General features: G+C 36.3%; 6 protein-coding genes and 1 long non-coding RNA gene across 9 annotated transcripts; 3 read left to right on the top strand and 4 right to left on the bottom strand.

The window, feature by feature from the left end:
* Positions 1-4699: 4699 nt before the first annotated feature.
* LOC104903763 (F-box protein At3g07870-like) lies at positions 4700-5836 on the bottom strand. The gene has a single exon (XM_010691874.1). The coding sequence runs from the start codon at positions 5834-5836 to the stop codon at positions 4700-4702; it is 1137 nt and encodes a 378-aa protein (XP_010690176.1).
* An 18597-nt stretch (positions 5837-24433) lies between these two features.
* Positions 24434-25828, bottom strand: LOC130590138 (uncharacterized). The gene is made up of 6 exons (XM_057392128.1): positions 25768-25828; positions 25355-25674; positions 25085-25264; positions 24888-24998; positions 24735-24801; positions 24434-24647 (listed from the first exon to the last, which is right to left on the bottom strand). Exons 2-6 carry the CDS (start codon positions 25564-25566, stop codon positions 24534-24536), a joined length of 684 nt encoding a protein of 227 aa, XP_057248111.1. The 5' UTR covers positions 25567-25674; positions 25768-25828; the 3' UTR covers positions 24434-24533.
* A 7557-nt stretch (positions 25829-33385) lies between these two features.
* Positions 33386-35935, top strand: LOC104903691 (ESCRT-related protein CHMP1B). Its single transcript, XM_010691781.3, has 2 exons — positions 33386-33903; positions 35476-35935. Exons 1-2 carry the CDS (start codon positions 33576-33578, stop codon positions 35760-35762), a joined length of 615 nt encoding a protein of 204 aa, XP_010690083.1. The 5' UTR covers positions 33386-33575; the 3' UTR covers positions 35763-35935.
* Positions 35936-35999: 64 nt separating this feature from the next.
* LOC104903692 (jacalin-related lectin 19) lies at positions 36000-37890 on the bottom strand. The gene is made up of 3 exons (XM_010691782.4): positions 37834-37890; positions 37320-37541; positions 36000-36523 (listed from the first exon to the last, which is right to left on the bottom strand). The coding sequence occupies exons 1-3, from the start codon at positions 37837-37839 to the stop codon at positions 36182-36184; spliced, it is 570 nt and encodes a 189-aa protein (XP_010690084.1). The 5' UTR covers positions 37840-37890; the 3' UTR covers positions 36000-36181.
* Positions 37891-41177: 3287 nt separating this feature from the next.
* LOC104903693 (vacuolar protein sorting-associated protein 53 A) lies at positions 41178-62478 on the bottom strand. The gene is made up of 25 exons (XM_010691784.4): positions 62281-62478; positions 61930-61996; positions 61641-61735; positions 59477-59533; positions 59168-59318; positions 58310-58380; positions 56033-56157; positions 54506-54666; positions 54017-54158; positions 52908-52971; positions 51296-51481; positions 51149-51190; positions 50297-50401; positions 50150-50209; positions 48376-48453; positions 46484-46591; positions 46309-46374; positions 45349-45426; positions 45137-45270; positions 44958-45051; positions 44088-44165; positions 43574-43636; positions 42931-42999; positions 42765-42860; positions 41178-41832 (listed from the first exon to the last, which is right to left on the bottom strand). The coding sequence occupies exons 2-25, from the start codon at positions 61994-61996 to the stop codon at positions 41539-41541; spliced, it is 2484 nt and encodes an 827-aa protein (XP_010690086.1). The 5' UTR covers positions 62281-62478; the 3' UTR covers positions 41178-41538.
* A 10281-nt stretch (positions 62479-72759) lies between these two features.
* Positions 72760-75601, top strand: LOC125493392 (uncharacterized). Its single transcript, XR_007269939.1, has 2 exons — positions 72760-73162; positions 75316-75601. It is a non-coding gene; the product is annotated as an uncharacterized LOC125493392 (long non-coding RNA).
* An 858-nt stretch (positions 75602-76459) lies between these two features.
* Positions 76460-82228, top strand: LOC104903694 (F-box/LRR-repeat protein At4g14103). Of its 3 annotated transcripts, XM_048636534.2 has the most exons (5): positions 76460-76625; positions 77170-78482; positions 79045-79221; positions 80762-80996; positions 81831-82228. In XM_048636534.2, the coding sequence occupies exons 2-4, from the start codon at positions 77208-77210 to the stop codon at positions 80990-80992; spliced, it is 1683 nt and encodes a 560-aa protein (XP_048492491.1). In that variant the 5' UTR covers positions 76460-76625; positions 77170-77207; the 3' UTR covers positions 80993-80996; positions 81831-82228. The 3 variants fall into 3 exon arrangements, with proteins under 3 accessions (XP_048492491.1, XP_010690088.2, XP_048492492.1); XM_010691786.4 differs by lacking the exon at positions 81831-82228 and having other exon boundaries at positions 80762-81227; XM_048636535.2 differs by lacking the exons at positions 80762-80996; positions 81831-82228 and adding an exon at positions 80589-80751.
* The last annotated feature ends 29317 nt before the right edge of the window (positions 82229-111545 follow it).

The following is a 111545-nucleotide window of genomic DNA, read 5'->3' on the forward strand; positions in this document are numbered from 1 at the left end:
GATACATTTTACTTTAACATAATTGATAAATTTTTCTTTTATAGTTTACACTTTTAATGATCTTTTATTATCGTTTGCATGTTTTTTAAAAGGTTCGATTCTTTGGCCATTACAATCTTTTGCATTTTTCCTAGGACATCAACAATTGCATTTGATATCACCTATCTGTGTTATATAAGGGAAGGGGGGAGTAATGGTGTCCTCTTTTGAAACGCCTATTTTGGCCCTCTTTCCTTTCTAAATTACAAACGGAATTACAAAATCAAAATTGGCACTAAAAGAAAACTACCGAAAATAAATTTACAACACTCACTCACAAATCATTTAAAAGAAGAAACTTTACAAATCACCCATACAATTGAGAAAATCGCGTTACAAAAATCACGCAAATCACTCAAATAATCAGGAAACTTTATTAAAACTTAAAATTAACATACAAACTACAACTAGCTAATAACCTAGAACGTCAATACATACAAAAATTTACTTACAAATCACTATTCTAAAAAACCATTCACAATTAATGGTGGGCCAGGATAAAAAAAAATAGAGGTGTATTTGTAGTGAAATCAGAATTTAGAAGTTAGACAAGGAAAAAAATTATTTACTTTTTTATAGTGTTTCCTATATATAATGAAACTTTTACATATATTTGGACCTATTTTTTCTATATAATATCGATTAATTATCAAGGTAAAAAGGTTTATGTAAAATATCATTCAAGAATTAAAGTACAACATATCTTTATTATATAAGGGAAGAGGGAAGCTATGGTGCCCCGAATGAAGAGACTGTTCCCCCTTCCCATTCTAAATTACAAATTCACTTACAAATCAAAGGAGGCTTCAAACAAAAATATCAAAAATATAATTATAATAATCACTCACAAGTCAACTAAAATCATAAAATTGGATAATTTACGTTATGCAAATCACTAAAATGAGGAAACTTTACAAAAACTAAAAAATTCACTTACAAACTACAACCTATGAAAAAATTGACTTGAAACCAAAGTGTCTACTTTCTTTACAATTTATGAAGTACTGTACTTAATTTAAAAATCAACTAAAAAATTATAATATTAAAAATCATAAATAAATTCAATAAAATTTCTATTTTGTTCATAGAATTTAACTTTGAAAAGAAAAAATGAACAAAACAAAAAAAATGGTGAGAGACTTAAGTGACATAAACTAAACCAATCAAATTTTGCAACTAAAAACAATTATACTTAGTATGTTCAAATTGTGACTCTTATGCCGAAGAAAATCAAGTTTTTGTTTCGAAAGAAATTCAAGCACGAATCGCGTGCAAAAAATTCTAGTTCAAATTATGTGAAGGTTCGAGTAGCATATCTTTACCTTTTCTTTTATTATTTACTATTTTTTCATGTAATTATGTTTTCATAAGCTTAGTATATCCTTATGATGATAATATTATATTGTTTTAGTATGTGTATGTGTAGTAACAAAAATAGCCTAAAACAATAGGTATAACTTTTTTTTATTAAAATATTTGATATTCCACATAATATATTAGTTTATTTTAGTTGGATTATAATAATTGATAATTGTAATTCTTTGTTATTATTTTAAATGTAATAATTAAATTCCTTGTATTTATTCTTTATTATGCGGAATAACAAATATTTAAATATTAAAGGCTACCTATGTGTTTAGGAATATATGTACAATAATTGTCAATGACAAATAGTTAAATTAGTATATTAAAAATTTATAGTCAGAATTCAATATTCAAAAAGCAATAACTTATTAAAAATAAACTCATAACATATTATTCAAAATTATCTATAGATAGGTAGAAAACCCAAAGTACGAATTATTCAAAACATAGAGATAAATATTTCAACATCAAATTATTTCATTGTTTGAGAAATGACTACATACAATAGAATCCTCTAGCTAGTTTTATCTATTCTTTTCGACTTTCACAAAAACTTGCTATTTACTTGTTGATAATTGAGAGTCAATGTTAGGACTATCAACATCATTTCCACCAACATCATTCATTTCATGAGCACCCTTTTGAGGTGTAATTGAAGTTGCTTCATCTTAACTCACATTAATATCCTATAATAAAATAACAAATAGAGTTAAGGAATAATAATAATTTATAAGCCCAAATTATAGAACTAAAAAATATACTTCCTTCGTTTTATTTTAGATGTTACAATTTTCAAATCACGGACTCCTAGGTAATTTTTGGAGAGGAGAGAGATAGAGAGAATGAAAAACAAAAGGGACCCATATGAACATGTGATAGGAGAGATAGAGAGAAGTTATTACCCAAAATAAAAGTGTAACATCTAATTTAAAACTTGCTAAAATAGAAAGTGTAACATCTAAAAAAAGTGGAGGAAGTATATCAAATTCATAACAATTAATATTACCTTTCCCAAATAGACTTCCTTTACACTCTCTAAATCATTTTACAGTTTTCTTACAATGTCGTCCTGCATTATATCTTCGATATTAGTCTAAAAGAAAATGAAAAGAGGATGATAATAAATAAATAAAATTAAAAATTAAAAAATAAAAAATTATAGTTCTATTTATAGAATACCACATACCTCTAATCTCATCTACATCCCCATCCACTTGTCTATAGTGCTTTGATCGTCCGTAGTGGTAAGAACTATAGAGTTCTTAGTTCCAACAACATTATTAGGATGAGAGATTTTCACTTTGAATAGTAATCTTTTTCTAAGCATTGTTGCAAATTTTTTGGGGAACCCATCCTTATCACCTTTCTATTAAAGATTACAATATAAGAAAAAAACATTGTATGTTAATTTAAAAAATTCAAAAAGAATAATTTTTTTTGTATAATTTGATAACTTTATATTAATATACTTTAATTTGAGCTTCTAATAAATCAGAAGATCATGATGGATAGAGCGGAGAAAGTTCCACATCACCAATTTCATGCTATTATCTGCGACATTGTTAAGCTGCTGAAAACTAACTGGGTGGTAGTTTTCCTTCACGCGAAGAGGGACGCAAACATGGTTGCTCACAAGCTAGCAGCAAGGTTTGGAATGGATATGGAGATGGACAAGGTTACTCATACATTGCCACCACAATGTGTTATGCAGGATTATATGCAAGAATTAATCAACCCAATAGCGTAATTAGGTTTAAGCCTGACTTTATAAATTATCACAAGCTGGATAATTTTGCGATCTTAATTTCCAGTTATGGCTGTATTATAACTCTATGGTGTAAGTGACTGCTTTATTAATATAATCCCTAGTTTGTGTTAAAAAAAAAAGTCAGAAGAGGATTTTCTAACTAACTTTACCATTTTATTTTCAAAAAGAACAAATGTAGCATCATTCGTAGAGTCAGATACGATAATCTTAACTCTAAACCTGTAGAAAATACAAATACATCATGCTTATTTATTTATAACTATATAAATAAAATTTTAACTATATTATATTCAAAAATATATATAGTTACTGTGGAATGGTTATTTTCAAAACATTATCACACTTTTTGCATCGTATGGTATCACCAGTAGTGATAGACTGATAGTTCATTTTCCATCCAATGAGTAGAGAACTTGATCATGGTAATATATTATAGTTTCAAATTCTTATTTATGATATAATCAATAGAGAATCTAACCAACATTTGTATTTACGTATTTTGAGTTTATACCATGACCAACATTTTTTCATAAACTAAAACGTAATTTAGCCTATGTATTACCGGAAGTGTAGATTTTCCCAAACTAATGCTGCCTATTGGGTTATATATGTTCAAATGGTGGTGGACTATCTACTGATATTATATAAAGCACCAACTACCCTTATCTAATAAAATCCATATTACGCATAATGTTAAAAGAAAACTTTATGCAAACTCTGTTCAATTATGTAAACAACATACCATATATGCATTTTTGGATATTGTTATGCTTTTCGTACATAATAGATTTCCTCCTCTCTCTAGCCAATTTTGAATTGATGGGTTGTGAACGATTGTCAAGAGTAGACCCAATTGGCAATTGTCTTCCTTGTACTACATGTTTTCGTTGCTGCTTTTATTCTTACTACAATGTTTTTCAATAAAATTAATTTAGTTGATATTATGAAAAAAAATACATGTAAAGGACGTTGATATTACTACTATAAATTGCAAATATTCAAGAATAAGAACTAATATCACGTACCATTTGAAATGTCAGTAAATGGTGGTCGTTTCTGATAATGTTAGATGAATGGCAAATATTCAAGAATAAGAACTAATATCACGTACCATTTGAAATGTAAGAAAATGGTGGTCGTTTCTTCATAACATCTTCAGATTTCGTTTCTGATAATGTTACATGAATTGCACATATTCAAGAATAAGAACTAATACCACGTACCATTTGAAATGTCAGTAAATAGTGGTCGTTGCTTCATAATACCTTCAGATTTTGTTTCGGATAATGTTAGATGTTGTTGTTGATGCATGTTTTCTAATTTAGAATTATCATATTATATTAAAACATGAGTTCAACCTGAACACACTAACCAAATCCCCACTCCCTTTGTATGTACCGCCTATGCATCTCAATTCCAACAACCAAAAAAAAACTAATGGGTAGAAAAAGTTTTTTCCTAGAGCAAAAGAGCAAACTAGAACCAATGCATTGTTGAATTCATTTCCATTATTGCAGGAGCATCCATCTATCTTGAAAACTTGGAAAATTTGACATGGCATGGTGCCATCACATTGAAGCCATTACAAACATCATAATCCATCAACTTCTTCCAGCTTCTGATATCAGCAAAGTCACTACATGGTTCAAGAAGATACAATTCATTATAGTGAGAAAACAATATCTCACGACTGCTACTCATTCGGAGCATAGGAACAACAGATAAGTAATACAGGGTTTCGACGACGCAGAGTTTCACCCAAGAATCCTTAACACCGTATTCTTTCATGATCCAAACTACGCACCGATCCAATAACTTGTGTAAGGAAGTAAGAACAAGGCAAGAATTGTCGAAAACATGCAGGCATTTGTAGCCCCCTCTCTTCATCTTATCCAGTGTCGGAACTTGGCAAAATTGCTCCTTACTAAAATGGAAAGACCATATCGAGTTGTCCATGTTCGAGTACCTGTGCAGCGAGCCGTGCAGGAAGGCCCCGCTCTCGAGGAAGGCCCCTATCCCGAGCGTGTTGAAATTCAGCGAGGCGTCACCTTCGACTGCCCTCCATTCGTTCGAACCAAGTGTCTGTATATCGGCCACAAAAAACTTGTCATCCTCCTTGTCGTTCTGGAGGATTCTGAGGACCTTAAACTGCCTCGAAACTGTGCAGCAACCCAATCCATAATTGACCAGTGACCAATAATTACCAGGTCTCGAATTTTGCTCGACAGTGACTTGTTCGCCCGTCAGAAGGTTGCATATAACGACAGGATCATCCCACTGCCTCCACGACGTCAAGAGGACCAACCCGTTGCATTCGTTAACCACGGTGTAGTAGATGTCACTTAACCGAGGGCTGAGCCTAGGCCTGAACCTGACCACAGCATCGACACTTGTAATGACATCATTCTTCGAGTACCTGTCTATGTCGAGCACCATAAATTCCATCCTCTCCTCGAACACGCCGTAGAGCATTATGGGCGTATACGAGCAATTAGAAGAACGTACATCGGCGAATTCAGGACTGATGATGATTCCATACCATTCCTTGCAAACAAGCTTACAATTCAAGCATGTCTTTGTTGGGAGTCTTGACAAAATGCTTGAGATAATATCGAACGAAACTTCATCGAAATAGTATCGTCGATTCCTTCTTACGTTCTCCATGCTTGCAGTTGCCTTCTCTTATTTTCAATACAAAGAGCAGTGATGAGCTTATATTACGTTTAGGTTTAACTCCTTGGGCCAGGGCAGGAGGGGCGCTTGCCCAGGCCCATAATTCGAAAAAAAATCAGCCTGTTTTATATTACTATTATTATTAAGAGGAACATGGTTTAGTCAAAGCACAAATAAACCCACTTTTTTTAGGCTATAAACCAATCAAATCGCATCAAGACGGTTTATGATGTAATTTTCTTGGTCCAACCCAATCATTATTTTTATTACTAAATATTTTTATATTATTAAATCTAATTATTAAAATAGTAATATTAATTTACTTCTTAGATATTATTGTTATTATATATCATCATCAAGTATTAATATATTAATACAAATAATATAAAATAATTATTATTAATTATCATTATTATCATTAATTATTATTATTATTAATTTAATATTATTAATATAATTTATTTATAACTATCATTTAAATATATCCAAAATACTATTATTATTCATTATTATTACTTACTATTATAATTATTATTTAATATTTATATTATTATTTTTTAAAATATTATTTATATATTTATAACATTCAGTTTAATTCAATTTGATTTAATTCAATTCAATTCAACTCAATTCAATTCAGTTCAGTTCAGTTTAGTTCAGTTCAGTTCAGTTCAGTTCAGCTCCAATAAGTTCAGTTCAGTTCAGTTCAGCTCCAATAAGTTCAGTTCAGTTCAGCTGTTTTATGCCGAAGAGAATATGTCCTTACTCTTATTATTATTATTTATTTTTATATCATTACTATTAAGTATTATTATTATTATTATTATTGTTGTTGTTGTTGTTGTTGTTGTTGTTGTTTCTATATATTATTTTTTTATTATAGCTTTACTCATTATTATTACTATTATTATTTGGAGGAACATGGTTTAGGTCAAAGAACAAATAAACCTACATTTTTAGCCCATAAACCAATCAAATCGCGTCAAAACGGTTTATAATGTAATTTTCGCAGTCCAATCCAATCATTATTTTTATTATTAAATCTAATTATTAAAATAGTAATATTAATTTACTTCTTAGATATTATTGTTATTATATATCATCATCAAGTATTAATATATTAATACAAATAAAATAAAATAATTATTAGTAATTATCATTATTATCATTAATAATAATAATGATTATTATTATTAATTTATGATTATTATTATTATTATTATTTATAACTATCATTTAAAAATATCCAAAATATTATTATTATTCATTATTATTACTTATCATTATAATTATTATTTAATATTCATATTATTATTGTTTAAATATTATTTATATATTTATTACATTCAATTCATTTCAGTTCAGTTCAGTTCGGTTCAGTTCCAATCAGTTTAGTTTAGTTCAGTTCAGTTCAATTCAGTTCAGCTCCAATCAGTTCAGTTCAGTTCAGTTGTTTTATGTTGAGGAAAACAGGTTCTAAAGCTATAATAAACAAAATAATATATAAAAACAACAACAACAACAACAACAATAATAATAATGATAATAATAATAATAATAATTATTATAATAATAATAATAACAACAATAAGAGTAATTAGTAAAATAAATTGTACCAACATAATAATATTATTTAACAAAATATTTATAAAAGAATGGAGCTGAAATGAACTGAACTGAACTGATTGGAGCTGAACTGAACTGAACTGAACTGATTGGAGCTGAACTGAACTGAACTGATTGGAGCCGAACTAAACTGAACTGAACTGAAAATAAGCTAGAGAGAACAAACCCTGACTCTCTTTTTAAATTTTTACTTTAATCCATGAATAAGAATTTAGATATAATTCTAAAATCTTATTTTCATTTTAATTATGAAGTACAAATTATATACAAATGTAAAAGATTGAATTTTGTTGTGAGTTTCTAGCAGCCATTTCTTTTGTATGGGAAATATAAAATATTAGTGTATTTTTTTTGTTTGTTAATAAATCTTTATAGATTATAATTAAAACTTATTTGAAGCCAACAATGTCCCAATAAATATTTTATGCAAATGATAGAAAGATATGTTGGAATGGCACAAGTAAGATTGGTGGTAATGTTGTCATCATTCATTTCGCATCAAAAAATGCTGCAACGCAAAATAGAATAAATATTTGTATGCTTAATTTTCTTTAGAATAGTTTATAGATTGTGAGAGTTATTTCTTTTCTTGTTTAACTCATATAAATTTTGTAAAAGCTACTTGCTACCCATGTCACTTAAAGTTGTGTATTAGGGGCCCATTTTCTTATTTTTGCCCCGGGCCTCAAAATTCTCAGAAACGGCCCTGACCCTAAGAAATAGCTAGGAAAGACTATAGGAACATTAGGAAGCTTGTATGCAATTGACAACTTATTAGTTTCTTTTCTCTTGGTGGAACGCATAATTAGGTTGGCCATCACCTCAATGCTACTAGCTTGAGATATTTAAACAAATTAAGCACTTAATCCCAAGGAAAGAAGAGAATAATCAACTATATACGTCAAAACACGCAAAGAACTAGAACTAAACTTTAAATTTAAAGTTTACACAAATAATGACTATGATGCATGCAATTATCATTGATCAACTAATATGTTTCGGTTTTGACAATATTCTCATCCACAATCACATCATTCTAGCATATGCATGAAGTTTGTGAGGCTAACAGAGCTGTGGATTGGCTTGCTAATTATAGGGTCAATTTGGTAGATAAGTTTGTGTTGCTTGAGGCGATCCCGAAGGATCTTCGAACCGTTTTATTGGAGGACCTAGGAGGGGTAGCTTGGCCTCGCATGGTGCCTTGCCAGCGCAAAGAAGAGTTGGGGTCGTAGCTGTTTGGTTCAAGTGGAATAATGGAGGAGTCTAGTTATTGAGTCTATGTTTTGTTGTTTTTTTTTTGCTTTGCTTTGTTTTGTTTTCGGTCCTTTTTCTGTTATTTGGTTTCTCTTGTATTTCCTTTGGGTTTGTCCCTCTTTTCGCACCAAAAAAAAGCATATGCATGAAGTAGTGACCGGAGAAAATTTGATTCTCAATCTATATTTTTGTGGACCACTTGTAGAATATTATTTTCAACGACTGACGTTTTTACTACTTCGTATGAATAGAAACTTTTAAGCTTATAATCCGATACTAATGCTACTAGCCATCATATTAGCAATTAGATTTATGGTACGGTATATTTAATCTTGCAGAATAGTACACTACTACAAAAGCCATACATTGGAGACGCTTTGTCCTCGACGCGTGGATATAGGCGTTGGGGGGGGGGGGGTTTGCAAATTCCCATCTATCCTCGATGCCTAAAGGCGTCGACAATAGCTTCGTTGCTTTTAGGCGTCGTTCAGGACACGTGCAGTGCACGTGTTATATTAATTAGCGCATCACCTTAGGAATCCTATACTAGAAGCAAAACAAAAACAACATAAGTGCTATATACAGCAAAGAAAAAGGCTAAATACAGCCTCTAAAATTATGCCTAACTTAACCATGGTTAATTTTAATTTTTTTTGATAAAAAAAAATCTCGTACGCAGGGGTGCAATAATGCAGCAAAATACGTTACCATAAGCAATTGTCCACACAAGCCAACGTGTCACATTTATTAATAAAATTGGATGCGTTAGGGTTGGAAAAAATTCTGAAATGGGTCTATCCGCATCCTCCTAACATAACAGCCGACGCCTAAAGTTTTCGTGTCGGGTTATTTATATGTTTGACGCGGTTGGGGTATTGCGGGAATGGGATTATTTATCACAGATGACTCCCTTATAGGGGGGTCATTTGTCATAGATGACCCCCGTATAAGGGGGTCATTTGTCATAGATGACCCCTCCCAAAAGGGGGTCATTTGTCATCATTTGTCGTAGATGACCCCCCAAAATGGGGTCATTTGTTGTAGATGACCCCCCTTTAGATAATCTGATGCGGTTTTAAGGGAAAATCGCATCAGGTTTTCAATATATATATAAATATAAATATAAAAAACCTGCCTTAATTAGAAAACATCTCACGGACGCGTCGTATAAAGGACTCAAAATGGTATTATTATATATAATATAATATTCATAATGTACTACAAATGAAGTTATAAATAAGTACTAAAATCCTAATAAAAAAGCATATGAAGTCAATAATAAACATATGAAGTAAGTGTAACATAATCCTAACAAAAAAGCTCAAAGTCGCGACATCATCTTCACATGCAAATGTCAGTCAGGTAGCGTGCCAGCAAATCCCGAACCTCGTTTATCTCGGAGGTGGTGAAAGAATCCTCCCTTCGCTTGCCCTTGATGAACACCTTATAAAAACATTCATAATGAAATACACATAAGAAGTCAATAATGAGACTAAGTGCAGGAGGTTAAAGAATTTACAGTTGAGCTAAGAAGTCAAATATCGGCCCGAAATGACCTTCATTTATCGAAATTGGGTTTCAAAGCATGAGAAATGGGTTTTCTTGACTCTAATGGTTATATATGTAGCTATTAGTACTATATATGTCTTAACATGTGGCTAAATGTGAGAATTTAAGGAAAATTAACATGAAAGTCTAAAATCGGCCCTAAATGACTTTCATTTACCCAAATTGGGTTTCAAAGCATGATAAATGGTTTTTCTTGACTCTAATGGTTATATATGTAGCTATTAGTACTATATATGTCCTAACATATGGCTAAATGTGAGAATTTAAGGAAAATGAACATGAAAGTCTAAAATCGACCCTAAATGACCTTCATTTACCCAAATTGGGTTTCAAAGCATGAGAAATGGTTTTTCTTGACTCTAATGGTTATATATATAGCTAGTAGTACTATATATGTCTTAACATGTGGCTAAATGTGAGAATTTAAGGAAAATGAACATGAAAGTCTAAAATCGGCCCTAAATGACCTTCATTTACCCAAATTGGGTTTCAAAGCATGAGAAATGGTTTTTCTTGACTCTGATGGTTATATATGTAGCTCTTAGTACTATATATGTCTTAACATGTGGCTAAATGTGATAATTAAAGGAAAATTAACATGAAAGTCGTTATGACCGATTTCGGCCTTTTATGTTCCAATTATTCTTTAATTTCCCACTTTTAGTTTCATGTAATGGCATGTTTAGTTCTTATTAGGATAACAAAATATGTAAGAAACCCATTTAGGTACATGAAACTCGTTATGGCCTATTTCTGCTTTTTGAGTGGTGGTAGGGGACTGTGCAAGGGGGTGGGGGACTGTGCCGTGAAGGGGAGGGGGGCACTGCAGGGGGCAGGGGGTGCTACAGTGCAGGGGTGCATGGGGTGCTACAGTGCAGGGGTGCAGGGGGAGGTTAGTGCGGGGGGGAAGGAGGTGTGCAGGGGGTGCTTCAGTGCAGGGGGTGCTGCAGTGCAGAGGTGCAGGGGGAGGGTAGGGGGTGTGTGCATTGGGGGGGTGGGGGGGTGGGGGAGGCTTCTTTGTCTTCTTTCACCAAACAAGCCAGAGAATGATTGACTTTGTTCTTTTATTTATTAGCTATAGAGTTTGTCACGATATCTTAGTAAACATTATAAAAGGGGTATTTAAGATTCTTTTTAATAATCGATTTTTTGTTCCCATTAAAAGCCATTTTCCTCCATAAACATAAGTGTTATTTTTATAGAAAGATGAACATACTAATAGATCCCAACATAAAGACTGAACTTTAATGTCATTGCTCCAATAAGTACATGTTTGATTATTAAAGTTCCAATAAAAAAAGGGATTCCCACAATAGTATATTATAATATAGTAATGGTGTTCATATAATTATAAATTAATTATAACCATTAATAAGTAGTCGTTTGTTGTATTGAAAACTAGGTAGGCAATAGAAATTACCATGATGTTCATATAATAAATTAGGTTAATAGGAAGTGGGAAAATGGGGAAAAAAAAATAATGGGAAATTGAAATTTCGACAAAACGTGGAAATTTATTCAAGCACTCCCCCTTGGTCATTTAAAACTCCCACATCAATTCATGGGAAGTAAAAATTCCTTAAAGTCATTTTTACCTCGATTTTTTTGAATATTGTTAGTACCATACCTTCGTGGTCAAAAAAAATTTGAGTGTTCCACTTTAGAATGTCAAATCTTTAAATTTCTAGGTGAATATGGCGTGTCAAATGAACCATATTCATGCTCCATTTTAAATAAATTTAAGATGGTCGAATACATGGGAAGGTGTTTAGCGTTATGATAAGGGTATCTATAGGGAAAAATAAAAGTCGGTTTTTCCCTCACTTTTTTGAAAAAAAAAATGTAATATAACTTCATTAAATCATGAATAATTTCCATATTTAATAGTTATTGAATCAACCCCTAAAATCAAGTTTTTGCAATTTATGAATGATTGAGATTTGGGTGATCAACTTGCACATGATTTAAGATTGTAATTGATTCATAAGCATGATTTGAAGAGCCTTAAAAAAATTTGGCCACATGAGTTATGATTTGAATGACACGTGGCATTTTATCTTACTTGGACAATGTTTTAAGTGTTAAAACTGACATGTATGATTCGATTAGTTGATATTCTCAAAATTGAATGCCAAATGGCGAGAGCAATTTTATAGCTGACACATAGGATGAAATTATCTAGCTTTATTTAGTATATATATAGATATAAAAAAACTAATATGAACCCGGTGCACACTAATTAGTGTGCACCCGATCCATATCACGTGAGTTTATGATAGTGTATATTGATATGATATAGTGTGTTAAAATGATATAGTGTATGTTAAAATGATATAGTGTATATTAAAATGATATAGTGTATGTTAAAATGATATAGTGTATGTTAAAATGATATAGTGTATATTAAAATGATATAGTGTATATGTTAAAATGATATAGTGTATGTTAAAATGATATAGTGTATATTAAAATGATATACTGTATGTTACAGTGATATAGTGTATGTTAAAGTGATATAGTGTATGTTAAAGTGATATAGTGTATGTTATAATGATATAGTGTATGTTAAAATGATATAGTGTAAAAACCCTTAAACCCTCCCAAGGCGCACGATAAGGTGTTAAGCTATTGTACGCCGGTGCCGGTTATGGGCCGGAAAAAGAAAACTGCTGGGCCGGCGAGTAGCTCGTCGACACCGGGAGAGGATAGAAATGTTGAGACCCAAGAAAAAACGAGACTTGTGACTGAGAAGGAGCAGGAAAGCAATGGAACAGTAACAATAGAAGAAATGGCGGTGGAAACTGAAGTTGTGGCACTAGAAGATGAGGGTCCAACACTTCAGGAGGTAGCAAAGCAAAAATGGAAGGGATTTTCAGCGTCTAATCGTATCTCTGAAAAAGGTATGGGTTTGAAATTTGTTGCTCCTTCCATTATCAATGGTAGTAGGGTTGCTAAGTTAGATAAAGGAGAAATAGAAAAAATGGGGGAATGTTGGCAAAATGCAGTTGTTGTATATGTGGTTGGTCAGAACCCTACCCTATCAGCTATTAACCAATATGTGGCTGCTAACTGGAGTTTACTGGAGGAACCAAAGATATATAAGCGTGAAGAAGGGTTTTTCCTTGTTAAACTTAATAACAGGGAGGAGAGGGATAATATTTTGTACTCTGGACCTCACTTACTTTATGGTAAGCCTATGATTATTAAACACTGGAGTGCAAATTTCAACTTTCATGAAGAAATACTGAAAGTGATTCCTATATGGGTGAAGTTCCCAAATCTACCCCTTAACTGCTGGGGGGAGGATTCTCTTAGTAGGATAGGAAGTGTTTTGGGAGTGCCTTTGTATGCAGATGAGTGTACAAGCAAGTGTTTAAGAGTTTCATTTGCTAGAGTGTTAATTGAAATAGATGTGACACAAGACTTGGTGAAGGAGATAGAAGTTGAGGATCCTTATGGGGTTGTTTTCAAGCAAAAGGTGAGCTTTGATTGGCTTCCTCCTTTCTGTAAGAAATGTCAGAAGGTGGGGCACAATTGTGGTAATCAAGGTCAAGTGAAGGGGCCTGAAAAGGTGGTGCAGAGATGGGTGGTAAAGCAAAAGACTGATCAGGTACAAGCTCCTATGAATAAGGAGATAACTAGTCTTTCCTCTCATGAAGAAGGTGCTTCTAGGAAGCAAGATGAAGTTGAGAGTAGAGTGGAAGAAACAATGGTAGGGGATACTGTTCCTCCTATTGCTACCCCAAGTACTGCTCAAGAAAAAGATCCAGAAGAGGGAGCATGGAAGATAGTAATAAGGAAGCATAAAGATAAGGGCAAGAGTGTGATGCAGAGTGGAGTTCAACTGCAATTTGGCTCAGGGATTCCTGGGGGTGCTAGGGGGCCTAATCCCTATTTACCTGATGATAGTCTCTACATGGAATGTCAGGGGAATGAATGATCCCCTGAAGGTGAAGGAAATTAAACATTTCCTCAGGTCTCATAAGGTGAACATTTGTGCTTTACTGGAAACCAGAGTCAGAGTACACAACAGCAGCAAAATTCAGAAAAAATTTGGGAAGGAGTGGCAATGGATTAGTAATTATGAGTATTCAAATAAAGGGAAAAATTTGGTTAGGTTGAATTGTAGGTGAAGCTAAAGTTGATATTATTTCTGTTTCAGAACAGATGATTATTGCTGAGGTGCATGATGGAGCTGGGAGTTTTAAATTTCATATGATAGCAGTATATGGTCTGCACTCAGTTGCTGATAGGAAGTCTATGTGGTCTGAAATGACAAATTTTATTTCTGATCAGAGTCAACCTAGTATCATGATTGGGGACTTTAATGTTGTGTGTAATAGTGTGGATAGAATGAATGGAGTTGATGTGTCTGAAGCTGAAACTGTTGATTTTAATAATTTCATGATTGATAATCAACTGTTGGAAGCTCCCACTGGTGGTCACTTTTATTCTTGGAATAATAAGGGGATTGGTGTAGAGAGAGTGTCTAGTAGAATTGACAGAGCTATAGTGAATATGGAATGGATCAATCAGTTCACTGAGGTGGTGATTCATTATCTTGAGCCTAGTATTTCTGATCATACACCACTGTTATTTGATACTGGAGAGGGTCAAGTTCACAAAGGGAAAACTTTTCATTTTATGAACTTCCTAGCTGATCAAGAAGGATTCCTAGCAGTGGTCTAAGAGGCCTGACATTCTACTTATAGTCATCATAAAATGAAAAGTGTGTGGGTCAAGCTAAAAGCTGTGAAGACTGCTTTGAAAAGCTTTCATAGGAAAAGCTTCTCTAAGGCTCATGTTAAAGTTGAAGATCTAAGGAAGAAGCTGGCTGAATTGCAAACTTTGCCTGACCTTGAGTATGTAGCTGAAAGGCAACAGGAGGAAAAACTGGTTATTGAGCAACTCAGGAAATGGTCAAGTATTAAGAAGCATATTGAAGCAAAAATCTAGAATTCAGTGGATTTCATTGGGAGATTCTAACTCCAAAGTCTTCTTCAGTGCAGTTAAAGTGAGGAATGCAAGAAACAAAATAGCAGTGTTGTATAATGAGTAGGGTGAGAGGTTAACTAAGGAAGATGAAATTCAGGGGGAAATCACAAGCTTCTATAACAGCCTCCTTGGGTCAAGAGCTGAACAACTGGAGGGTATTGACCTAAGGATTGTTAGAGAAGGGCTAGGTTGACTCCAGATGAAAGTAATTCTCTTATTCAGCAGGTAACTACTGAAGAAATAGATGCTGCTCTTAATGACATAGATGATGCAAAGGCCCCAGGTTTGGATGGGTTTAATGGAGTTTTCTTTAAGAAAACCTGGCATATAATCAAGAAGGATACATATGATGCAGTGTTTGAATTTTTTGAGCAAGCTTTCATTCATCAACCAGTTAACTGTACAACTATCACTTTAATACCCAAGAAAGATAATGCTTTGTATGCCAAAGATTATAGGCTTATTGCCTGCTGTACATTTATCTACAAACTGATTTCAAAAATCTTGACTCATAGGCTGCAGAAAGTTATTACCACAGTTGTTAGCTGTTCTCAAACAGGTTTCATCCCAGGAAGACAAATTGTGGATAATATTTTATTGGCTACAGAGTTGATAAGAGGGTATAATAGGAGTCACATGTCTCCTAGATGTGTAGTCAAGGTGGATATAAAGAAAGCCTATGGTTCAGTTGAGTGGGTGTTTCTTGAAAGTATGCTGCAGGAGTTAGGGTTTCCAGTAAGATTCTCTCAATGGATAATGGCTTGTGTGCAATCAGTATCTTACTCTATCCTATTGAATGGGATCCCTACAAAACCTTTTAATGCAAGGAAAGGTTTAAGACAAGGGGACCTCCTATCCCCTTTTCTTTTTGCATTAAGTATGGAATACTTAAGTAGATGTTTGAGTGATATGAGTAAAAACCCTGATTTTAACTTTCATCCAAAGTGTGAAAGGATTGGTCTCACACATCTAATGTTTGCAGATGATTTGCTTATGTTTGCAAGAGCTGATAGCAGTTCAGTTGAGAAAATTATTGAGGCTTTTTAAAAGTTTTCAAGAGCTTCTGGGTTAGAAGCTAGCAATGAGAAGAGTTATATATATTTCTCTGGGGTTCATCTGGAGGAGGCTCATCAGATTGCTGAAAAAATTAACATGCTATTGGGAATCTTCCATTCAGATACTTAGGGGTTCCATTGGCAGCAAAAAAACTTTCATTCACTCAGTGTAAACCACTGATTGAAAGGATCACAGTCAGAGCTCAAAGTTGGATGATGCATCTGTTGTCATATGCAGGCAGACTTCAGTTAGTGAAGACCATTCTTGATAGTATGCAAAATTATTGGGGGCAAATCTTTCCCCTCCCAAAAAAGTTGATTAAAGCTGTGGATAGTATTTGTAGGAAGTTTTTGTGGACTGGGGGCATAGAATCAAACAAAGCTCCAGTGGCTTGGTCTTGTATTCAGCAGCCTAAGGTCACAGGGGGTCTAAATGTTATCAACATGAACCTATGAGATAAAGCTGCTCTGTTAAAGCAACTATGGGCACTATCATTTAAGCAGGACAAGCTATGGGTGCGCTGGGTACATGCTTACTATATCAAGAGGGGATCCATTGAGATTGTTACTGTCAAGAGTAACACTTCTTGGTTATTGAGGAAAATTTTAGACACTAGGGAGCTGCTGAGGGATATTGGTGGCTGGGAAGTGGTGAGTAGTTTACAGAAATTCAGTATAAAAAGAACTTATAAACTGATGCAGGAGAACTTTGAGAAAGTGAGCTGGAGAAGGCTTACTTGTAACAATCAAGCCACGCCTAACAGCACATTTATTTTATGGCTGGCCCTTTTGAACAGATTAGCAACTGCAGACAGAGTGAGCAAATGGAACAGAGAGTGCAGTACACTTTGCAAGATGTGTGGAGTCCAAAATGAAAGTGTGCAACATCTATTTTTTAATTGTGATTACAGCAAGTCAGTTTGGATTGTTGTTCTACAAGTGATTGGGATGTCTCCTGAGAGCACTGCTGGGGGTGAATTAAGAAAGGTTGTGCAGAAAGCTAGGAGCAAGAGAAGTAAAGACATATTGTATGTGATGCTTTATACTGAGTGTCTGTATGCTATTTGGATCCAGAGGAACTGTAAACACTTTGAGGGTACTAATCTAAGTCCTGTTGCTGTAGTTAAGGAAGTCTTGTTTAAAGTAGCTTGCAATTGTAATGAAAATGATAGGCATAGGCTACTGTTGACTTAGATTGTTTGTCTGGTGTCTGGAGGCAGCCTGTTGCTCCTTTCACTTTGGTTGTAATCCATATTTTTTTGGTTATCAATAACAACTTTGAATTGCTAAAAAAAATGATATAGTGTATGTTAAAGTGATATAGTGTATGTTAAAGTGATATAATGTGTGTTAAAATGATATAGTGTATGTTACAATGATATAGTGTATGTTAAAGTGATATAGTGTATGTTAAAGTGATTTAGTGTGTGTTAAAATGATATAGTGTATGTTACAATGATATAGTGTATGTTAAAGTGATATAGTGTATGTTAAAGTGATATAGTGTATGTTAAAGTGATATATAGGGTTACGTGCCTGGGCCTGGTCCACACTATTTTTAGTGTGAACTGGGTCCATGCAAGTCGGATTGATATAGATATAGATTATTAGCTATAGAGTTTGTCACTGTTATTTTAGTAAACATTATAAAAGGGTTATTAATGATTTTTTTTTAAGAATCGTTTTTCGTTCCTATAAAAAGTCATTTTCCTCCATAAAAATAAGTGTTATTTTTATTCTTATAGAAAGATGAACCTAAGGCTGTAGAACATTCATACATGCATGTGTAGCAAGGGAAAAAAGAGTCATTGGGGTTAGGGTTTCTCCTCCATTGGTAAGCTCGAGATTACGTATTGTGTAAGCTACTATTTTCTTGCTTATTATGGGTCGAAAGAAGAAACAACAAATTCCTAATTATCCGATAACTCGTCAAGCACAATTTTGGCATCAAAGGAAGGAGCTTTGGTGAGAAATACTGGGATTTTTTGTGCCGATTGTACTGTTACTCCAGTATCTATTGTTGGAAATGACTCTCCGGTAGTGCAAAGTGCTATAGATGCTATGAAATTAGCTTTTGAGCAGAACAGGATAGCACAAATACAAGCAATAATTTGGAAAGGGTGAATATTGCGAGTTCAAATGGTAATGATAAAACGTCTCCCATAGAGATGCACACTCCTGGTGAAACTGAAGTGGAACCTGAGCCTGTTGAAGAATTGCATGAGGAGGTTATGCAACCTCAAGAAGAGGTTGCCCCTCCAAAAACATGGTCTGACTTTGGCTGCTGAGAAGAGATTGACTGCCAAGGGAATGTCTCTCAAGTTTGTTATGCCTCTTGTCAAGGATGGTAAGTCCATTGCTCAAATTGATAAGCATGAAGTTGCATAGTTATCTGATGTTTGGGCTAATGTTGTAGTACTTTATGTTGTGGACCAAACACCATCTATTGGAATCATCATATAGTATATTTCTCTTGAATGGAACAATGTGAGTAAAACTAAAGTATTTTTGCATGAAGATGGGTGTATTCTTGTTAAATTTGAAAACATGAAGGATAGAAATGAAATATTTTATGTTGGCCCTTTTACTTTGAATAATAGGCCACTGATTGTAAAACCTTAGACTCCTAGTCTTAACTTTCATGATGAAATTATGAGAGTTATCCCTTCGTGGGTTAGATTCCCTAATCTACCACTTAATTGCAGGGGGCCTGAATCACTAAGCAAAATTAGCAGCATGATAAAAGTTTCATTGTTTGCTGATGAGTGTATCACTAGACAAATGAGGGTCTCGTTTGCTAGGGTGCTTATTGAGGTTTATGTGACTAAGGAAGTTCTAAAAGTGGTATGTATTGAAGATACTAATGGTAACATTATAGAGCAAAAGGTCCAATATGATTGGATTCCACCATTTTATCATAAGTGTCAATCTACTGGACATGATTATGCGAAGAAGAAACTTGCTATTGTAGCTAGACCTTACTCTAAGGTTACACAAAAAATGGGTACCTAAAGAGCCTATTCATGTTGCAAAGCCAGTACAAGACAAATCTGGAGGTGTAGTACAGAACACTGAAGCAGATCAGAGGTTCCTTCTACTTAGATTGTACAAGACACAGGGGGAAACAACAATCACATGTTAGAGTTGGTGACATTTTATGGACAGTTGTTCCTTCTAAAGGGAACAAGGATAAGCAAGTAGAATACGAAGGCCCAGGTACAGTTATTTACACAGTGAATGAGGGCAGGGGGGGACTAGTTCCTTCCATATATAACCCACATGATTTGGAGTACTTGAAATGTGAGGGGGTTGAATAATCCATCTTCTATAGTAAAAGTGAGGAAGTACTTAGGTCATAATAAGGTCAATTTTGTTGGCTTATTAGAAACTAAGGTAAAAATTAGCAATAAAGAAAGAGTTAGAAGGAAGTTCGGTGGTAATTGGAGGTGGGAAGATAATTATAATGCTTCTCATAGAGGTAGAATTTGGGTGGCTTGGAATCCTACTGCTGTTAATTTTTAGCTCACATACACTCAAGAGCAATGGATCATGGTATGCTTACTGATAAACATACATGGGATATAATGCAAATCACTGTTGTCTATAGGCTGCATACTGTAGAAACAAGGAAAAGTCTATGGTATGAGCTGGATAGACTTGATGCTTTAACTTAGAGGGAGTGGTGTATCATGGGGGATTTTAATGCTTTGCTTGATTATGCTGATTGATTTCAAGGTAGACCTGTTCCTACCTATGAAATACAGGATTTTGCTGATTGTTTACAAAATAGTGATTTATTAAAGCTTAGAAGTTGTGGGCATTATTCCTGGAATAATGAGAGCCATGGGGAAGATAAGATCCTTGGTAGAATTGACAAATGCATTATCAATTCTCTATGGATGAGTAAATATGCTGGAGTGGTGGTTGATTACTTAAACCCAGAGCTCTCTGACCATAGTCCCTTACTTTTGAAATGTGCAATTGGCACTAATTTAGGGGGAAGGCCTTTCAAGTTTTATAACTTCATGACAGAATATGAAGAATTTACTCAAGTTGTCCATGATTGTTGGCTTCTCTTTGGGCCTGCTTCTTAGATGAAGCAAGTTTGGAGAAGGTTTAAAGCAATGAAAGATAAGTTGAAGCATCTACATCAGAGAGATTTTGCTAACTTGGGGAAATGAATTGCTCAACTCAGAGAGCAACTTGACATCATTCAAACAGCCCTTAAGAGTAATGCTTCTGATGATTTCGTCCACTCTTAGGAGACTGGTTATATGCTCTTGTTAAGGAAATTTATGGATATTGAAGAAAATGCTTATAAGCATAAATCTAGAATTCCATGGCTCCAAGTTGGTGATGGGAACAATCACTTCTTTTTTCATGCAATGAAAGATAGATTTGCTAGAAATAGCATAGATGTTCTGTATGATTATCATGGCAACAGATTAACTAAGAACGAGGATATTTAATTAGAAGTGGTGCAATTTTATAAAAGCCTTATATGCTCTACTGCAGCTAGTATCTATGGAGTTGATATCATAATTATGAGAGCAGGCAAACAGGTCAGTGTGGATGCTAATCACTCTCTTGTTTATCCTGTTACTACTAAGGAAATTGACTTTGCGCTCAATTGCATTGATAACTCTAAAGCACCTGGTATTGATGGTTTTAATATCCTTTTTTTTTAAGAAAATATGGCATATTATTAAACCTCAAACGTATATGGCTATCTGGGATTTCTTTGAAAATGACATTTCGCCTAATGAGATAAATTTTACTTTAGTCACTATTGTGCCAAAAGTTCCTAATCCTTCCTCTGTTAAGGATCTGAGACCTATTGCTTGTTGCACTGTTATATATAAGATAATTGCTAAGATAATCACTTTGAGGCTTCAGAAGGTTATTGGTGATATTATTGATCTTGCTCAAGCTGTAGGTCTATATCTAATAACATTTTGATTGCTACTGAGCTTATCAAAGGATATTCTACTAAGAATATTAGCCCCAGGTGTATGATAAAAATTGACCTAAGAAAAGCCTATGATTCAGTTGAATGGCCTTCTTACATATGATGCTTTATGAATTGGGCTTTCCTTCAAAGTTTGGGCAATAAATTATGTTGTGTGTTACTTCTGTCTCCTATACTATTCTAATTAATCGGGCTCCTAGCCACCCCTTTACTGCTAAGAAAGGGCTAAGACAAGGTGATCCCTTGTCTCCTTTTTTGTTTGCTATCTGCATGGAATATTTGTCAAGGTGCTTGGATCAATTGAAGCTCATTCCTGACTTCAATTTTCATCCCAGATGTGAAAAGCTTAGCATCACTCACTTAATGTTTGCTGATGACTTGTTAGTCTTGGCTAGAGCTTATGGTAGTTAAGTGACTCTTCTTATGCAAGCTTTTCGCAAGTTCTCTGCTGCATCAGGGTTAACAGCCAATCTTGACAAGAGCAATGTGTATTTTCCTGGGCTCAAAGAAGATGAAATTCAAAATTTTCAAGATATCTTACAAATTCCTACTGGAAGATTTCCATTTAGATACTTGGGTGTCCCTTTGCACTATAAGAAACTATTTATAATGAGTGCAAGCCACTTATTACTAAAGTGGTGGCTAGAGTCAAGACCTGAACAACAAAGAAACTTTCTTATGCTGGTAGGACTCAACTGATCTCTTCAGTTCTCCAAGGCATTCAATCTTATTGGTGCCAAATCTTTCTGCTCCCAAAGAATGTTCTCAAAAAAATTCATACTATCCTTGGAAGCTTTCTTTGGACAGGGTTGGATGTTAATTATAGGAAGTCTCTTGTCTGTTGGGATTATATGTGTAACGAGAAGGTATGTGGAGGCTTGAATTTCAAGGAAATAATTATGTGGAATGAGGCTGCAATTGCGAAGCATTTTTGGGCTTTAGCACAAAAGCAAGATCGCTTACGGATCAAATGGCTTCATGCTTACTACATTAAGCAAGCTGATATATGGACTATCAATGCTCCTAGAAGGTTTATGAGGGGTGATAGTCCTAAGGTGAATTTGAGAAGGATCACTTGTAATAGTAGGGCAAATCCTAGAACTATCTTCATTACTTAGCTTCTACTTCAAGGACGACTAAGTACTAAAGATAGGCTCTTCCAGTGGGGGATTGTGGGAGATTATCAAAGATGTCCTTTGTGTAATGCTGCAGATGAAACTAAGGAGCATCTATTCTTCAATTGCAGCTATAGTCAACAGATCTGGAGAACTTGTCTACAGTTAATTAATGCCCCTATGATCGCTAATTTAACTGTAATCAATCCTACAGTGGCTAAATACAGTAGGGGAACACAAAGAAATCACCAGTTGCTTAATATGTTCTTTGTGGAAAGCATATACCATATTTGGGTGCAGAGAACCAAGAAGATTTTGGAAGCCCAGTTGCTTAGGCCTCAGCAGGTGATTAGATAGATTGTTTTCAATATTGCCTGCAGAAGCAATCGAGATGTAAATCAGCTTATGCTATAGTTGGTGCTCTGTTATAGGGTTGCACTAGTGGAAAAAAGCAGTAGGGCTGCGCTGAAAATGGCATGTAGGGCTGCGCTTTTTGAGGGCAGCCCTTTCCATCGCAGCCCTTCAGTATTCAAGTAGGGCTGCGCTAGAAAAGCGCAGCCCTTCTAGTTAGAAGGGCTGCGCTTTTTTCAAAAAGGCGCAGCCCTTCCCAGCTAGAAGGGCTGCGCCATTTTGAAAAAAGCTAGAAGGGCTGCGCCTCCTACACAAGCGCAACCCTTCTTAGTTTAGAAGGGCAGCCCTTCTAAGAAGAAGGGCTGCGCTAGTGAAGGACTAGCGCAGCCCTTCTTGCTAGAAGAGCTGCGCTAGTTTAAACTAGCGCAGCCCTTCAAGTAAGAAGGGCTGCGCTAGTTTAAACTAGCGCAGCCCTTCACTTTATATTTTTTTTTTTTTTTGCTTGCACACAGCCTGCACATACCAGCAGCACAGCCTGCACCCACACACCAGCCCCACCCCACCCATAACCTCTCTTGGACAAGAAAAAAAATGCAAATTGCAATACGATAATATATGACAAGTGGAGAAAGGTAATAATTAACTTCAAATATATTAAAATAATGTAAAAAGTGTACATAGGTGATAGAAACTAGCTAGTACATTGTTGGAGCGAAAATCTCATCCTATGCAATCATCGGTAATGTGGGACGCCAACTTATCCCGAACTTCGTCAATTTCTTCTTTGGTGAAGTTCCTCAAAACATGCATAAACCTTGCAAAACAACCAAGGAATAAACATATACAAAAAGTCAATCATTTTACCGTAGTTAGTACTTCTAAAAATGACATATATCTTCCCGAAATGGAATCAAAATCAAATGCAAGCCTAAAAGTCTACACACTAGTTATAATATATCTCATATAATCATGTTCAAAGAGAATTTGAGGTTAAATCACTTCATAACTACATTTTGGAGCGAAAAGGCCAAAATGGCCAAAATAGGCCGGAAATGGCCTTTTTCGTTCCCGAAATGCAACCAACAAGAAATTAAAGCCTAAAAGTCTACACACTAGTTATAATATATCTCATATAATCATGTTCAAAGAGAATTTGGGGTTAAATCACTTCATAAATACATTTTGGGAGCGAAAATGCCAAAATAGGCCAAAATAGGCCGGAAATGGCCTTTTCGTTCCCGAAATGCAACCAACAAGAAATTAAAGCCTAAGAATCTACATACTAGTTATAATATGCCTAATAATCATGTTCAAAGAGAATTTGAGGTTAAATCACTTCATAAGTACATTTTGGGAGCGAAAAGGCCAAAATAGGCCAAAATAAATAGGCCAAAATAGTCCGGAAATGGCCTTTTCTTTCCCGAAATGCAACCAAGAAATTAAAGCCTAAGAATCTACATACTAGTTATAATATGCCTCATATAATCATGTTCAAAGAGAATTTGAGGTTAAATCACTTCATAATACATTTTGGGAGCGAAAAGGCCAAAATAGCCAAAATAGGCCGGAATTGGCCTTTTCGTTCCCGAAATGCAACCAACAACAAATTAAAGCCTAAGAATCTACATACTAGTTATAATATGCCTCATATAATCATGTTCAAAGAGAATTTGAGGTTAAATCACATCATAACTACATTTTGGGAGCGAAAAGGCTAAAATAGGCCGGAAATACAACAAACAACAATTGGAAACCTAAAAGTTACATACCTTTCGAAGATCAACAACATCTTTGCAATAGTTGACGATATCGAGCATGAACCTCATGACGTAATACCCACACGCAAGTCCACCTTCTTGTACCGGACACTAAAATTCACCAAAGATGCAATAAATGACATGTTATATGTGTATTATGTGTTTGTATAAAAGGATGCAAAAAATATTACATGTTACCTCGACTAAATACCAAACAGGAGCTTTTCCTTGTCGAAGTCCAGATGAAGTAATCTTCTTCATCACACTACATCAATACACATTATTATAAGATTAGATGTACATTTAATATTTAATAAGCTAAGTGTGCATATATAGTTTCGATTAGGCTACCTATTTAACAATGATTTGACTAGTAAGGACCGTATTGTTCCTTTACGCAAAGAATCAAAGTGGTAGACTTCGTTACTTGACACACATATTGCAATGAGTGTCCAATGGTTCCTACAACAATAAAATAATGTTATTGTTATCGTAGAACAACTAATAGGTCAATTTAATTAATTAAAAAGTCAGTTTAAGAAGCATACGATTCAATGTAAGGAAGAAGAACGATCTTATATCCAAGACGAGAACATGCGTTCAAAGAATCCTTGAGATATACTTTCACCTCTTTTTCGTTTTGTACGCAACTGTCATCTCGTACAAAGCTTGGACATAACCAACCAAAGATTGGCTGACTAGATCGCCTCACATCATTGTATAATAGCCTGAGAATTCATATTGATAAAAATAAAACTTACTTATTATGGAAGTTATTATTAGTTGGATTGAATACTACTTAATTAATAAAGTATTACCTCATGAATGTTTGTATCATGGAAACATTCAACTCTTCCCCAAGTAAGAATTCTTTAATATCATCCTTAGAAATGAAGGTCGATGTTTCCTCATCAATGTAGTGGAATTGGTGGTGCGACAACTTAATCTCAATCATTGCTTCATCGGCTGCATCGCTAATGCACTCATGTAGCCAGAAGCACGGTTTAGTAAGGCGTTGCACCACCTCCATATCCGTAATGAGTGGATACTTTGCCGAAGAATTCGTTCCCACTTGGGCACGTCGGCCTCCCTGAGGTGAAGCTACCTTCTTTCCCTTCCTGTCGGCCTTCCCCGAACCCTAGTAATTAGTTAAATTAAAAGATATTACTGACAATCATATATAGGAACTATAAAAGAAAACTATGTATATAACTTATGTTAGAGATTGTACCTGATATGCTAACCGCACCAATGCACGCGGCCATAGAATATAACTGCCAATGGAATCAGACAATAACTGTAACCAACTCCTGCATTCGGCAGCGGAAGAGGAAATGCTTCGAAACCGGGCACAATGTCTTCAACGCTGACCACATAGTGAATATCAGCTACTGGCTGGTTGTGCAATAGTGGCCGGTCCCTAGGGGGCTGTACAGATCCATAAGCCACGATAATGAATCTACCATGACCATCTCCTTGATTACATAGCTCACATGGTGTCTCTTCCTTTAAAAAAAAACTCTATTCAAGGTTAGTCTATGAAACAACATATTTAAGAACAATAGTTGTGATATTAAACAATTACCGTTAACTCCGGTTGTGGACGAGGCTGCGTAGGAACAGGCTGCGTAGGAATAGGCTGCAGGAACATTGCCCTGCGTGAAAGCACCAAAAGTCGGTAAGCCCATCTGCGCCAAAATGGCGTTGAAATTCTGAGTCATCTCCGCTCTGAGCTCCTCCCGAAGTTCGGCTTTCATAGCCTCCACATCTATGGAAGGTGATGAATTGACACTGGAGGTAGTGGATCTGGACGTAGAGGTGTATTAATCACCATACACCTTTCTCACCCCGAGGCGGACACCTCCTACGCCCCTCACACGTCCATACTGGTCCCGTCCTAGAGTCTCGTGTAGGGCATCAACTTGTCCTCTAGGAGTTGGGATGTCGGAAGTCCAACAGGATCAACACTAGCAAAATACTCAGCCACAAATTACTGATCTCTTCACCCACAATCCCTTGAATTATACTACCTTCTGGTTGTGCAGGATTACGAACTTTATCTTTCAAAGTTCCCATATATCTCTCAAAGGATAGCACCACCTCAAAAACACTGGACCACACAGCTTAATTTCTCGAACTAGATGGACAATGAGATGGACCATAATGTCAAAGAATGCAGGGGGGAAATACATCTCAAATTTGCATAGAGTTTCAACTACTCTAGTCTGCAAGGAATCGAGGGTCGACGGGTCTAGGACTTTGCTGCAGATTGAATGAAAAAATGAACACAGTTCTGTAATGGTGTGCCTCACATGCTTTGGAAGTATCCACGAATTGCAATCGGTAAGAATACTTGCATCATGACATGACAATCGTGCGATTTCATACTCGATAACTTCAACTCACCATTTAAGGTAACAAAGCGCTTCATATTCGATGAGTAGCCAGTAGGGACCTTAATGCCATACAATGACTCGCAAAAAATCCGTTTCTCTGCACGCGACATCGTGTAGCAAGCTGGTGGCAAATAATTCCTCTCCAATCCTCCACCTTTTTACTTTTCTGTGTTTCATCATCATCACCCTTTCTCCCTCTTTTCTTCTTTTCTCTTTTTGAGCCCACAACTCTGGTCGAATCCCCTCTGTTTCCAAGTAAAGTCGTGACGCCTTAATATTTTTCGAATATTCATAAGTGTCGCGATAATAGCTTCACAAACATTCTTCTCTATGTGCATGACATCCAAACAATGTCTGACCTTTAGATCTTTCCAATATGGGAGTTTCCAAAAAATGGACTGTTTTTTCCATAATCCTTAGTCATATCAACCTCACTAGCAGGTTTACCAAAGACTGTTTCAATGCCCTTCACCTGATTATAAACTTCAGTACCAGTTAATGGTCTATGAGCAACTTCTTCTTCAACCGTCCCATCGAATGCCTTCTTCTTAAACCGATAGGGATGGTCGCGGCTGAGGAGCCTTCGTGTGCGCATATACACATGTTTGCAGCCCTTAAGGTGTGTAGATTTCATGTCATCTAAACAAATCGGGCAAGGTTGTTTTCCTTTAGTCTTATACCCAGATAAGTTCCCATAAGCTGGATAATCGTTCATAGTACAAAAAAGCATGGCACGCAGAGTGAACATCTCATTAGCATACGCATCAAATACTAACACTCCTTCGTTCCACATCTTCTGTAAATCTTCAACAAGCGGCTGAAGGTATACATCTATGTCATTTCCAGGTTGTTTGGGCCCCGATATAAGAAGCGACAACATCATGTACTTGCGTTTCATGCACAACCAAGGAGGCAAGTTATAAACCACTAAAACTACTGGCCATGTGCTATGCTGCGAGCTGAGATTGCCAAAAGGGTTCATGCCATCCGTACATAATCCAAGCCTCAGATTCCTATCCTCATTACCAAATGACTTATGCACCCTGTCGATAGTTTTCCACTCAGGCGAATCAGCCGGATGCTTGAGCAGACCGTCTTTCTTCCTACGATCTGCATGCCACCTCAAATTCTTCGCATCTCCTTTATTGAGAACATGCGCTTAAATCTAGGTATTATGGGTAGATACCACAACACCTTGGCTGGTGGTCCTTCACTACCTCCAGCTCCTTCACGCTTGTACCTCGACAATCCACAACGTGGACACTCATGTAAATGCTCATACTCATTACGATAAAGCACACAATCGTTAGGACAAGCATGTATCCGCTCGTACTCTAAACCCAAAGGACACATCAACTTCTTCGCATAATAGTACGACTTTGGCAGTTCATTTCCTTCAGGGAGCATCTCAGCTAAAACTTCCAACAACGATGTGAAACTAGAGTCCGTCCAACCAGCGTTCGACTTAATGTTGAACAGTGTTACCACCGCAGAAAGTTTGGTGTACTTTGTACAACCTGGATACAACGGCTTTTCAGCAGCCTTAGACATAGACTCAAAAATACGAGGTCGTCTACACGACTGATCTTCAACCTCGTGTATCATCTCGTCTACCCGATCCCTATCATCATCTCCAAATTCATCATCCAAATTCTCATCCCCTAACTCATCATCATCCTTCTTTTTTTCTTCACATACATCATTCTTTAATCCAGAGCTTCCCATATACCTCCCCTGCTCACCATGCCAAATCCATACATGGTATTGAGGCCTAAACCCACGGCGAAATACATGCTCCCTAACCACATGTATACTACTAACCTTGCTCACATTTCTACAATCCAAACAAGGACAATAAAAGTCGACTGCTCCAGAGGATGTTTGATATTCTAATGCACTTCTACAGAATTCCGAGACCCCATTCACAAACTCAATCGATTCACGACTACCATACATCCAAGTACGATCCATCTCATTCAAGAAGACCACCTCTAATAATTAAACACAACATTCATTATAATGCATCAATCATTATTAAAGTACACATACACTCACATATTCAAATCACACACGTATACAACAAGCTAAGATAGTCACATGTTCAATTGTATGCATGCAGTCAAAGGTCCTTATCACTCCAACCTAACCCATCCTTGGACGTCTAATCTCACTAGTGAATATATGCCAACTTTCCAATTCTAAGGAAAATCCGGCAGCATTTCCCTACAGTTCTCCAAGTACACAATGTAGATAATTGCTTATCTACATATGTACCCAGAGAACAATGTAGCGAAACGATAAGCCAAGATTTTCCTCAGAATTGAAAAGAAGACACACATTCACCACCTAAGTGAGATCAAACGTCCAAGAACAGTCCCAAACCGGGGACTATTCAAGACTTACCCTAATGAGTAAGTCTTGAACGGGTATCTAGGCATATATGATGATGATTCAAACAACTAGTTATATATTTTCATATATATAGCTAAATCACATTGCGTTTTCATACAATCTCATATCAACAAATAATATATTATATATACATTATAAAAATACATATACATTCAATAAATTATCAACTTTGTCTACATGTTAAACTATCTATTAGTTACCTCTTAACACCAACGACGAGCAATGAAGAGAAAAGAGCTACTTGGACTTTATTTGCCTTCCTTAGCCTCTTCTTCCTACAATTGACAAAACCCACATTGCACATTAATCATTTAATTCAATTAAGAAAAACAAAAGTAACTTAAAAACAAAAATAATTCATACCTTATTAACCACTCAAATGGTGGAGAGATAAGAGAAAGGTAGTGGTGATGGTGGAGAAGAGAAGAGAAGAGAAGAGAATAATGTTGTGGGCGGCGCGCAAGGTGGTGGTGGTGGAGGTTTTTCGCACGAAATAATGTTGTGGTGGTAGTGGTGATGGTGGAGACGAAATGTTGTGGTGGTGGTGGTAGTGGTGGTCGCGCAAAGTGGGTCGTGGTGGTGAGAACTAGGGCTCGCAAAATGGGTGGTGGTGGTGAGAATTAGGGCTCGAAAAATGGGTGGTGGTGGTGGAGGTTTTTCGCACGAAATTGAAGGTGAAAGAAAGAGGGAAAGAGGAAAGAGAAAATATGGGCGCGTAATATGTGCATAGTAAGTATCGAAAAAAAAATACCCCAACAGCTAGTAGGACTGCGCTAGTTTCAAAAAAGCGCAGCCCTACCTAGAGAAGGGCTGCGCGTTTTTAAAACGCGCAGCCCTTCTCTAGGTAGGGCTGCGCCTTTTTGTAAGGCGCAGCCCTTCACATAGAGAAGGGCTGCGCTTTTTAGAAGGCGCAACCCTTCATCTACAGAAGGGCTGCGCCTTTTTTAAAAAGCGCAGCCCTTCCGTAGGTAGGGCTGCGCTTTTTAAAAAAAGCGCAGCCCTTCATATAAAAGGGCTGCGCTTTCTAAAAAAGGCGCAGCCCTTCAACAATAGGGCTGCGCTTTTTTAAAATGCGCAGCCCTTCTGCTTTTTTCCCCTAGTGTTGATGGGTGGGGTGTTTGTTTGTTGCTCCTTGGGTCTGTCCAGGTGTTGTTAGTGGCTTGTCCTGCTGGCCTTTCTTCCAAATTTTCCTAGAAGGTTGGGGAAGTTAGGTCTTTAAAGGCTTGCTCCTTGTAGGTTGTACCTTTTTTTTGGTTTTCAATAAAAACTTTGAATTGCTAAAAAAAACGTAAAGGCTTAACTTTAAAGTCATTACTCCAATAATTATAAGTATGTGATTGATTATTTTAGTTCCAATAAAAAAGGGATTCCCACAATAGTATATTATAATATAGTAATGGTATTCATATAATTATAAATTAATGACAAACAATAATAAGTGGTTGTTTGTTGTATAGGAAATTAGGTAAGCAATAGATATTACCATGATGTTGATATAATAAATTTGGCTGATAGGAAGTGAAAAAATGGGGGAAATGAAAATTATTGGGGAATCGAAATTTTGACAAAACATGGAAATTTATTCAAGCACTCCCCCCTTGGTCAATTAAAACTCCCACATCAATTCATGGGAAGTACAAATTCCTTAAAGTCGTTTTTTACCTCAGTTTTTTGGAACAATTAGTACTGTACCTTCGTGATAAAAAAAAATTGAGTGTTCCATTCTAGGATGCTAAATCTTTAAATTTATAGGTAAAGATTGTGTGTCAAATGAATCATATTCATACTCGATTTTAAATAAATTTAAGGTGGCCGAGTATATGAGGTGTTTAGGGTTAGGAGTTGTGATGTTGTAGTGCGATGCAAATATAATAAGGGTATTTATAGTGCAAAATAAAAGTCGGTTTTTACCTCGCTTTTTTGAAAAAAAAGTAATATAAGTTCATTAAGTCATGAATTTCCATATTAAAGAGTTATTGAATCAATCCCTAAAATCAAGTTTTGCAATTTAAGAATAACTGAGATTTAGGTGGTCAACTTGCACATGATTTAAGATTGTAATTGATTCATAAGCATGATTTAAGGAGCCTTAAAAAATTTCGGCCATATGAATTGTGATTTGAATGACACATGGTGTTTTATCTCCTTGGGCAATGTTTTAAGTGTTAAAACTGACACGTAAGATTCGATTAATTATGATTCTCAAAATTGACTGCCAAATGACAAGAGCAATTTTATAACTGATACGTAGGATGAAATTATCCAACTTTATTAGTATATATAGGTAAATAGGACCGTGACATGTTACCATACTTATTTATTACTTCTGAAAACTTGTACCATCTCTCTTTTTAGATATATGTTTCACTTTGCCTTTTTAGAATATCTACCGTCTCTTTTTTTTATTAAGAAAGATAATTGATCCAAAGAACACCAACTTAGAGGTTGGATACAAGGCTAAACAGCCCGGAAAAATGACCAACATATTGTTGGGATGAGATTTTGAACCCTGGACAATGCCCTAAAATTTCAGGTGGTACTTCACTAAGCTACCACCTCTCCCTCAATATCTACGGTCTCTACTTTGACCAAATATTGTTTTTACATATATATAAACCATTATGATCCAATTTATCGTTGAATTTGTTTCGTTCTACCTTCCAGAATTACAATTTTTTCATGAATGAAAAATTAGAAAAATATATGGCACAAACTTGTTCATTAGGGATTAATAATATTGATTTGATCTGGTTTGAAAATTAGCAGAATTTTGAGAATGTTATTTCAGCCCTCGATTCAGGTCCACATCTGATTGTTGATCCGATTCGAAATAGCGGATTTTGACGTGAAAAAGTTGACCCAAAATGGACGAATTTTTTTGGGACGAAACACGGATCGTGTTCACCTTTAGGCTTTGTTTGGTATGGCGTAAAATATTTTCCATGAAAATGACTTTTTCGTGTCCTTTTGTTTTCTGTTGTTTGGTTTGATAAGGGGTGTAAAATAAGATTTCCATCAAGGGAGCTTTAGGTGAAAATCATTTTCCTTTCAAAAAGAAGGGAAAACACATTTTCCTCCCTCTTTCTTAGCAACTTTTTACTATCCTCTTATCCATCCTCTCCTTCCCCCTTCCATTTTTCTCTTTTCCATAATTTTTTTTTTTTTGAGGGGAATTTCCATTTTTTTTTTTACATTGAACCAAACAAAGGAAAAATTAGCTTTGCATTTGAACTTTCCATTGTAAAATATTTTACCTGAAAAATCATTTTACAATGAAAATGTTTTACATCCAACCAAATGGAGTTTTAGTCCTTCACAATATTACTCCGGAATAGTTGCTTTGCCCTTAAATATAAGAACACTCCATCTTCTCTCTCTCCCCTCTCTCCTCTCTACTTTCAAAAACCCTAGCCTCCATTGTTGATTTTTAAAGGGGCTTCCATCAGTTTTTACCGTTGGAAAGCCCCCACCTTTGTTTTTTTATTTGTTTTTAGGTTTCCAACAACGATTTCTCCCTCGAAAGAAAGGGTTTTCGATCTCCTTCGTAAGAAAAGGTTTTTCGATCTCCTTCGAAAGATAAGGTTTTTCGACCTCCTTCGAAAGACAGGGTTTTTCTCCTCTTTTAGAGGGGGAATTTCTACAGGTTACAATCCGGGATACTAGATCTAATGGATTGCCGTGAAATTATTTTGTTGGTGAAGAATTATGCGGGATCACAAAGGTTATCAATTTTTCGAATACGGTCAGACGAATCCGACGGAAATTATCCTCACGACTACAAGGGATCGTTAGATTGTCTCTCCAACAAGGCTGTATTTTCCAGCGATATAAGCGGGAGATGTTTCACATTGCAAGATTTGTTTCACGATCGTAGTTTTTATGAAGGAAATTTTTGTTTGATTCAACTTATGTATTTGTTTGATTCGATTGCTTATGTAGATGTCGTATGACTTTTTATTAATGAATTAATTTTACTATTAAAAAAAATATATATATTACTCCGGAATAGTAGTCAACCTTTTGACGTATTCAATTACCTTCCATCATAAGAAACTCATACACGAAAACAGAAACTCGCAACGCATCTTCCTCCAAAACCCCTACGAGGCTATGACCCAAATTCACGCGTCCCTTATTCGTTATTCCTTGAGTTCCTTCTCCAATCTCTCTCCTCAAAAAGCCATCAACTTACTTCAACCCCTTAGGCCCTTAATCCTTATCATCATCCACCATGGGAGGAAGCACAGAGAAGTTAATGAAGCAGATAATGGATTTAAAGTTCACGTCAAAATCACTTCAAAGGCAATCAAAAAAGTGCGAGAAAGAAGAGAAAGCACAGAAGTTAAAAATCAAGAAAGCCATGGAAAAAGGTAATATAGATGGTGCGCGCATATGTGCAGAAAATGCAATTCGAAAACGTAACGAACAGATGAATTATCTCCGCCTTTCTTCTCGACTTGACGCTGTTGTTGCTCGCCTTGATACTCAGGCTAAGATGCAGACTGTTTCTAAATCCATGGGCTCCATTGTTAAATCCCTTAATTCGTCTCTTACTACTGGTAATAATTTTCTTACTTTTTTTATGTCGTTAATTTTTTTTGCAATCGATAGATTTTCGAGTTGCGGTCTTGGGTATTGACCTTTTAGAATTTGACTTAAGTTGTGCTATGTATATGTTAAACTTCTAATAACTAGTTTTACATACACACGATGCATGCGTTAATGTATTGAAAATAAAATTTATGACATCACTAAAACTACAGTCTTTTAAACAATTTAGACATTATTAGTTACAAAGGGATATTTTAGATGTTTGAGGAGTACGTCAAAGTCCTTGAGTGTTCTCTCACAAAATAGAGATAATATTGAGTAATATATAGGTTTAATGCACTAAAAATGTTCAACTGGTCTAGGAAAAGATTGGTTTCATTATTTGTGCTTAAGGGACCGTTGAAAAGTATCGTAAATAAGAAGAGACCTTTCTAAGATGAATAGTGAGCCGCTTTTATTTGAGAATATATATGCCAAAAATATTTTAGTTAAGTGAAATTAAGGTTAGTTTAGTAATATATCAGGGGATTTAGTTTAATAATTTAATGTCACTAAAATTAAGTTTCAATGAGTAAATGTAGTTACAGTTTAGTAAAACTGTGGTGAAGTGAATAAGGCTTAATCTAAAAGTTGATTGTGGAATGATCATGAACAAATCCAATTTATTTGTTCTTGGATAAATCATGAATGACTAGTAGCAAGAAGTATTCAGATTGAATGTTTATGTTTTAGCAGTTCTCTGCTTATAGTGATATTAGAATGTATTGAGTTTTGGCATTCAAATGAAGTTAACTTCTGCAATGATAGTTTTTCTAGAATTCTAGGATCTGGTTTGTTTGCTCAACTGCTCCCATATAAGAGTACCAAAGAATTGGTTATATATGTGCTAATGTCTTCTGCTTTTGTCACAAAATATCATTATTTGTACTTGTGTATGATGTATCTATATAGTAAGATAGAGGAAATTTCATTTTTTGAAGTTCGAGGGAGTAGTTGGTTGTTGGTTTTGCTTAGAGCTGACAATTCGGGTAAACAGTCATGTTCTCCAAAAGTATAAATATTAGGATAATTGCATAATAGGACAAATTTATCAGATTGGGTTTTGTTTCAGTTAGTTCCATGTTTGTGTCATGTTAGTTTTGTGTTCCCCTCAATAACTTTGTGTTCATGTCATGTTGGTTTCAGTCGTGTTGTGTCATATCTGAGATTGAACTCTGCTTCTTTGAGCATGTGTAGTCTGTTATGTTACTTTTGTCATGGAAACTGAGGAAAAATCATTGGTATTGTTGACTTGTTGTCATCTAATAATATTGGAACTGTAAGCTTCTTTATTACTAATTGGAAAAAAAGAAACGAAGAAGTCATAATCCGGTTATTGGTGGCATGTAAATTATATGTAACAATATGTTCATGGTGAAAATGTATATTGTGGCTAATCTTTTTCTGCTTTTGAGATTAATTCCATCTCCTCAAAAGTCAAAACTCCTGTTTCACTCCGTTCTCTGGATGTATAGTCCCATTATACATCTCCTACTTTCTTTCCGATTCATATATCGAATAATTTATCTGGGAATGTACAGGTAACTTACAGAAAATGTCAGAAACAATGGATCAATTTGAGAAGCAATTTGTTAACATGGAGGTTCAAGCAGAGTTTATGGAGAGTTCAATGGCTGGATCAACTTCCCTTTCCACTCCTGAATCAGACGTCAACAGTTTGATGCATCAAGTTGCTGATGATTATGGTTTGGAAGTATCAGTTGGTCTTCCTCAGCCTGCTGCACACCCTGTTCCAACAAAAACAGATGAGATCGTTGACGAGGACGACTTATCTAGGCGACTTGCTGAGCTAAAAGCCAGAGGATGATCTAATTCTGCTTTGTGATTATTCTACTTTTGGATCGCTTGGATATGTTGCATTCAGAAGGTCGATATTGTTTTGCTGTAAATATGTAGTGAGTGCATCAGTTTTATGCTTGACTATGAATATATTATATCTTTGATAATTCATACTTTGATAATCTCTTTTTCAAAATCTCATTACTGTGGCTTATAAGTTATAGTAAGATTTTGTTTCTGCAGTATATAACTTTGATCTAAAGAGTAAACACAACATCACTACATTAATACACTAATAGTAATCTTAAAGCTATATAAACACAATCATCTAAAGACTAAATAGTACATTAGTACATTAATGATAATCTGAAACCTATTACATGAACACAGTTATAATTGCAGAGGACGGCTATCTGAAGCCACCATCGATTCTAGATCACACAGGCATTACTTTGCTGCTTTGAGAGGACGACATTCTTTACTTGTTTTCGGTTCTAGTGATTTCTGAAGCCATCTTTGAACTCTCTTAGTGATTGTTTTGGAGTGGACTCGAGAAACATAAAACCCAATAGAGTCAAGATACCAACCACTTCTTCCTTTGAAGCCAATGATTCTTCCACCCTCCACTGGGAAGTAAAATGGGGTTCCTTCTTCTACGCCGAAGGGTCCAAAGCTTCTCCGGTTGCTCTTAAACGACAATGATCTAACAACAGGAGTCATGCCTTGTACTACAGGCGAGTAATAACCGCTAACACTGATCAAGTACTCCTCTGGATAAATCAGCTTTATCTAGCATACATACATGATATATGAAATTCATTAAGATAACTCAAACAATGAATATATATGGAAAAAAAACCTTTCTTTCTAGTAGTATTTGATTCAAGTAACTCCCAATCTGACATAGGGTTCCATTAGACCTGGGGAGCTTACCAGACTAATAACTTGACTCAAAATAACGACTCATATCTGATGACTGATGGTACTTGAAGCCAAACAACTCTATTTTGACCCATCTAGCAAATTATTGTGACTAAAACTAAGTGATCATTCATAGTAAGCTAATTAACAAACCCAAACCAATTGCCATTTTGCCACCATCTATTTATGACTAGAAGTGAACCTAATCTAAATTTTAATAAGAAATCTTACGACTCACATTTATACATTTTTTCGTTAGGTAAGGTGAAGTAATCTACTGAACTAACACCTTTCGCAGGTATATTCAACTAGTTTTACAGGTAAGACTCTTCGGAAGTAAGGGGGAATAACAAGGAAACAAACATGTTCCCTTCCAAATAACCCTAGTGGGGTTTGATCCCACAATATTTAAGTCATGAGGAGAAAACTTTACCACTAAGCCAAGATATTATTAGAAGATTATTTTAAGCAATTACACTTAGGTAAAGGTTCATGTTTATAGTTAACTAAATTAGCTAGTAAAGTCACTATTATGTTTCTCCAACCATGTACTACTTATATTTAATTTGATGGTGCTTTTATCATGAAGTCACCCCTTACTAATTAGGAAAGAAATCTAAGAACATAGAGCCAAATCTAGAAGAGTAAAAGTTGTAAATGTAACCTCAACTGTGATGGTTCCTCCATTGCCTCCATGTTTCTGTGACTTAACAAGCTTACCATGCTTGTCATACACCACAGAAATCGAATCGATGCATCGATCATAAACAAGCTTTATCTCTCTTACTCCGCTGTAACATCCGTCATCCCAACTCGTTCCACCATTACCTCCCCATGGTCCTACTGCAATCTTCATTTTTGCACTCTGTTGTTCCTTCCCTTCTTCCTATAGTAACCATCCAAATAGTGAAATAAATTATGCTTATCCCACTTAAAGCATTAATAACTCTAGAAAAATACTTTGTTTGATATTCCAAGAATTTGAGAACTAAAATATCAAACATATTGACATATAAGTACGCTTTTATTTAGACACTTATAGAACGATATGGCTACTGTAGTACTGTGGAGACTTTCATAACGGTACGTTGTAGATTTTCAACAAAGACATGATACAACGTTAAAAAGAGCGCATATATATTTAGTCAATGAGGGGATGTTAAAAGAAATGGTACTACCATCATACACTGTAGGAAGCCTTGGTGAAAGGGAGACGATTGATAAATAGCGAATTCGAGTAGTATAAAGAAAATCGAAAATGGTACTCATATAATCTAATTTGTTACCAAATTGAGAATCTGATTCTTTCATCGTCAAATTAGAATTTTACTTTTCGGTTGTTGCATAAAAGAAAGATTGTCATCTTTACAAATTACAACTGTGTCACGTAGTATATATCCTCAGATGATTCTCTAATTTAGTCCGTAGAAATTGCTTAAATAAGTTGTCAACGGCATCCTGGAACAATAACTTTACTACTACAGTATGTAAGTAGATTATTAGAATAGGCGGTTTAATTTTAACATCAAATTAGACAAACTCAATATTACATTATCCTAACAAGCTCATTTCATTTCACTCTAATCCAACACCATTTTTAGACATCTGATCTCGCACCAATCTAGTCGTCCTTTCTCTTCTCCATCCTTATGTTTCCCTTTGATTATCGTCGAACAACAACAACAGACAATTACAAGAACATTACCCGACAGTCTTACCGAATGAATTGAAATAGTCACTTAATGAATTAATTAAAGAGTGTGATTGTAGAATGGATTAAATTGGTCACTGAATATTAAACTAGTCACTAAATAAATTAACTAGTCAATATATTCAGAAAGGTTGTTAATTGCTGTTATTAATAGTGGGCTTCGACCATGTCTAATTTTAAATTAAAAGTAGACAGTATCTCCGGTGCCGATTCTTGATGACGTTCGTCCCCCATGGTTCACACAACAATAATTGACTCCGGTGCACCCCAAATCAAGGATTGGTATTTCTCAATAACTTCTCAAATCTCAGCTGGATATGTAGGCTTGTGTTTTAGGGTTATAAAGAGTAAAAAATACTCTCCATTCCGAAATATAAGAGGTATTTATAGGGAAGCAACACATCATGAAATAAAACGGAGAAAAACACGTCAACAGGTCTTCCGCCCGACAAGGCAGGCGACCCCGCCAGTTTGGACAAGGAACGAAAAAAGAAACGCCCGACCTATCTAGCAATGTCGCCCGATCGGGAACGAGGATAAACAATTTTAGGCAAAGGACATCATCATATCAGGCCAAAACCCGCCAAATCAAGTGGTCTTACAAACTCACATAACTTCACGTTAAACAAGGATGTAATCCAACATTTAATACTTCGTCCAAAACCGCTATAGCCTCAAATAGAGGTGTCAAATGAATCGGGTTCGGGTCGGACCCGATGCATAAATTTAAGGGGTGGGGCTGGATTAGGGTCCTTTATGCCCGGCCCATTTAACTCCTTTTAGAAATTTTTGTATCATCCAATAAACCAGTGAGATATTACTAGCAATTGTAACCTATACCTACTCTAAAAGAAACACTAATATATTACAATTTGCTGCATTGAATACAATCTTGATAGAACAATACATAAAGTTCTACTATGCCATTACTAAGGGACAATGTATATTGTATATTTGCATTGATAAAGAAAAAAATAGTGCGACGAAAATTACATACATTTTAAATTCGAGGGAGTGAATAAATATAGCTTTTAAGTCCAGACATTTGCCACCAATATCAAAAAGCACCAACAATGCCTTTAAGTACAAAAAATATAGCTTAAATAATTAAATCACACAACAAGCTTCAAGTACAAAATTTCATTCCCATGAACAACTGAAATTCTGTCCAGCATTATATCAAACAGTGCCAGAAAATCCCAATCTTTCTCCATTCTTGTTTCCCAATCGAATTAATCCTTGTCTTTGCTTGGAATTTGCTCCTATTGACTTACAAAACTCTGTGATCACCTACACAAATTCCATATAAATTTTGATAAACAATGAACATTATCATACAAACTCATGACGAATTATCAAACAATAACCCAAATCTTGATATTTTGATATTGTTTTTTCAAAGAGAAGGTATTGTGTCAGACTGGTCTGACAAAACAACTGGTCGGACCTGTTTCAGTCGGAAGCACTTTTGTTTCAGTTAGAAGCATTTGTGTTTCAGTTAGAAACAATTCTCCTTTAGTTGGTTATTAATTTTTTTTCAGTTGGTTTTTATTTTTTTTTCAGTTGGTTAACTGAATGACTTTATTCTACAGCAAAGGTTTGTTTTCATTTTCAGTTGGTTATTAAATTTTTTCAGTTGGTTTTAATATTTTTTCAGTTGGTTAACTGAATGACTTTATTCTACAGCAGAGGTGTTTTAGGTGATAGATCCAATGCTTCAGTTTATATTATTCTTGTGTTCAGTTATTGTAATGAGTGTTTCAGCTAGTAGGATTAGTATTTCATTTAACACTTCTTTCAATTAATATGATAAGTAGTGTTTCAAGTGATAGTATTTCAGTTCATTGAAATTCTTTCAAGGTAATTTTCTTTTGTAATTGAACTAGAATTACAATCAGTCCTTCAGTTAGACTTTCAGTTAATATACTGTACTTTGTCATTAAAATACACTTAAAATTAGTGCTTCAATTACACTTTTAGTTAGTGCTACCAACAAATATCGAACCCTTAACATCCACACCAACAATATACAACTTCGCCGCCGCCGCCGCCGCAACAAACAACAGATGCCACCAATTACTGTCATTCCCCAGCCACCAATTCACTTGCAACAACCCGACATAGCACCGCAATCCACCTCTATCATCCACAACTAAATAAAGGGAAATCGGGGGTATAACCTGATTACACCACAAACCTACACATACAAGTCGTGAGCGGCGAAGAAGGGAGACAAGACGGTCACATTTTTTTGCCATCGTTTGGGGAGTTGGGTATTCGAGGAACAAGATTGCTTACTCGAAAATCACCGCCGTCCAAAGAAATTGGAAAGCTGAAGAAGAAAAAGCTATATTCGATAAATGGTGAAGGCAATCCTTCACTGCAATATTCGCGAATGAACGATGCATGACTTCATGAGAAAATTTTCAAGTTTGTGGGAAATAAATTAATAAGCTTTTAGGGGTGAATTGTTGATAACAGTGGTCGTCTAACCATTATATTGGGTCAGACCGTCTGACCCAATATTTTCTCTTTTTCAAATTAGTTACTGTGCTGTAAAGAATGGTTAAAGACAGTGACTTAAACAGTACTATACTAATACCTTGTTAGTTGTTGAAATCTTGAGGCCCAGGACTTTTCTTATCTACAGTAGTTGTTGCTTGTTTTTTATGTTAGTTTAATATTTGAGTTATACATTATCTGAGGCACCAAGATTCTAATACAGTGCTGTCCTGTTACTTCATTACAGATGAAATAGAGGAACTTGTGCCTGTTTTCTTACCTTCAATAAAATTGAAAGTTTCCAAAATGCACATTTAACATGAAACTTCGTTCCCAATTAAATTTTATGGATCAAATACATTCGATAAACTTGACAACACTAGTTCACATTCAACCAAAAATTACTTACACAGGAGGGCTCTTAACAACTAGTAGCCAGCCTTAAGGACCGAGGAAAAATCAAAAAGATTAGCCTACAATCCACAAGGTGATTACGCATATACATTATCGACACTCCTTTCTATGGGAAAAGCCAACCAACATTATTGTGCTCCTCCAATTATAGCAAGAGGAGAGACAATAAGAAAATTTTAAGCACGGCTTATGAGGGTGGATAGGCAAGAGACTCATGTATATGACTTTCCTTTTGCACAGACCACTAGTTAGGGTCTCATGGATTGAAGAGTTTTCTAAAAGGTCCATCCTTTCTGTCCTTTGCTGCTTCAGTTAGTGCAAGAAATCTCTTAAAACCCGTAGTCGCCGCTCCTCGGCCCAATGCCGCAGCTCTTGCAAGCACATCCTCTCGAGAAGCAGCAATAGCTGATGAAGCAGGACCAGTTATAGACAGTGGTGCAGATGGAACTGGGGCTACTGCTACAGCTGGAGCCATTGATGGATGCTTGATGCTTGAACCATGTTTGTTGAAATCATCTAGTATGGTCTGCTGGTCTGCTTTTTTAAGACCCTGCATTTTAGGGCGTATTAGAACACAGATAACAAACTTAAAGTCAAATAAGAGATGAATGTATGCATTTTCATAAGAAAATTTCAATTTTAAAATAGTATCCATAAACTTCTTGAGGCCGACTGAAAAATTTAATGAGAAACAAGGCATAGAGAAGATACCAAGTTTGAGCAGCTAATTTGTTCTCTTCAGACGAAAACGGGAAGACACTAATATCAGAAAAACTATGAAGAGAATCGAATCATTTTAAAAGAAGTGGAAGACCCCAGTCACCCTACTACCAAACTTGCTGAACCCTATTGTACCTATATATAGTTATTATTAAGTCTAGTTATTAGTAATAATAATGACTAACTTATGATCCGTAGATGTAAATTTATTGATAGCAGCATAAAAGTTTTGTTAAGTCCCAATAAGTTCCAATGAGTTCAGTCTTTCTAGATAAGTTCCAATAAGCTCCAATGAGTTGAGAAAAGTGCTAATAAGTTCCAATACGTTCGTACAAGGTTCTATAAATCAAATCCAGTTGAATAAAACATCCTATACATATACTTTTTCCGTTCACATATCAGTGCAACACTTGAATTTCGACAATCACGGTCCACGCCCTTTAACTATTACCGTCTTTTCTTTAATTTTCCCTCAGTTTTTTTTCCTTTTCCCCTTGTTTTACTTTATGTCCCCTTATTTGATTTTATGTCCCCCTATTCGAGATAGCCCAAGTGAAAGAGCGAGAAAATCTGGGTAAAAGGAAAATTTTAAAGATATGACGGAAAGATAAAGGGAAAGGGAAAATGTGCAATTGCGGCAAAAAATGGACCAAGGAGACACCAGCTTCCCCTCTCTCCATGCACAAACAAAATGGTAATAAAATAATCTGAAAAAGAAAACGAGAGGAACCGGAAATATAAAGAAACAAAATAAAGTTTAACCTTGAGCTCCAGAATTCGTTGAAATTCTGATGTAGTTCCTTCAGGTAATAAAGCACGATAAGTATCTGCTACGGAATCTAATGGAGACAATATAACCTGGCGAATATAAGGACAGTTAGCCAATACCACAGTGTTATATTCGAAATCACCAGAAAACTTCACTAACCTTTAGAAGGGCCTCAGCTTTGCTCATCTCACGGCTAACAAACTTGGAGTAGTTTGCAGCACCAGATGTCTATGAAACACAACGAATATGATACTGATCAGTAACAAGTATCATCATGTACAGCTACAGAGGTGGCTCAAAACCAAAATAAATACCAAATACACATGCAAGTACTTTTTGCATAATTCCAGTTCCACCAGTTTCAATGATGAAAAGAATAAATAAGATTACACACAAAAGTAAACACTTGAAGAGCGTTACCAATACATGGTTATTAACAATAGGATCAGAAAAGAAAAACCCCATCATAATTAACGAACAAAATGAAAACTCACATCCCTGTCAAAAATCACAAGGACTAGTGGACTACGAGTACAGAAGCACCATAAAATTCACCTGTAACACTTACAGTAGATTATTACACTATTAACCTGCTAATAAATGCAGTTTCATGATAGCGTGTAATAGGGGGGTTTTACATCACAATTTCCAACAGCGACAAAAAACATTACACATGATTATTTATTGCAGAAAATTTAAAACAGGCAACCTAACCAACACTTTCAAGCAAGATAACTAATTGATCAGAAGACAATCAAATCACAGAGATTACGATGTGGACCATCCTAGTGAAATAACTTACTTGTTTAGCAAGGGAAGGAACCTCCAAAAGAATTGTTTTCACAGCTTGAGTATCCAAAAGCATCTGGAATAGCACTAATGCATGTGAGTTTCAATTATACGTGTGATCTCAGTTGACAATTATCTACTTTACACTATATAGAAAGACATACTTGAAAACAGAATAAAACACACGTCACGTATTTCAAGCTTATTGTATGATGCTGTTTCTTTTGTAATTGCCATGGATATTTATGATACAGGCAAAAGCAGTAGGATAAAATTGATTCAAGATTACAAAAAAGCCACAAAAATAGAGTTGTGTAGGATCTGAAGCAAGAACCGAGAAACAAGCTTAGTTTTCGCGAATTCTTTCACCTATATGGCATGCCTTTTCCCTTGATTCAGAGGTTTACCATCCAAAACAGATATTTAATTCTTTTGAAATATAAAATTTGTGAAGACTTCAAATCATCTCAATAAATTTCACAAAAGTAACAGAAAATGAGTAATTGATACTCAATTCAGCCTAATACCTGCTGAGCTCCAGTTTCTGAGATCTGCTTGCATTTGAAAATATTAAGATAGAAACGGGGACCGAGAGAAGAAGCAAGCTGCATAAAACAAAAAAAAGGTAAAAGGTTCAGGCTAACAGGTTTTGCAATATGGTATCCGGGGAAACCCAATTATCTATCGCACAGGATTTTCTTCTATGAATTTGGAAAAATAATCTAATATTTACAAGAAGGGGAACTTTTTGAGAGCAATTAGCATGCCCTAAGCATACCATATCATAATTAACAATAAGTTTAAAATAGAAATAAATTTTTAGAGAGATTAATAAACATGTATAGAGTTTAGAATAAGGGAAAACAGTGTTAATTTTTTAATAATTCATCAAAAAAATTAATATAGAAAAATATTTTTTTTTTGTAGCACTGGAAACACCTTGAAATGAATTTAAAACAAGATCCATTTATAATATACCTATGTTATACAAAATCAACTCAACTGATTTCTGTATATATTTTAGCAAATAAATCGTTAAGGTATGTAATTAATCAGCTAATAATAAAAAAGTTATATATGGGTAGGATGCTTATTGTGTTGCAATCTTTTGGGAAACTCTAACTTCTCACTTTCAACAACAAAAACCTAGGGACTAATGCAACAAAACAGCAAATTTTGAACACACGATTCACACAAAGACCACATGCAAAATTAAGTTAAGCTGATAACACTACGCATTTTATTTTAAGCATAAACAAAACAGAATAAATTTCTTCACTTTACTGGCATTGGTGCAAAGAAGTTATGCATGGAAATGTCCATGCAATACCAAAATGGAGATATGCAGAATAAAACAACCAGAGAGCCAGAAACATTTGAACGTCTTCAAATATTACCTTGTCCAAGAAAAACTGGAAGTAAATGGGGGACAAAAGAGTCCCAAGTATAGGAATGCTACTTTTAAGGATTGTATTTATTCCATTGACATACCTGCATAAAACAGACACAATAAATGCTGACTTACAGCTTCAAGCCAGTAACAATAATTTACACGTCAGAAAGAACAAAAATTTACTCTGATTGGTCGCCAACACTTTCAAGAGTTGCCCAGGGAACACGTGTCATTGCAGCCATTTCAGCATCAAATTTAGTTTCTAAACCTTGCACTAGTGTTATCAGTGATTTTGTTATCACTGCTGAATACTCGTCCTGCACGATCGCAATTTTTTAAACAACACATTATGTGGAACAGCTGCAATCACTAATCCAGCAGTACATGATATTTACCTGCACTTCTGATATATCAACTCCATCTGCATACACGGACTCAATTACCTTTGCTATATTTTCAGCCAATTCACCAGACTGTCAACAGAAAAGAAACAGGTTAAGCCAGCATAGAACTTTATAACAGGGAAATTTCCTAACCGTTTTGCTGAATCTGAGAGATCCTAAAACCAGTACTTCAACTTTTTGATGGCTGTATCGAGCATCTTGAGATTTCTAGACATAATTTGAAGTTAACAACTAAGCTTTTCCTAATAAATATGAATCCTGGCACTAATAACAAGTAATACTTATTTGCTGAAATCATTGGAGCATCCTAGAAGGAAGGGGAATAACTCATCTGGGAACAGAGAGAGCAACTATACATTTAACTAGACAGATTGCTGGAAAGAGAATAAAACAAAGTAAACTATTGATCAGAACCAACAAATAAACATTGCCAAGATCTGTAGGCAAGGATTCTAGTCAGAGTTCTTGGAAAAGTAAAGTGGAGAATCCTTTGACAATGTAACCAAAAGCTTGTATTTTCTTCATTATTTGCAAATATTTCATGTAAACATTTCGAACTCTACAATATGAAATTTTGAAGCATTCTTATATTATCAATAGCAACAAAGTTTTTCCTCAGGTGACTAATTAAAATTAGCAGAAGATGATGATATAAACCAAGATTCACAAACCCTAAACAAGAGATGAAGTATAAAGTTGCTGATCAAAAGCTTGTAATTTGGAAAAGACTGTTCATTGATTTGAACTTGTGTGTGAAGAAGACTAGAAAGAGCAAAAGAACAAGAGTCCAAGTAACTGCTTAACACTTTTATGAGTTTCCACGTTACCAACTCTTCACAGTATAATCAATATGGGCAGTTAGCAATGTTATTTATGACAACTACACAAATTAGGCATAAGATTCAAGATATCAAACCATGATTACCCAAAGTTTGGCTGAAGGGAACTCACCGTTTTATGACAGTATTCAGCTGTATTCACTATATAGCAAATCATCCTTTCATCTTTTTCAGATGTCTGGTTAATGAAAGAAAATAAGTCAAACCCCAAAAAGAAAATGGTAGTCTGCAGCAAGGGGGAAGAAAAGGCAGGAACAAGTAGTAGTTAAAGTAAAAGCATGTGGGACCTTAATTTGTCCATCTGTTCCAGTGGCTGCAGCCACAATTCCTGTTCCGCCCTTAGGCAATCTGGCAAATAACTTCGTTGCATATGCTTTAAGAATTTTTTGAAACACCTAGTAGCAGAAGCCAGAAAATCAGTTCCAGAAACATATCATCAGAACTAAAAACAACTAATTTTCACTAGCCAATCATGTAATCAGTCATCAGCTTCGAGCCAGGGAAAAGAGAATCACAGGGAAAATATATAATTATCAAAATACCAAACTACAGATGAACAAGAAGCCACAGGTCAACAGAGAACAATTTAGTTTACATTTCACTGGCTAATGTCCTCGGCTTCTTTTCGGATAATGAATTTTGTGTCTAGAAAGTATCAATGATCTTCAAATCATAATAAAGCAATACCAGCGTCCTTGCAATTCAAAATTCAAATATCCTCCTGCAACTCATAGAATCTACCAATAGTCCAAAATCTATTCAAATATTTCAGAAGTTAGATACTATCCTTTTTCATCCCATAAATATGGATAATAAAACACTGAGCTAGCTTACAAGCTACTAAAACTAACTGGTCAAAGCTTGACTGTAGAGAGCTCAGCATAAGATTGAACTTAAAACTTAACACGACTCAAAAAGCTTTTAAGAATACTATTTTTATCATCATACTTTAACACATGATGAATATTTAACCTTTGATTTTTTTACATGTTTGGAATATATGATTTACACATTTTGCACACACATATTTTACATATTTATTTCACATACTTTACACACACACACACACGCATGCACATGCACAAAACACATGTTGAATACTTCATTCTCAAATAAGTGGAAAACTTCTCATTTTTATGTGAGCATTTTAAGAGAAGTGTTTCACTTATTTCATAACGGAGGAAGTATATGATTTACGGGTTGAAACATGAGTGAAACATTCCTCTCTCGGCACATGGATTCTCTCTATTCTATCCTCATTCGAAAAGCAAAGATTCCTACCTCTTTCTATCTCTCTTCACTTAGTAATTGTGCCAAAGGAAATATTTTAATAATATTGGGATGGAAGGAGTACAATCAACTAAGGTAAACCATTAACTAAATATTTATGGATTTCTGTTTGGTAAACGAATGCCTACACCATGGAATTAAAACTCTCTCATTCTATAACAGATTTTGGCTTTGTCGTTCCATAAATCCTGTTACGGAATGCCATAATCAAAATCACATACTTCTCGCCGCGTTGTCCATTCCGTAATGCAAACTCGCCGCGTCATAACGTTTTTATCCCCGCTACATCGGTTCTTTTCAATTATTGGCCAAAAATATTTTATAAATTAATTATATAGCTAATAAAGCATGATATTCAAATAGATATGATTATATTATGTTATAATAATGCTTCATTAACTAAAACAATGCAAATAAGGTTAGAACATATTACCTCCGTTTCACAATACATGCACCATTTGTTTTTTCACGCACTCCAACAATCTTCTTTCGACATTAATAACTTTAATTGTGTATAAGTAAATATTATAAAAAGTTGATATTTGAAATCCTCGCATTGAGATGAATTTAACAAGATCCCACTTAACTATTTTTTTCTTACATAAATTTGAGAGAAAGATTGTCAAAGTTGGTTGATTAATAATGCCCAAATGAGAAATGGTGCATATATTTTGAAACGGATGTAGTATTAATGTGAATTATTTTAAAAAAGTCATGCTGCGACGGTCGCAATCCGTTCCATTCATCAGTTACAAGCCACCTCCGCGACAACGCAAACGTTACCACGATCACGACCGCATCCGCGATTTTTTCCTTGGCCTACACTCAGGAAAAGGAAGTACTTTCAAAGCACATTAACATCCCTACAATTATAAGTGTCAAAAAGCACCTTAAACAAATTAAATAATGTCTGGTTCTTTGTCAAAGCACTGCATCGCTTCAAGCTTCGTCTGATTATCAGAAAGACCTACAGAACATAGCTCAGTTAGTTGATATAACAGTACATACAAAACAAACAAGAAAGCCAAAATCATAGAAGTGGAGCAAAATTAATAATATATATAATCTACGCACAAGGAAACCCCGTTGCTTGGATGCCTTGCAAAAGAAAAAAGTACCTGGAACAACTTAACTACGGTATTAGTGAAGGTAGTCGCAACAGATTAAGTCCATAGCAATATCTATGGTTCTATCTGGAAGTGACTTGTTAAGGGACATGCAATCATTATAGCTTATTTCAATACATTTCCCACATTATTTTCTCTTTTATTTTGTTACCAAAAGTCATATTTCCGTAAACGAAAAATGAACAAGATTGATTTCGACCACAAATGATGGCTATATATAGTAGCAATTGTAACAATAAGTAAGTTTTAGGGATGGCATGTGGGTATAATTTGGCGGGTTTCGCACCGCATCCGCCCCAGTTGGGGGCGGGTATGGATATGACTTTGGTGGGTAGTGGGTGGGTATGGATACGAAAAGTCAAATCCGCTATGGGTAGTGGGTAGGTGGTGGATATGAGGTCACATCCGCCCCAAATCCACCCGCCCCGCCCCATATCCATCCACCCCATATAATGTTTACTAATTTTACCCTTTATAAAATAAAGAATTATGTTCATAAATCTAAAAAATTGTAAAAAATAATGAAGAAATATGAATACTAAGAATGTGTACTTTTTTCTTTGAAATGGGTGTTTCTAATAATTAATTTATATAATAGGTTATATATAGAAAATAAATCAGGTGGGCGGGTGGAAAATCCACCTGGGTGATGGGCGGGTATAAGTGGGTAATGGATATCCACTTGGGTGGTGGAGCGGATGTGGTTATAACCTTATACCCGCATGGGCGGAGGTGGATATGGAAACTTGTACCCAACATGGTTGACGGGCAGGTGGCGGGTATGGAAAATTTAGTTGGAGGTGGGTGTGGATTTAGGGGTATCCGCATCCGCCCCGCCCATTTGCCATCCCTAGAACTAAGTTTATCATAATGCCGTTCACCAATATCAATTGCCTTTTAACATCTATCCAAGTAATTTAATCTTGTATCATAGATAGGGTACCTTGTTGATAAAGATTAGCCCCTAACTAGGAGAAGTTGTTGGAGAGATTCTTCCTTTTTATCTTGCTGGTATATTCAATAGATGGTCTATACAAGGACACATAAAGGTCGGCAGAGTAAATTTCGGTCCACTCGATTTATTTCCCTAGAAATTATGCTTACTTGTAAATTCAATGCGTTCAGTTTCAAGTTTTCATGACACTTGGACTTGAATACCGACACTTCACATTTGGTCAAGACTACAGAAAAAGTTTCACAAAATAGGCAAGTCGAACACTTGGAGACATCCACCCGAGACAAGTACTCGAGTCTCAGTAAAATAGGTGTTAGATATTCACAACCTTATACTTGTGATAATAGCAAAGATGTTCCATTCTGACCCTTAATCTGTTATGCAACAATCTCTTTCTACTTCACAGTAAACAAGAAGCACACAGCAGTTCAATGAGATTATAATATAGTCCATTATAGTCCAAAAGTCAAAAAAAAAAAAGTGATGATTGACTCCAGTAGAAATGAGCAATGCAACAAGAGATAGGAAGAGAAAAATAAAATTTAACAAGAACATTTAGAAACCTAAAATTGTATTTCTACCTGCATGCTACTAGATAAGATATTAGTCTGACTTCCTTCTTCTGTATCCCAAGTTTCTTCCTACAGTGGAAAAAATATATAGAAATTGGTTTCAACATATTCAAGGGTTTGGAAAGGAATGGAAAGGCAAGTACATAGATAGGGTACCTGAACAAGTTTCTCCATATGCTCCATCAATGTTTTTTCTTCCAGTTCTACATACACATTTAGATGAGGTTCAAAGCAAGATGAGATGATTCCACGAAAATTAAACTGCAAAATCATCAATTGATTAGTTAGGCTATCCATCTCAAGTTGATTTTAAGTCAACATTAGATAATCAAGTTAGTACTCAAGGATGCAAAACATCACAGTAGGAAGGCTTTTGATACACTGGATCAGCCAAGGTTACATGGAATATGATACTTAGACTATAGGATCTGTTAATTCTTTATTCCCAAAACCGCCTCTAACAACAATATATACTCAAAACCACACCCACGTGCTATTCTGTCAACTCAAAACAACCCCTCAAGGGCCTTAACATTTTCATTAATTTTATGTTAGCTATAACTTCAATCCACCACCATCAACACGGCAACAACCCCACCACCCACCCCCCTCCAAACACCTTTCAAGTTTCACCCATACCCCTGCTCCAGCCACTGCGCCTCCCCAGCAATTTCCCCCGGGCATACTAATTTTTTAATTGTTGGAACTTGAATGGCCCCATACTCATCTCCTAATACTAAAATATAATGATCAAGTTTCTTGTAAGGACTGTAAACAATGACATTAAAATTTTCAGCCATCATAACCATTGAGCAGTTGTAAACCATTCAAAAAAAAAAACTGTGCATATACATATTCAAAATGACATGACATCTCCTCCAAAAATAAAATGCAATAGATTCAGAGTCAAAATACAAAAACAAGTGACAGGTGAAGCCTTCTTCAGTAGGTGCACAGAAATGGAGAGTCAAGCTTTAAAAAAATGTAAAGGAAAGGATAAAGACTTACCCCAGCTCCAGGCACAGAAAATTCTTTCAGACTTTCCCTTTCCTGTAATAAAATAAACCCGAGAGGCAATGAACAATAGATCATCTAAGAAGCATACATTAAGTCCAAGGCGAATTCATAGTCAACACAATAAATCAAACTACATACATCAGTTCCATTGCCTTGGTGTGCAGCGAGCTTTTTCTCATATTTCTTTTTGATATCTGATACAGCTTGACTGATATTGTCTCCTTTATCTGTGTCATCAGCATCATGCTTGATCTCTTTAGTTGGCGAGCTTCCACCAAACTTCTCTGCCAGTTCTTCTTCAAACTCCAGAGTTCGCTGAAGCGCCTATGAAATTTTTCAAAAAGTAGTTGAGTGACAGTCTGACAGAATAGATAACAATGTGCAGTCAAACATGTAACGAATCAAGAAAACATGGAAGACAACAATTCCACTAAAATCCTATGATTGCAAGAAGACAGAATCTCAATCAGTCAGCCATTCAAAATCTCCTCAAACTCACGCTATATCCACACAAAAAAAAATACATAAAGGCGTTACATCCTATAGGCTTCAGTACTTGTCTTTCCAGCATGAAATACAAAGTTCCCAAGATGGAATCTTCAATGCAGAAAAAGTAGACCAGAGCAGCGAAACAAGGCCATTTCTGAAATGCTTATTGTGGTCAGATATAGACTCCTAGTGCAAAGTTTACACATCAAAGTGGTTGTAGTTGGCTGTATGGTCACCCAAAAGGGTTTGGTGGCAATAATGGGACTGTAATAAGTTCAATCAACCAACCATAGTTCCACATGTTGGCTAACTAGTGAAAAAGTTTCAGAACCCTTTCTCTTCTAACGCACACAAGGCCTCTGATGATGCTTCTTGCTTTTTCGTAGCCTAGCTCCGAAGAGCACCTCCCCTTTTGTTCTCTGAAAGTTTGAATGCCTCCTTGGTGGTTATTATTTCACATGTTGAATCAAGGTAAATTTCTCAGGTTACAAACTCTGTTGCTTTCCTATATGGATATTGAAGAAGGCTTCTTTCACCAGACTACAGTGGGAGGTGATGATTGGTGCACTAGCTTCTCGTGTTTTACTTTGTGTGCCAGAGTGAGGCAATTGGGCACAGCAGAGTTACAGATATTGATGCTACCAATAAGATTTTCAGATTTGGAGTGACAACAAGAATAAGAAGATTTCTTCCAAATACAAATCCCTAAGAGTGATACAAAGCTGGTTTAATTCTTTGATTCTCTGTGTATTTGAGCTTGCTTTGTCATTTTCATATGCATAGTTTAGAGTTCTCTTGTTCTGATTTTGCAGGCCCGTTGTGTAATTTCATTTTTTATGGTTCTGCTCTGCCCCATGTATTTGGATTTGGTATGCTAAATGTTTTAGGTTCAGATTTTCCTACTTCACAGGGAGGAAAGTGTTGGGCTAGACCCGTGTCATACGTTGCATAATTCTCTAGTGGCCACCCCGTTCTTAGATCTTAGTAGGGACTTTCCCCTTACAAAAGGAGTTATTGCTGCAATACTCATCCCAAGTTGATCTGCATTAACCAGAAGAACCTCCTAGATACGAGTGCAGACAGATCCAGATCCAGATCCAGCAGAATTGGACAAAAATGCCAGGTAAAACGTCAAAAAGTTGCAGACTACATTCAGTACTCAGTGGTTGGAACAAGACTGAGGTCAAATGAGCAATAGAACCTGATCTTCTGAATAATTGGAGCAGTTTTAATGTGAACGAATAAATCAAGTAACCCTTACCAGCAGCAGTGTCCCCACATCTGGCTTTTCTTTCAGGTTATCAAGTATTTCCACAAGTTGTGTTCTGTGACGGCAGAACCAAAAACAAATTCAAATCAGTGTACAATATAAAATTTGTATGAGCATGCATATATTCTCTTTATGGATTTCAAAACTTGATGAAAATGTAACTTCACTGAGAAAATGAACATAGAAGTCCAGGACTAATCTCTATTATATAAGGCAACACATGGGGGACTAGAAAATAATAAAAAAAGAATAAAAGAAATAAAATAGGGAGATAACTAACTGTGTCATTTGAATGAAAAAGGGGGGAAAGTAGGAAATTTAAACTAAATATCAATTTTTTGAGAAAACAAAATATAAAGACAGTTTTTCTAGCCAATTAATTTTATTTTCTACTTCATATGTTATTATCCTATCACACATTATCGCGCGCATAGCGTGCATGTAAGACTAGTTCTCATTTGAAAATAACAAATCAAACTAAACCTTAGATCTCCACACCCTCAGATTAAAGGAAAATGACATCTCCATATGAATACAAAAAAGAAGAAGAGTTAAATAACAATCGGAATTTATTGCAAGAAGCAATCTATCATAAAAGGCTGGTTAGATGTAGTACTATTATGCCACACTGTCCACCCATATATTCACATAATATAAAGGTATACAGAATTCTTTATTTGGTTACAGATAATATAGATATGTATATATATATATATATATATATATATATATATATATATATATATATATATATATATATACACATACATATACATGTATGTATGTATGTATATGTATGTATATATATATATGTATGTATGTATATATATGTATGTATATATATATATATGTATGTATAATATATGTATAATATATGTATGTATATATATATATATATATATACGTATGTATATACGTATGTATAATATATGTATGTATATATATATGTATAGATATATATATATGCGTATGTATATACGTATGTATAATATATGTATGTATATATATATATATATATATATATATATATATTTATATATATGTAGTATATATACATATATAGTTCAAGAAAGAGACTAAAAAGAGGGTAGATCATGAACCTCGTCAGCTTGCAAAACTGGATGCACAGTAAATAAGGGACATGCCACGAAGATGGGAAAATTTTCCATATCTCCTCATTTGTTCTCAACCTACGCTTGATCCACGCATATCTCCTTTCTGTTTTATCCAACTTTGCAAGTTCTAATTCATAAAAGCCACAAAACAATTTAGAAACAAGAAAGATCTGATACACTAATATGTGACAGAAAGCAGACGTGCAAACCATTTCATACGCTATGTTTTTATTTTGGCAATTCTAATCTCTGTTACGTGAACTAGGTGTACGAACATGCACACTACTACATAGCCAAGTATCAGTTTGGCCATTTGAAGACAACTTTTCATTTTAATTTTGATCGAAGTCAAGTGTCCATACCATGTCAGATTGAGCATTAGACATGGGTACTCAAGGTTTAATTGTTTAAACGAAGGGTAGGAATAAAAAAAACTCTCTTTAATATAAAGAAAAGAAAATAAACGGCACTAACCAGCTCCTTCAAAAATTTGTCTATAGGAAGTAAGTTCCCTGTTGCAGAATATTTTGACCAACTCTTCTCGCACAGAAGGCTCCAATGCATCAACGACTAAACAAGCATCTGATAGCTGCTGCAATAAGTTGGGTTCTTCTGTCTCTTTGCCTGTACCTAAGCTGAGGTTACAAAAATATATCATCAGATGAAATACTGTCTATATTATTATGAGCCAACATTATTAGACAATTTTCTTGGAATTTCGATACAAGTATACAAATCATCAACCACCCCTCCTTCAGGCAATTGTTCATCTCTCAGTCTGCAACTTTGTTTTAGGTCAAAAGCTTTCTCAAAGTTAAAATCTATCTGTTAACCAAGGAGAAACCTAGAATCTCTAGTCAAGCACAACTCCAATTTTAACTGGGATGCTATATACCGCACTACAATTTCTTACTAACGCCTTAAATACGTATTTTTATACCGTATTTGTATATCCTGTCTCTACCTTTTCCCTCACTTCCCCTTCCCTTTTTCCTTCTTCTTCCACCATTGGAACCACCACTATTAAAGCACCATTGGAGCCACCACCACTACCAATTTTCCGGCGAGTGTGACTGCTCTGGCGATACATCATCTCCTCCGACGAGCTTGACATTTCACCAACAACCCAAAAATTGAAATTTAAAAAAAAAAAATATGGTGAGGCGTCTATGGTGGACGCCCCACCACAGGCACAGGCTGCACCTGTGGTGGGGGCATCCATGGTAGACGCTCCACCACAGGTGCAGGGACCAACCACGGGCGCCTGCGCCTGTGGTGGGGCGTCCACCATAAACGCTCGCCATATTTTTAAAAAAAAATCAAAATTTTTTCTATCATAAACTCTAATCTTAATTTTTTTGTGTAGGAATTATTATGCAGATTTGATTTTTGTTTTGCAGGAGAGTGGGGGAGTGGTGGACTGATTGTTGGAATCACATATGGTGATTGTTGTTAAGGTGGCTGTCGTGAGTTGCCGGAAAATTGATATTGTGAAATTTGGGGGGTTTGATTTGACACCATAATTTTTGTAGTTGTAACAGAGAGAAATCTACAGTTTGATTCAGTTGAAGAATTGATTTGAATACAACCATATTCATTCCAGTTTCTTGGAAACTCCAAATCACTCCAGTAATGGCAGAAAATAATTTTTGGAAGGATTGGGGAGTAAGGGAAGTCAAAGGGAAGGGGAGGAAAGAGAAAGATAATGGAAAAAAAAGGAATAGGAAGGTATAAAATACAGTATAAAAATTCATATCAGGGCGTTAGTAGGAAATTTTAGGGCGTCAAATAGCAAGACCCAATTTTAATCAAGGCTATATATTCAGTTAAGGATTAATATCAATGAGTGTCACACACATTATTTACAAAATTAAAAAAGAAAAAAGAAAAACCTCACATTGGACAAATCAACCCACAAACGGTCCCATTCCCTTGCCACCTCCCTCATTAATTATATTCCAAATACACATATAAAGAAAAGGGAAATAGAACTGAATGTACCTTGAGAAGTCAGAAAATACATGAGACTTCAAAATTTGTTTAATATTCTTGAACTTCTCTCGCAGTTCAGTTATTTTGGGGACATCCCTATAGGCTTCAAAGTGACTGCATAACTGGTTAACAGCCTGAAACAAATCAAAGGACAAGATTATCCATAAAAAAGGGAATTCAGACAGTAAAAGCCATCAAACAGCAAATAAGACATGGAGTCGTGGAGATAGAGACTAATACTGACTTAATTCCTCTAACCATGATATCAGCTGGTCATGAAAGGAACTTAAGCAGCTCTAATACATAACTTAGATATTCTGCTTACTTCAGGACAAAAGACAAGTACACAAACAATGATGAATCAAAGAAATAGCATCCCTTGAATTATATTAACAGTATCTATTAGCATTAAGACAGGGCGTAGAGAGAACTGCTATCAGAAGCTTTACAAATTTCCATTAGAAATGTAAATATGGCAACCCAGAACTGTATTTGATCTCCATAACAGACAGGATCCAAGGATACTCTATGTTTGTCAATATAGTGAAAGAAGCAGGAATGGACTGCAAAGAGGAAAGGAGAAGCAGCTATGTTCAACTTAGTAAACCTAGGCAGTCACTGTCCGGTTGGATAAAGTCTAAAGAAGTACTAATAACTTTTTGAAAAGGAAAAATTTCCTCAATCTATATCAAAGTAAAATAAAATTACTCAATTTGTCGTAAACACCTTGAATATAAGGTTCCTTTTAAGACCATCTGACATCCAATACTTTATAAATAAAACAAGCAATTTAATAGTTTTCACTTGATGCAGCCACCACATCGCATTTTCTAGCTAAAAGACAACTTGCTTTGACAGACTTTCAATTGGATGTGCTTTATCCAGAATGAACCACCTTAACCAATTTCAAGTACCGTTTTGATTTGTACTTGAGGAATTCCATGCATGAGAACATATCACATTTACACATATTCTATGTATTTAAATAGCTTTTAGAAATAATAATGCACCAACAACAGAATTTTGCATGTCAAAACAACCTTTAGCCAACTTAGGATGAGAAGTATAGTAATTCTAAATAGTAGGACGGCAAAGCAGTCATATTCGATTGTTTCATAGCCAGAAACTGCTATGAGGTGGCTCTAGTCAGTCAAAAATTATTATGATATGTGGCTACCTTCAAGCTATTATAACATGTGATAACTTTGAAAATGCCATACATTTAAGACAATAACTAAATAAAATATTGAATCCGCGTTGTTTAGTTGAACCAGCGACGAAGAACATTTGGATAGCAAATTCGGTGACTGTGATCGACTTAATATCACTTGCAGCCAGCGCATGCCTCATAAAATTTTAATAGTCATAGCAAGAAACATCTTATTGGTCTCTCAACTGTTTTTAGACTTCGGGCAAAATTCAGCAAGCAGCATTAAGTCAAACTCAGAGGTGGTAAGGTCATCTCTTTGTTGCAAGTAAGGGGAGTGGCAATTGTTAAAATGTAGCAATGGATGTGGTTGTTACGACCATGGTGGTTGGTATTGACGGAATGATGCCATGATGGTGTGCATGGCGTAGTTACAAATCTAAGGGTGGGTTAATGGTTGCCGTGGTAGTGAGGGTATGGATGGCTGTCAAAGATGTGGTGAAGGCTGCAGAGAAGTGGAGGAAAATGGGAATTGAAATCGAAAAGGAGGTACGGGAAGCAACATTGAGGGGAAAAGGGTTCACCTATACAGAAAAAGTGGAGAAAAGGAATTGAAAAAAAGGTGAACCAAACAACTCTAAAGGAAATGAAATAAAAAATTCCTTCACCGTTTCTTATTTACCCTCAACCACACATCCCCTAGAATTTAGTTCCACTGTTATAAAAGCTTAAATTTGACTCAATGTCTGCAGGCAACTTAGATTTTCTGCTATTTGAGGCGATTGATTATTATTAAAGGCAATGCACAGTCTTTCTTCCTTCAGCTAAATCTTAATCAACAAGCAATAAGTACTATACAAATGTAAAATCACATAAAAACATCAGACTGTAAAAAGATATGAGATTTATCTGTTAACAGATACAGCTAAACAATGGAGATAGGGTTAAGGATTTATTACTTTTCAAAGAAGAAAAAGATGAAGGTTTTAATATTCAGCTAATAATAGATGTAAAAACCCCAAAAATTGTGAGTGGGTGGATGAGATCCTCCAAGGAGACAGAAGAAGCAACTTAAAAGCTTAAAAAAATTATTGACCTCCTATATAGAAGAAAAACGCTTGCCACTGGCAGCTTGGTACCTCCAATTGAGCAGCTGCCTCCTTATATTGCCTCTTTGAAGCCATTACTTGAAGTTGCTCAACAGCGGATACTGCCAAAGCATTAAAAAGACATTATTCTAGCACATTTCATTCTCAATCCAAATTACAGTATTACAAAATGACTAATTGCCATAAGACATTGCATGAATATACATCATTTATGCATAATCATATATCAGACCATACACAAAAGACGAGGAATCATGCCTTTTATAGAACTACAGAGAGTTACACTAAATGAAGTATAGAATCGTGGAATCCCAGAAAACAACAAAAAAGTAAGTCACAGTTGGCAGCTCTACAGAAATGCATGCACTCACAACGGAGGCTGACTAAGAAGAACAATATACAACAACCAAAGCTGTTATATCCAGGTAAATCCTTTCCCCCGTCTTAATAAGCAAAAGAGAAAAAAAGAGCTTCTTATCTACTCAGGATTGCTTCCCCCATACAATTATCTGCATAATACCTTCTGACTCTTCAGAGAGAGAAACACAGATGCATCTGGATCCATCATACAAATCCAGCTATATATAAGGCCTCTAGAGTCTAGACACGAGTAGAATTAAATTGCACAAAGTCAAATTTAAAAATAAGAAATGCAACCCTCTTCTGTGAAATAATTATATTTTACCAATGTCACAACAAATTACAAAAAAGTTGAGCCAGATAAAAGTCAAAGGATCATAACCACTTGGAAACCATATTTTACCTCAAACTTAAAAATTAGAAAGGAAAAAAAAAAAGGCAACAAAAAAACAAAGAAACACTTATTCTTGTTTTTGTGCAGCAACACTAGATGCTGATGGTCCCTGATAGGAAGAAGGAAAAACCAACCTAACATGGTAAGACGATGAAGGGCTGTAATAGTCGTTGTTATGTGCTTTTTTGCAAAATCAAGCTTCTTAATGTCACGACAAATTTCCTGAACCATTGTCTCGCTTTGCTCAGCCTTATTTTTTATTTCTCGTATCTTGTACATTAGCTCCTGATGAAAATTTATCAATCAAATAAAGGTAAGTAATCTCAAAAGTTACTTAAAGGACCAGAAACATTGATGCAATCAGATACTCAAACAATTCCAGATATTATCCAGAAAAATATGAGAAGCTAGGTTAAATGAGTCCATATATTGGGAGTACAAACCTCCACTGCATGTGTGGCGGCAGCAAGATCTTCTTTAGCCTTGGTACCTGAATTACTCTAAATTACAGGAAGCCAGCAATCAAAAACTAAATTAGTAACCCAACTCAAAGAGCAGTCATAACTAGCCAGTGGAAGTTTTAAACTAGTAGAGAAGATTTCTCCTAGACGACTAAACCCACTAAAGAGACACTTTGTCAAAAAAAAAAAAAAATTAACACGAACACCACTAGTACAGGAATAGTAATCAAGCATTGTCAAAAACCTATAACCAAACAAGGAGAGGGGCTGCAATTGTGACCAACCAAGAAGGTAAGAACGAAGAAGGCCACAAATAAGAATAAAATAAAAATATAGACCACCCAAAGATTCAAGCAGTAAAAGGCCCCCTACTTGGCAATGGCACATAGATCCTGCAGTACCTAGTTTTCATAACCAGGGCCATATCCTCGTGAGATACAGATGTGTTAAGTCTTTCCTACTCACATTAGCCCAATTCTTCTACTTAGACTTATGACCTAATGTCCTCATGAAATCCCTTCTAATGATCTTAACTCACATTCTCACCTTCCCATCAGTCATCACCACATCAAATGCCTTCTCTGAATAAGCCCAAACCATCTGATCTTTGTACCTAACCTTTTGACGAAGTCATGCTACCTTATCAGATATCACCTATGAATGACATTTCCAAATCTAGTGATAATTTAGAAGTTAAACGGGTCCAAGACAAAAAAAAAAAAAAAAAAAAAAAAAAAAAGAGATGAGCACGACCAAAGAATAATCATTGGGATGGAACAGAAAGCATTATCCACACAAACCATAACATCCAATCAAGAAGCAAAGCATTGAACAATAGGCTGACAGTAGATCCATTACAAACTACTAGTGAAGACATAGATGTAATTGGCATCCAGCATTCCGAATAACTCCTGGTATGTTTTTTCATCCTCATAATCTTACAAAATATCCTTAAAATTTGCTTCCATCCTATCTCCTAGACTCCAAGAGTAATATTATCCAAAGTAACCCATTTCTTTTCCAGTCTATAGAAGTAACATTGACAATCATCTCCCCACTTTCTATAGCCTCCTTTAGACTTTCTTTTAATAAATTACAATAAATGCGTTCTGGCTATGACCACTGTCAAGCTTTTTCGTACTAGATGAATGAGCAACATTACGCAGCCTCTCCTCACCCAGCAAAACAAAACAAAACAAGCTGGAAACAATCGTTTACTGACTGCATTGAGTCAACATATCAATGCCAACGAGCTCTCTTGACGCGAATATATCTTAGACCAGTGAGTGAAAAATCATGTCAAATAATCACAACTTCTCCCACTAATGCTGCAAGGAACATCTGCTATCTTACAATATATCAGAAAGTCAAATCTAGGCAGCTCTGCAACTGCACTTATAAGACTTCTGAGCTTATCATGGCGGTAATATTAGGCTGTGACAGCTGCACGTCTTCCACTATACCTACGAAAGTGGTTCGAAAACCATTATCACGGTCACGACTGAAACCTAAACACTGGAATCTACTCAACGAACTCCGGTAGTGTGCATATTGGTAAATGACTTCTGATGAGTTGGTTGCAGGGTCTAGCATCACCCTCAGTTGCCCCAAAAAAAGAGGAAAGAAACAGAGAACAGAAGACAGAAAGCAAAGGAAAAAAAAGCAAAAATGAAAAAGGAAAAAGGAAAAGAAAAGGATAAAACGTCCACCCCAACCCTTCTTCGACTAACAGATCAATATCTATCAACTTTAAAAGACCCAGACCCACACCACAAGCCTAATAGAACTCCTTAATTGAAGGTTATTCAATTCAAATAATAGTCTTCTTAGCTTGCATGTAGTTTTCCATTTGATCTACCCAGTTGTAATTGGCTGGAGAACAAATTCATATTTGATTATCTTTCTACAAGTTCAAACCCAATAACTAAATCAGAGACCATTTGTAGCATGCTCAGATGCCCTGGTGCTCATTTCTATAATGCTCATCTGTATCATACTTTTCAGTCTACTCATCTAAACAATACGTTAACAACCACAGCTCATACTTGGAAAAAAAATACTGTCCAATCATCTAAACAATACTCAACCTCCATGAAGAACCTTATTTATACAGATATTAATCAAACTCAACAGAACCAATCATTACCTGCTGCCGGACAGCCGTCAATATAGAAGCATCCACCCGACGAATCTCACCATGAATCTTTTGCATAAGAGGCTCAACACCAGATAATGATGCCTCTGTTTATTTATTATCACAAAGTCAGCATACATTCATACAATGCAGGCAAACCAAAAATCACCGCACCGCCACCGAAAATGCAAGATTATAACATATACAATCCTCATACTCAATGCTTCAAAATTAAACCAAACTTTATAAACATCCTACACACTTTACAGAAACCGGATTACCGAGAAAAGAGATAAATAACCTGTAGGAAACATCTGGTTGATATATTCAAGAGAACTTGATTTATCCATAGATCGAGGAATTGACATCTGTTAACAATTCATCAAATCAACATTTTAAATTATTAATAAACAATCATAAAAGTAAAATGCAAACATGAATCAAACAACACCAGATCGATGAGATTGAACTAACATAAATTCGAATTATATCCGTCAATCAAAAATCAAGGATAGCAAAAACATAATTGAGCTATGAGAATCAAAATACTCCCGAACATTGAAATTCTATACTAACATGGAAATTAATAATCCAAAAAAAAAAATTGATATCATACTAATGGTGAGAAAAGGGGGAAGAAATGAAATCGCACCTTTTTTGCAATTAGAGTTGCTTTCTTTCAGAAATTTGAAGTGATTGAAAGTGTACCTCGTTTGTTTTAGTAGTTCATGAATTTGACAGTACGACAAGTCGACAACTGAGATCATACACCGACTGAGGAGAGAGAAAGAGAGAGAGATCTAACCATGGACGTCTTGAGTTTTTTTGTCAATAGTTCTTTGTTCATTTTTCTATTTTCTTTTTTTTCCCTCAAAGAGTAAAACAAAATTAAAAAAAAAAATACTTCTTCCATGTTTTTTTTTACTTTGTTTTTTTAAAATTGTTTACAATCTTCAAGACCAACATTTTAACGTAATTTATTAATATTGAAAGTTGTAAAAAGTTGGTGGTAGATATGAAAATAGATACATACAACAAGAACTTGTAATAAAAGTAGTTGTTGGATAAAAAATGATTAGAGAGCTATTTAAAAATCAGAGTCTTGATGATCCACTCCAATCACTCGATCGTTCGAGCCTGTAAATCATTCCTTGAGATTGGTATCAGCCCTATGGCTGACGATATTGCCCTAAAAATTTTGAGTTTGAAGATCACTGGGGCAGAAGATACGATTTTGGACCTTGATAATGTAATCATAACCGAGCATACTCAAGACCTTGATTTGGCGTTGGTGGGAAAATTTTTGAGTGTGTGGAGTTTCAATTTTGAAGCACTAAAGAGGACATTGAATCAAATCTGGGCTATTTTCAAAGGGGCTCTCTTTCGCCCTATTGAGAACGGACACTTTGTCGTTCAATTTGCATCAAAACGTGATAAAACTACTAAGGTCTTGGCAGGAAGACCCTGGACTTTTGATCAACATTTGGTGATGTTGCAGGAAATAGAAGATGATGTTCAACTATCGGCCTTAAACCTATGCCCTTTTTGGATTCGCCTTACCTATGGGGAAGCGATCTGAAGGACATATTAGGTTAATTGGAGGATGTGTGGGGAAGGTGTTGGAGTTGGATACGGATGGGGTTCAATGGGATAAATCGGCTAGAGTGTGAGTGCTTCTCGATGTAGACAAACCTCTTCGACGTGTGCAGCGAATATCAATGAAGTATGGTGGTTTGGCATTAGTGGAGGTGAAATACGAACGCCTTCCCACGTTTTGTTATGCATGTGGGAAGATAGGACACACATAACGTGATTGTTTGGGAAGCCAGGAGGGTGAGAGAGAGGGAGAGAAGCAGTAAGGTTCATGGCTTAGGGCCTCTCCTTGGCGTGGAAGATAGAAGCTCGTGGTGGAGATTAAGGCGATTGGTGTATCTAGTGTGGGTAGAGCAGGAGGTTTATGTCTTTGCTGGAAGAGTGACTCTATTTCCTTCACATTAGTGTCACTATCACAACAATATATTTGTGGAGATGTGATTAGTAGTGGTGATGTTGGGTGGAGGTTTGTTGGCAAATCTGGATGGCCGGAAGAGGCTAATAAATGTCATACTTGAGAGCTCATTCAAAATCTGTGTGGTGAGTATCGCGGCCTTATAGTAATAGGGGGATTTCAATGAAATTCTATGCTACGGTGAGAAGGATGGAGGGACGAGTAGAGAAAGAAGAGTTATGACAGGTTTTAGAGAAGTGTTTGACGATTGTGGACTCCAAGAGTGGCGTTTTGTTGGATAATCGTACACATGGGAGAGGGGGGGAGCCCGGAGACAAGGACTCTAGAGCGCCCTGATCGTTATGTTGTTTCCCACTCATGGTTCCAATTATTCTCGGAAGCATTCATTAAGCACCTAGTTCGTTATAAATCGGACCATGTTGTAATGTTTGAAAGGGAGTTGGAATTACTAGAGCACGTCGTAGCAGGTCTTGAAGGTTCAGATTTGAAACCTTAGTGACTGCTTGATGAGACAAGCGAAGGTGTAGTGAGGGGGGTGTGGGAGGATGCTGCTGGGGCCCCAATTCAAAAGAAACTTGAAGTTGTAGTGTCGGGCCTGGTTGTGTGAAAGATGGTTTCAGTAATTTGTCTAAAAAGATTGACCGGGTTGAGAAAACGCTTCACGAAGTGCACCAACAAGCGACTTCAGCAACAAATTGTAAAAAGTGTGTGGAGCTCGAAAAAGAACTTGATGCGCTCAATGCCTAGCAAGAGGCGTATTGGTTTATGCGGTCTGATCGGGTGGCTGAAGTGAAGGATGGTGATCGAAACACATCATACTTCCACCATAAAGCATCTCTGGTGAAAAGCCAAATTATATCAAAGGCATTTGTGACGGTGAGGGCAATTGGAAAACCAGAGCAGAGGATATTGAGAAAGAAGTGGAGCTGTATTTCATTTCCATTTTTTTCTTCAATGGATCCGAGAGCAGTATGTTTACATGAGGTCCTACAAAATGTAAAGGCTGCAGTCACAGTAGAGTACAATAATATTCTTCTAAAATCGTACACTAAAGAAGAGATTTTTGAGGCTTTGAACCAGATGCACCCCTGTAAGACCCCGAGCCAGAATGCAATGGACACCATTTTCTATCAGAGATTTTGGCATATTATCGGAGACGAGGTATTTGACTTTAATTGTAATATTTTACATAAATTTTCATGCCTTGGAGACGTAAATTGTACTAATATTGCTCTTATTCCGAAAGTTAAATCTCCACTCTGGTGTTTGAGTTTAAGCCGGTTAGTCTCCGTAATGTAGTGAACAAAATTGCCTCTATAGTTGTGGTTCTCATATTAAAACAATTATTCCCCTCTATTGTCACGGAAAAGCAGAGTGCTTTGTTTCTCGAGAGAATAATTACTGATAAGTCCCTCATAGCTCTAGAAAATTTTCACTCAATGAAGAAAAGGATTAATAGCTAGAAAGGCTTGATTGCAATGAAACTTGATATGAGCAAAACATATGACCGTGTTGAGTGGGGTTTCCTCATGTAGCTTTTCCTAACTATAGGTTTTGATGAGAGGTGGGTGAACTTAGTAGCTGATGCTTTTTCTCAGATGATACAATAGAAAGTAAAGGCAAAAGACATCCATGGTGCAAAAGCTAGCCATAATGGATCAACGATATCTCACCTTTGTTTAGAAGATGACAATCTTCTTTTTACTAGAGCCACTCGACAGGAATGCTTAACTATAGTTGATATTATCAACAAATATGAAGCGGCACCCGGGAGAAAATTTATTACAAAAAGTCGGAGGTGTCTTTTAGTAAAGGTGTGAATTGTAGGCAAAAGGAGGAGTTGATCGATCTCCTTCATATTAGCAGGTCGATAAGCATCAGAAGTATCTTGGCATTCCTACTATTTTGTGGTAGATTGAAGAAAATGGTTTTTCAAGATTTGTTAGATAGAAAGTGGAAGAAGTTAAGAGGTTGGAAGGAAAGATTGTTGTCTCGAGCAGGAAAGCAAGTGTTGATCAAAGCTGTGATTCAGGCTCTCCCTACATATTTGATTGGTGTTTTAAGATTCATGTGGCAATTATTCATGATATTCACTCGACTATGGCTAGACTTTGGTGGGGAGGCAAAGACATGAAAAAGAAGATGCATTGGGTGAGTTGAGAGAAAATGTGCAAGCCTAAGTGTGTGTGGGGGATGGGATTTAAAGATCTCTCGCATTTAATGATGCTCTTTTAGGAATGAAAATTAGGTTAGTTCATCTCTAAAATTCTCTTATGAGTTGTGTTTTGTGTGTTAATACTACCCCCATGGTGACATTCTTCAAGTTAGGTTAGGTTACTCTAATAGCTACTCTTGGAGGAGTATTTGGAGAGAGAAGAGTCTAGTAAAGGAGAGTTGGCAATAGTCACGAAATCGAGATTTGGGATGATCCATGGGTTGGGGATGAGAGAGGCCGATATATTGAGAATGCTAGAGAGAATGAGTTGAATTATGTGGAGGATCTTATTGATGTCGAGTCAAAGGAGTCACTAGGGGAAAAAAAAAAGAAGGGTTGCGGAGGAAGGGTTGCGCTTTTGTACAAAAGCGCTGCCCTACTTAGTCAGAAGGGCTGCACTTTTTATAAAAGCGCAGCCCTTCACTCTGTAGGGCTGCGCTTTTAGAAAAAGCGCAGCCCGTGACGTTTAGGCTTTTTAAGCCATTCGAGTTCGTTTAAGCCTCCAAATAGGCATTTTAAGTTTTTCGGATTTTTTTTTCCTTAATTATGTATGAGGGTTTTGTTTTATGTATTTAAACATTATTAGGTTAATGTTTGGAGGTAGTTCTTGTATTTTCATATCTATAATTTCTTAATCTTTGTTTTGATTAATGTTCTTGTATACTTCTCTTTGTTTTGATTAATGTTCTTGTATTTTCATCTTCGTTTTGTTTAATGTTCTTGTATTTTTATCTTTGTTTTGATTAATGTTCTTGTATTTTCAGATCTATAATTTCTTCTCCTCTGTATATATATTAGTTTTTGTTCCTTTTTTTCATTTTCGTTTCGTTCTTTTTTTTGTTTTGGGTTTAGTATTTTCGTTTCGTTTCTCTTCTCTTCTGTATAATTTCAGAAAATGTAAGATTATGAGTAAAAAAATGTCAAAAAAAAAAAAAATTTTTTTTTTTTTTTTGGTAGGAAGGGCTGCGCTTTTTAAGTAAAAGCGCAGCCCTTCGTTGTGAAGGGTTACGCTTTTCTAGCGCAGCCCTACTTAAAAAGTGAAGGGCTGCTATTGAAAAGGCTGCTGTCAAAAAGCGCAGCCCTACATGCCTTTTTTAGCGCAGCCCTTCTTCATTTTTCCACTAGTGAGTAGAGAGTTGATGTTATTGAGAGAAATTTTAGTGAGAGGGATCAAAAATGCATATTAGCGATTCCTTTGAGTTTAAGGGGGTGTGAATGATGATCTAACTTGGGAATATTCGAATGATGGTCTTTACTCAGTAAAGACGACTTATATCTCTATTATATAAGCCAAGCGGGGAGCAACAGTGTCCCCCTATCAATTTACATATTCACCCCTCCACGCCAACTCATTAAACCCATAAACTTGCCAAAAATAATTCAATCAAATCTCCATTAAACTCAATCAACTTAATAACGATCAATCCCTTAAACTTGTAAATAAAAAAGATTCAATCAAATCAAATTCACATTCAATCAACTAAAAAAATTCATTTACCAAAAATTAATACCACCGACAATAACAAAAATACACTACACTCTGATAACATAGACAACTCATATTCAAACCTAGAAAAAATGAGAAATTGTGTGAATTTTCTTGCCTTTGAAGTCCAAAAGTCAAAACTTAATTTCCTGTGAAAAAAAAAGATGGAAGCTTTAAAAACAAGCACAGAGCTCAAGAAGTTAATTTTCAAAGATTTGTGGACTATCTAGTTTCTATAATCAAGGAAAATTAGCAACAAAAAAAAGAGTAAGAAACTAAAAATTGAAGCTTGAATGCTTCTTAAAAAAAATTGAAGCTTGAAAATTTGTGCACTTAAGAAGAAAAAAGAAAGAAGGGTGGAGAAAAGTTGTAGAATGAGTGTATCTCTTACAAAAATATCGTAATGAGTGAATTTCTGCGTGAGTTTGGGCAATTTTTGGTGTGTACGTGTATTTGTACAGATTACAGAGTCGTGGACTTCTCTTTCTAAAATTGATATGAAAATTGTATGGTTATTGAAGGTGTACTAAGAGAGAAAGATACATTTCTTTTTAAGATTTATGAAAGATATTATATGGTTATTAGTTTTTTTTATATGGAGTTATTAATTTGAAAATTGCTAATTACATGTTGGAAGTAACTCAAGATATGACACTAATAGCGATATATATACACGCGTATTGTATTAACATAAAAACGAATGCAACTTTTTGTCTCTATACTAAATTTTGTAATATAATTTTTATATACTCCAACCTAATATTTTACGACTAAACTAAAGCCTATACTAAGAACTTTCGCTTTTAATTTGTTTTAAAACTGAGGACTAATTATGGTCAAATGTTGTCGCACGCATAACGTGCATAAAAAACTAGTGCTTGGGAAAGGAGGCAACTTGGATGATTGTCATAGAGTGTGAGTCTTTTTGTGGGTTTTGGATGTGTCCCCAAAGGTCCAACATTTTTTATGGAGATATTGCACCATGTCCCTTCCTACTAAATGGGTCCTTAGACACCGGCATTTGATTGTGGATGGAGGCTGCCCTTTGTGTCCGAGTGCAAAGGAGTCAATTCATCACGCTATTTTTGCTTGCTAGAGGATTAGGAGGCTTTGGGAGGACCTGAATTGTCACACTATGGCTAGACAGGATGATGTGTTAGAGATATGGAAGAGCTTAGATAAGAAAATGATGGAGCATGGCTACTACCTCACTTGAAACATCTAAAACGACTGAAACAAGTTCGTGTTTGAGGGTCGTTGTTCCCCTCCTGTGGTGTTGTGCCAACACGTCACTAGGCAAATGGAAGAGTTTAAAGATTATACCACTCGTATCTATGGCAGGCCGAAAGTAATGCAAAGCTCGGGTTCGAAGAAATGGCACGCCCCATCTGCGAATTCCATTAAGCTTAATACTGATGCTTACTTGATTGCTAAAGGGTGGGTGATGAGACTCTATGTGGTGGCACAAGACTCTACAAGTGATGTCCTTTTCTCGACTGTTCGAAGAGTGCATGCACACTGGCCCTCGGATGTCGGTGAATGCAAGGCGGTGTGGTTGGCGGTGCATTGAGCAAAGGCTTACGACTTGATGAATGTCATCATCGAGTCGGATTCACAAGTTGTCACAAATAGATTGTCTAAAGAAGCTTTGTTCTTTTGAGATTTAGATTCAATTTTGTAATATCCTAAGTTTTACTTTTAATTAATTAATAACTAATCTTAATTATTGAAGTAAAAGTGAATCAATTTTAGTAAATAAAAATTTCTAAGATAATTTCTAAGTTATTTTGTTTAGTAATTTTGAAGTTCATAAATTAAATTACTAAACCATAGAATCAATCTTGTAAATGATGTAAGACTTAAGGTTAGTAACAAATGTTGTTGGACCCAATGCCCAAATTCTCTGAAGCCCAAACAAACCAAAATAGCCTAGCACTATTCTCCCCCAAAATCAGAAAATAAAACACAAATTAAAAGAAAAGAAATAACTCCATCTTCTTCCTCCTCCATACGTGGAAGGACAAGAATGGAGATTGCTCAACAAAGTAAAAAACCACCTCAGTATACTTAATTGAGATTTCACTCTCTCAACCACCCTTAACCCACCGGATTTTTCTCGAAATCCCTGAATTTAGCCACTTGATTTCTTGAATTCCATGGACTCAAGTGGTTTGAGGATTTTAAAATTCTGAAAATCATTTACTGAGATGGAGATTTCTCTATAAATAGGGAAGAATGAATTGTGTTTTACATCACAAAATCAACAAACAAGTAATCAAAATTAACCAAAGATTCAATCTTTTCCTTCCTCTGTTTTCAGCCACCATTACAACCACCATACAACAACATAGCCCCACCTTTATACCACCACCGACGAGCCTGCAGCACCGCCAAGGCTGCCGCCCAGTGGCAGCGGCACCACCCCCACGCCGCACCTCTTCCTCGTCGTTCTCCCACACTCGCCTCACTCTCTCTCCTCTGCGTGACACCACTCGACCACCGCAGCACAACCACTCTACCACCACCTACGAGCGCCACTGCCCCACCCACATACCGACCTGTCCTCCGCCGCGGAACGCCATCGCCCAGCCGCGCCACCAGCACCCACCATCTCCCCTCCCTACTCGCATCTTCCTCGAACACCCCGTTGCACGCCTATCTCTCTCTCTCCTCTGCGCGACACCACCGCACCACCACACATCAACCACTCGCCTTCTGTCGCCGATCTCTCCTCCACCGCGGAATGCCGTCGCCCAGCCTGCACCTCCACACTCCTCTCCTCCCTCCTCTCGTGCGTGTCATTGAAGACCACCAGTGGACAGTGGGTCTCATTTTCTTTTGGGTAAGTTTTAGTATTATAAGTTTATAATCCATGACTCATGACTTATAGTTTAAATGCCTTAGTTACCAAAAATTCCTTATTTTGAGAGTCCATAACATACTATTAACTCTTAAGTAATATTGATACTAATATAAGGTTAAAATTGGTTTATTAAAGTCACATGTAGATTATAGATTATCAAGTTAGTAACTATTTGTAGTTAGAATATAATAAAACTTATGTTATCAAGCTTCAAAATACTCAAGTTATAACATGTTTTAATTTATACATCCAAACTAGATTAAAAAGTTATAATCGCTTATAATTTTAATAAGTAACTCACTAATATAAGTGCTACTCATACTTAAAGAGCACTTATACTAATATGTTCTATTGATTTCTAACTTACAAAAACACTCGTATTGAAACTTAAAAGAACTCGTTCCTCGGAGCTCAGTAAGGACGATATCAAGGACATAAGAAGAGGATTATTATTATTATTCTGCAATCAAGGTAACAACTACTGCTGGTACCCGCAATTCCTTTGAAATGCGTTTTTTTATAATATGCTACTGAGATGATGATTTATGAACATGTGTTTTTGAGTTGCGGGAATATTATTACATGTTTTGATTACGTATCCTGAGATTTATATAATTCTAAAAGACTGAAAGATACTGGGTTACAGAGGTATACTGATCACTGATAATGATATTGTTTATGAAATATTAATGGAAGTCACTGAGTTACTGAAATACACTGATCACTGGTAAAATAAAAGAAACGTAACATGATAAAGTAAAGTGGAAGAACTGGTTGGTTGTACCTACTGACAAACTGAAGGTCGTGCACATACCGTACTGTTTACTAGGGCACTGGCCGACTACTGTTTACTGGGGCACTGGCCCACTATTGTTTACTAGTGTAGGGTAATGCTCGGGGCCAAGGCCCTTGCACAGTTATGCATACACATACTGGGAGACGTCCCAGCACTGACTGATGTACATCAACCAGAGTAAAAACTGATGAAAGGGAATCATAAAATATTAAAGTGAATTGAATGAATATTGTTTTCGTAAATGTTTGAATTATTCTTTCTCCCTGTTTTGTAAATAAAATGAGTTGAAATGAGTTTACATTGCTAGGGTAGTTTGTTACTGAGCCTCGGCTCATATCGTTTTGTATTTATGTTTTTAGGTACTGCTAGGGACGATGGTACTGCGTAGTGGTAAGGATTACCACCTTATTAAATCATCTAGTAATAGTGCTACTAACTTGTAAGGTTAACTTAACTAGAATGTAAGACCATATACTTTAACATAAGTTTTCATTGTTATGTCAAGTAACGTTAACGTTGTCTACTTTAATATAATATAAGATGTTTAAGTTATCACTAGTATATCTCTTAATGTTTAAATATGTTATATGATTGTAGCCTTGCACCTTCCTATCCGAAGGTGCGGCAGTAACGCCTCGACTAAATAGGTATTCCGTTGCTAATTAGATTATCTTAAATAGTGAATTAGTAGTCGGGGAGTTACAAATTTTAGGTGATGTTTTATCTTGGTGTGTTAAATTTAATTCTATTAGTTTTGTTCGTGTTAAGAGGGACGAGAATACCGTTTCCCACAACCTCGCTAGAGTAGTACCATTTGAAGTTGCACAATGTTGGGAGAATCATTGTCCTAGAGAAGTCTCGCCCTATGTACTTATGGACTCTTTGTTCTCATATTAATGCACTTCTCTTTTCCCTAAAAAAAAAAGGTAGTTGTTGGATAAGCGATGTCTCATTGCATATATGTTGATGGGTAAGGATTAAGTAATATATACTAGTATAAGTTAAATAAATATATATATTTAATAGATATTTAGTTTAATATTGTATCCCCTCAAAATATTTATAAATTCAATTTATAAGTTTTGATCACATGACTTCGAACTTACTACTAAATCAAGTGATATTTTTGGTGTTATTATTTTAAAGTAAAATATTAGTTTGATTAATCTAAAATTATATTATATGAAAATATTATAATTTAAAATGGTACATAGATTATTAGTTGATATTTTATTGGTTAAAAACACAAAACAAATTTTACATTCCATTGCCCATATTTTAATCCAATTCAAGTAAAGTTGCTAACATTTGAACCCTTGAAGAACCCATATGACACCGAAGATCTTCCCACAAACGATAATTTTGCTATTTCGGTATGATTAATCCAAAGTCCGTGTATGTTGGCCTCATTTAAATATTATTTTGCTATAATGGTTGATATTTGAAAATATTAATAGGTTTGTTTGAAAGACACATACACTTGTTTATGAAAAGTATTATGTATCTACCGATCTACGATCTTTCAAATATGTTTATTGGTTATGCTTTTACATGCTCTTCAAGTTGTAAAAGTACTATCTACGAGTTTCATGATATTAGATTGCACTATTTGGGTGAATCGGTTTATGAACGTACATATAAATTATACTTTTTTTTTGTAAGACTATGATTTTGTAGTTACAAATATACCCTTACTTAACCTTATTAGCAATATAATATATTCATGCTTGTTACCTTCCTCATTGATATTTAACCCCTCAACATCCAACCAACAACAATTCATCTGTTCACATTCAACACCCTCCCCCCTTCTTTCAACCCAAAACTCCAAACCTTAAAAACCCTATCTTCTAGTAATCTTTGCCCTTTCTCTAGTCATCTTCTACTCTCTACTTAGATCCTTCTATCCCTTCATATTTCCACCAAAAAGCAACAATGATAAACACCCAATTGCTGAAGGACGCAGTCGCTGCTGCAAAGACGAAGGAGCGAGGAGAGCTTTCTTCGCAGAAATCTCGCGATTTCTATTTCGGATGGGAGTCCATACTCTTGGAAGATGTTTTACTCCGATGAAGCATCCAACCTATTAAGAAAAAACTCTTTTAAATCCTTGGAGAAGGTGATGAATACTGAATACAGATGAGGAAATGTTCAACACTCCTCCTTGTAAGTCCCTTACACCTAAACATACATTTACGGTTTCTGTTCAAAAAAATAAAGGAAATGGGGTTAAAATTAGTGAACCTAACACTGAGCAAAAGAAAGAGAAACTTAAGCCACCCCCCCATGAACAGACCACCGATTGTTTGTGGATTAAGGGTGTTGGGCTCCAATGAGAGCTCTATACCCATAAAGAATGGGAAAGCAATAGATTCTGAGGTGAAGATGGAGATTGGTGATGATTCAAATGAAGACCAGAGCTTTCCTTGGGAGGGGATGTATATCAGAGATGCTACATTTGCAGAAGGGAGGAAATGCCATGATATGTTTTGCGAGGATGCTGATGGAAAGTTTCGCCTTTTTAAGGTGTATGAAGACAATGAGGAATGCTATGATGACGAGGATCCTGAGATTCCCCTGAGTCCCTGTCGTGAAGGGGAAGAATTGGATCCTGAGCAGCATTCTTTCCTATTATTGCGCAAAGGAACTCAAAGGAGTCCCTGAGTTTCTAATATTTTCCTCTTGTCCTTTAATTTACTCTATATGCTTATCTTTGTTTACGTTTTTATGTTTTAGTGTGTTTATCACCAAGAATTGGTTGCTTTGTTATTAATTTCATTTTCTTATTCCAAATTGTTGTCATGAAAAGTATAAGCATTGGTTGAATTTGAGCTTTTATATTGGTGATTTTGGGTTAAGTTTTAGGGTTGAAAGTGCAAATTCAGTGTTGCATTGTTGTGTGAACTGTTATAAGAATTGAATGAAGTGTCTTGTTTCCTTGCAGCAATGCTAGGCATCCTATATTTTATTGTTCATTGCTACGACATTTATGCTGAAACAGGGGTCCTTCTAAGATATTGCGCCAAAATAAACCCTTGTTGATTACCCTCTTCTATTTTTTTTCTTAGTCTAGAATTCCCTGATGTCGGTTATACAACTAGGCAGCTTCTCTTCATTCAAGGTTGTATCAAAAGTGGTATGGCGAAGTACAAAAGGAAGCTACAATTTTGAGTAGCTTAGTCCTGAAATGATTAGTATCTAAGTAAGATTTTGGTAACTACATAATTAATAACGAGAAATGGAAGGAAGTTGAGGATCTTGGTAAGTTTTTTTTATTGGCTTTTGGGGTCAGGTGTGGTTTTTGCACTATAAAAAAGTTAAGTATTTGAGTTTGCTTCAGCGTAGTATGCGTAGTATAAAAATCATCCTCTACTTTGTCAGATTTCCCTTTTGACATTAGGGGACCTAAAAGTTGGCTACCTGATCCTTGCATCCTTGTGGTGTTGTACTTAAACAAGAGCACATGTAGCTAACAAAAACTTGGCATTGTACATGCAATAAATATGCATATGTATGCTTAGTGTCTAATTTGTTTATATTAGCATCACCTTCTTCCAACGTCCTCAAAACTTAGTTGAAATCTCGCTTATATTAGTTCTAAATTATATTACATTAAAACTAGCATTTGAGTATGTTATTATATCATTAATATGATGGAGAGCTTTAAGGAGGATTTCATAGTGCATCCTGAGTTATTAAACTAATCTCCCTTCTACAAGCTTGGCTTCAGCTATCCTTTGTATCCTTGTCTTATAACACAAATGGCCTATCAAATTACTTGCTCTGTCTTAATGTCCACGATGATCTTGTGTTTCTACTTTAGCTGAAAAACTTTATGCAGAGTGTATAGCCTTGTACTACAGCTTCATGCTTCTCTAAAATTTTGTAAACAGATGAGAGAGCTTGATTTGGAAAGAATTTCAATTCTGTATAGGATAAGTGAATTTAGGGGGGAAAGGTGAAGGAGTGAAAAGGTTGGCCCTTTAGGAAAGAAATAACATATGCTTAATTTGAATTTAAGGCTCAATGATGAGTATCTCTACAACATATTTCATTTTTTTTTTCCCAAATGTTTTTGTTTCATATTAACTTTGGATAGATTAATATGCATAATTTTTCATCACTTTTTCAATTAGAATAATGAATTGAGGAGAAAGGATGCATTACAATACTCCATCACGCTCAGTTACAACCAAGTTTTTCATAAGTAACCTTCTTTGTGCTATTGTTAGATTACATTTCTCCTTTCTAATAATCGTTTCAAGTTGTTCTACTTCCTCAACCATTTCTTCTTTCTAATTGTCTACGCCTTCTTGTAGCTTTAAAACTACCCTCGGTAGCTGTTCACCAAGGACGAATGCGGGATCATCAGTTTCTCCATCCTACATGCTGGCCAAACGAAAGATATTCGGATTTTTTTGCTTTTTTTTGGGACTATACATATAGATGTGCATCTCTTAAATTAATATGGAGGTGTGTATGTAGTTGCTAGATGTAATTGTAGTTTTTTTAGAGAAATAATAGAACACTCAAAGTAGGAAGAGGAGGAGATCGAAACTGTTTCTCAAGTTTGTAAATGTTTATGTAGGTGCTTGGTTTTCGAAATCAGTCTTATTAACTTTTACGTTTGAATCTCTTTGTTTTAAAAATCATTAAAGTTCTGCCAAAATTGTTTTAGACAAAAGTTGTTAGCTTAACCATTAGAGTTGCACTTAATTTCCGTTTAAAATGTATTATGTTTCTATGTGAAATTAACGATTTTACAAATCATGTCAGCACACCAAAATTCAACAATTTACCAAATACAACTAACACAACAAGCATACTTATCGCTTAGTTGGAATTCGTGCAAAATGGACATCGGGCTAACTAAGGCTATGTTTAGTTCACCTGAAATTTTCTGATCTGAACTTATCTGATCTGATCTGAACTTATTTTTTCTGATCTGATCTGATCTGAACTTATTTTTTCTGAACTGATCTGATTACAAGATCTTATCTTTTAGATTTCTCTCAATATATAAGAAAAAATATAGTCAAGTGGGATCTTGTTTGATTCGTCTCAATGAGTACTTTATTAATATTCAATTATTATAATTTTTACTAATATGTAATGAAAGATATTTAATAGTTAAAATAAATTTTAAAACTGACAGATCTGATCTGAACTTATTTTTTCTGATCTGATCTGATCTGATCTGATTAGATCTGAAATAAGCAAAAATAAGGTGAACTGAACATAGCCTAAGACTAACCGACTGAGAATATCTCTATTATACTATTTTGGGACGCCGTGCGCGTAAGCATGCGGATTGCGGAGTAACAACTAGTAATCAAAAAATTGGAATTGATTAAAAAAGATGTCCAACCGTTAGCACCGTTTTTATTAATGTTTCCTTTTCTTTTTACTCCCTCCGTCCCATAATATAGTAATTCTTTGTATGGTTTATCGTAATTCGAATGGCATTAATAACCGTGACTTTTCTCCACTTACCGTGGTAATCAAGGAATTTGATGCAGAGAACAACGTTTCCCATTCCACCCTATCAGCCTCTCTTTCAAATTAAAACCCTCCATGCTCCATTTACCATATTTTAACGACGAATTTCAGAATCAAACTCCATTAACAGGTGCGCGCCATCTTCATCTTGTTACTCTCTTTTTATTGGCTTTTAATTTTACACTATTTGACCACTCAATTTATGTTACTTTTACTTTATCGAATTCTTGTTCACCTTATAGAGTGAAGATGTATATATTCCCTCCAAATTGTTGAAATCATGTATTATTTTGTGATGTTGGGTACATAAAGAGACAATTTTTTTGGGCAAATATTGCAAAATTGTGATTAATATTGTCAATTATATGAAATAAAACTTAGCTATGAACTGAGTTTTTCTTGGGAAATTTCAACATGTACTGATGGAGTTTTTGTTGTTGAAAATAATTGCGGAAAAGTATGAACTGTAGTTAGAGATCTTCGTTATTTTTGTGGGTTTTCTGTATTTATTTTTTGTCATAATTAGTGTGTGATTTGGAGTAAATCAGATTTAGTTTAGCTCTGATATGATTATGTCTCCTCTGTTATAACTTATAAGGGTTGGGAATTGCTTATATATTCATCATCTTGACAATTGGAATTATGGATATTCAATCTCTTTATTATATGAGCAGGTTTTAGGTTGATTTCTGTGTGACATTCTAGAGGAATTATGTATATAGTGGCATCAAAGAGGAACTCTCCAATCCGTTCGATGGGTGCGTCTTCTAAGAAATGTAAGAAAAGAGGCAAAAGAAAGTCAGGCAATAGAGTCAAAAGGAGAGTTAATCGTAAAATCGACTATATTTCAGATTTGCCGGAGCATGTGCTTCATCATGTCCTCTCTTACCTCCATGCCAAGGATGCTGCTCGGACTAGCATCCTTTCTACCAGATGGTCGGAAGTCTGGAACTCATATCAGAAAGTGGCTTTTGACCTACGCCACCTTCACAAGATGAAAAGTGCTTCAAAGAAAAATTACAAGAATGTGATTGATGGGTTGCTTAAATATCCTGAAGTTGGTCGAGAGCAATTGTATTGTATTGACAAACTCAAATTATGCTTGGCTGCTGATTCGGGAATAACAGAATCAGATTTGAATGATTGGATTTCTGCTGCTGTTGAGAGGAAGGTCGGAGAACTTGAAGTCCAAGTCAAAAGTGGCATTAGCTATCTTTTGCCTTCGTGTGTCATATGTGGGAGTTCGATTACTGCATTGAACTTGTATAAATGTCTTTTACCTGATGATTCTATAAATCTTCCACGACTGCAGAAGCTATCTTTTAAGCTTATGGATATCACCCCGCTGATGCTCCAAAATTTTATCTCTGGTTGCCCACTCATTGAGGACTTAAGGTTAATACAATGCGTTGGACTGAAAAGCCTGAGAATTGGCAACCTTGAAAGGCTGAGGAGAGTTGATCTTCACATGTGTCACATGCTTGACAAAATTGTTATTGAAACGCAGTGTCTAGAGACTTTCTGGTATTACAATAATAAGAAAAGGCTCTGTAATATCAACTTATCAGCATGTAGAGCACTCAAAGAGCTGATGCTGGAATATCCCAGGATGACAGATAAGATGTTTCGTGATCAAATGTTAGAATTCCCGGAACTTGAGAAGTTGGTTATCAGCAGATGCAATGGGTTAAAGAAAATCCGCCTTACTGGAGACAAGCTCAGGAAACTAGTAATCAGAAGATGCAGGAGATTAAAAGAGGCTCATATTAGTGCTCCAAACATATCGTCACTTGAGTACCGTGGTAAAAGGATGCCATTCATGCTCCAGACCCGTCCACGTTTGAAGGAAGTTATGCTTACCTTTGAACCATCTTTGAGAGTTGCGAGTGAATGGGAAGTTGGGGGAGTTGATGCATCTAGGCTATACAGCTTCCTTGAGGTTATCGATCATTGCAAAGGGCTGAATTTGATGAGCCTTAACAAACTGGTAAGAATTCTACTCAAGTAGGTCTTTTTTGGGTGATGACTGAAAGGAAGACTGAAGAACATCATTGTTTGTTTACAATGACCTTTTGATCACATCTATGTTTCATTTTGTTCTGATGTGGTAACCTGAACTTCTAGATTGTGGCTTTGCTTCTGAATCCAGTAGTTTCTTCTCATGCTATTTGTCAGGATTTTGCCAAATAGCATGAAAACTCTCAGGCTCATCTTATGCCTTACATTTGCCCTTTCATTTTATATACTTCAATTCCTCCGTTTCAAATTAGTTGTGACACTTTTAGAATCACGGACTCCTAGGTAATTTTTGGAGAGGAGAGAGATAGAAAAAGAAAACACAAGGGTCCCATGTGATAGGAGAGAGATAGAGAGAAGTTATTACCCAAAATGAAAGTGTAACATCCAATTTGAAACTTCCTAAAATAGAAAGTGTCACAACTAAATTGGAACGGAAGAAGTATCATTTTTTCTTCTTCATATGTCAGTGACTCAGTGTCATTGTTCACTTGATTCTTTAGTATAATTGACATGTTTCATCTAATATCCAGGATATAGTTATTTATGAAGACGTCAGGGCCATGTTTCTTCCTTTGCGCCATATATCCAAACCGCATGGAGTTCAAATATCTGCTCGCTTTCAGGATTTGCTTGATGCTGCATTGAAGACATCGCCTTTACCACCCACTTTTTCTGTAGTCTCCCACAACAGCAGTGAATTTCCAGAGGTATATTTGTTCTTTCTTAACTTCCCTGTTTTTTACCCATATCGGCCCGTTTGGTAAGAGGTTATAAATGGTGGAAATGGTAATGCATTATAGTGTAAATTTGTACTAGAAATCCAATGTCATTACCAATGGTAATGCTACTTAATCACAAGATATCCATTTTCTTCCTAAAATCTCATTACTATCCATTACCACTTGGGAAGGTGGTATTGGGTGGTAATGAAAATTCATAAAGGAAACCCCATGTTTTGTGATAAAGTTTCATTCCCATGGTTATGGACATGTGAAAATCTTTACAAATTTACACTAAATTTCATTATCATTACCACTATTTATAACCACTAACCAAACGGACCGATAATGTCACAGACTCAGAACACGGAAAAACTATTGGAAGTAATAACATAATTAAAACTTTGATGGAAACTCCTTTACTATTTTGATTCTGCCATGTGTCTGACTTTTCCATCTCGATGAAGCAACTGTGATGGAATAATACTCTCATGGAAGCTTTCAAATCTTAATAAACTTCTTTAGTTGATCCTCTGAAGCCTAACTAAGCATTAGTCCCTCCTTCAATCCTTCCCTTAATGTTTGCTCCATTCCCTTTTTGTTATATATGTAAGAGTTGTATTGAGTGAGTAGATAATTTTGTATTTTGTGTGAGGTGGGAGGAAAAGTAGAAAGAGATTGAGGGACCATATTACCTAAAAAGGAAATGGAGCAATCTTTTCGAGACAAATCAAAGTATCAAACAGGAAACTGTAGACCCTCTTATTGATTTTCTGCGTATACAAGAGTATGATTAACCTAATATAAACAACCTAGTAGTTTGAGTTATCTTCTTCCAAAATTTATGCGTATTATATTTAGTCAAAAACTAGTTATTAGGCCCGGGCAATGCTCCGGGTAAGAAAAAAATTCATTTATTAATATAATTTTTTTTTTTTGAGGGGAACATTTATTAATATAATACTTTATGATTGTAACACTAAATACAACTTAGCCTAGTGGTTAAAACTTCCGTATATGTACTTGAGGTCACAGGATCAAACCCTATAATATGCAATTTTTTTTTTTTTTATTATATATGAATTACATGAACTAAAACTCCCTAGAGAGAGCGCCATGTGGCACAGTTTCTTGTTTTCGCACGCCTTTTAATATATTTGTATAGATTTAGTTGTGTTTGAAAAATCAGTCCAATTAGATTAGCATGGTTTCTTGGACCATTTCTTTAAAAAGAAGCAAAACACCATAATTATGAAGCTAAAGCTTTGAAAAGTTTGATAATTTGATCATGACCAGCCACCGATTGTAGATGGCTTCTTGAACTAACTGCACATCTGTCTTATATCATGAAAAAGTTTCATTGACTAGAGCAACATGAACTCTGTAAGCTGCGAATTACGAATTCAGGGGTGAAGTTTGAAGGAAAATGAAAATATGTTTGTATCTGTGAAAAATCTGTCACCTTGAGAACGAAATATGGGAGCATGGTGAATTATGATTATAATTTTCTTGTTTAAATATTTGCCAGATCATTTACAAAGAGTTGAACAAAGAAAAGGCAGAACCAGATTGCTGTGGATGCTTCAAGAACAAATGTTGGAGGCATTACTTGAAGAATGTCTTTGTCAAAAACAGGATTTTTGAGTCAAGTGAGTGGTCCAAAGCTTCCACGTCTCTTGAATGGCAGAAAACGACCTTTACGTTCGATTGGAAAACTGATAGGCAAGGTCGAAAAAATCAGAAAGCCGGAAGGAGTTAATAAAGTAAGTGAGCTGAATTCTAACTCATGTAGTACGTAGTAGTTTATAAACTCATAGAGGTTAGCATACTGTTTAGTATTGTTGGAGTTGGCCTTTTGTTTTGGCCCAATTTTCAAATGATTGATGTAGACTCACTATTTTGATAAAAATTGTGCTTAAGATAAGCAATTTCTTTTACCAAAAGAGGGAGTTTTATCTCATTAATATACTCTGTATACAAAAATTCATTTTGTATTTTGTGAAAGGAAAAGTTGAGCTTTAAAACTATAGGTTAGATAAAATATAAAAGCTTGTAATTTGAAAAACTTGCCAAAAAATCGAAGCCACTAATTATAGATGTTGAAGAAATGTCCACAAGGCTAGAGGCCCAACCACTTTAATTTCATGACCATGTTTGGTAAATGGTTTTTTATTGGCTTTTTAATTTGGTCAAACATCCAAAAACAGTGTTTGGTAATTGGCTTTTTGGTTGGTTAAAAAGCTAGCTTTTAAGACAAAATGAAAAAGCTACCTGGAGTAGCTTTTTGAATTGGCTTTTGACTTTATTGGCCCACAAACTCTCTAATAAACAGCCAACGGTCACAATTAATATTGCCAAACACTTTTGCAAACAGCTGGCTTAAACAGCCAACTTAAAAGCCAATACATATAGCCAATGCTTCCAGCCAGTCAAACTAGCCAACAACCAATTGCCAAACAAGCCCCATGTCTTATAAATTCCAATTCTTCCATCTCGCAAACTTTTCAGATAATCTCCAAACACTGATCCTTTGCTATAATGGCTACAAACTGAACAATAGCAAAGAGGCATTATATGGTTTTTTTTTTTGGACAAAGGTTGAAAGAGATCGAGACATGGAGGAGGAGGTTTGATGTCAAGACACATGGATCATCCCAAATTCAGTCGAAGAATAGTAAGAGAAGGAAGGTGTCTGCCAAGTGCCAACAAGAAGGTCCCATATCTCTTCACTAACCTTGATTGTGATTGTAGGTGAAGTTAGAAGAAAAAGGAAGTGTACTAATCCCCCTTCATTGGAAGTCTATCACCCAAGAAAAAAGTGTGCTACTCATTTTTATAGTTCGTATAATATTAGATGTCCAATTCGTCCATGGTCGTGCAACAATAATTGTCGTTGTGTAAGTTCTAGTAGTCTCAAGGTCTGTGTTTGTGTCTCTCATGAAAAGACTAATGGTCTAAATAATGGATAGTGCTTAACTTTTGAGGTTTGTTATGTGTACTTGTTGCCAAAAATAATGTTATCCCTTAGGCATCTTGTGACAGCTACACCATCAAAAGGAAAGTCCTACTTTCCTTATTTCCCATATTGTTTATATTATGCATCTGCCCACCAGTCGCTCATCCTGTAACATCGCTACTGCCTACTAGGTTATGTGAATCCGTTAGAACCATTATTCCTGTGATTTGTGAATATGAACTTGCGCAACCCACTGGAGCCTATACAAATAGGCTAGAGCCTTTGAGGTACTCCTTTCTTAAGTGACGTGTCAAGCAAGAAATAAAATATGGTAGAAAACAAAAAATAACAGATGAAGAAGCACTTAAAGAGATCCTATTGAAGCAAGAGACAACTCTAAAGCCCCTCTGCAATGGCGTTAGGGGGCGTTTGGTTGCCATGGGGTAAAGGGAATGGAATCAAGAAAGGGGTAGAGAGGGGAAAGGAAAGCGAAACCCTTAGATGTTAAGTGTTGTTTGGTTGGTATAAAATTTTTTTCTTCCTCCTACCTCTCTTCCACCATAGCACCACCAGTTCCTCCTCCCTTGTAGTTCTGCCGCCACCCTCTCCCCATCTAGTAGCGTCGCGAGCCGCCGCACCCCCTCCCCTGCGTCGCATCCGCCCGCCCGCCACCCTCTCCCCTGCGTCGCGTCTTCTCGCACCCCCTCCCCTGCGTCGTATCCGCCCGCCCGCCACCCTCTCCCTGCGTCGCGTCTTCTCGCACCCCCTCCCCTGCGTCGCATCCGCCCGCCCGCCACCCTCTCCCCTGCGTCGCGTCTTCTCGCACCCCCTTCCCTGCGTCGCACCCGCCCGCCCGCCACCCTCTCCCCTGCATCGCGTCTTCTCGCTCCCCTTCCCCTGCGTCGCATCGGCCCGCCCGCCACCCTCGTACTCTTCTCCACTCTCCTCCCCTGTTGTCGCGTCCGCCCATCCAGTAGCGTCGCGAGTTAGGGTTCCGCCAGCATGTCTGTAAAAACAGAGCTTCAAACGGTGGTTGGGTTAGGGTTTCGGTGGTCGGGTTAGGGTTTCGGTGATCGGGTTAGGGTTTGGGTGGTTGGGTTAGGATTGCCGGCGGGTGGGTGGTCAAGGAAGTGGTTGGATGGTGGCGGTTGGGTGGTGGCCGGTTAGTGGTGGTAATGATTGGGTTAGGTTGTGATGGTTTGGTGGTGGTGGTTGGATGGTCAAGGAGGTGGGCTATGGTGAGTCAAAGAAAGGGAATGTGAAACCTTGTGGGGTGTGGGTAATCAAATTAGAGGGATTTGGGGGTAAAGAGTGGAAAGGGGGAGAAAAGAAACCTCCAAAACAAACAACATAAAAGGGAATCAAGAGGTTCTATCCCTTTCCCTTTCCAGTTTCCCCCAAACCAAACGCCCCCTTAGAAGTTAACAATTCCACAGACTTTTGAAGAGAGGATATCCTAGGAGTCACAATTACCAAAACCTACTTAACAAAATATTTCAGTGCTACAAAGTTTATATTATAATCTTATATCATTGTAGATTGCTCAAAATTTACTAGGAAATAAGCTTTATTTAGGCACTATTCATTTAAACTTTTATCTATTTATTATTGAACTACTTTTTTTTGGTAAATAGAACACTATTTTTTTTTTACTGAAATAAACTAATTTTCATTAATTTTAATGTTCTTCTCTAAACTACATCAAAATGATAGATGATTATAGATGCAAGATTCAGCTAGGGCTGTTCAGAGTGCGGTCTGGACCGCACCAAACCGCAACCCAAACCGTTTTTTCACGGTTTGGGTTGGTTTGTGGTTTTAAAATTGCGGTTTGGGTTATGATTTCAAGCAAACCGCGGTTTGCGGTTTGGGTTGTGTTATGCTCAATGAAACTAGCAAACTTATATCACACTCCCAAAGATGAGTTCTTAAAATTGGAGACTTGTGCAACAATGATTGATTCAAATCCCAAAGCAGACTCCTGACCAGCAACCTGCACAAAAGGGACCCACCCTGGAGGTTTGGGTGGTATTTCCCCCTCCGAAGCTTAAGTCAGATATCAGGGATGTAAAGGAACTTTTAGAGAGAGAAAGTAGAGAGAGAGAGAAGAATTTATGACAGAGTAACAGTACTATGCCCTCAAAAAACGTACCTTTCACCCTGAAATCAAGGACTATTTATACTGTTTGAAATGACTGCTGTGCCTTGATGTCACCCTAATTTGGGAGCATCTGATTGGCTAATTCAAAGTAGCGGGACACGTGGCAGTAATTGATTGGTCAGCACATCTCACTTTCATAAAAAGGTGTAGATCATTTTTACTGGGCCTAAGTACGATTTTTGGGGCCAGAAGAGGGGCCTCTAGTACATTTTCTTCAAAGAAACGTACTTTTAGGCCTGTCACTTCCAGACCCTTTGTACTTTTACCTCTCTGCATGCATGCCACATGTAGGGCTCTGATGGGGCCACGTGGCAGCACGATAGCCGTTGATTTTTTAGGCTACAACATTTGCCCCTTAAAAGAGGGAGTTATTATCTTTTGGGCGCCAAGACGGTTAATCTTCCTCTTTTAACCGACCTGAAACTGCCCTTCCCCTTCATTCAAAAAAGAGGCGCGATTTTGCCGGTCTCCATAGGTCAACCTTAGGCACAACAGTTACTTTTTCACCGGATGAGGAGGTCATTTTCACCCTTCTATAAATATGTGCCTTAGTCGCTCCTGGAGTCATTTTACATCGCTGAGAAATTTTCTAGAGAGAGAGACTCTGCAGATTTTTACTGAGCTTTTAGAGAGAAGAACAACTCCCGTCCAAGTTCTTACTTTGCTCGTCCGAGGCCTCAAGTCATTTTTGACGTTCGTCCGAACTTTCTTCTACAGGTATATTCTCAACTCTTTTTCTTGTTTGCACACATATTTTAAGAAAATGGATTCGTCCTCTTCCTCGAATAATTCCGGCCGCTCAAGGGTTGGTGCTAACCCTAGAACAGAGGGCCTAACTTCCTCGGCATCTTCTAGAGTTGGTCCTATCTCGGCCGGGCATGCATTCTTTATCTTTAGCCATGGACGGCAAAGTCAGACGACCCAGTCTTTACCTGTGCAGGGTAATCTGGCGCGCGTCAAGCAAACGGCTCGCATCAGAAGAGGGGTTACCATGCCGGCCTCTAGCTCCGAAAGAGAGGAATCCACTGGGCGAATTCCGGCCGAAGGGGAACGAGAGACCCAAAGCGCTCGTCCTGCCAATCAAACTCCTTCTCCTGAGCATGCCGAGGAGGAACCAGAAATCAGGGGCTCCCCAGAAGCCAGCCCGTCCATGCACAGGACGATCTCAGATGAGCCGAGGACGGCTAGCTCCTCTAACCCCGCTAGTGGCTCAGAGGAGCCGTCAACCACTTCGTCTGAAATAAGACGGCGGCTAGGTCCCCTTTATGACCCTAGGTTTATCCTGGCCGATAACACTTGGCTGGGACGATTAGGCTCGGACCTTAGACCTTTTTCAGTGGCTATGCCCATGCCCGGCTACCACTTCGTCCTTCCCGGCCGAGAGGACACTATTTTCAGTGCTCCTCTCGGCCATTTTGCAGTTTATCGGTTGGCATTAGATGCCGGCCTGCGCTTTCCCCTTCACCCTTTCATCAGCCAACTTCTTCATTACTACGGCATAGGACATAATCAGCTTGCCCCTAACTCTTGGCAAAACATCCTTACCTTTCTGGCCGTCTGCAACTTAAAGGGAAAGGACCTTTCTCTGGCCGATTTTACCCATATCACTATGTTGCCAAGGTCCCTAGGACCATTGAAGGAAGCTGGCTGAGCGTGTGCAATCGTCAAGGATTCTTGACGTCTTGGGATAAGACTTCCAAGATGCACTCATGGAAGGGCGAGTTCCTCTTCGTCCAGGTGCCCAGCAAAGCGGTGGCAAACCGCCTTCGGTATTTTAGCCGGTCAACCACAAACACTGGACGGATGGCCTCATATCTGGAACTGGAGAGTAACTCTGCCGAAGAGATGGTGGAGTACTTCCGGATTTCGGAATATACTATGGAAGATGTTTCTTTCAAGGGTCCGTCCAATTGGATACCCTTTAAGGAAATGTTTTACCATGATAACTTCCTAGTCGCTGCCGGCTTGCGGCAGGACGAGGACAGAGGTATATCAACTAAGAATCTTCTAAGTAAAAATTTCTGGACTTGCTTATCATTCGTCCAACACTCGTTTCATTCCTTTTTGCAGATTCAGACAGGAGCAAACTAAGGAAGTCTTGGATAGGAGACATGAGCTCATCCAGATTTGCGGACACTCTATAGAAGGAGTACAGTAAATCAGGTGCCGAAAAGAGGGCCGACACTCTGGTAAGTTATTTTATAATTATTTTTTTTTTTGCTGGCCGGTCTGCTTATTTGGAGGGTAACCCGTCAAGATGGAGCCTGGACGACTTGTCTATCCATGGGGCAATTCGTCCAGAGGAATACTAGACGAGCTATCTTCTTAAGAAGCAACTCGTCTAGGTTGATTCCTTGACGGCTTGCCTCTTCGGGGGGCAGTCCGTCTAGAATAGCATAGGACGAGCTACTCACCTGAAGAGCAACCCCTCCTGGTTGATACCTTGACGGTTTGCCTCTTCGGGGGGCAGTCCGTCTAGAATAGCGTTGGACAAGCTACTCACCTGAGGAGCAACCCGTCCTGGTTGATACCTTGACGGTTTGCCTCTTCGGGGGGCAGTCCGTCTAGAATAGCGTTGGACGAGCTACTCATTTGAGGAGCAACCCGTCCTGGTTGATACTTTGACGTGTATTCTAATCTTTTTCTTTTTCAGAAAAATGCCCCAACCTCTAAGGCTTTGGCCGAAAAAGCCGCAGCAAAGAAACGGTCGGCCGGTACCAGTGAAGCCCCTCCCTCAAAAAAGGCAAAGGGCTTTACTGCTAAGAAGAAGAAGACCACACGGCCGGTTCCCAAGGTCGTGATCGACCTACCGGCCAAGGAGGAGGCCAAAGAAGAGCCGGCTGAAGTTGACTCCCGGGCCCTCATGGCCTATACTGGTCCGGCCGAGCAACCCACTCCTTCGCAACCTGACGAGGTTGTCGTTTTGGACGATGCTGGACAATCTTCTCAGCCGGATGCGGCTGTGGACAGATCCGCCTTCTCTGGGCCAGTGGCCCAACTGGTAGGCCAGATGCCAGCTGCTTATAGGACGGCTTCCCGTTCTTTTGGTGAGTCTTACTATTCCAACGTAGTTAGAACACTACGGGTTGGCGGGCGTCCGATGAGTCCGTCCAACAAACAGACCGTGGTTATTCCCATCAGGTGTACTGACGAGTCTAACCTTTCAGATAAAGGGAAGGGTCCAGCTGTTGACGGCTCCCCTAGCCTCTCTGACGATGAATCTTCTCCAGCTTTTGGAAAGATGTCGTCGTCTGAACGTGAGAAGCTCAAGACGGAGCTGTTCAAGTGCTTTCCCGAACCTTATATTAAGGGGTTAAGGGGAGCATCGTCTGGGCATGTAGGTTACATGTCTTAGCTTGCTGCCGAGGTACATCCTTTTCTCTTCAGACGCTTATGTTTTTTACTTGGCCTTTATTTACTTCTTTTTCATCCGTCCTGACATGCCTTATCCTTTCATGTTTTTCAGCTTTTTGCTCGCAGCATGATAACAGAAGACTGGGCAAAGGAGCTCAGAAAAGAGAACAAAAAGCTCGTCCAAGATGTGACAGCGGCCGCTGATCATGCCCAGTTTGCTATGGCCCAGCAAGAGGTGCTACATCAGCAGACCAAGATTGCGTTGGAAAAACGATCGGCCGAGCTGGAGTCTCAGATCAAAGTCTACCTTCTGCGGTTGACGGAGATGCTAGACGAACGGGCCTCATTGGAACGTGTTCTGACGGACGAGAGGAATTCAGTCATGACGATGGCTGCTGATTTCTTCAAGGAGAACCTCGTCCTGAAGGTCAAGAACCAAGCCCTTCGTACTGAGGTTGCAGAGACCGTTGCTGGCGCCAAAGAGGCTATGAACACCGTCATAGACACCTCAAAGGAATGGGCGGTGCAAGCTTTTGGCATGATGGCCGAAGAGGAGGATATCCCCAGATATACTCGTCGGCTGGAGTTCCAAGAGGCTTTGCATAAGGCGACCATCTCTGGAGCCGACCCTCCTGTCTTTGAAGAATCCTCTGAGGATGAAGAGGGGGAGGACGATGCAGAGGCCCAGGATGGAGAGGACAATGACCCTCCTGCCGCTTAGTTCTTTTGTTGTATCTTGGCCGTGAGCCACTTGTAATTTTTCCTCTTTTTGTACTTAGATGAATTTAGGTTGTAATCATCTTTTTTACATTTATGAAAAGCTATCTTTTTCAATCCCCCTTGTTCTATGCTTTCCTGTTTTTGACGCATTATCTTACAACTCCATGATTATACAAAGTATAAAAGCAACTCGTCAATCATTTTTTATTTGACCCAGTAGCTCTTTTCTGGACGTCCATAACCAGATGCTCAAGCAAAGACTCGTTTTTAATTTTTGGATTTCAAAAACTGCCAAGTATAAAAGTTTGCTCGGCCAGACCTGGGTGTCGTTCGTCATTGGACAAAGACTTAGTCATTTTATAAATTGTCCCTATATGCCCCCCTTCTTGGACGAAGAGTTTTTATAACTTTTCCCTGTTCAAGAAGGAGTTAAGAAGATAATTTTTAAACAACTAGGACGAGCGGTTTATGCCGGAAGCAACTCGTCCAGGCTAATATTCTGACGGGTTGCCTCTTTGGAGAGCAATTCGTCTGAATGATAGTTGGACGACCTGATTCTTTGGGGCAAAACTCGTTCATCTTTGTGAAATCATGAAATAACTTGTTCCTTTACTAAGTTGTTATTTCGAAGTTTGTGGCTTTTGGACGGAAGTAAGATCTTTACTAAGGCGTCTATTTCCAGCCGACCTTGTTCAGGAGATGTTTTAACTCTTTAAGTAAACAATCGCCAAATCTGACATGTTTTATCCGTTTAAGGATGATAACATGTTCAGCCGAACTCCTAATGAAAGGTGCATTGTCTTTTTGCTTTGTAAAATTAGTTAGCTTTTGACGGCAGTATGTAACTTAAGCAAACAATTCAAACAAAGTCATAGAGAAGTAGAATTGTATTATATGAAGTTTGCTTGACGGATAGTCAAGGTACATGTCTACATTCTACTTTTTCATTGTAATGCATAGTAAAAGATTACAATTTAGTGTGATGCTCTAAACAAAGTATTTCTTCAAAGTGTCAGAATTCCACGTCCTAGGAATAGGACGTCCGTCCAATCCTTCAGACGAAAGGTGCCATTCTGAACGACTTCGATTATCTTATAGGGTCCTTCCCAGTTAGGAGTAAGCTTGCCTAACTCTTTGGCTCGGCCGACCGCTTCCATTTTTCTTAGGACGAGATCTCCCATCTTTAATGGACGTCTTGCAACTCTTTTGTTGAAGTCTCTTGCCATTCTTAACTTATATAGTTGCATCCTCAGCAAGGCATTGCCCCTGACTTCAGGAACTAAGTCCAAAGCCGTCCTAAGAGCTGCCCAGTTAGCATCTTCTGAGTACATCATTACTCTTAAGGTGGGTTCTTCAACCTCAATAGGGAGGACGGCCTCAGAGCCATAAACCATCATAAAAGGAGTCTCTCCGTGGAATTCTTGGCCGTGTGTCCTTATTGACCATAAGACCAGCTGCAATTCTTCTACCCAAAGCCCCTTTGCATTGTCCAACTTCTTTTTTATCCGGCCGAAAGAATCTTGTTAAAAGCCTCCACTTGCCCATTAGCCTGTGGATGAGCTACTGCTGCAAAGTGAGCTTTGATTCTTGGTCAGCCAACCATTGACGAAGCTTGGGTGTTTCAAATTGCGGCCCATTATCAAAGACGATGACTGGGGCATGCCAAACCTTGTAATCAAGTTCTTCCAGATGAACCCTTTGACTCATTGGTGGTGTGATGCCCCTTAATGCTTCAGCTTCAACCCATTTTGTAAAGTAGTCTACAGCTACTATTACAAATTTCTTCTGGCCGGCAGCAATAGGAAAAGGCCCAAGATGTCCATCCCCCATTTAGCAAAGGGAAGAGGAAAGAGAATGGGCGTCAAGTAATTGGACGGCTTTTGATAGATATTACCATGCTTTTGGCAACTATCACACTTCTTGGCATGAGCAGTGCATCTTCTTTTAAGGACGGCCAAAAGTAGCCCGTCCTGAGAGCCCTTTCTGCCAAAGCTCTTCCTCCAATGTGAGAACAAGCTCCCTCATGCAACTCCTTCAAAACGTCCAGACCTTCCTTTCGGCTGATGCACTTGAGAAGAGGCCGATTATAGGATTTTTTGTATAGTCTCATTCCACAATTCAAACCATTTGTCCCTTGCTTTCACATATTTGGCCTCAGTTGGATCAAGAGGCAGACGACCAGTTTTCTTGAATCTAATGATTGGACTCATCCACTCATCTCCGGCTGAGAAACATACTTCTCCGGCCTCAATGCTCTTGGCCGCCTTACTCCCAAAGACTGTTCTAGGAACATCTCCTTCAGCCGAGCTGGCCAGTTTAGAGAGGGCATCAGCTTGATGGTTTTCTGATCTGGGCACCTGTCTAGGACGAACCTCTTTAAAGATTTGATCTCCTCCTTGACCAAATTCATATACTTGCTCATGGACGCTTCCTTGCATTCAAACTCACCATTGACTTGACTGACAACCAGCAGAGAGTCAGTTTTAGCTTCAATTTCCAAGGCCCCAGCCGCTTTGCACATTTTTATGCCGGCTAAGAGAGCTTCATACTCTGCTTCATTATTGGACGCCTGGAATTTGAACTTCATAGCATATTCAAACTTATCCCCTTCTGGAGATTGAAAAATGATTCCTGCCCCACACCGTTGCAGTTGAGGATCCGTCCACCATAAGGGTCCAATGACGCCTTCCTGCTGCCGGGTCCTGGACGCTTTCTATCGTAGGCCGAGTAAGCTCTACAATAAATCAGCCAAAGCTTGGCCCTTGATTGCCTTTCTAGGCTCAAATGTTAAATCAAACATATTAGCTCAACAGCCCATTTTAACATCGGCCAGAGCATCCATCTTATGCAACACTTGCCTAAGCGGCTGATCTGTATATACAAGAATATGTGGGCAAGAAGTAAGGCCTTAACTTCCGCTGGCCATCAGCAAAGCCAGCCGAATTTTCATGGACGAATATCTGCTTTCTGCATCTTTAGCACATGGCTCACAAAATAGACGGGTATTTGACCGCGTCTCTTTCAGCCAAGAGGACTGCGCTTACTGCGAAGGGTGATACAGCCAGGTATACATACAACTTCTCACCTTCGGCCGGACTGATCAGCCTAGGCAGCTGCCGAAGATGATCTTTGACTTGCTGAAGCGCCACCTCAGCTTCTTCCGACCACTCAAACTTGGCATTCTTCTTGATAGTAGCAAAGAAATGGTGACATTTGTCTCCTGATTTTGAGAGAAACCGTCCAAGAGCAGCCAAACAGCCCGTCAACCTCTGAACTTCTTTGACTTGGACGGCGAAGACATATTCATAATAGCTGAATTTTGTCGGGATTTGCCTCAATCCCTCTCTGATCAACCAAAAATCCCAGAAATTTCCCAGCAACTACCGAAACACATTTCTGCGGATTAGTTAACTTAAATTTCCTAAAGTGAGGAAAGGTTTCCCTCAGATCGTCCAGATGATCTTTCTCTTCTTTACTCTTGACGATCATGTCGTCGATATAAGGCTTCCATTTTCGGCCAAGCGTGCGCTGAAATACCGTATTAATGAGCCTCTGAAATGTAGCTGGCGCATTTCTTAGGCCGAAGGGCATCCTGAGCCATCCATACAGCCCTTTCTCAGTAATGAAGGAAGTCTTATCTTGATCATCCGGCCACATAGGAATCTGTGGAAGCCAGATAGGCGTCCATAAAGCTCAGCAGGGCATGGCCGGCCGTGAATCACCAGACGATCATTTTAGGCAAGGGAAGCTGTCCTTAGGACAAGCCTTGTTCAGATCCGTATAATCAACGCACATTCTCCAAGTGCCATTCGGCTTTGGAACCATACAACATTGCTACCCAATCTGGGTAATATGTTTCCGGATGAATTAGACTTGAGCAGCTTTTGAACTTCTTCATCAACGGCCTTATTTCTGGCCGGCCCCAGATGCCTCTTCTTCTGCCGAATAGGCTTTTGCCCCGGCTCAATGTTGAGCTTATGGACGGCCACTTCAGGTCTATCCCAGGCATCTCTTCTACAGCATAGGCAAACACATCTTCAAATTCTCGCAGCAACGCAACTAAGGCGTCCTGAATCTCTATCTCAAAACTGACCAATTTTCAATGTCCTTTTCCGGACGTTCTGGATTAAGCAAATCTCTACTGGACTTTCCACGGTTCTGGACGTTCTAGTCCCAGACCATTATAGCCATTATCTCAGAGAATGCTTTTCTTCTTTAATGCCAAACACTTTCTCTTCTTGCTAGGCAAAAGCATGGACGGATTGCTTTCAGAGGAAGGCATCTTGAACCTTCTCATTTCTTCCTAAGCTCAACAATCTGGCCTTTAACCTTCTTGGCCGAATCATCTCTTAGTCCTTGGACACTCTGCTTTCTCCTTCCAAGATGATGGTTTGAGTGTGGTGAGATAGCATTCTCTGGCAGCTTGCTGATCTCCATAAAGAGATCCAATCTTCCCACCATCACATTCAAACTTCATCAGCATTAAATGGGTCACAATGACGGCCTTGATGTGATTTAAGGTAGGTCGTCCGAGAATGACATTATAAGCTGTCAAGTCTCGTACTACCAAAAATTTCACAAAAAGCGTCCTGGCCGCATCTTTTTCTCCAACTCTGACGGGCAATGTGACGGTTCCCATAGGGTGTATGACCCCTCCGCCAAAACCATTATAGGATGATTGACCGGCATCAATCATTTTTGTCAAACTTTAACGAACAAACAATCAGCACTGATTATATCAGTGGAGCTTCCGTATCAATCAAAATTCGCCTAACCCTAAGGTTGGCAATCTTCATTTCCCAACTAGGGATCATCATGCGGCGTCCTTATCTTCCCTCGGTCCAGCTCGCTGACCACTATTTTTGGGAAAGGATCAGACTCGGCCTGGTTTGTGAGCATAACCTGGCTGAGTTCCCTCAAATAGTTTTTGTGGCCACGATTTGTTGGACCTCCAGCCGCAAATCCTCCTGAGATAACCATTACCACGTCATCATCCGTGCTATCTCCGTCCATTTTTCTTCCCTGACGGTTATCCCTTTTCTGAAACTTCCTTCCTGACGAGGGAGGTAATTGTTCATTTTCCTTTTCGAGCCAACTCTTCTAGCGCTCGCTTCAAATGCTTGCATTCATTGGTTTCATGCCACAATCTTTGTGAAAGTGACAATACTTGCTCTTGTCTCTGTTACGTAAGGCGTCTTCATCTCGGCCGGCCCTTTAGCTCATGCTGATCTTTTATTTCCATCAAAATGGAATATTGATCTTTGTTGAACTCTATTGGTTCAGCTGAGGCCGCCGGCTCTGACCGCCTACTTCTCTTGGACGAGGTGGTCATAGAAGTCATTGCCCAAGTCTCAGCCTTCTTGGGCGGATTCTTTTTTGGCTGAACAGCTTCTTCAGCTTTCTTCACTTCTGGCTGTTTTAGCTTCAGCACAAACCTCTGTGGCATGGATGAATGCTTCAGCCTCCCTCAATGCTTCCGTCAAAGTAGTGATTTTCTTCTTCACCAAGTCAAACTTAAAACTTCCTGGCCTTAGGCCTCTGATGAAGGCGTCAAACGCCACACCTCCATCATGTGACCAGTGGGAGGGATATTATCTGCTGGACGGACCACCAGTTTCCAGTCCATTTTCCTCCTAGAATCACTGACTGCTGGCTGCTTTCCTTTGGAAGGCGGCCTAGTCAATTTTGGCCGAGGTGGCCGACTAGGTCCTGGACGACCCTCCTGAGATCGCCCTTTGAGTGGCGCAGCTGCCTCTTCTCTCGGACTCATCTGAAAAAATAACATGTTGCTCTTAATCCGCTCTTCCATAACAGCGGCCATCCTGGCCTGGAAGTCATTCAATACATTTTCCAAATGACCAGCAGTCACTGGACGGTCAAGATTTTCTTGGATGACTGGAGTTACAGTCCTACCCTCAAGGTGAACGGTAGCATGGCCCTGATCCCTGCCTCGAGGTGGTCTCTCGTCATCAACGGTATCATCCACCTAAACTCTAAAACTTCTGTTCCTTGCCACATTCGAAGAGTGACAGTCCGTCATTGTTGCGTCTCCCCACAGACGGCGCCAAATGTTATGCTCAATGAAACTAGCAAACTTATATCACACTCCCAAAGATGAGTTCTTAAAATTGGAGACTTGTGCAACAATGATTGATTCAAATCCCAAAGGAGACTCCTGACCAGCAACCTGCACAAAAGGGACCCACCCTGGAGGTTTGGGTGGTATTTCCCCCTCCGAAACTTAAGTCAGATGTCAGGGATGTAAAGGAACTTTTAGAGAGAGAAAGTAGAGAGAGAGAGAGAAGAATTTATGACAGAGTAACAGTACTATGCCCTCAAAAAACGTACCTTTCACCCTGAAATCAAGGACTATTTATACTGTTTGAAATGACTGCTGTGCCTTGATGTCACCCTAATTTGGGAGCATCTGATTGGCTAATTCAAAGTAGCGGGACACGTGGCAGTAATTGATTGGTCAGCACATCTCACTTTCATAAAAAGGTGTAGATCTTTTTTACTGGGCCTAAGTACGATTTTTGGGGCCAGAAGAGGGGCCTCTAGTACATTTTCTTCAAAGAAACGTACTTTTAGGCCTGCCACTTCCAGACCCTTTGTACTTTTACCTCTCTGCATGCATGCCACATGTAGGGTTCTGATGGGGCCACGTGGCAGCACGATAGCCGTTGATTTTTTAGGCTACAACAGGTTGGGTTTTAATTTTTGTAAACCAAAACCGCACCGCAAACCGCAATTTTATATGTTTTTTTTTTAAAAAAAAAATGAAATACACTTGACAAGGTGGCATACAAGTATAAAACTGAAAAAAGAAGTTTGAGGTAAAGAACTTTAACACTTTTGATAAATAATTATTTAAGTTTGATTATGAAGTCAACTTCATATCTATTTGGACTCTTATTAACAATTTTTTTTTACTCTTAGATTACAAAATTCATGTCGCGGAGGAAAAAATGGTTAAACCGCAAACCAAACCGCACCAAACCGTACTGCGCGGTTCGGTTTGGGTTGGTTTAGGAAATTGTGCGGTGCGGTTTGGGTTGGAAAAATGTCAAACCGTATATTTGCGGTTTGGGTTGGGTTACATCCCAAACCGTACCAACCCAAACCGCGAACACACCTAGATTCAGCAAATACAAGAGGTCTGTGCTACTTTGATTGACCTGGTTCATTGTAGTTTCATTGAAGACAAGTTTGATTTAAACTTATTTGATTGTATTTTGTTTTTCTTTAATACCTATTGTGGATGTCGCTTGTCGTTCAATCAATGAAATTTCTCTTTAAAAAAAAAGTAATTTCCATCGTTTTTCTATTAATTCTCTTATATAATTTATTAAAGTGGACCCTATATAAGAGAATACATAAGCTTAACTCGGGGGGTGGATCCAAGTAACGATCTTCAATGCTTAAGCCATTAAATGAAACACTGGTATCTCTCAAGTACTGCTTAATTATGGTGAAAAACGTACCTGAATGACTTAAAGTTCAGGAGTGTTTAATTAGCATTATGACACCTCCTCATTGGCTCAATCAATACTTGTCTTTTGGCCCAATGCATTTAGCCTATGGATCCCATCCAATATAATCGGTCAGGCTCGGGCCTAGTATACATGGCTTGCAAGCAAAGGTCCTACTGGCATTTTAGGATTAAGACCGGTATGTATAAACATTTTACGGAATTATGCATGACAATTTGACAGAATATTTATGACGGTTGGAGCGGTCTAATAAATTGATAGGGAACTTAGACAACTCTATGCACTTTCAAAATTAATAATGATATTTTTGCTAATAAAATTTAATATTGTTAATACAATTGAATATAACTTTGAATAATGCGAAGTTTTATATATGTAATTTGCATTTTTACAGAAAATAACATTTTAAAATATTTTTATTAGAATTTTTAATTTGTATCATAAGTCCTCTCCATTTTATAAGTGATAAAAACTATTAAGTTTCACCATCGAAGTATTAAAAAGTATTATATCACAACACGCATATTGCACAAGTTTGAACTTTATTGTCTTTGAGTAGCTAGCAAATAATTAGAATATAAAAAATCAAGGTTATCAGCTTCTAAACGTAAAAGTCTAAAAGTTTTTGTTTTTATAAGGAAAAGAAACAATTAGGGTCGATCTCGGCGGCCCCTAAACATCCTTACGGATGATTACAACGTAAGGGAAATCAAGAGCATCAAACTAAAGTAAGATTAATCGTCGTGTGATCTCGATGAGTCATCCAATGTGCAACGGCATTAGCCTTCTGAAACACATGACAAATCTGAACATGATGCTCAAACTGCTTCATATCTTGACCTGCATCTAAAATAAGAGAGCTAATAGTCCAAGGAATTTTCCAAATGTTTTTTTATAGATTGGATAACAACTAATTTGTCACCCCAATAATAAGATTTCTAATGCCTAAAGCCCCTCTAATACCTTCTCTTAGACCCACAGGCTCAGCAACAAGAATAACTCGACGAATCTAAAGCACTAACACCACGTAACAACACTTTCCCTTCTGAGTCACAAATAACGAACCCAACGGAAGCTTGACCATTTGGAAGCTTTGTGATAAGTCATATTTATATATAGTTTTTAGATGCATTTAGGTTGCATTTTAGAGCATTTAGTTTCATATTTAGGTTCATTGTTGCATTATATTCTTAAGTTATACTTTTCTATTCCTATTCGGTATGTTTTCTTGTTTTTGATGAATTTCAGGCATTGATAACGTATTTAGAGTATGATTAGCTAAGCTTGAGGATTAGGATCACTTGGAAGGAAGCTACAATGCATAAGGATCGTCATAGATATTTCATAGTAAGAGTTTGAGCAAAAACGAAGCGGGAAAGTCATTAGAAGAAATGTGAAGAAGAGTCATGTCTACTCTTCTGATCATAACTTTTGATGTGATTCTTAGAATCGAGTAATTCCACCATATTTGGAAACTAGACTTGAATATCTTTCCAACGATAGGTGGCACGTCCCGATGAGACTTCTAGTCAAGAAGTTATGCCTTTCGGAAGATTGCACTATTTCTGCTGGAATCTGCCACGTGTACGCGCGGATCACTAATCCGCCTATTAATGATATATTTAAGACTTTTCTTATCTTGTAAATTACTTTCCAAGTCATATTAGGTTATTGAATATTTATTTAGATAGGTTTTCATTTTTTCTCTCTCCTCCTCCCTCCCACGTTATTTCTCTAGGTTTAGGTTTTAGTTTCTCTCTTCTTCTTTTTCTCTCTAGTTTTTATGTAAACCCTAGTTTTCATTCTTTTTCATTAATTTATGAGTTTCATTAGTTTCTTTCATTGATTTCTTTAATTATGTTTTCTTTTATAGTTTTAGATTTCATTATTTATCTCATGGTAGAGTAGTTTCTTTCATCTATGGTTAAGTTAAACCCTAGTATGATTTAATTCATGACTGTTTCTTTAAATTCTCATATTAATTGTTAATTGTTCTTGCTTGATTGATTGTGCATATTCCAATACTAGATTATTAGGGATAACTAGTATTGTTATGATTCCATTGTCTTGATCACAACGGGAGTTGGATTTTGACGGATTTGAGTATTTCAATTAAGGGTATGAAGTTCTCCACGGGAGTAGGTAGAATGGATTGTTAGGAAGTTAAAGTGTCGTGTTTAATGTCTTTAATTTGCATGATTCCACGGGAGTAGGCTTGAATGCATATTAGAGAAGCCATAGATACTCGGGAAAGGTTTATGGTACTTTATAGGGTGTACTTTTCCTTGTGAACATTTAATTTATTAGTTTGGGGTAGAAATTATTTTGTATTGTTTCGTGCTAGTGGGGATACTTAACTGTAGAGTCTTTTATTTTTATATTGATTAGTATAGTTTAATTCCACCATTATTCTTGATATTAATCTCCCTTAGTCTTACCATTATTTAAGGGCTAATCATAGAACAAATTTCTCCCTGTGGATTCGACTCTGGCTTACCCTACTACATAGTTAGCAGGAATAGTTAGGTTATTTATTTTTGTTAGGTGCGCGACACGCCTACCACTTTGAACCATCAAAATTAACTTTGAAATAATTGACATGATCTCTAATCTTAGACTTACCAGAAGACACACAAATCTTTTGAATTAGATTCATCAATTGATACTATAGTATATTGCTCGTCAATTTAATTTTCAAACTCACCATGAAATAGCTCCACATTTTCTACATAAAATATGGTGTTACTGCTTTGCTTAATCAAACGAATGAAATTATTGAGTTCGATGTTGTTACCTTCAAAACTTGGTGTATTATTGAGATCTATTACGATTGGATCTTGATGCATGGTCATTTTGGATTGAAGTGTGATGATGTTCGTTGTCGAATGCTTCAAAGTTGTCATACCTGCTACAATACTCTGATTGAGATCTATTTGCTCAATTAAACTCGAATTTCCATGAATTTCTTTTTTGCTCGATTGAACAGAAAATTGTTGAAGAATCAATATAGTGTTATTGAATCAAATAAGAATAATTAATTTGATTCTGAAAGAGATCGATGTAAGTAAATTTAGGGTTTGTATGAAATTGAGAAATAATTTGAATGAAGATAAAGAGAATAATTTGCAGAAATTTTAGAGCGAGATAAACTTTAGTTTTGGAACTATTCAAGAGAGATGGAAAATCGTAGATTTTGAATAGTAGAAGTGAATAGTGTTTGTCGCGTATTACGTGTCTGGTTCTGGTGCACATTAATTTTAATGTGAATCGGGTCCATGCAAGTCGGGTTGCTTGGCTTTTCTCTTACTTTTCTAACTCTTTCTCTCTCATGGTTGGCAATAGTTTACTTAAAAGTAACTAAGTAATCAAAAGGAAACAACATGATTCAATCTTGATCCAACAAATTATATATAATATATATATATATATATATATATATATATATATATAGGGGAAGGATCCGCTGAAAACCACTCTTAGGCTGAAAACCGAAAACAAAGTAACTTTTAACCCCTTTAGGGTAACTTTTAACACTTTTAGGGTAACTTTTGTTAGTTTTGGGGTAACTTTATTATATTAAGGATAGTTCTATGTATTTCAAGGGTAACTTTATTTATTATAAGAGTAACTATTACCACTTTTAAGGTAACTTTTTACCTTGAAATATATGTTACTGAGAGGGGGGTAACAAATAGCTTAAAACAGCAACTAATCACAATACTTTGGCAACTAATAACAATACTTTGTATGAATTTCGCCAAATATATGTTAGTGAGAGGGGGTAACAAATAGCTTTAAAACAGCAACTAATAACAATACTTTGGAAACTAATAAAAAACTTGATATAAGGTAACTTTTAAGTTTTCAACAAATCTACACCAAAATCCACCAAAAATTCACAAGACAAAATCAAATCACCGACAACAGTCACGTAATTTGACAATTACAATTAGAAGATCAGAAGAGTATGCTTTATTTTCAATATTCAAGCTATTGAAAAGTAAATAACATTTAACATGAATAAAAGAAAAATCAAGAAGAATGAATGTTAATAGCCTAAAAAAAGCATCTAATATGAATCCAAAATTGAGCAATCCAATAAAAATCCATAAGAATAGTCCAAAATTGAACGAAAAATGAAGATCTCTTCGTAATTTCGATCGAAAATTACTAGATTCAAAAATTCAATTGAAGATCTGAAAATGATGACAAAATGAGCTCAAAATTATCATAAAATTAACAATTACTCATCAAATCACATAACTCTCAAACCAGAAAACAGAGAAATTTAAATTATTCAACCTCATCAATCAATAATCAAAACACAGATATTTCTTCATTTGAGGAAACGAGAATTCCGTCGAGGCCATGAACGGCGACGTTAACGGCGGCGAGCTGCCATTCCAACTCCACCAATCCCCGCCTCCAACACAAACCCTACTCGCCACAATTCTCGACGCATTCGAAACAACAACATCCGCGAACAAAACTACAGCAAACTCGTCGGAACTCAGCGTTCCTTTCGCCGGAGAACTCTTTCGAAGTGATTGATACGCGTCGTCGACTTGCGCGCGTGAGGGCAGTGAGGGACGCCACGTCGACGATCCTTCCCCTATTGTTAAAAGTTACCCTAAAGGGGTTAAAAGTTACTTTGTTTTCGGTTTTCAGCCTAAGAGTGGTTTTCAGCGGATCCTTCCCCTATATAATATATAATATATATATATATATATATATATATATATAATATATATATATATATATATAATATATATATATATATATATATATATATATATATATAATTTGTTGGATCAAGATTGAATCATGTTGTTTCCTTTTGATTACTTAGTTACTTTTAAGTAAACTATTGCCAACCATGAGAGAGAAAGAGTTAGAAAAGTAAGAGAAAAGCCAAGCAACCCGACTTGCATGGACCCGATTCACATTAAAATTAATGTGCACCAGAACCAGACACGTAATACGCGACAAACACTATTCACTTCTACTATTCAAAATCTACGATTTTCCATCTCTCTTGAATAGTTCCAAAACTAAAGTTTATCTCGCTCTAAAATTTCTGCAAATTATTCTCTTTATCTTCATTCAAATTATTTCTCAATTTCATACAAACCCTAAATTTACTTACATCGATCTCTTTCAGAATCAAATTAATTATTCTTATTTGATTCAATAACACTATATTGATTCTTCAACAATTTTCTGTTCAATCGAGCAACTAAAAGAAATTCATGGGAAATTCGAGTTTAATTGAGCAAATAGATCTCAATCAGAGTATTGTAGCAGGTATGACAACTTTGAAGCATTCGACAACGAACATCATCACACTTCAATCCAAAATGACCATGCATCAAGATCCAATCGTAATAGATCTCAATAATACACCAAGTTTTGAAGGTAACAACATCGAACTCAATAATTTCATTCGTTTGATTAAGCAAAGCAGTAACACCATAATTTTATGTAGAAAATGTGGAGCTATTTCATGGTGAGTTTGAAAATTAAATTGACGAGCAATATACTATAGTATCAATTGATGAATCTAATTCAAAAGATTTGTGTGTCTTCTGGTAAGTCTAAGATTAGAGATCATGTCAATTATTTCAAAGTTAATTTTGATGGTTCAAAGTGGTAGGCGTGTCGCGCACCTAACAAAATAAATAACCTAACTATTCCTGCTAACTATGTAGTAGGGTAAGCCAGAGTCGAATCCACAGGGAGAAATTTGTTCTATGATTAGCCCTTAAATAATGGTAAGACTAAGGGAGATTAATATCAAGAATAAGGTGGAATTAAACTATACTAATCAATATAAAAATAAAAGACTCTACAGTTAAGTATCCCCACTAGCACGAAACAATACAAATAATTTCTACCCCAAACTAATAAATTAAATGTTCACAAGGAAAAGTACACCCTATAAAGTACCATAAACCTTTCCCGAGTATCTATGGCTTCTCTAATATGCATTCAAGCCTACTCCCGTGGAATCATGCAAATTAAAGACATTAAACACGGCACTTTAACTTCCTAACAATCCATTCTACCTACTCCCGTGGAGAACTTCATACCCTTAATTGAAATACTCAAATCCGTCAAAATCCAACTCCCGTTGTGATCAAGACAATGGAATCATAACAATACTAGTTATCCCTAATAATCTAGTATTGGAATATGCACAATCAATCAAGCAAGAACAATTAACAATTAATATGAGAATTTAAAGAAACAGTCATGAATTAAATCATACTAGGGTTTAACTTAACCATAGATGAAAGAAACTACTCTACCATGAGATAAATAATGAAATCTAAAACTATAAAAGAAAACATAATTAAAGAAATCAATGAAAGAAACTAATGAAACTCATAAATTAATGAAAAAGAATGAAAACTAGGGTTTACATAAAAACTAGAGAGAAAAAGAAGAAGAGAGAAACTAAAACCTAAACCTAGAGAAATAACGTGGGAGGGAGGAGGAGAGAGAAAAAATGAAAACCTATCTAAATAAATATTCAATAACCTAATATGACTTGGAAAGTAATTTACAAGATAAGAAAAGTCTTAAATATTTCACACAACGACATAAAATATGCAAATCCAACTTTAATACAAATCACATATGAACCCTCAATAGTTCCCTAGACATGATACTACATAATTCCTCATCCTTATAATCACAATACTAATTCAATCAACACATAGGTATGGTACCTTGTGTAGACAAATTACGAGGCCACTTTCACAAGCTTAAAAATCGCCTGAAGAGAATTCTTTGTCTAAAAGAACCAATATAAATTCACAATCAATCCATTATAAAATTACAGTAAGAATAAAATACTTCAAACCCTTCTTAAAAGTGTTTAAAACTTTTTCCATCATTAAAACTTGATTATTAAAACCTCCTAGCATAGTACTACTATACTAGTTGTTAAAAACTCTCAAAACTCATGTTTTAAATTCATAAAACTCCACTATCAACACTCTTGTTAAATTTCCAGCAGCATATAAAAAAAAATTCTTTTTATACATACTTAAACATATTTAAAATCATAAGAATGTATATATATATATAACCTAGAAAAATTAGTCTAGGTGTCATTCTCTAAAGCCTCATGCCATTTATCACGTTTTCTCAAGGCATTAAATTCACTCCACTGCCATGTGTCACTCTCTTATTTAGACATCATGACATGTCGTTAATAATAAAGTTATGCATATAAGTTGCCTTACAATCAGCTATATGCTTAATTTTATGGTAAGCCATAAATTTTTTAACTTTTTAAAACATTGCATAATACATATATTATAATCAAATCAAATGCAATCAATTAAAATTGATGACAAAATGGCAAATTCTTAGGTGATTAAGACTAATATGTACAGATTGTTATGCTAATCATGTTTTTTTTGGTGTTTCTCATGATTTTTTATATATATTTTGCTATTGGTCATAATGTACATAAGTTAGAGGAGATAATCAATACAAAATGTTGTCAATAATGTCGTATAAGCTATTGGTCATATCATAAAATATTTATAACAAAAAAGATTTTGGTGCACCTTTTTTTAGAAAAACTTGAATTGTGGCTTTATATTCAACAATATTACCTCACCTATATGCATATCTAAGTTTATAATATTGAATCCTTATAATTGATAACAGTTTTCCAAAATATATCTCTATATAATAATAATTAGGATCATATAGTCTTTTTTTTGTGGTCGGTGTATATCATATATAGATAGATTATTTGATTATAAAATTCATCACAATAGTTTCTTTTTTTTAATTAATCCTTAATTTTAATGTTGTAATGTTAGGTTTTGATCATTGATATTCCTGGATCCACCACTATTGGTAGGTGATTTAGGTAAATGTTAGACTTGCATTTCTAACTTTTTGTTTAGGAAATGTGGAAGGGTTTAAGCTTAGCACTTTTGACAGCTTAAGACACGAATGAGAGTAAGAAAGAACAAATGGCCGAATCTGGTAAACGAAAACAGGGATTGGGTTTGGGCTTTAATGAAGTGATGTAGTTTAACAATATGGTCTTATTAAGCTCAAATACTTAAAAAGAGGATCATTAAAACCCAAAACAATTTTAAGCAAATTTAGAAAACTCATTTCATAGATAATTACGACTATGATTGGAAAACTAATATCTATATTTAAGAGATAAAATTCGTATTTCTCATAATATTTCAAAAAGATATATATTATCACATTGTTAAGCTAATAAAATATAATTAGCCTAAATCAAAATTGCTTGACATTCGGGCTATCACATTATATGAGGCATTGATTCAGCTATTATAATTGTATAAATGTCTGCACTATTTGGTGAATTATTCATATTTTGTTGATTCCATCTTCCCATTCCAGAAGAGTAGGACTGACGAAAGCGAGTGTATGGTTGAGTAGCGGTGGTGGTTTGAAATATGATTTTATCCAGGCCTTTAAGAAAAAGCAGTAGGCAGAGCAAAGATTTAATCAACTTTTTCTTTTAAAAATAAAATCGTAAATCACATGATCCACCATGACATTAAGTCACCATAGAACACACGGGTCATAAGCCAGTTTAAAAATATTTCTAATACACAGTTATAAAACTTTAAATCACAAGCTAATATTCACAAGATAGTTTTAGGAAAAACATTATAAAATCTTAAATTTATAAAACAAATTTTTTCTTGCAATTAGCAAGGGTCTAAAATCTAAAATATTTTTATATTTTTTTTATCCTTACCATTCCATTTAAAGGATTTTAAATTTTAGCATATTAGTTATAATATAGTAGACGTCTTTGAATGATGAATCAAAAGAAGTTTGAAAGAACAAGGACAATACAAAAGGAAAATAAATAAAAAATAAGATATCGTACAACTTATAGTTACTTTAACCTTTTTTTAGATGCTTGAGAAAAATGTGTGGCAAATTAAGAGTTACGTAGAAAAACTGAATATAATGTACGGTCCTATGTCAATATAAATTAGTGACCCTAATTTTAATTAATTTATATGCAACATATATTACCAAGCTTTTGTGATTAGTTCGATATCCCTTATTCAAATTTCATAAGCAAAATTTGTCCACGACAACAACTATTTACTTATATAAATCGATCAAACTGGGAACTTGCTACATAAAGCATGTAATTTACCGGGTGATGAAACTTAATAACGGGACAAAGAAAACAAATGGAATGGTATATTGTATATTGTATATTGTGTACATATATTATTTTTTGAGATGTTATATATATATATATATATATATATATATATATATAATATATATATTATATAATATAATATAATATATTATATATTATATATATTATATATATATATATATATATAGGGGTGATAATGAGCCTGACAAGCTCGCGAGCAGCTCGGGCTCGACTCGGTCAAAGCTCGGCTCGAGACTTACACGAGCCGAGCCGAGCCGAGCAAAGCTTGGCTTGTAAAGCTCGTGAACAGCTCGATTATTATTTTATACTAAAAAAATATTTTATATTAAGAAAAATTGTATTATAAAAATTCAATACAAATTTATATTTTAATTTAGATTATAAATTATATATTTTAATTTGTAATCCAACTTCACCTCTACTCCACTAGGCACTAAAGTCCCATATTGGTTAAGAAAACAAGCATTAACCTTATTTTCTTTATAAATAGCTACTACTCCTTACCTCAACTTAAAGTTTAATTTTGTATGTCCTTGGTTGGAAAACAAAAACTATACTTTATTTTCTTTACAAAGAGAATGAAGTATATATTTTTAAATATTTGATTACTTAATACTTAAAATGTTTGATAATTGTTTATTTAAATGCACTTTGAGTGTTATTGGTACAGATATGAATTTTTTTTCATAAAACATAAAGTCCCACATTGAAATTTTAGTGAAGTTAAGAGGAAAACCAAGATATAAAAGCATATGTAAGGTGAGCTTTTTTCTTTAACAAACCATGGAGTCCCACATTAAAATTTTAACAATGCTAGGAGGGATTCCAAGTTATAAAAACATATGTAGGATGAGTTTGTTCATCTTAAACAAAACATGGAGTCTTTTATTGAAATCTTAGCTAGGGAACCATGTTATAAAAGCATGGGTATAATGAGTTTTTTTTTTTTTCCTTTAACAAAACATGGAGTCCGACCACATTGAAATTTTAGCAATGCTAAGAGAGATTCCAAGTTATAAAAGCATATGTAGAATGAGTTTGTTTATCTCAAACAAAACCTGGAGTCCCACAATCACATCTTAGCAATAATACTGAGAGGGAAACCAAGTAATAAAGCATGGGTATAATGAGTTTGTTTTTCTTTAACAAACCATGGAGTCCCACACTGAAATCTTAGCAATGTTAAGAGGAAAACCAAGTTATAAAAGCATATGATGGGTGAGTGAACAAGCTCACCTACTTTGTACTTGACCTATACGATTGGGCCTACTGCCTAAGTATTGCTTTAGTATTGACGTGGGACCAGTGGCGTATCCAAGAATTACGGGATGGGGGTACGGATGAGAAAAAATCAAATAAAACAAAATACAATACTTGAGTTAAGTTACGACATAAAATTCAAATCAAAATACAATGCCAATATCAATTAATGATTCAAATTACAACTAATTTAAAATGACAAAAATACATAAGTTTCAAATAAATAAAAATTACAAGTGCATCCGACAACCTTTAATTACATCATCATCACTACCTTGCAAAAAAAAATCTCTCAAGTAATCTCTAATTTCAATTCAAGTAATCTCTAATGTCAATTCAAGTAATTTCAATTTCGATTCAAGTAATCTCACTTTCAATTCAAGATTGAAATCTCTAAGTTCAATTCAAGTAATCTCAATTCCATAATTCACAATTGCATAATATTTAAATATCATGTTCATAATTTCTTATTTCCATTTAAAATATCAATTCACATCAAAATGAGAAATCTATAATTTATAAATTAGCAGAAATTAAAAAAAAATTAATAAAAAGAAAGTGGCGACCTTACTAAGTTCTGCTTCTTACTGCCATTCTGAACGGGTTGTCGGGTTCTTACTTCCGAATCTGAGTTCTGGCGATGGCGACTGTGGTCGGTTGGCGGCCGACGGTGGCGTCTCGTGGCGACAAGAACTCCGGCAAATGGGTAAAGTGGCGACAACAAGTTCAGGCTCCGGCTGCAAAGTGGCGACAAGTTCGACAACAAATCAAGAATTGTGGGCTCCACCAGCTGCAAAGTGGCGTCAAAAAAACAAGAACTCCGGCAGGCGGTAGAGTGCAGACCGGCAGAGGCGAAAAAGAAAGAAAGAGAGAGAAAAGAAAAAAAAAGTAATGTTACTGACCAGAGGAGAGAGAAAGAAGGGGAGTAGGGAGTATTAGGGACGCGTGAGTGAGAGAAAGAAGCGTGCTTTTTTGTCAGTCTTGACCTTTGGGCAGCGTTTTTTTTTTCTTTTTGCTTTTATTTCCTTCAATTTTTTTTTTTTGAAAATGGGGGTACAGCTGTACCCACTGTACCCCTGTAAATCCTCCCCTGCGTGGGACTACACGGTTAGGCCGAAACCCAACTTTTACAAATTAAGTTTTAAGTTGAGCCTCGAGCTAAGCTTGGACTTTGTCCTCTCAAGCTCGACGAGCCTCAAGTTGAGCTTGATCCCACCATTTTCGAGTCGAGCCTCGACTGAGCATGTTCGGTCTCGGTTCGGCTAATTAACACCCCTACCCGAGCCTAAACGAGCTCACGAGTCGAGCCTAAACGAGCTCACGAGCTGAGTTCAAGCCGCAAATTCTAATCACGAGCTCGAGCCGAGCTTCTTTGTGTGTGTTTGTGTGTGTGTGTGTGCGCGCGCGCGCGCGTGTTATATTTCATTCACTTTTACAAATTCACATAACATAATTTAAGGAGAAAAATCATTAAATATATGATTTAATATCTTATAGTTTATCAACTTTTGACGCAATCATTGAATATATGCAATGTTGACCCAATATGGTTTTGATGATGACAAACTAAAGTAATTTAACTAACAAAGTTTATGAGTTTTATGTGTGCAAGAATCATTGTAAAAGGTTGTGCCTATAGCATTGAGAATGCTTGTTATGAAAGATGTGCGAGATGCATTGTTCCTATGGATAAAGAGAATACTAGAATCAAGGTTGAAGTGAAGAGGCTTGACTTGAAGATTGAAGTGAAGATATTCAAAGGAACAACTATCCTAACATGAAGGAAGCTTAGAATGCATGAGTTTGTATTTAGTTCCTAAATGTAAAAAGGGAACAAGATCCGGAAAGGTAAGGAAACTTGAGTTATAAAGTTGGAATGAAGGTTTAGAGTCTCTAGTTAAGCTCCTAGGTTTAATGAGTCTAAAGGGTAACAAGGTTGTGTCGGTTTCTATTAATTAAGTCTAGGAGTTCCTGTTTTGTTCCTATGTTGGGAACAGACGTTGGTACAGTTTGGGAACACAGGTTGGGACAGACCTAAAACGTCCTATTGTGCGCCTAACATATATGAAGCGCTTAACTGATTTATTTAGGGTCCTAGCTTAGTTTGACTAGATCCACTAATTTAGGGATTAGTTAGGAGTTTGTTAGGAAAAGATTTTAAAATGATTTTCTGTTTTGAAAAGAATAATATCTTATTTTAAAATCTTATCTTTTTATTCTAAGAAAAATCTTATCTTTTGAAAAGATTTTTTTTTTAAAATAAAATCTGAATTTTCGGTTTTTATTTAAATATTTTAAAAAAGATATTTTTTCTTAAATCATTTATTTTTAAATAGTTAATTATTCCCCAAGTATTTAAAACCACGTAATGTTTACTGTTAAACGTTTTATTATTTGTTTTAGTGGGTTTAGTGGGCTTGTTTATTTTTTCCTAAGTATTAATTAATTTATATGGTTTAATTACTCCCCAAGCAAACTAATATCACGTTTAAGCACGTTTACTGTTTGTGGAGTAAGGCTATTATTTTATTAAAGCCTTAATTTTTTAGTTAGTTTAATTAGGCTTCAAGTTTTATAAACCACGTTATACTTTATTGCTTCTTAGTTTTAAGATAAGTAGTGGAGGAAGTGGATTAATTACTTCTCAAGGAATAATTAAAATAAACTAATTAATTAATTAAAGTCATGGACATCATGGGATAATGGATTAAGTAGTGGATAAATTATGTCTTGCCTAAGTTCTCTATAAATAGGCGCCTAAGCCTTAGAACATTTTGTGTCTGACTTTTATAGTCTCACCAATATGTGTCGGACTTTAAGTTATTCTTACATAAAGTGTCAAACTTTAGTAGTCCTTCCATAGTGTGTCTGACTTCGGTTTAATTGGGTTTAACTAAGATAAAGTCAGTACCGTCATTCCTTCAATATACTCTTGTGTTCCTTACGTATTTCCTACTTATTCTCTTATTGTTTTTATCGTTTGTAATCTTGGTTTTGGGTAAGGGATTTTGAGTGAAATCATGTATTGAGAAAAGCTTTGAGTAAAGCAAGAGAAAGGGAAGAAACTTGAGTGAGTTTCATTGTAAGTGTGAGAAGCTTTGAGTGAAGCAAGATAAAGAGAAAGAGAAAGAGAAAGAGAAAGGAACTTCGAGTGAAGTTTGAGAGGAACGTCAGTTGTGGGAACTGTCGTTGGGAACTTGAGTTGTGGCTCAAGAGAAAAGTAATAGGTTTGTAAACAGAGTCGTTTGGCCTATTATAGTGGAAAGTATTGAGTCAAAATCCCTTGTGGTCGAGGTTGTTTCTTCCTATTAGGCCTAGGAAGTTTTTCCTCGCTAAAATCTCTTGTGTATTTCTCTTGTTCCTTTCGTTGTTTTATAATTCCGCAAAAAATAACGTATATTTGTCACACTATAATTCACCCCCCTCTTATAGTGTTCCCTTAGAAGTCAACATGCAATATATTCAGTTTTGTTAGACTATTTTAGGTCTAAAAGTTAGAGATGAAGTAGTATAGAATATATTATTACACGGGACTAAACGCTAGAGACCTACTTATAACTAGGTTATGAATAATAATCAACTACTTAATCAACAAAATCATTCGCGCACATTATGCATGGTCAAAATCATATTTACTACTCCCTCCGTCCCAAAATATAGTTCCCATTTCCATTTTGGGTGTCTCAAAATATAGTTCCCATTTCCATATTTAGTTCCACATTTTTCCGTAATTTGTGTAGAAAACTCGTGTCCCAACATTTATTTGCTTCTTGAATTTTGTTTTTCCCTTTGTTTATTCAACCAAAATGTTACAATTAATGCTCTTTCACCAATTATTCTACATTCTCTCTCCTAAAATCATCTTTTCCCATACAATATTTATTTAAATAAACAAAAAATCTTTACTATCCCTCTTAGATTCTACTTGCATAAATTATCTTGAAAAAAGGAAAATGGGAACTTCCCGTGTATTTTTGCACGGGTAAAAAACTAGTAAACTATAATATATTACTATGATTTTCCAACCCTAAAATCCATGCTTTGATAATCACAAACCCAATTCAAACATAATAAGTAAATCTGAAATTTTATTTCTTCAACACATAAATTATATAAAATTAGATTCACAATTAAATCATCAAACTATAACTTTTTAAACATAAACATGTTAAAACAAAAAACATAAACTTTGCATTAAAATAAAACTTGAGGAGGAATAAATTAACGAAATCAAGAAGAGGGGGAAGGAAAGACCGGCAGCCAAGGCGGCAGCACAATGACGGCGAGGGTGGTGGTCGGCGGTGGGCGAGAGCAGCGACTGGCGAGGAAGGGGAGGAGAAAACGTGAGAGATAAAGAAAAGAAAGAGAGAGGAGAGAGAGAAAGCCGAAAATCTTGGGAGGAAGGAGAGAGAAAATAAGTTGTGTAGAAAATATTGGGGGTTTATGGGGGTATTTATAGTTTCCCCTTGTGGGCTTAGAAAAAGGTGATTGGGCTCAAACTAGAGTTTAAAGATTGATGAATATAGTGTTTGGGTTCTTCAAACCTAAGAATTCTTTTTCAAATCCAAAAAGTATATTAAACTTTTCTAATATTTTTCAAAGCATGTCTAGCCAAAATGTTTAACTTCTTTACATCATTAAAATAATTCATTTGACTTTCAAATAGTCAATCTTTGAAAACTAAATCATTTAAATACTAAAATTTATTTAAATATAAATAACTATATGTTAAAATACATTTATAAAATTCATAAATATATGGGGGATTACAATCTACCCCTCTTAAAAGAAGTTTCGCCCCCAAAACTTGACACGAAAACTCACACATTTTCAAAAGTTTTTAACTCAACCTCCATATGAGAAATACTTGTGTCACTCATGTGCACACTTTTACCAACTTTCAAATCACTTTGGTTACTCATTAACACGTTTTCCATGCGGAGAATCTATTTATTTTGCACCAAAATGTGCAAACCGCCAAAATAAGCATAAAACTGCATAAAAATATCATAAAAATAGGTAAAAAGCGCGAAATTCTGTCGTATTCTATCCCTTAAAGAAAATAAGTTACTCCCTTGTAACTCACCTCAAGGAACAATTCAGGATACTTCTTCATTTCGTCTTCGGCTTCCCATGTTGCTTCTTTAGACTCAT

This window comes from Beta vulgaris, chromosome 9 (genome assembly GCF_026745355.1).
Source record: "Beta vulgaris subsp. vulgaris cultivar EL10 chromosome 9, EL10.2, whole genome shotgun sequence".
NCBI lineage: Eukaryota > Viridiplantae > Streptophyta > Magnoliopsida > Caryophyllales > Amaranthaceae > Beta > Beta vulgaris.

What these genes read in the sequence shown, in the direction of transcription:
- LOC104903763 (XM_010691874.1), bottom strand. Translation starts at nt 5,836, where the DNA reads ATGGAGAACGTAAGAAGGAATCGACGATACTATTTCGATGAAGTTTCG.
- LOC130590138 (XM_057392128.1), bottom strand. Translation starts at nt 25,566, where the DNA reads ATGGAGGTGGTGCAACGCCTTACTAAACCGTGCTTCTGGCTACATGAG. An exon ending in GTCAAATCATTGTTAAATAG is followed by an intron (nt 24,802 to 24,887) that starts GTAGCCTAATCG and finishes GTATTGATGTAG; the next exon opens with TGTGATGAAGAAGATTACTT. An exon ending in CTGTTTGGTATTTAGTCGAG is followed by an intron (nt 24,648 to 24,734) that starts GTAACATGTAAT and finishes GGTGAATTTTAG; the next exon opens with TGTCCGGTACAAGAAGGTGG.
- LOC104903691 (XM_010691781.3), top strand. Translation starts at nt 33,576, where the DNA reads ATGGGAGGAAGCACAGAGAAGTTAATGAAGCAGATAATGGATTTAAAG. An exon ending in TAATTCGTCTCTTACTACTG is followed by an intron (nt 33,904 to 35,475) that starts GTAATAATTTTC and finishes GGGAATGTACAG; the next exon opens with GTAACTTACAGAAAATGTCA.
- LOC104903692 (XM_010691782.4), bottom strand. An exon ending in GAGGAACCATCACAGTTGAG is followed by an intron (nt 36,524 to 37,319) that starts GTTACATTTACA and finishes TATGTATGCTAG; the next exon opens with ATAAAGCTGATTTATCCAGA.
- LOC104903693 (XM_010691784.4), bottom strand. Translation starts at nt 61,996, where the DNA reads ATGTCAATTCCTCGATCTATGGATAAATCAAGTTCTCTTGAATATATC. An exon ending in ATATGGAGAAACTTGTTCAG is followed by an intron (nt 50,210 to 50,296) that starts GTACCCTATCTA and finishes TTTCCACTGTAG; the next exon opens with GAAGAAACTTGGGATACAGA. An exon ending in CTGAATACTGTCATAAAACG is followed by an intron (nt 45,427 to 46,308) that starts GTGAGTTCCCTT and finishes TTCTGTTGACAG; the next exon opens with TCTGGTGAATTGGCTGAAAA.
- LOC104903694 (XM_048636534.2), top strand. Translation starts at nt 77,208, where the DNA reads ATGTATATAGTGGCATCAAAGAGGAACTCTCCAATCCGTTCGATGGGT. An exon ending in TGATGAGCCTTAACAAACTG is followed by an intron (nt 78,483 to 79,044) that starts GTAAGAATTCTA and finishes TCTAATATCCAG; the next exon opens with GATATAGTTATTTATGAAGA. An exon ending in ACAGCAGTGAATTTCCAGAG is followed by an intron (nt 79,222 to 80,761) that starts GTATATTTGTTC and finishes AATATTTGCCAG; the next exon opens with ATCATTTACAAAGAGTTGAA.